This window comes from Scomber scombrus, chromosome 6 (genome assembly GCF_963691925.1).
Source record: "Scomber scombrus chromosome 6, fScoSco1.1, whole genome shotgun sequence".
In the NCBI taxonomy this organism is placed as follows: domain Eukaryota; kingdom Metazoa; phylum Chordata; class Actinopteri; order Scombriformes; family Scombridae; genus Scomber; species Scomber scombrus.
The window spans coordinates 4,934,083-5,078,261 of NC_084975.1; the positions used below are offsets into that span (position 1 = coordinate 4,934,083).

The 144,179-nt window shown below is 39.7% G+C and overlaps 7 protein-coding genes across 7 annotated transcripts; 5 read left to right on the forward strand and 2 right to left on the reverse strand.

Moving 5' to 3' along the window:
• Nucleotides 1-5,142: 5,142 nt before the first annotated feature.
• Nucleotides 5,143-21,614, reverse strand: tes (testis derived transcript (3 LIM domains)). Its single transcript, XM_062420635.1, has 7 exons — nt 21,469-21,614; nt 14,361-14,446; nt 12,043-12,553; nt 10,413-11,159; nt 8,122-8,337; nt 7,846-8,004; nt 5,143-6,390 (listed from the first exon to the last, which is right to left on the reverse strand). Exons 1-7 carry the CDS (start codon nt 21,493-21,495, stop codon nt 6,199-6,201), a joined length of 1,938 nt encoding a protein of 645 aa, XP_062276619.1. The 5' UTR covers nt 21,496-21,614; the 3' UTR covers nt 5,143-6,198.
• A 6,969-nt stretch (nt 21,615-28,583) lies between these two features.
• On the forward strand, nt 28,584-33,119 carry cpa5 (carboxypeptidase A5). The gene is made up of 11 exons (XM_062420063.1): nt 28,584-28,823; nt 29,734-29,815; nt 29,908-30,042; nt 30,151-30,255; nt 30,545-30,646; nt 30,754-30,855; nt 30,959-31,069; nt 31,474-31,564; nt 31,937-32,136; nt 32,275-32,359; nt 32,808-33,119. Exons 1-11 carry the CDS (start codon nt 28,756-28,758, stop codon nt 32,993-32,995), a joined length of 1,269 nt encoding a protein of 422 aa, XP_062276047.1. The 5' UTR covers nt 28,584-28,755; the 3' UTR covers nt 32,996-33,119.
• A 2,155-nt stretch (nt 33,120-35,274) lies between these two features.
• On the forward strand, nt 35,275-41,119 carry LOC133981923 (carboxypeptidase A1-like). Its single transcript, XM_062420798.1, has 11 exons — nt 35,275-35,342; nt 35,894-35,975; nt 36,127-36,261; nt 36,408-36,512; nt 37,338-37,439; nt 37,647-37,748; nt 37,852-37,962; nt 38,469-38,559; nt 39,365-39,564; nt 39,737-39,821; nt 40,935-41,119. Exons 1-11 carry the CDS (start codon nt 35,275-35,277, stop codon nt 41,117-41,119), a joined length of 1,266 nt encoding a protein of 421 aa, XP_062276782.1.
• A 1,216-nt stretch (nt 41,120-42,335) lies between these two features.
• Nucleotides 42,336-48,010, forward strand: LOC133981700 (carboxypeptidase A1-like). Its single transcript, XM_062420524.1, has 11 exons — nt 42,336-42,403; nt 43,781-43,862; nt 44,059-44,193; nt 44,340-44,444; nt 44,933-45,034; nt 45,244-45,345; nt 45,448-45,558; nt 45,843-45,933; nt 46,557-46,756; nt 46,887-46,971; nt 47,823-48,010. The coding sequence occupies exons 1-11, from the start codon at nt 42,336-42,338 to the stop codon at nt 48,008-48,010; spliced, it is 1,269 nt and encodes a 422-aa protein (XP_062276508.1).
• Nucleotides 48,011-49,405: 1,395 nt separating this feature from the next.
• On the forward strand, nt 49,406-56,958 carry LOC133981403 (carboxypeptidase A1-like). Its single transcript, XM_062420064.1, has 11 exons — nt 49,406-49,473; nt 50,781-50,862; nt 51,034-51,168; nt 51,328-51,432; nt 52,143-52,244; nt 52,460-52,561; nt 52,669-52,779; nt 53,483-53,573; nt 54,399-54,598; nt 54,800-54,884; nt 56,680-56,958. The coding sequence occupies exons 1-11, from the start codon at nt 49,406-49,408 to the stop codon at nt 56,865-56,867; spliced, it is 1,269 nt and encodes a 422-aa protein (XP_062276048.1). The 3' UTR covers nt 56,868-56,958.
• A 1,897-nt stretch (nt 56,959-58,855) lies between these two features.
• cep41 (centrosomal protein 41) lies at nt 58,856-67,658 on the reverse strand. The gene is made up of 11 exons (XM_062421088.1): nt 67,621-67,658; nt 67,237-67,300; nt 66,686-66,733; nt 65,260-65,321; nt 64,779-64,848; nt 64,417-64,543; nt 62,526-62,692; nt 62,366-62,433; nt 61,874-61,988; nt 61,330-61,551; nt 58,856-60,487 (listed from the first exon to the last, which is right to left on the reverse strand). The coding sequence occupies exons 1-11, from the start codon at nt 67,651-67,653 to the stop codon at nt 60,357-60,359; spliced, it is 1,107 nt and encodes a 368-aa protein (XP_062277072.1). The 5' UTR covers nt 67,654-67,658; the 3' UTR covers nt 58,856-60,356.
• A 919-nt stretch (nt 67,659-68,577) lies between these two features.
• On the forward strand, nt 68,578-109,411 carry poc1b (POC1 centriolar protein B). Its single transcript, XM_062420799.1, has 11 exons — nt 68,578-68,659; nt 69,274-69,358; nt 70,059-70,230; nt 70,383-70,562; nt 71,088-71,195; nt 71,931-72,046; nt 72,133-72,266; nt 72,662-72,730; nt 73,860-74,012; nt 74,120-74,197; nt 109,283-109,411. The coding sequence occupies exons 1-11, from the start codon at nt 68,636-68,638 to the stop codon at nt 109,409-109,411; spliced, it is 1,248 nt and encodes a 415-aa protein (XP_062276783.1). The 5' UTR covers nt 68,578-68,635.
• Nucleotides 109,412-144,179: the final 34,768 nt, after the last annotated feature.

The following is a 144,179-nucleotide window of genomic DNA, read 5'->3' on the forward strand; positions in this document are numbered from 1 at the left end:
CCATAAAAAATGAATCGGTTCTGCTCTCTTGCCTCCTCCCTTTCTGGAGGAATGTGGGTGGTGAGTTATCTCAGTTTTAGAGAGCTGGCATTTATACCACCTGTGTTCAGATGTCTGGCGTGGTTGATGTTCCTCCCCGTCTTCAGTTAGAGAAAGTTTTAAGATTCCATCGTACAGTACGTCTGTATTTAGCGTGGGATGATGGAGCCTCAAGCACCAAGACTGGATGTACTCTCCTTTAAGTATTAAGCCCTCACCTTAATGTGCCATTTGTCAGATCTTTTTTTCACCACTTTTTGCAGTGTCTCACCAAAGTTTAAATAACCTGGTAACGGAAACAGACACTTAAGAGGATGTCACATTATTATTGTCAGCTGATTTAGTCTATTTCCTGCATCCTTCCGTATCTTCCTCAACTTCTTGTAATCCGTACTTATCATTAAAAAAAAAAACTTCCCACTTTCCTGCATGCGTGAGCTGCTCTCTAATGTTTCTGGTATTACGGGAACAGGGTACTTTGACTCTTTGTGTTTGTGCTAATTTTAAAGATAAGTATAATCTCTAATTTTGACTTTGCAAATTAAAATTAAAATGCAAAATTGCAAATTAAAATTAAAATTAAATTTGCTCTTTTTTTTTTGACCACTTGGCAAATTAGCTCGTTATAAATGTTGCCTCATTTACACATCAAGCAGGCTCAAAGCGTCATGTTGAAGTCTCTGGTGTGTTGAGTTTGAACATTCGCCACCCCACAGTGGTAGACAGCAAAGAACACCACAGTTACTTAGGCTACACTTTTTCATTTCCATTGTTAATTATAACAAATAAAGGCCAAATCCCCTTACTACTACAGAAAGTATAGCTTACACATTATGCATTGGAACTAAGATTTTTAACTTTAAGGTATGTTGCCAGTTTAGCAGTGGTATGACATTTAAACAAACAGGCTTGTAGCCAAAAGATTAGACACTTATAAGATCAAATTTTTATCTGAATCCCAAACCTGTTCGTGAAAATCTGGCGAACACAACAGAAGAATGTTTTGTCTCCTTTAAAGGACTGGTGTGTATGATTTAGTGGCATCTAGTGGTGAGATTGCAGATTGCAACCAACTGAATACCCCTCCTTTCACCCTCCTTTTCCAAGCGTGTAGGAGAAGCTCTAGTAGCGGGCGAAACTCCCAAAAAACGCAAAACATCCTCTCTTGAGCCAGCGTTTGGTTTGTCTTTTCTGGGCTATAGAAACATGGCGGGCTCCATGGAAGAGGACCCCACTCCCTCTGTAGATATAAAGTTATATATATATATACCTATGAATATTATACTCAATTTCTGCCAATATATTTTGCCAATGGATTCCCCTAAATCTGACACACTGGTCTTTAAAGAGGTGCTCTTTAAAAAAAAGTAAAAAAAACACTGTAGTACCATGTAATACTCACCCTGCAGCATCTTCAACACCACCTGCAACACCAACATTACTCTTACTGCTCATGCTGCTGTACATGATTTTACTATTTTTTCAACTATATTTTTTTACTACTAAGACTGACTTATTGAAACTGAGCAAAATATAGATGCTCTTTGTGTCCCAAATGCTGATGAACAGTACGCTGTGTCTCAATTCAACCATAAAACCATAAAATTCTGTTTGGTTTTGAACAGTCGATGATTCATGTGGCGTCTCCACACTGAACTATTGTAGCTGAAGGCTCTGGAAACGGACAACTCAAATTCCAAATAATTTATAAAATCTCATCTTGATTTAATCTCTTTTCATGTGACTCTGACTCACTGCTACGTATTGGATACAGTTTACGTATGCTGCTGCCCCACATTCGTGCATTTATATGGCTGTGATTTATGACGAGATTGTCCGACTGCAACCTTTTAGCATGATTGATGGAGATGAGGCCTTCTATTCTGCAGACTTGACTCAGGACTCTGGAGTTTCAGCAACTGAAGTTGATTCTTTAAGTCGACTTTTTTTTTTTTTCTCCAAGCACCAGTTTTACAAATAGACAAAACTTATACAAAACAGTTTGTGTTGAAACAGATGTAGGAAATTAAGCTTGTTGCAATAAAAAAAATAAAACAAAATAAAAGTTGTGAAGTTGCACAACTCTTCAAATTAGTTCATTTAAAGACACTTTCTGTAGATTTTGAAATTATCTGCGTGTGGCACCACCCAAGGTTGCACCACCAATATCACAAGACTCATGACAACGGAGTTGCTATGACTCAAATTTCCCGTTGCTATAGTACCATGACAACAGTAACAATTTGCCTAATTGTTGATATATGCATATGTCATGTAAATATGGTTGCAAATGTACAACATGTTCAAGAATGATTAATGTTTATATCAAATAGGCCATAGCAACGAAACACTAGTACAACATGAAAAGACAAAAAAATTCCAAACATATTTACTTGTTTACTCCTACATTTGGTTCAAATTAAGTTTTGAGGAGTGAAGGGGAAAAGAATCTGAAATCATTTTATTCATAAATGAGTGTGGCAAATACCTAAATAATCCTATAAATGCATATAAAAACATTGTCTCCATTTAGAAGCCATACACCAAGACAATGAATGCTCACATGGTTTTGCTCTTGGCACAAAAAACTAATGATTAATGAACGAATAGGGATGAGATCCGGAGCTGACAGGCATAAATAAAGGTTTTAATAAGGCCTCTCAACATTATCTCATTATCCTGTTTGTGCTGAGCTCCCACTTGGCTGACATGTGGATCCCCTCACCACTAATCAGTTCCTCCTTGGCCCATGGCTTTTTCTATTCCAAATTTTACTGGAAGTAGCTCTTGAGATATCATGCAAATACATAAAGTTTACTAAAAGTGCCAGTTGGGTGTTTGGTTGTTTGTTTTTTAACCACATCTGGACAGTAGACCCCACTGACTGTCCTGAGATTGTCCACAACCTTTGTTCAATGCACTGTACTGAGATGAGGATACATGGAAGGCAGATGATGCTTTTGTCCATCATCCAGGCCCCTCAAAGATCTGCTTCATATCAGGATCATCCAGAAACATGTGTTGAATAAGCAAATAGACACTTCAGCATCTCTCCGCAAGCAAACACAGAACTGGAGAGCCAAAAAAAAAGTCCACTCATTGAGTACAGAAACACTGGAGGAGTATGTGTAATGTGGTCAAGGTGGGATTCAAGTAAACTTCAACACCATGCAAATGCCAGTGAGTAATGAATCACAAAACTGCAGCACAATGCAAATTCAAATATGAAACAAATCGCATTCAAATTCCAACTAGCACACAATATTACAGGAATAAGACCCCACCCCTCTCTCCTCTGCTTTCAGCGTTTTGAACTCTTTCAACTCTTTTCTTAGGTAAGATATTTGCACATATATCTGCGTTATTCCTTAGGAAAACAGAAGGCGTAATTCTTAGATCGACAGTACAAGGTTACAAGCCATTAAAGCCTCGACTTCCTGTAACAGAAGAAGTGGAAAAGAAAAGACACAAGTAAAGGGACACAGGGTTATGACTGGGTGATTCAGGAGTTAGCCAGGTGATGCGGTCACATCAGGTCTGGTATAGCTTCGGTTGAAAGAGGGGAAATAGCAGTGCGGCATTGGGCTGACTGCCATTTAAGACAATGGGGCTCCTCAGAGATGGAGCTTCCTTGAATTGTGCACAGTTTCCATACAGTGAATGAAAAACACAAGACCCCCGGAGGTGGTTTTTCCATCATGGCCGACCTGCGACAGAGTTCCCATCTGAGCTGATGTGTCAGAGAGAGCGACATGGGTCTTGAGGGAGCCAAAGTGAGCAGTACCGGTAATTAAAGCAATTTTTGGACATGCAAGGGTGTGTGTTTGTGTCTGTGTAAGGGTTAGAATTAGAAGTCGTACACAGGTTTCACTTTATATTTAGCTTCGGTGGTGTGAAAACTATCAGAGCCAAGTCCGATTTCTAAGCTTGAATTTTGAATATGTAGCTGGTTAACGCTGGAAAAAGTGACTAAATTCAGTATTTGAGAAGAAGTCAGCATGCATTTGTTGTTGATGTACAATGCAAGCAGGTGTAAAACATAAAAAACTCATTGTGGATGATGATGAAAGCACTCCAAAAAACAAAAAAAACACCCATTTTACTTTCTCTTTTTGAAGTTTAATTGGCGATGGCATTTCATAACTGCACTGTGCACATATTGCATAATTTCCTCTTAGCACAAAACACTTTATGTACAGTTTAATGTATACTATGGAATTATAACACTGCTTGTATCGTAATTAGATTCATCAAAGCTGCACATCCACACAGGTGTTTTCATTTATACTATTTGGACTCTCCTTACGCTCTGATGGGAACTACATGAGGTCAACTCACTTTTCCACATTAATTTGACACGTCCCAGTGGGAGAAACACAGGTGTAATTAATAATATTAACAATGGTTGCATTCCATTTAAGTGAGCCTGTTTCAGTGTCCTGGTGTTTTGCATATTGGCTTACTGGAACATTTAATAGAACAGCATGTTAATGTGATCAGCTGTACAAGCCTTACAGCACCTTCACTGGCTGCTTCACATCTGGGGGAAAATATCAACAAGATCGGTAGGTGGGCTCTGCTGTTGCAAGAGGTGCAAAAAAACGGACCAAGCATGCAAATCAAGCATGTACAATCTGTATAAACACAGTCTCAAGAAGAGGGCCTAATCAGCCAAAATAAGTGAAAACATTTTTGAAGATGGACCAAGGTTGTGTAGGAGCTTTAATCAGCTGTTAAGTAAAACACTTTGGTTGATGCTCAGACTGTTTCCATTGGTCAAAATATTAGAAAATAATATTTAAAGTGCAGTTCATTGCATGAAAAGTGACAGAAAACAGTAACAATTTACAGTGTATCTCTTGAATTAATAGAATTGAATTAAAGTCTTTGGGTAAAGTGGCAAATCTGCCATTATTCCACTGATTAACATATCCATCAGGGTTACTAATAACTTTATTATTACTATTACTTGATATAATTTCTTTTGCACCCCAGGACGACCAGGAAAACTAATGAGAATTGAAAAAAAAAGACTAAAGAATTACAGTTTTTAATTCCACTTGTAAATGCCATCTAACACAGTAGATACATACAGATCATGTTATATCAATTCTACAGCTTGTAGTGTTGTTGTATTTAATTGAACTGCATTAACAAAGCGTTACCAGTTCATTAGGTACAAGCCGATGCCATTCAATAACAACAATGGTGCAATAATTCAGCCATCAAATGAGGGGGGGCATTGTTTAAGACACCTGTCGATAATGCAGTCTAGTTGCATTGCATTAGCTTGTAACAGGTGTGCCTCATACATCGGTAACTGGTGGTGTACACTGTAAGGTTTTCACATTGTTTTTGCTCCTTCAAAATACTTTTATAATATTACTCTATCTCATGGGATGATGCTAGCCAATACAACAACTACAGTAGATTGCTGCTTTTATATAGATACACAGTACTGCTATCAGATTTAGGACAATTTACCTCCAATTCTCTGTTGCATTCAGGAAGTAAACTTGTCTGCTACATAATTATTTCATTTCGATGTAGGGCTTTCTTTGACATGTCCTCTTAAAAACAGTGCACTGGAAGCAAATCAAGCCCAAACCTTGCTAATATTGCTCATCATATTGCTGCATAGAGGAGAGTGAATATCAGTAGTTTTTTTTTGTTTTTTGTTTTTTTTGGGATAAAGGAAGCAGTAAATTAACAGTAGCTTCTTTAAGGGACAACAGCGCTAATGCCATCGAACAGACACAGGTTCAAAAGTTTAAAAAAAAAAAACATCATCATATAATAGAAATAATCTTATCAGTAAGAAAAAACAGTGCAAGTAAAAAAAAAAACAATCTACTTGTTGAAAGAAGACAACTGATTTTAAGGCAGAAGATATTAGAAGTTTGGGTGTCATCCTATAGTGGAGACGTTACTGTGTGTGTCTTCAGGAAGGAAAGAGCACCCAAATGCAAATAGACTCACTGTTACTTGTACGTCTCTATAGTAGAGGTAAGAGGCACTCTATTTTATGTTAACACAACCACGATCAAACATATCTTCCCTCGCCCAGCTGCACCAGTGTTTGTTTTCCCTGCTCTGGTTCTAGCTTTAGCTGAACCCGTCCTGGCTGTGGAGAAGACGGAGGGAGATGTTTTGGTCCGTCTAAGTCATGGTTTTCTTCTTGCACTCCACGGAGCAGAAAAGGAAGCCCTGCACTGCCATGAAGCGTTGACCGACCAGGCACTTGGTGCAGCCGGAGCACTTGAAGCAGTCCGGCTCGGCGTGCCAGTGGTGATCACCGTAGGAAACCCTCTGCGCCTCGGGCTCCACCGGATTCTGGCAGACTGTACATTTCTGGGAAGAGAAAGGATATAATGATGTCAAATCAAATATTCGTCTTTTTTACTTTGACATCTTAGATTACTGGATTTGTTTTTTATATTGTTATTCAAACTTTTATTACATTTTTGAAATTTTTTTCTGTAGATTACGTTAGGAAGAAAATCTCTCAATACAAGCGAGCACATACTGTATAAGAAAAATACAAATGAGCTCAGAAATGTAACAAATAGAAGCCATGACTCTTACTGCAAAAAAACACAGGTCTGCTTCAGCTCTCAGACTTTCAATCGTGTCTGAAGTCTTTTATGTTTGCAACAGCTTTTTATTAAATCTACATTTTACTATTAATATCTTTCACTGTACCTTAACTTTTTACTGCAATGGTTTTTTTTAAATCTTATTTAGCTTAATTTTATATCCAATTTAACACTTTTGATCATATTTAAATGTCTTTTTATTTAACCATGTATTGTTTTTATATCCTGTCTTGATGCATTTTATCTTTTCTGTAAAGCAATTTGAATTGCCTTGTTGTTGAAATGTGTGATACAAATACATTTGCCTTGCCTTTAATTATGTTTTGGTGGTAAATTAAGTTTGGGATAAAAGTTTAAAATCAAAAGAGATCTTTGCCCCCCCTTTTTCTTAGAATAAAATAGAGAAGCTGAAACATGTAAATACACTTACTTCAAGGCGCAGTGAGAAGTCAAGGCAAGTATGAAGTTACATAAAAACAGTGGCTTTGCAGGGGATTACGTTGGATAAATCTTGTAAACACACACCGAGTGCTTAACATTCTTGGCTTTGGGTGGCCAGCATTCATTTATAGTTGTTCTCTTACATCCAATTTACACCGAAGTCTATTTTTCAACCTGTCTGAGACACTTTTACACTGTCGAGCTGCTTAAACATCTCAGGAGCATGAAGGTTGGTGCACTGCTGTAGATCATACACACATCCAGACTGGACACTTGGACGATAAATACTTTTATTATTATTATTAAGGAATTTCAGCCTCTCTTTAATCATTTAAATAATCAAATAAAAATGGAAGACTGATAAGGAATATTACAGGCAGGCTGGCAGTACTCAGCAACTTAAAACCCCCCAAATATAACCACTAAGAGTCACTGAATTCAGTCATTTTCAAATCTTACATGATGATAGCTTTTATATTAAGTCCATAAAGCTCATGGACTATTTGACCTTCTGCCTTCTGGCAAGAGATATCGCTCCATTAAAGCAAAGACAGCCAGAATGTGCAACAGTTTCTTCCCACAGGCCATTAGAATTATAAATATGAATAAATCATTGCTGCTTTTATGTGTGTCTAAGTTTAGTTTTGTGTATATGTATTGTTCATATATATATGGGTGGAATCACAATAAACAAACTTGAACTTTAACTTGGACTTGAAATAGGTTTATAAAGCTTCCCAGATACTGAATGAAACAAAGTGTCTCTCACCACAGCGTAGTTCGTCATGTAGCAGGGTTTGCAGACAGGTTTATCGTTCTCCATGACATACGTCTCTCCAGCCAGGATGCAGTCGCACTCAAAACAGCAGAAGTGCTTCAGATGCCAGTTCTGGCCCTCAGCCTGAGTGTACTCGTTACTGAAGATCAGCTGCAGACACACAGGCATCCAAATGTAGATCGAGTATTGCCATCAACCTCACAACTATTGTTACGTGCACAGTTGCAATTTTGCTTCCAGAAATCACACATGAATATATTTTCTCACCTCGTCACATCCTCCACAACGCGGCTTCTCGCTGTCTCCGTAGTGACGTCCACAGTACAGCTTGCCTTTCTTCCAGAAGTAGATCATGTCCACCAGCAGCTCAGTGCAGTTACAGCACACGAAGCAAGCCGGGTGCCACATCTTGTCGTAGCCGGCCCGCTCTGCGTACACGGCCGGCTCGCCAACACGCATCGGCTGCTGGCAGTGATGGCACGACTAGGAGAAAGAAAAACAAAAAAGGAGAGAGGAGAGACCGTTAATATGGTGGTGGATTCAAACACCAGAAGAGCACTTTAACAGGTGATGGAATACTGCTATAGCTTAACATTATTTTCATTGCCCATTACTCATTTGTGACTTCTTATTTTCTAAGAACCAACAGTCCAAAATCCCTAAAGTATTCATTTCACAATAAATAAAACCAATAAAACTGAGAACAGCAGCAATTCCTGGGAACGAGACAATATGCTGCATTTTTGCTTGATACATGAAAGATTAGTTCATTCAGTTTGCAACACAATAATACACAACCCCTTCCTTTTTTTTTTTAGAACAAAAAATTATTATGTACTTCTTAAAAGGTCTACACAAAGGGTAATAACCTTCTATTTGAGTCCCTTTCAAATTTTCAAATAGGGCCTCGTTTGATCTGACAAAGGAGACATTCAAACTTTTTCACAGTACTTCCTGAATGAAGGAGATTGACATATTTCACTACTGAAAATAGGCGGAATTCCCCTTTTTGAACACAAACGCCGCTGTGACCTGACCGTGGTGTTGTTGATTAAGATGACATGACATCTGGAGCTACATTAAAATAGAGATAAGTACATATAAGAAGGTATGGAGTCACTGAGAGGAGTATGTTTTGATAGACATGGATACTGTAAGGAATTACCAGGGAGGTAACCATAACAACACAGAATAGACACAGCAGGGATGTTGACTTACAATCTCACTTCTACTCTTGCATAACCAATGCTGCTTCTTGTTACAGTATCAAAGGCCTTCCGTATACTTGAGTCACACAGTAGAAGTAAAAGCAGAAATAAATCATAAGACCACACACACACACACACACACACACACACACACACACACACACACACACACACACACACACACACACACACACACACACACACACACACACACACACACACACACACACACACACACACACACACACACCAGCTGCGACTCATGACTCACTTATCAAATCAACATCCATCATTTTTGTAGCAGGAATCTTAGTCAGATTTGGTTTAATGGCTCCATCTAGTGTCCAATCTGAGAACTACATGTAATTATTCCTAATAAATCCACTGCATTAAACCGAGATAAATCTTCCTTCTTACTGTAACTAAGTCATCAGGTTGTACCAGAGCTGCAAACATTAATTGATTAATTGATTGTACAACTATTAAATTAATCACCAACTATTTTGACAGTTAATTAATTGCTTTGGGGGTCATTGTGTAAGAGAATATTGTGGTTCCTTTTAGTATTTTATAATAGTAAATATATTATATTATACTATTTATATATAGTAATATCAATATTTATATGTAATTACATAATAGTAAACTAAAGATCTTGGGGTGTGGACTACCAGGACTAAAGATGACTTTTAAGGATATCAACCTGGGTTTGCGGAAACAGTGATCAACATTTTTTATTTTAAGGGCTCACAAACCAGAACAGTTGAGACCCAGTTGCATCACATAAACGTACTATACACAAACAATACTCTGTTCTTGCACCAGACGCTGAGATAATGACAGTGAGAATAGTAATGATTAAGTTGCCTACAGCCTACATTTTAGGCTCTACTGCATTGGTTCATTATCACTGCTTTTGTTTTCAGACTTCACTACAGCACAGTGTCCCTGCAGATGGGAGGGGGGGGGGGTTCACTGTGTTGTTCAAGGACGCTTCAGCAGACTGGATGATATGGGACCTGGGACAGACCTGGGACTTCTCACTAACCCAACTAATCCACCATGTTACCCATTCACCTTTTATCAATTAGATTTTTTTTTTTAAGTATTAAATTAGAGGTATTGTTTGATTATTTTCGCTGGACTCATATCCTGATGGTTTGATTACATCATTCTGCAAACGTGGAGTAATGGTGTAGAAATTAGGCCGATTATGTTTTGTGATATATATAAATATCACAAAACATCCGACCACATGTCGCAGCCCTAGATGTCAATAGAATGTAGTTTCCAGTAACTTTGGGAATTTGGTGTATTTAACAATGACAGACAGATATTTAAACCACTTACAAAGTTCTGTGGTAGTCCAGCTTGCAAAGTTCCTGGGACCCCCATGGCTCCAGCAGTGGCAGTAGTACCCAAGTCTCCTCCAGCTGGCCCGAAGCCAGCTGAGGCTCCAGTCCCTGGTCCTGAGAATGCTCCAGCACCTCCAGCACCTCCAGCTCCAACTCCAGGTCCAGCTCCAGCTCCGGCTCCGGCTCCAGCTCCAGCTCCAGCTCCGGCTCCACCAATGGGACCAACACCAGTGCCTGCAGCTCCAGGCCCAAAACCAGCTCCAACCCCTGCACCCCCAACTCCAGGTCTATACCCAGCCCCTCCAGCTCCAGCCCCAGCCCCAGCATTAACACCAGCTCCAGATCCATCAGCCCCAGGTCTAAACCCAGGCCCAGCATTAGCCCCTCCAACTCCAGCTCCAGCACCAGCAACTCCACCAGCTCCAGGTCTAAACCCAGGCCCAGCATTAGCCCCTCCAGCTCCAGCACCAGCTGCACCACCAGCTCCACCCTGCCCTCCTGCCTGGATTTGAGCCATGTCTTCAGGCAGCATGACATCTCCGATCCCAAGGGCCTCATCCTTGTACTTGCGGACGAACTGCTCCATTTGCTTGACCTCGGCGGGGGTCAGCTCATGGCACTTGGACGGGTCCTGGTCGTGCTCGGGCAGCTGGCGAGCCATCTGCTGCCGACGATAAGCGGCCCCTTCTGAACCCGCCACCGGTCGCTTCTCTGGTGGGAGCAGCTCGATGTAACGCACCGCCTGGAAGACAGAAGGCAAATAAGAGGAAACGGTTTTTGCTAAAATGGGACAAACAAAGATTGTGTGAAGGACAAGGATGAGAAAAGTACAGAGAAGAGGAAAGAACCAATCAGAGAGAGATTAAGAAACAACTGTCTTGGGGGAAAAAACTCTTCAAACAGTGCTTCTGGTGAGAAAGACATGCAAAACAAAAGATACAGGGAGTTTTGAGTTCTGGTATTAAGTCCAAACAGGAAATGAGTGTGAATGTGAGAGCAGCTGCCAGTATTTCAGAAAATATCTGCAGAGAAATCTATAAATCATCTCTCATACAGGTGCTTTTGTGTTCATAAGGAACCATATTTTAAATCATTAAATTGCTAAAATAACATCTTATTTTAACAGGTTTAAGGTTTTTTCAACAGCTTCACCAGTAATGTCCAGACCCAAAACATCAGTATGAAATTATACACACATTAAACAACTCTGACAAGATTCAGGTACAAATTGCACTCTCACATTTGACTCTGTGCTTCATTTAGTTATTATTTAAGAATAACGAAAAGATGTAGACAACCTAGTTGAGCACACACCCACACGTGTCTTTTAAAAAAAGCCACAGTAGTGTCCTGTAGTTGAGCTGCTTCATGTCTTTGTTGTCTATGTTGACTATTAATAAATTAATGCAGAAGAAGAAATGATATTTTGCTTCACAGAAGCCAAAAGTGACATCTTTGAAATCCAAAGATATTCAATTTAAAATTACATTAAAAAAAAAAGAAAATCAGTAAATTCTCACATTTCAGAAACTGAAACCAGAGAATATTGAGAATTTTGGTTTGAGTGATTTTCTCACTTTCTGCCAGGTAATTGACTAATTGTCTCACATAGGTTGAACTCTTACCAGATATTTATTGGCTACCGGTGGTGCCCACTCGTAGGTGACTGACTTCATTGGCACATCTTTGGAGACTGGCATCACATTGGCTGCTGTGGCACTGATAGCGACTGGCAGCCTACCAGCTTTGGCAGGTGCGACGCCAGCAGGTACTGCCTGAGCCTGAGCCTGAGCCTGAGCCTTAGCTTGAGCTTGAGCCTGAGCCTTAGCCTGAGCCTGAGCACTGCCGGGTGCTGAGCCTGCAGGGGCTCCAGCAGGCTGTACATAACCAGCTGCAGCAGAGGGTGGCACCACAGTCGAGGAGGCACTGGGAGGAACAATGTAGGAGCTGGACGAGCTGGGCAGAGTGATGGTGACCATGTTGCCCTGGTAGCTTGGTATGCCATCCGTCTTCAGCTTGGCAATAAGCCCGGTGTACTTGGTGTCTTCAAACAGCTTTCCCACCTTCTTGTTCTCCTCCGAGTTCATCTGCACATTGTGCTCCGTCAGGCCACATTTGCAGTTTCGGCAGATTTTTCTGCAGAGGAGAGAATGTGATGAAAAGTTAGGAAAACAGGTAGGACTTGAATTTCTCTATTAGTTTTGATAGAAAGAAAAGATATCAAATCAAATCAGATGGTTTGCCCTGATTGTGCATGTGTGTGCTGTGCATGGACACAGTTGATGGTAAATCCAAGAAGATGATTTGTATAATTAAAACGCTACATAGTGGAGCACAATGTTTCTGTTTTCCCAGTTTTGCATTATAGGTTAATTACTGTATAGCCCTTAGGAAAGAGCCTTGATCTATACATTCATTCTTATATTTGAAGCTGCATTGTATATTATTTTTTATACAATTACACATTTTTCTTTAGTTCATTCTTGCAGCACAGCTATTACAATCGCAAAACAAATGCACTATTTGTAAAAGCACCAAAGTGCATCCGACAGATTTATAGCAACAAAACAACTATCGCCATCAAAACAGCTCAGTGTTAAATTCAAATATCTCTACACTGCAGTATGCACGTCTCAACAAAACCTGCTTCATATTTGCAGAGTAACCGTGACATAATTCATGAGTGCTAGTCATGCTCCAGCATGAACAGACTCACACATTTCAGCAGGATTGAGACAGCACTCTTTTGTTTGTCTCTGCAGTGTCAAGCTGCTTAAGCCCAGTTTAATAAATCCACTTGGACACATTGAGTGTTTGTAATTTGCATTTAAAAAAAACATTGCTGAAAACATTTAAAAACAACTATTATTCAGTGCAGCTGGAGTTAATAAAAGCCTTAAATTAGGAGGAGAAGAAGAGAGAGTGGAGTACAGAATGTACAGTATACAGCATGTCTGCAAGGCCCACATATGCACATAGCCGACTTGCTAAAGCAAGAATCTACAGATCCACTGTGGCATGATAAGTAAGGCCACTGATTGCTTCTCAGAGTACAACATTCCTGGCTAAATTGAGAATGACATATACAAACTCTGACCACCACTGGAGACCCACGGGGAGTCTTTATGCTGGTGCTGCAGTGGGCATCACTGCACCTGGGGCAGTCTGAAGGAAAACTAGACAAGTGGGGATAATTGTCAGAGTCCTGACAGAACTGATTTCCATGAGTCAGTGGCCCGAGTTAGAGCACAGACAGTGTGACAGACTGGGAAAGCAAAAAAGGGAACCCTGGGAGGTCAGGTCTCTATTCTGTTAAACAACACACTGGCTAAACTACAATATAAGTCATGAGAGTCATTTAGAGAGACTTGGAGGGCAGACTTGGACCAGAAACCCTCATCTTCAGCACTAATCAGACCTAAAGATATCTATTATAGACTCAGACTGGCCATACTTCCACCATCACCATCATTTTTTATTAACAATAAGCCAGTGGGACGTAAAGCTCTGTTCAAAGACAAGCAAGAAAAGCAGCTGTACTGGGGAACAGCGTGGTCCCATTAGGATGGTGACTCCTGCTGCTGTCACAGTATTTTTAATTAAGCCAAGAGGAAAGTGATGTTATCGGCCAGTCTGGGCCGAAGAATGGATGTTTTCTTTTGTTATTCTAGGAATGATGTGCTGAATAAGCTCACTTTTCTTCACCATTGTCCTGGTTTGTAATCTTGAACTAACTCACCTGGCAGCTGCATAATAAAACCACTGTTTTCTATTTTGGGTCTTTAAATAGCTCCACCTGAGGGCTCCTTTACTCAAGAGAGCGCTTTCACCACAGTTGCTGTTCATGTCCTCAGTGACACAGGAAGTCAATGCATTGCAACTGCTTTTCCTCTATCAAACTTGCTCCCGACAGTTCAACACATGAGACAGAAGTTGCACAAACCTCCAAAAATGCAGTTCAAAGCCTTCACACTTGTCTTTGCATTTTAAACAGGCTGCTCCCGCTCCAAACTCATGGCCGAGGGTCATCTGTAAACAAGACAAATGAAGGAGGTTAGTGTGTTATCAGAGTTTGTGTTTTTGCCTACTTTAAAAGGAAATCTTGAGCTTCCACAGCGCAGGGCAGACAAATATTTGGTTATTTGCTCATGCTGCTCCGGTGCTGCGCAGTAGAGATCAACATCAGATTGGGAATTCTTTAGGACTTAGTGGACCAGCCCAGTCTTTGATAAGACTGATACTCAACTTATTAAACTCATTACTCTGGATTGAAACTGCTTCAGTAGTAAACGTGATGACATCTAGAAGGTACAAGACTGGCGACAACAAAATCAAGAGGGTTGAGACATGAAGGGAAGTAATTCATTGATCCTGGGCAGGACTCCTCATATAATACACAATATAATATAATGATGTAGAGATGCAATGATGCAATGGTTTTGAGTCATTTTGGATGAAATAATGCCACAAAAATGATTCCAGCTTCTCAAATGTGAATATTTTCTGGTTTCTTGAGTCTTGTTTGACAATTAACTGAATATTTTTGACTGTTGGTTTGGGACCAAAAAAAAGAAGACATTTGAGGACATCCCCCCTGGGCTTTGGGAAACAGTTGATTTAAAACGTTTCATTTTTCAACAAAGTGATAAATCGTTTATTTGGGGAAGAAATGGACTGAATAATTGATATGAGAGTAATTGTTAGTTGCAGCTCTAGTTTGGGAAAGAGCCCTCTAATGTGATTCAGATGATTTGTTATCCAAGCAAATTCATTTTCTGGTTGCCTTTAAAAGTATTTCCTTTTCTCTTCCACAGAAAATATGTAGCCGCTTCACTTAACTGCCATCAGAAATTACATCCTCTCTAGTTTTTTCCTGCCAAGTGAGTCTGTGCTTGCGCCTCTCTCTTTTCTCTCCATCTGCATCCTTTTCTCCGGCCTCAGAGTGAACAAAGCTCCGTCCACCTTAAGCCATTACCATCGCTTATGTCCATATATGGTCAACTATTCAATGGTGTTGAAAGGCTTATGGGGGATGCCAGCAGGCACCCCAGTTGTCTGTGATGTTTTGACCCAAAAGACACTCACTACTGAGGAATGCAGACAGTGACTGCTGTTTGCAGCTGAAGAGTCTAGATGCAATTATTTTGGCTTCCAACATATCTTCCAAAAAGAACTGAAATATTCTTTCCTTGGAAGACTTTCAGGAGCTAAAGAGTGATGTTTAGAGGCATGATTTGTGACAAACAATACATATAAATGAATGTGAAGTTGAACAGGCTTTCTCCTGCTTTCAGTTTTGCAGCATAAACAACGTAAAAACTGTCAGAGTGGACGTCTAGCTTGTTTATTTTATTCAGAAAATGACAAATTGTCAAATTGACGCCATTAATAGAAGAAAAAAGCTGTTTGTCCTTCTCAGACATTTAAACTTAAGCCCTCATCATTGTCCACTTGCACTCGCTGTACAATACATACTGAACTACCCATTTATATTTCAGTTTCACTTTTTAATCTCTTCATAAAGATCATTGTATTTCTTCTACCTCCTCAGGGCTTAATGGTTTAAAACAGTATCTCATTTCATGTTTAATATACTCTGTGAAGCACTTTAAAAGGCCTGTGTGTATGAAGTGTGCCGTATAAATAAACATATAGCGTATGCTTCCACGTGTGGGGAGCACAGTGAAAGATATTTAACAGCAGTCTTTCTTTAATTCAATTCAAGACTGTTTATAAAAGATATGGAGCTGAGCAGTTGAAATGTGAAGCTTCTCAGTCCAGAACAAACATTCCCACTTTTCCTCATTTCCCCCCGTTTCCAGTATAACGCTCCTTTCACTATCATTCCATGTAGGGCTAGGAATGATCTGAAACTTTCCAATAGTAGTTTCAGTGGTGTTAACCAAGAATCTCAGCAATGTATGTACTGCACATCCTATGATAATAAGAGGTGAGTAACATCTGGAACATAAACAGGCCCTTTCTGGGAGCATTTACTCAGTGTGCAGGTGGTTTTTTGTTTGAGTACTAATCATAAAGCAATGCTTGATAGAGTCTAAATAAAGTACAATCAAATATTGGCCATTTAGGTTTAGGTTGGGAACAGTTTAGTCAAAGAATAAACAGGATTGCAAATCTGAGAAGGTATTCAGTGATCATTTTTTTGACACTTTTTCGGCTTTAAAAAAGTATTAAGGTTAAAAAAACTCAAACTTTTATTCCGCTTAGAGGAATGTTTTGTTGCATCTCAAGTTGATGGGAACTATTTACTAGTATTGTGCAGAGAGCCCATTATTTATATCTGTAGTTGTTGAGTAAGCAAAATGATTTGAATTTTTATTTGAATAAAAGTGGAAATAGGTGTAAAAATCATGTTTTAGTGATTCATTACACTTGAAATTTTAGGATATTAAAGTGTTAAAATAAAATAAACCACTTTGTTAAGGAGGTCCCCACACTGGGTCTGAAACTCTCTCCTCCCAGCCTACCAACGACTGCACTGACCACTCAGCTAAACACAGAGATCTGCTGCTATTTTAAACATCACGACACACACAGACAGCGGATCAGAGGACAGAGGCGGAGACAGTGATATCACTGACCTGCGCCTTGTTATTTGACTTTTTCTTCATTTTTCTTTCTTTTTGAAAACAAATCATTTCTAAAACATAAATATTTGTTAAAAACCCCCCACCGTTTGTGCTTTTCCAAATACCATATTTGGATTTGGATCTACTCCTACTAGATACTTCTACTCTACTTAGCTTGCTTACGACGTTTGTAATTTAAGAATTTCAGTGACTTCTCTTTTTTAGGTCTTTGGATGAAATCATCAGTTAAATACTGTTCTGAAATGCAAAAGTAATTGTTGCGATTTAGGGCGAGCCAAGATAAGTGTTCACCGCTAATGGATGTGTAAATATTTGTCTCCGGCATAGTAGAGACATCAGGCCATTTTTGGTTGAAGTCATACAGTGTGTGTGTGTGGGTGTGTGTGTGTATTTCCTTGGAACAGAGTCTCACAAACTGAGATAGCGTTTGCAGCCGATCGGTGACTTTGTATCATGACTAAGCCTGCTGGGTAATTACTCCTGTTGACAACCATGCTGATATAAAGTATAAACTTCACGTCCAATGAGTCATATCCATGATGAGTCATTTCTGTCACTGCCTCGATGAGAAGAGGTCTGTTTCTGAGCAGGCTAACGGCAGCTGTGATGGAGGTTAGTCAATGACTGTGGAGACATTTGATCACCTTCACTCAAACCTCAACATCTTCTTTCTTTAACCCTTACATACTGTTCATGGACAACCCCTTTTTAACATCTGAGAGCTGTAAGAACAACCTACACATTCCTTTTAGCCAGACTTTTCCTAATGTGACCCACAGTTTACAAAAATTGAAATAATATGCCCCGGTAGGAGACCCCGGGGAAGAACCAGGACACGCTGGAGAGACTATGTCTCTCGGCTGGCCTGGGAACGCCTCGGGGTCCCCCGGGAAGAGCTGGACAAAGTGGCTGGGGAGAGGGAAGTCTGGGTTTCCCTGCTAAGGCTGCTGCCCCCGCGACCCGACCCCGGATAAGCGGAAAGAAGATGGATGGATGAAATAACATGCATCTTTTTTTTATGCAGCTGATACACATTTTAAAACATGCTGTTGTATTCTTCATATTCTATAAAATGTCCTCCTGGATCATAAAATAGTGATTGTGAATGTATTATCTTTCTATAAGATTAATCACATATTTATTAATAATTGATGGGGAATCTATGAATGTGATTTGGTGTAGCGACTAATTATGAGTCAGAATATGAACAGTACATAAGGATTAACATCAATCAAAAGCCGAGTTTGTGATATCTTACATCTACAGCTCATCTGTTCTATTGTACGTTTAATGTAGTGCAACTAAATAGCAAAATGCCTGCAGTTGAGATCTGTGTGTGTGTAATACTTTGGCAGCTATTGTTTCATTTCACAATACTTTATATCATGTAACACAAACAGTCCTCTAACAAAAACCTCCTTCTGTTGAATAGCCGGGAGCGATGAAGATACTCATATATCTTAACGCGTCGCTGGCCTGACTGCTCTCCGGCTCGTAACACAGAAGTCTGAAATGGATTTGAACAAACAGAGAGCGAGATGTGAGGAGGATGAGGTCACTCATCTGTGTTGCAACTTTTTCCACAAAAATTCCTGCTGATGGCAACTTCAACAACCATTTAGGTGTTTAGAGAGGAAAATGATTCCCAGTGAAGTCAGAGCCTCGGAGGCACGGCTTCAACTTAACTAAACTGCAGTGATGATGATTCTCCAGCCTGAACACAGTGTGCTCATAGTCAGATTTTACTATTACATCAGCTGTCTCTTTTGAGGACTGCTTGAGACTAACTCAGCATAATATTACCTTAATATATAGGTTGCTTTTTCTTAAAAAGGAGGTCAGTCACTGTTTGGCAGTATTTACAGCCGCCTCCAGCAGACAGAGAGCCTGCAGCTGCTACAGATTGATCTCCTCCAGGGATTAAGAGCAGATGTCACAATGGGTCCGTCTGGGTCATCCAGTTGCTCACCCCCCCCCCCCCCCCCCCCCAAATCTCCAGCTCCAGCTTACTGTACGTACAGTATATAACATCTCATCTGTGCTTTAATGGAGTCACTTTTGCTCCCTTGCTACGGCTAACCAGCAACCAGCAAAACGCCACCAGACACATGTAGGACTTTTGGCTCTGTGACAGGCGGATGAGTTATTTCACTTTGGCAGACGACCAGCTTTCTCGTCATATTTCATCCAAAATGTAACTGCCAATTAGAATAACTGCAGACGAGGACTGAAATAGGGCGCTATGTGGACAACAAGCCATAAATCAGTGTCATGCCACTCACGCATCATCACGTGCTTCACTCGCATGGAAACAGGACGTTTTTCAGACTTATCCGGATGTTTGGTGCAAACGCAGTAAATTTAAATGTTATTTTTTAAAAAGTTGCCCGTGCAGGTGACTGAAGCCAAAAGTCATGTTGTAAAAAAGTCGTAGCTTATTGAGTGACTGACACTGCCAATTTACTGCTACACACATTACATCACGCTAACCACTTTTACCCTTGGAGCTAACTGCACTGCCCTTCCACTGCTGCTGCTGCCAGCTATCTAAACATCCACTCAAGGTTGTGAGGAGGATGGCTCAGACTAGCCAAGATGAAATAAATCAAATGTGGTGACAAATTGCTGTCTCACAGATGCAGAAAAACTGACTCAGTAAGAAGATTCCCAGGCTACAAAGATGAGGACATTTATAGATGATATTTTGAAGTTTCATCTAAATTTACCGTAAATACTTCTCAGCTACTGAGCACAGATTTGAGATGCACAGTTAAGCACATTTTTCTAGATGAACTGTTAAAAAAATTCAACAATTGCAACACTGTTATTTCCTAATCCACCTAAAATAGAAGCATGCTTGATCAGCAGATGCAACATGTAAATGATCTTATGGTGACCTCTGTCCATCAATCGATTTCAGTACAACAGGAGAGCTTTGAAGTCACAATTAGCGAAGATTTTCTATTCACTATCTATCGCCGAATGAGATGACACAATGGTGACTCAATGGTGGCTATGACCCACTGATGAAAGCCCATTTACACTCGTAGTATTACAAAGTGGGTGTCTGTGGTGATATTCAAAGCAAAAAAAAGCACAAGAGGCGCACAATTAGTGACACATTTTCCATCACCCAGGAGTAGTTGGGGATAAAAGAACGGACTCTTCGACTCAGTTGTAGAGAAGGGCCGATCTGTTATCTTGCCAACATGACACAACACGACCCCCTGACCCTCTAACCCCGCCGTGGTCGTGTAGATCCTGGAAGTCCGCAGACAGACCTACTTAGACTTGTGTGTCTGATATCACACAGGCGACATTGTTTGGATCTCTGGAAAGCGAGGTCCAAAAAACAGACCTGTAATTACCACTCATCGCCACAGGTGTCACCAGAGAGCTCTTCAATATTGTTACTTTAAAAGAAGCTGATTTCAAAAAACAGCACTACCTAAACAATATACTCTACATCTAAATCTACTGTGTTTATCCACGGTTAACCACAGACCACGCTGAAGGAATCCATTGCATGCAAGAAATTCGATGAATGCAACTTGTGCCCACTGCCCAGCAGCCATCTGTCTGCAGCCTCTGAAATGAATGAATGGCTCTTACACAAAATCTCTGCCTGAGTCAGAAACACCACAAAAAACGTACTAATTTAACATTTTATAAGTCTTATAACAGCATGATAACTTTACCTTTCTTTTTGCATGGAGAGATAAAACCAAATTACATTAAAAACTCTCTAAATGTTATATTTTCTTCTATATATCCTAAGATACACGAAGTAGAAATAATGACTTAATATGTTATAAGAACTATTGAGACTTTCTCTACAATTCGGCATATATACTGTTGTAAATGACTGTCATACAGCTGGATTACATTTTAATTTAGGCATTCAATAACAGAGCTGTTGGCAGTAGAGAGCAATTTTTTTTTGGCAGATCTATCACTCCTTCATGAATAAAATCAATGCCGAATAAAGCAATGGCTTCAACCCATTTCCTTAATAATTGTTTATACTTTATAGGTCATTTAAGTTTTCTTAATACTTAAAGGAAAGTCTTTATTTACAGCTTTTTTTAAACGCAGTATGGCAACGTCTTCAAAAAAAGGGGGAAGTAAACTCAAAAGATATTCCAGTATAAACCGCAGCTGAGAAATGCTTGTTTACATCAACTAGATCCTACAATTAGATAACTTTAACATTATTTGTGTGATTTAATTTACTTTTTTTTTTTATTAATTAAAAAGGCTAAAAACTTTACTTTGAGTGTCTTATATATAATTTAAAAAAAACAATACAGGAAATAAGTGTGGCAACTTTTCTGGCCACCTGCCCGCTGCTCGGCACACCTTTCCAGGGCGTTCCCCGGTCAATCACTGCGAGAGACACACAGAGAGTAACAACGTTGCTCTGGAGGGGGGAAACCTTACCTTCTTCACCTCCTTCTCTATCTCCATTTTTGAGTGTCTGTCGGTGTAGACTTTAGTCGGTTACAGAAGAAGAAGCGAAGAGAAAGCGACCTTCACCGACGAGGCTGTCAGGAACAAAAAAGAAAAAACTGACAGAAAAAAAGGAGACGAGAGAAATAAAAAAGACCCGGTTCACTCTCTCTCTCTCTCTCTCTCTCGCTCCGCTTTCTTTCCTGCGGTCCTGCTCCGCTGAAAGGTCAATTAAGAGGGAATGATATGAGGTGTTTCCGGTTGGCGCTTACAAAATAAAATACCTGTTCGGAGCTACTGTATCAGTCATATGTAAAATACAATTAATGTAACTACTACATACTATTATTACTACTATTACTATTATTACTACTAATACTACTACTAATACTACTACTACTATTGTTACTATGAATACTACTACTACCAATAATAATCATAATCATTGGGTTGGGATGGTTACTTTGGAAATGTAATAAGTAACAGATTACTAGTTACCTTATTTAAAATGTAATAAGTAATTTAACTATTTCAATTACTTAATCAAATGTTACTTATTACATTTAATTACTTTTCTAATTTTCTAATGAATGTTTTCAGCTGTTAGGGTAAATGTTCCCATTAGGCACCAAAATCTAAGTTTAGGTGTTTTTCATGGATACTGACATGATTTATAAGGGAGATCATTTCTTATAAAGCAACATTTATCTCTCATTTGAAAATGTTTTCATTAGTTCATGTAGATTTTTGGAATATAAAATAAAAATATTTTATGAAAAGAGTCAAAAGTCTGGCATGGGCTTAATTGGTACTCTGATAGCCCATGTGTGCTATAAATAATTCCACATCATTATTTATTTACTATACATATATATATATATATATATATATATATATACATATATATATATATATATATATATATATATATATATATATACAGTTGATTTCAAAGAATTTTTCCTAAGTTGACTAACTAATTAATCCACTAGTCGTTGCAGCTCTGATCAAAAATATAAAAATGTACAGGATACACAGCATCTTCAGAGAGTATTGTGCTGTATTAAATATATTGGACTGTATTTCGCTTAGTTAGTCAATTTTTTTTTATTTTGAAGACCACATTTCCTAACTTCCGGACCTCTATCTGTATCATCTCTTCAGCTTGACACGGCTTTCACTCTGGAGGTCCCATTCAATTTTCACTCATGTCCAGGTCGGCACTTCCGCGTTGATCGATCTTCATCTTGACCAATAGGAATAGAGAAAACGGCCACTATAAGACAGGACAACCAATCAGCGTGCAGCAGGGGCGTGTTCCCTCATAACAAAGGATATGACTGTATTTTGACAGATTCAACCTGCTGTAGTGCTGATTTGACGTTTTACTGCCTCTCAGAAATGTTTCAATTGTTTTATTCCACCTAATTATGATATTTTGATGATTTCTTTAAACTATGTTGTTAAAAAAAAACCAATATTTTGTATGTCAATAACTGTAGAAACACACACAAATTCACATTGGAATAAACCTTGCAGACATACAGACAGACTTTAACCACATATTACAGCTGGTTTGCTCTGTGGGACCGATGTGTCGTGGTTCAAACTGAAACGCCTGTCAAACATCTGCAGTGCTGTTGCCTCAGTGACAGGAAATAATGTGGTTAGCAGCAGCTTCCTCTGTGAACTGCTGAACTTCTCTCATTAGAAACAAGACTGTCACTCCCTGACAGGTCAGAGGGTTATATCTATCAGGGAACAGCTATGGATGGGTGTGCATGCTGTTTTTCAGCAACACACAATGCTGCACTGTGATGTCTGATCTATGCTCTCTGGTATGAACATCTGTAATACACAATTTCCTTTAGTGCTCCAGAGCCTGTAAAACTCCCAGACAGCTGTTTTCCACCATTTCCAGAGATGTCTTTATTTCATCTGTAGTATCCAAAACACAATACCCCTCATCGTGTGTTATAAAGATGTACAATGCTGTGATCTGCAGCCTTTAATGAGCAGCCAAAAAAAGCATTACTGTGACCCTGTGTGACCCCGAACAAGAGTACATGGGTATAGAAAAATTAGCAGATAAATCCAAAGGTAAAATTAGACTTAACAACAGTGATATGATGCCTAAGAATAAACTCACCTTATCATTTCAAACCACAATGTGTCTGCCACTACATGGGTGCACTGAGTACAGATACTGCACACACAAAAGTTTCTTAATTTGATGTCTGTACACTTCTTTTCCTTGAATAAAAACCTGAAGCTGAAATCTGTTATTTTATTATTTCATATTTAGGTTGGATGGCAGTGAATCAAGAAAAAATCTATAAACTGCTATTTTAACATAATGATAACGTGCTCAGTGTTGCCTCTAAACTGTAGGTGGCACCCTGGGCAGGATGCAGGATCTGTATATTTACTTACACCAGACATTGGGTAATCCACCAAGGTAGGTTGGGTAAATGGTCATGTGACTTCAGGCCAATCATTGTCCCAGACTGGCAGGGAGGCAATGGGAGTGTCCAATAAATGACATGAGTGACACCATGTTTGGTCCATGAACAAGAAATTGGCTTATATATATGCATGAATATATAAACATTCATATACAGTATACACCTATATGCATACATAAAAATACCATTATACACATACATGAATATGCTAAATGTTTTACCATTACTTATTGGCTGATGCATATCAGGGTGTGCATTATTGGTTATTTTTGTAATTCCTTTTTGATTATAAATGCTGCTTGTAATGTGTTTTATAATGACTCTGATGAAGGCTGCAAGCTGAAAAACACGTGTATGTTAATAAAGTTCTTCTATACTGCAAGTGCTGCTCGAGCTTTGACTTTCTTTAGACTTTTTTCCCTTTTCCATGCACCTTGGATTTAGGTAAAGTTGTGCCAGAAACCTCCACCCTTTTGTTACACCAGACATGTCATTAAGAAAAATGACAACATTGCTTTTTTATTCGAAAAGCTTAAAACGACCATAAAACAACCTAAAAATTTAGCAATGAGGCAGGAAGTTAGGGGGTTGAGACACATCACATCTAACTATGACCACAATCTCTCTCTGCTGTTGTCTTGAAAAAAGTAGTGCTGATGTATTCTGTCCAACAGATGGGGATAATAGATCAACAAAACCCAACTGTCTGTCACCTTGAAGTGCACCCTCCTCTTCCCGTGCCACCATAAGGCCAGGTTACGTCATTGCCAAGTTGTTGAGCCTTCATTGTGATAACTAATTAGCCCACCCCCCCCCTCTCCGCCATCACATGCTCTTTCCCAGCCGGCAGCAACCTTTTCTGCTTTCTGACTAAATCACTTCTGTAAATAATAGCTGGAAGTTTCAGTTGCTTTTTCAGAGATTTTCACATTCAGCATCACTGCAGGAAGGTTACAGATAATAGCTATAAGCTGTCAAGTTCGGCCCCATTTGCCACCATTGTTCACCCTACTGAGAGTTCAACAGGGCCGGATTAATCTGCTAGGAGGCCTCGGGAAAAAAGGAGCAGTGGGTTCCCAAACCATTTGTCCCAGGGTCCCGAGGTAACCAGTATTTCTATGCCGGAATACAACTCCAGGTTTATTGTTTGACAGTTATTTTAGGATCATTTCAGGAAAATAAATTTGTTTAAAGATATGCACCACACAAGCATCAACTGAAATATTTACCGTATTAAGACTAGTGTCCCAACTACAGACTGTGTATAAACATGGTTGTTGTTTACATTGGAGCTGGTTTCAAGCCCGGAGTTGCTGCTTATCAGAGCTGCCAAGTCTCACGCTTTGACCGTGAAACTCTGTTTCAATGCAGTGAGACTCAGTTGACACAGATCTCATGATCCCATGACACACATGCCCTTTCTCTAATGTTTTGTCTTCACTTCCTCCGATGTAAAATATGTGATTTATGAACAAAAGAACAGCAGGGGGGGGTTCAAGTTCAGATGGGGTGAGCTTTAATGCATAACAGGGTTAAAGCAGATTGTCTTTGAAGGCTCTGATCACCATCTGTTTGAACCCAAAGTGTGCAAATCATTACAATGTGCATTCTGCTGGAACTGATTATTTATTCAGACCGGAGAAACTAAAGTGGGGAGTGTTGGATGATGGGAAGGACTTGGTGAGGAGCATTGACCTTTTTTTTTAATCCTATAATGTGAATAAAAATGTGTTTAATATCTGGCATGAAGTGGGTCAGTTTACCCCGAATAATGCTCCTTTTATTATGAACAAAGACAAGAATCTCACTCCAAGCTGAAGACAAAACTTGGCAGCCCTGTTGCTTTTGGTCGGTCACATCTTTTCCATTTGGAACCAGGAACAAATAATGAATTGGTATTGCCTTCCATGATCTGGAAACATGCCCCGCTTACTTTGGTTACACTAGTTTACTGTGAACATAAAGCATTATATACTTAGTTACTTCAGCGAAATTGTTCTAATAGGGCAGGTATCATAATCAATAAGCATTAAACTTACCTAATATTGCTACAGTACAATTCCCAGTGCCGAGGAGAGCAGCTGGTGAGCCAACTGTCAATCACAGCTGTCAATCAATGCCCACACAGCAACTATACTACTATAAGTCTTCAAATCTTACTAACAGAGCAATAATTTCCAAAATAAACACCAGCACACTTATAAGAGGGCCTGAGATTGAGACATGATGACTTATTTAAATTATTAACTTAGTATTTCTAAAGAGAAGTTGGCTCTTTTTCAATCGGAGTCAATTGGAGCCAGCATCTAGTGGCCGTCGGTGGCATTGCACTTTAAAGTACTTGCCTCTTGGCAGTGACCTAAGGGCCTTTACCATTTAAGCTTTTAATCCTGCTTTAGAGGAGCATATGACCACCATATATATTTTTTAAAGATTTATTTTGGGGGAAGGTTTGCCTTTAATTGATAGTTAATGGCATAGAGGCTGACAGGAAACAGGAAGAGAGAGAGGGGGGAATGACCTGCAGCAAAGGTCCCTTGCCAGAGTCAAACCAGGGACGCTGCTATTATGTGGCATGTGCGGTAACCAATCAACTACCAGGGCACTCCATTACCAAACATGTTTGTAAGTAAATTACCACAAAGTAATGACCAGGAACAACCTTTGCCTGACTGGTAATCCAGCTCACCACACAACATCATTCAGCCAAGATCAGAAGTGATTGCTGAACCACAAATGTGCAGTAATTGTTTGTGCACAATAGTCACGTCATAATGTGTTGTACAATCTGGTCAATGGTTAGTCAGTAGATTTTAACATACATGATGTTCACTCAATGTTCAATGATGTTCAGTCAATCAGCAGACTATGACACACACACCCACACACACACACACACACACACACCTAATCATATGACATAGTTACTCATTTGTATCAGAGAAGATGAATAATAAGAATTTCCATTACAACGTTTTAACAGATAACACATTAAAATAAGGAAGCTGCGCACTCTCAAAAAACGCTGTTTCATCGTCACTGTCAGACATGTCTTTGTTTTAGGCACTTAGCTGAGGCTTTCAGTGATGCCTATACCGAGCAGGTAGGAGTCAGGCATCTTGATTAAGGACACCTCAGCAGGCTGCATGGCTGTGGACGAACACACTGTAAGTCTGTGTGAAACAGAAACTCTCCAGCAGGTGTTTTCCACACCTGACTCTGTCTCAATTTCTGTCTCTTTACTTTTCCTCTGCAACGCCGTTATCAGCTGGGTTGCACAACACAAACTCGCAGGTTCTGGGACATGTACAGAGGAGAGAGGTCGTATTAGTGAGTAATGGAAAGATCAGTACTTTGCTATCATATGAACTGGCTATAAATAGGTACATTTTTAAATGTGTCGCCAGTATCTTTTCATAACGTTTGATCGATATGAGGAAAGAGTTAGATTTTAGCGTCAAAACTACTGATAATGTTATCTGATGTCTGTTGGTCAATATTTAAACATTCGCATTGACTATACTCACTAAAATGTGACTTTCTGAGAAGTATAAGGCAAAAATTGGATATTTATGTCAAGTAAATGTCAAGTTTGATGCAGGTTTTCTGTTTGTTAGTGCAGGCGTCACATTTTTTGGTGGATATCTCATTTTGAAAAGAAACTACAAAAGCACCAGATATCCATTTCTTTTCCTCAGTTTCTTGTGTCTGGAAGCTTTGTCCTCCCAGCTCAAATGTATGAGGGTATGTAACCCAGACAGCTGGTTTGAATTGAGCTCATTGAAGCCGCTTGTTGATTACAGTGTTGCCCAAACAGTAACAAACAGGACGAAGCTGAAGCACAGTGTGGCCGGCCGTGACTTCCTGTTAAGCAGTGAGATTCTATTTTGAGCTGACTTCAGACCAGCACTTAATGCTAGCTGAGATAAGACAATTACCTACTATTGTGTTACTGCACCATTCTTATTTATTTTATTTTTCACAGAAACTATCCACATTACAAGACAGGAAAACAAGTACAAAATGTATCAATGAAGTATTTTGGTTAGAGTGAAGGTAAAAACACATTTATTGATGAGGACATTTGTGTAAGGAATCTTTAAAAGCAAATATTACAGCAACAAGAAAGGTTTTTACATTGTGCATAACCTTTTGATGCCATAAAAGACACAAAAAAGAGGCAACTAATTTGATAATAAATTAATCAATAAAGTCATTTATTTAGTTGAAATGTAAAATATTCTCTGGTGACCGCTTCTCAAATATGAGGATTCAGTGCTTTTCTGTGCTTTATATAACTGTAAATTGAATTTTTTGGACAAAACAAGCACTTTGAACATGCTACTTATCGGTCTATAAACTGGTGCAGGGCATTTTTCACTATTTGCAATAAAACAATTGAACAAATATGAAAATAATTCAGCCCCATTGTTTTTTACACAGACTCTTTGAGTTGCTGTAATGAGCTGTAACAACAAGTTTGGACACACTTCCCCATTCACTGGAATGAGAAAGTGTGTCTAAACTTTCGACTGTTATGTATGTAATACAGCAAAATAAACCAAAAATAAACCCAGCAGACATTGATCAACTTTCTTCTTTCTTTGCACAACTGAACACAGCTTCAGTTGTGTGAAAAACAAAAGAGTGCATGGTGCAACTTTTCATCTGGTATCTTTGGGCTGGTGTGGCAACAGGACCAGCTGTTCACACACCTCCATCACCTTAAGCAAGGTCGTGGTTTGGACACGTAACCCAGCACATTCGGCCATAAAAGTCGGTGTTTGCCCCTACCATATTCACACCGTTGGACATGATGAGGGGGCTGCTTGCTTTCGTTGCGCTGTTTGTGGCCGTTTTCGGCAAGGACACATTTGAGGGGTAAGTAGGCCTCTGGAACTGTAGGGTGTAATTTAACTGTATATATGAACTTGAAACGTAACTCCAATAATACAAGTTATTTATTTATTAGCCTCTTTTAAATTTAATGCATCCAGTAAATTACAACCAACAAAAGCTTGTTTAAATACCTGAAATCATCAGTCCACCTTCACAATAATTGCAATGATTTTTTGATTTTTTTTTCAGGATCATTACATTTACAAAGTTAGTACAGGAAACACATTGCAGAGGACAACATAGTATGTGCAGAAGTGGACTCTTTAAAGGGCCAGTTCTCCTGAATTATATTTGGATTTATTTATCCAGATTTTAACATATTGTTCTCTGAGATTTGTGGCTCCAAACCTAAAACAATGGAGGTGAAAGAAATGTGATTTCTGGAACTCAAAACACTGACAACTTTTATATTATTTTCAATCAACAGCCACATTTCTAAAACAATACCCCGAAAAGGATAATCCACAAACTCTGATGTTCTCTGAATGATCCAGAGTAACAGGGACACTATTTCTGGATTATTTAAATCTGTAGAGTCCCACTCGATCTTTAAGAAAAGACCAAAGGCCCAGTACCCAGCTGAATATTATTAAACCTGCAGCATATTCATTTATAATCTACACTCCTGTCACATACTAAGAGTATGAGATTTACACATTTTGACATAAGGTATCTGTGTAATGATTAAGTCCTTTAGACATTTTCAATTTTAAAGGTAAAACCCATTGTTACCTTGTTTGAGGCCACCAAATATGACATATTTAGTTCAGCTTGATATAGATAATAAAAGCCACACTGGGAAATAAACCATGAGTGCATCACAAATCATCTCAGCCTGTGTTCTTCAGTTGAGTAAAAGGTTGTAAAACACTGGTGTTACTCTTTGTTACAGACATCAGGTCCTCCGCATTCTTCCTAAGAATGATGTCCAGCTGTCTCTTATCAAGGCCATGGAGGATATGGTCGAGTTTGAGGTTAGTCAACTTCTTCTTTTTAAGTACTTTCAACAATAAAGTGACACTTGATTTAACTTAATTTGTTGCATGATGATTATGTTTTCTTTCAGTTGGACTTCTGGAGGGACGTGAGTGATGTGGCTACTCCTGTGGACATCAGAGTTCCCTTCCACAGCCTGCAGTCTGTCAAAATTCATCTGGAGACCCAGGACATTGAGTACTCCGTCATGATTAAAGACCTGCAGGTAAGAAGTAAAAGCCTGGATTCTAAAGTCCTGGCCTCGAGTAGGAGCAGAATTTAATTTCAAATGCTGAACAGTTCAATATGACCGACTGATGGATTTGGCCTGCAGATGATGTTGAATGAAGAGAAGCAGGACATGGAATCTGCTGCTCGCTTTGCTGAGCCCAGAAACACCGACAGCTACGACTTCGCCAGTTACCACAGCATCAGCGATGTGAGTACATAAACCCTGTAAACACAATGCAACTGTTGTCCAGTAAAAGTATACTTCTGCTTAAAACAACATTCACGTAATACCTTTGATACAATCATTGATTCTAATGTATAAAATGAAGATTTAGACATTTCAAATCAGGGTATTTGACATTTCTATAATTTAGAATTTGGCATTTTTCTAGATTATCTACAAGATTATTACAATAGTACAACTACAACGAATTAAGTGTCACATTTAGCTCAACTAGTACTGAATAATAAAACCAAAGGATTTGTCTTTGTTTTAGATCTACAGTTTCCAGGACATGCTGGTGGCTGAGAATCCCAAAATGGTCAGCAAGATTGTGATTGGTCAGAGCTACCAAGGCCGTGCCCTGAATGTGCTCAAGGTAAATGAAAGAAATAAAGGCTATAATGCTGTACTTTATAGAGATTTTTGCTCATTTATTGGATGGAATATTGTTCACTGACATGTTTTATTTTTTCTGTTTCATAGTTCAGCACTGGTGGAACCAAGCGTCCTGCCATCTGGATCGACACTGGAATCCACTCCAGAGAGTGGGTCACTCAGGCCAGTGGTACCTGGTTCGCCAAGAAGGTGCTTTAATGACTCTTAGGTTGTGTTTTGTTTCCCCTCGCTGATCTTCTGCAGCTTCTTACCACTGATCTTCTACACTGGAACTTGTGTCCTTTACTTTTAGATCGTGACTGATTACGGCCGTGACCCTGCTCTCACCGCCATCCTCGACAACATGGACATCTACCTTGAGATTGTGACCAACCCTGATGGCTACTACTTCACCCACAACAGCGTGAGTCTCCCATAGCAAACAACTGTTTTTTATAGTATTATAAAATATATAGGCTGCCACATTCAGTTTTTTAAACTATGATATCTAGATGAGATATTGATTCATGTAAGGATTTCTTAACCCTATGTAAGTCCCAAAATGTTCAAGACTTCTGCAATAAGAAATATGTGAATCTGACTATTGCATACCTTTTTATATTGGGTGTTCATGTGCATCAAATATATACAGTAGAACCAGTAGAGTTATATCAGTTACATTAAAATGTTATGATGTTGGTAACCATAGAAAAAAAGAAACAAAAGAGAAAAAGAAGCTGATGAAATACTGATGTTTACAAGTCAAAGGTAAATCAGTAATATACAAAATAAGAAACAAACTGAGATAAGTTAATCTGATGTTTCCAGAACCGTATGTGGCGTAAGACCAGGAAGCCCAACCCCGGCTCTAGCTGTGTCGGAGTTGATCCCAACAGGAACTGGGATGCTGGTTTTGGAGGTAATGTCTTTCCCTGATACCAAGGAACCATATTTGTTTACAGTAGCTCTAAACCTACTGTCTAAAGCAATGGGTTCCCAACTTATTTTACCCCAATTTTAATATTCTACACATCAAGACAGTCGTGGCCAAAATGGCAACACAAAGGCACGGACTCGTCACATAAAGCTCTTCAGGAAGCTGAGGCCACAATGCGAATGACACTCACATATATATTTCACATATATATTTGGCATTTATGGAGAGCCTTGCACTATGTGTATTAGCATCTACTAAGTCACCAAGGCAGTTTATTTCTATAATGACCAGTGATTACAGCAATCCTTTAATTATTACCCTTGCTGTTTCTTCAATTTTGTTTTCATTGTGTAGGCGCCGGAGCCAGTGGCAGCCCCTGCTCAGAGACCTACCGTGGACCCAGGGCTCACTCTGAGTCTGAGGTCAAGTCCATTGTGGACTTTGTGAAGTCCCATGGCAACTTCAAGGCCTTTGTCTCCATCCACTCCTACTCCCAGATGCTCCTGTACCCCTTCGGCTACACCAGAACTCCAGCCAAGGACCAGGCTGAGCTGGTAAAAATACACCTTCTGTCTTTTTTTTTTTTACACTTCTTTACTCTGAATTTTAGTTGGTTGGGCTCTGTGGTTTACACAGGGACAAACATGAGAAACTAAGAAGAATCATCTGAATGTGATCATTTCTCTCTGCAGCATGCTCTGGCTAAGAAGGCTATCACTGACCTCGCCTCCCTGTACGGTACTCGCTACAGATACGGCAGCATCATCAACACCATCTGTAAGTTTCAGCAACACTGTTATAAACTGCTTTTACTTCATCCCACCTAATACTCATGATCAGAAAATATCATTTCATCTTCTTATTTATTTTAGTAGTGGTTGTATTTCCACTAATAAACAGAGCATCCACAGATTAACTAATTAACTAACTTTGAATGATGATATATTACTTGCACATGTCCAAAGCAACTTATTGCATTCAGCTTCCATAGGAGCAAGAACTAGATGTAATCACAAGCATTCATTGCAGTTCATTAGAGCAGCTGTGAGGCACAGAAATCTTTTTTTGTTTTAGACCTTTTAGCAAAGAGTTGTAAATTAGGAAAAAACAAAATTCTCCATATAGCGGCTTTAGCTGTGAAAGCGTCATTGAGATATTCCCATCTGATGCTGCTTATTTCATATTTGGGGTATAATACTTTCAATAATTACTGCTTCATTTACAGACCAAGCCAGCGGTGGCACCATTGACTGGACTTACGAGCAGGGCATCAAGTACTCCTACACCTTCGAGCTGAGGGACACCGGTCGTTACGGCTTCATCCTGCCAGCCAGTCAGATCATCCCCACCGCCCAGGAGACTTGGTTGGCTCTGATGGCCATCATGGAGCACACCTACAAGAACCCCTACTAAATCCCTGAAGAGACTCCACTATTGGTGTATTTCATCTAGAAAATGTCATTTTTTTGGACTAATATCATCTTTATCATCATCCTCCATAACTCTTAAAACATCATGAAAAACACAAACAGACAAATAAATGTGCTCATTACAAAAGATGCAGTTTCCATTTCTTTATGATTATAAAGTCTTTTACTTTGTTGCATGTTTACACACATGCAGTACTGTGCTTTCTATGTCTCTGCATTATTTTCACATCCTTTAAACCTATTTTACTCAGGGCAACATCAACATCCGCCTCCTTTTTAAAGAAATTTTAATCCAAAATACATTGTATACATTTGATTGTAGCACAGGATGAAACTTTCTGACAATACCATTTTAATTTTGAGTGAATATTTCTCATATTAAATGGAAGAAAATGAAACATTTCAAAGTTGCCTTCACTTTATTTTAAGTCATTGTGGATACAAGCATCAGCTACACAAACACACATAAGGATAATTATAAAGACCTCATCTTTCTAACCTGGGTCCTGTTCAAAGGGCATTTTCATCTACTTTTCATTCATGTTTTTGTATTTTAATTTAAGTGAATGGGACCAGTCGGGAATTAGAGTTGCTAGGTTACATCCTGCTGAATTAGAATCATTCATCTCTAAAAGGGAGGTTGTTCCCCCTTGTTAAAAGGTGCTTTTAATAAAACCGTTATTTAACAAAATAAGATCCTGTACACATTTCACACTCTAATAATTAGAAGTATGCTGGCTAACCAGAATAGATATCAGTATGTTCAGATACAAAATTTCAAATCACAATTACTGAAGGTTACTTAGGAGATTTTTCAGGGATCAGTGTTGTGACCATTACTGTTTATTTTGTACATAGATAATATAAGTGAAGTGTCCAAAACACTGAAAACGATTCTATATGCAGATGATATACATATTTATATCACATGTTGTGGGGACAACTTGTAATAACTTTTGGATACGGTGGAAAAAGGAATTGAAAAAGCTAAAGAGTTAGTTTGATGCAGATAAACTAACACTGAATTTAAGTAAAACTAGTGATAAATGATGTAGAAACTGAAAGAGTGAATATCTTAGAGTGATAATAGAAAATAAATTGTGTTGGAAACCATAATTTAGTTGTTGTTTGGACCTGCCAGATTCACACTGTTGGTCATGATGAAGGGGGCTGCTTGCATTTTCCACACTGTTTGTGGCCATTTTCAGCAAGGAGACGTTTGAAGGGTAAGTGGGCCTCTAAAGGCCTCTCACTGGTGGATTTGTTGGGTGTAATTGAACATAATTGTGTTTTTAACTGTACAAGGAAACTAATAATAACTGAACATATAATTTGAAAAATAAAATTCTTCATTTATTGGCGTCATTTAAATTTAATGCAATAAAGGATGAAATTCAAACAGTGTGGCTGGCTGTGACTTCCTGTTGAGCAGTGACATTTCTACTTTTTTACATTTAAGTTAAAATGAAGGTAAAAATTCAAATTTGTTGACAAGGACATTTTCTATAAATAAAATAAAAAAATCTTGAAAAACAAATATTATAGCAACAAGAAAGTGTTTTATTAGTCATTTACACTGTGCAGAACTCTTTTCGATGCTTTTAGATAATTATAAATTGATTGGGCGGCTGTGGCTCAGGAGGTAGAGCAGTCATCCTCCAATTGGAAGATTGGCAGTTCAATTCCCAGCTCCTCCAGTCCACATGTCAATGTGTCCTTGGGCAACACACTTAACCTCAAATTGCTCCTGTTGGCTGTGCCAACAGTGTGTGAATGGTTAACTTCCTCCTGATGTGCAGGTTGGCACCCTGCGTGGTAGCCCCTGCCATCAGTGTATGAATGTGTGTGAGTGAGTTGTAGTGTAAAGCTCTTTGAGTCGTTGTAAAGACTAGAAAGGTGCTATATAAGTACAGTCCATTTACCATTAAGTTTTGGACAAAACAAGCACTTTGAAGATGCTGCTTTGGGGGGGTTTCACTATTTACAATTAAAAAAATTAATTAGCAAAATAAAATAAAACTAAACCCAGCAGACATTGATCAACGTTCCTCTTTCTTTAACAACTGAACACAGCTTCAGGTGCATCAAAAACATGAGATTTCATGGTGCAACTTTTGATCTGGTATTTTTAGGCTGGTGTGGCAACAGGACCAGCTGTTCACACACCTACCTTACCTTAAGCAAGGTCATGGTTTGGACATGTGCCCGGCACATTCGGCCATAAAAGTCAGTGTTTAGCCCGGCCATATTCACATGTTGGTCATGATGAGGGGGCTGTTTGTATTTGCAGCGCTGTTTGTGGCCGTTTTCGGCAAGGAGACGTTTGAAGGGTAAGTAGGCCTCTAAAGGCTTCTCATATGTGAACTTATATTACATGTAACTCCAATAATAAAAGTTATTTATTTATTTTAAATTGAATGCATCCAGTTAATTACACCCAATAACATTTTGTTTAAATACCTGAAGTGATCAGTCCACCTTCATGATATGCAGGAATTTTTAACATTACATTTACAAAGTTAGTACAGGAAACACTGTGCAGAGGACAACGTAGTGTCTGCAGAAGGAACCTAGTACCACAACAAGGCCTTAAGCTGCTAGTCAGACTCTTTTCTACTGTAGTTGCCCGGTGGTAGAATGAGTTACCAAACTCTGTTCAATCAGCAGAGACTCTCTCAATCTTTAAGAAAAGACTAAAGACCCAGCACCTTAAAGACCTTCTGCAAACATCTCTGCACTTCATGGACTGAACAAAAAAACTATACAATACAAAACAAAACACAACAAAAAACACTTCTTCTATGCACACCTTCTGTGAGCTACCTGGTGGTCTTCAGTTGAGTAAAAGGTTGTAAAACACTGGTTTCACTCTTTGTTACAGACATCAGGTCCTCCGCATTGTTCCAAAGAGTGATGTCCAGCTGCGTCTTATCAAGGACATGGAGGACATGACTGAGTTTGAGGTCAGCCATTATCATCTGAAAAATCTCTAAAATGATATTTGTTTCGATATAAGGTTCAAATAAGTCACATTCCTTATCTTTATTATCTTTGTCTCTTTCTTAATATAACAAGCAACTTAATTTGTTGCTTGATAACTGTGTTTTCTTTCAGCTGGACTTTTGGAGGGAGGTGAGTAATGTGGCCACTCCTGTGGATGTCAGAGTTCCCCTCCACAGCCTTCAGTCTTTTAAAATTCATCTGGAGACCCAGGGCATCAAGTACTCTGTCATGATTAAAGATGTCCAGGTATGAGGTAACATCCTGGATTTTCAAAATCAGGCTCAAGTAGGAGCAGAATTTAATTTCAAATGTTAGCCAGCTCAAGATAACCAACTAATGGATTGAAATTGTTGATGTCTAACTTAAATATAAATGGTGGCACTGGCCTGCAGGTGATGCTGGATGAAGAGCAGGAGAAGATGGAAGCTGCTGCTCGTGTCGCCAAGCCCAGAAACACTGACAGCTACGACTACACCAACTATCACAGCATCAACGATGTGAGTAAACACAATACAACTGTTGTCCAGTTAAAGTATACTGCTGCCTAAAACAGCATTAAGTACACTATGTACTTTTGATATATTATGGTATAATGGTATATGGTATGGTATATATTATTTGGTATTTGTGAGTGACATTTTGTAAAATTTAGAATTTGGCACATAGTTAAAATAAATAGAGATTTTAAAAGTTCCAGTTTGTTGTGTGTTCTGGACACATTACCATTTGTTTTTTTGTTATAGCCCTGATTGCATGCATTCAAAATATGTTTGCTTCGATTCTTTTATCTGCATTATGTTTGACTTTGAGGACAATCAGCACTTTTTCTTGACAGTAGAGCTGTCACTGATGATTTGGCTTCTACTAAAAGCATCTTCTAGATTATCTACAAGATTATTATAATAGCACAACAACAACAAATTCAGAGTCAGTCAAGAACAGACAATGCTACAGATAATCTTTTACCCAACTGGTACTGAATTATAAAGATTAAGGGCGTTTTCATACCAACAGCAGTTGGTGCGCACTAAACAGTCCAAAAGCTCTTAGTTCAGTTCGTTTTCGTTGGTGTGAAAGCATCAATCGCACTCTGGTGCACACTAAATCAAGCAGACCTGTAAAAAGAGGTGGTCTCCGCACCAAATGCCGACCTACCGGAAGATGAGGGAACGTCAATCGGACCAATCTTGATTCATTTGCAGGTGTGAACGCGGACCACACCACAGCCTGTATGCTACATAGTAACAATTTTACTGCCTGTTGCGGACCAAATAATCATACTAGTGGTGTGAAAGCACCCTAAGAATTTGTCTTTGGTGTAGATCTACACTTTCCAGGACATGCTGGTGGCTGAGAATCCCGACCTGGTCAGCAAGGTTGTGATTGGTTACAGCTTCGAAGGTCGTCCACTGACTGTCCTCAAGGTAAACGAAAGAAATAAAGGTTATAATATTTTACTTTGTAGAGAAAAGTACTGTAAGTATTTTCTTGACAAAATGAAGACATTTTTTCATGCATATGTTAATGTTAAATAAACAATCTTTAGAATTGCACCATTCATGAAGTATGCTCTCATTCATTCCTTGGATAGGATAATGTTCAACTGCATGTTTCTTTTTTCTGTTTCAAAGTTCAGCACTGGTAATACCAAACGTCCTGCCATCTGGATCGACACTGGAATCCATGCCAGAGAGTGGATCACTCCAGCCAGTGGTACCTGGTTCGCCAAGAAGGTGCTTTAAATGACTCTTAGGTTGTTTTTTTGTTTCCTGTTACTGTCTCTGCAGCTTCTTACCACTGATCTTCTACACTGGAACTTGTGTCCTTTATATTTAGATCGTGACTGATTTTGGCCATGACGGTGTTATCACTGGAATCCTCTACTGGATGGACATCTACCTGGAGCTGGTGACCAACCCTGATGGCTACTACTACACCCACAACAGTGTGAGTATGACATAGCAACAACATTTTACTGATTTTAAAGTAATTTCCTGCCACATTCTGTTTTTATTGATGATGTAGATGAGATATTGATTCATATAAGGATTTGTTAACCCTATGTAGATTTCAAAATTCTCATGATTCCTGCAGTAAGAAATGTCATGTGAATTTGAGTATTGCATACCTTTTTATATTGTATGTTCATGTACATCAAATACAGTAGAACCAGTAGATTTCTATCAGTAAAATAAAAATTATAATTAGTAATGATAATAATATTGATAACCATAGAAACAAAAGAAAAATATCTCATGAAATACTGATGTTTACAAGCCAAAGGTTGAAATGTTGTGAATTTGAGTATTGTCTAGCTTTTTATATTGTATGTTCATGTGCATCAGTTACATTAAAATAAAAATTAGTAGTGATAATAATGTTACAAGCCAAAGGTAAATTAGTAATATTAAAAATAAGAAACAAACTGAGATAAGTTACTCTGATGTTTCCAGAACCGTATGTGGCGTAAGACCAGGAAGCCCAACCCCGGATCTAGCTGTGTCGGAGTTGATCCCAACAGGAACTGGTCAGTTGGTTTTGGAAGTAAGGATACCTCTTTCACTATATAAACCCCTAAATGTGAGCAATACATGCTTTTTTTCACATACACATGTATACACAGTACAATGTGAAATGCCTTAAAAACCTGTTCCAGCTCATTATTACAAAGAAGTGAATAATAACAAAATGTTAAAGGACCGATTAAGATTGGGAACCATGTATATGCAAGACAAGATGTAAAGCCACTATAAAAAGAAGTTGAATAAAATATAGAGAATATACATATACTATACACAGAAGAGGTAAAACAATTCAGTATTTAGAACCAAAGAAATAAAATGGGACAGATTCAGAAAAATAAACGTAATTTTGTGCAAAATAATTTAATGTTACTTATTTTGCGCACCAATATTTATCTTGTCATGTTTTTGTATTGTTCTGTCAAAATTGTCAGTGATTGATTTATAGGTAGTTACTTTTTAAGTCCATTTAACCATTATTTAAAGTTTTGATGTGTAGAAATGTATTGATGTGCATTGTTGTCTTTCAGTGTCATTCCTTATTCTATCACAAGATTAGATCAACTTCAAGTCTAATTTTAATATCTTATACATCAAGAAAGTTGTGGCCAAAATGACAACACAATTGCACAGACACTTGCTATTCAGGAAGCAATGCAAATGACATAAGACACTCACATATATATTTGGCATTTATGGAGAACCTTGCACTATGTGTATTAGCACCTACTAAGACACCATGGCAGTTTATTTCTATAATGACCAGTGATTACAGCAATCGTTTGATACCCTTGCCATTTCAATAATCCTGTTTTCATTATGTGTAGCTGCTGGCTCCAGCAGCGACCCCTGCTCAGAGACCTACCGTGGACCCAGCCCTCACTCTGAGTCTGAGATCAAGTCTATTGTGGACTTTGTGAAGTCCCAGGGCAACTTCAAGGCCTTCCTCTCCATCCACTCCTACTCCCAGATGCTCCTGTACCCTTACGGCTACACCAATACTCCTGTCAAGGACCAGAGAGAGCTGGTAAAATACAATTTTTTTTACTCTAAATTTTAGATCTCTTCTCTGGGCTCTGTGGTTTTATAGTCCCTGTGCGGGTTTGCTTGTAATGTTAGTAATGTACAAATATGTAACAATAATAATATAACACATGTGAGAAACTGTTAAGTATGTATGTGATCATCTCTCTCTGCAGCAAAATCTGGCCAGGTTGGCTGTCGGTACCCTTGCCTTTGCTTACGGTACTCGCTACACATATGGAAGCATGTTCGATGTCATCTGTAAGTTTCAGCAATGTATATCACTGTTGTAGACTGTTTACTTCATCCTACCTAATGCTTATTAACAGCAGATAGTATTTGCTCTTTTGTTGTACTTTTGTTGTACTTGGGGGTTGTACTTCAATCCCCTATTAAACAGACTAACTACAGATTAATTGACTAATTAACTGTCCAGAGCATCCTCAGTGCTGAAGTGCCCTTCAGCAAAAACAACTTTTTCTTATATTATTATTTATTTATTATTTACTTGCTTTGTGTCTCAAACCCCCAAAGTAACAACATCTGCACCTAGTTTTGAGGTCCAGTGTAAAATAAACATTCAACCAACAAAAACAATAGTACAACCAGCAGTAACTGTTAAAGACTGTGTAAAGTGAATTCAGACCAGACGGGGAGTTCCGGTCCTCTGAAATGAGGCCAACGCGGAAGTAACTTAAAACTGCATTCTATCAAAAGGCCACCAGGGGGCGACCATTTTGGTGTCAAAAGCACTTCCGTCTCTATACAAGTCAATGGAGAATTCACCAACTTCTGACTTGATTTATAACCTCAGTAAACGTTTTCAAAATGTGTTTATGGTCTCAATTGCTAGTTTAAAGCCTTCTTCAATGCAGTATGATGTTCATTTGGGACATTTTGGCCTCCCTGATTTTATATTTGACGATAAAGCAGGGTATGCATTAGGGCGTGGCTACGTCGTAATTGACAGATTGATTGGTTTTTGTTTTGTTTTTTATTGGAAATTTTCAAGATGGCGCTGCTCAGATCCGATACTATTGGCCTCTGAGCAGTTTAATCAAGCTTTTTGTTTTCTTTCTCTATTTCTATTTTTCTGTACTTTGTTTTATTTTTGTTATAATTTGGTTTTCTTGTTTTTAATTGTATGTTTTAGGATTTCTAATATTTAATGTTCAATCGTATTTTTTTTCTCTTTTTATTATAATTGGGTTTAATTTTTTTAAATGGTATGTTTTTATGCTTTCAGTTCTTACTGTTAAATGTTTGTTTTTATGTTAAGCACATTGAGAAGCCCCTGTGTATTAAATGTGCGATATAAATAAAGCTGCCTTGCCTGACGCATAATCCTCTCAACAATTACTGCTTCATTCGCAGACCAAGCCAGCGGTACCACTATTGACTGGACTTACGAGCAGGGCATCAAGTATTCCTACACCTTCGAGCTGAGGGACACTGGTCACTACGGCTTCATCCTGCCAGCCAATCAGATCATCCCCACCGCCCAGGAGACTTGGGAGGCTCTGAAGGTCATCATGGACCACGCCTACAAGACCCCCTAGTAAAGTGGAAATCACTGAGGAGACTCCACTTTTGGCGTATTTCATCTCGAAAATGTATCTTGAAAATTACTAATATCATAATATAATATATATAATATCATCTTTATCATAATCCTCCATGACAAGTAAATAAATGGGCTCAATGGAAAAATGCAGTTTCCATTTCTTTATGATCATGAAGTCTTTTACTTTGTTGTATGTTTACACACACACACACACACACACACACACACACACACACACACACACACACACACACACACACACACACACACACACACACACACACACACACACACACACACACACACACACACACTGACACATACTGAAGGTTACTTGGGAAGTACTTCAGTGATCAGTGTTGTGACCATTACTGTTTACTTTGTACATAAATAGTATAAGTGAAGTGTCCAAAATACTGAAAACTATTCTATATGCATTGTTGTGGGGACAACTTGTAACAACTTTTGGATACAGTGGAAAAAGGAACTGAACAAGCTAAAGAGTTGGTTTGATGCAAATAAACTAACAATGAATTTAAGTAAAACAGATATGTAACCTTTGGTAATCATTCAAATAATTCAAATAAAAAACTCCTGATAAATGATGTAGAAACTGAAAGAGTGGATATCTTAGAGTGATAATAGAAAAATAAAAGACACTTTGTAAAAAATAGAAGCAACTAATTTGATAATAGATTAATCAATAAAGTCATTTATTTAGTTAGAATATAAAATATTCTCTGGTGACAGCTTCTCAAATGTGAGGATTCAGTGCTTTTCTGTGCTTCATATAATTATAAATTGATTATGTTTTGGACAAAACAAACACTTTAATGAGGTGTAACATGTGTGATATGTTCAATACCTGTCCAAAGTTTGGACACACTTCCCCTTTCTCTGGAATGAGAAAGTGTGTCTAAACTTTTGACTGTTACGATGTGTTTGTAATATAGCAAAATAAACTAAAACTAAACCCAGCAGACATTGATCAACTTTCCTCTTTCTTTAACTACTGAACACAGCTTCAGATGTGTGAAAAACAAAAGAGGTCATGGTGCAACTTTTGATCTGGTATTTTTAGGCTGGTGTGGCAACAGCACCAGCTGTTCACACATCTAGCTTACCTTAAGCAAGGTCATGGTTTGGACATGTGCCCGGCACATTTGGCCATAAAAGTCGGTGTTCGCCCCGGCCAGATTCACATGTTGGTCATGATGAGGGGGCTGCTTGTATTCGCCGCGCTGTTCGTAGCCGTTTTCGGCAAGGAGACGTTTGAGGGGTAAGTGGGCCTCTAAAGGCTTCTCACTAGTGGAGCTGTAGGGTGTAATTGAAAATAATTGTATGTTTTGACTGTTTATGGTAACTAATAATAACTGAATATATCATTTAAAAAATAAAACTTCTTTATTCGTAGGCCTCTTTTAAATTTAATGCATCCAGTTAATTACAACCAATCAAATGTTGTTTAAATACCTGAAGTGATCAGTCCACCTTCATAATATGCAGGGATTTTTAACATTACATTTACAAAGTTAGTACAGGAAACACTGTGCAGAAGTAGACTCTTTAAAGGGTCAGTTTAATGGGATTTATTTATCCAGATTTTAACATATTGCTCTCTGAAATTTGTGTCTCCAAACCTAAAACAATGGAGGTGAATGAAATGTGATTTCTGGAACTCTAAACATTGAAAACTTTTATACTATTTTCAATCAACAGCAACATTTCTTAATAGAAATAATACCCAAATAAGGATAATCCTTAGACCTCACATGTTTTCTGAATGATCCAGAGTGACAGGGACACTATTTCTGGATTCTTTAAAGCTGCACTAACACATGTACGTTCAAACCTCGGCTGATGATCCAGAACGTGGTGGCATGTCTGGTCTTCAACAAGCCTGAAACAGCATGTCACCCCGCTGTTCATATCTCTCTGCTAGCTTCCAGTTGCCGAAACCCAGACACTGGCAAAACAGCAGCTTAAACAGTTCCCGCCTACATCAACTCCCTCGTTCAGGTTACTTTCTGCCAATGAAAGGCCCCTGGTACCACAACAGGGCCCTAAGCTGCTAGTCAGACTCTTTTCTACTGTAGTTGCTCGGTAGTAGAATGAGTTACCAAACTCTGTTCAATCAGCAGAATCTCTCAATCTCTCTCAATCTTTAAGAAAAGACTAAAGACCCAGCACCTTAAAGACCTTCTGCAAACATCTCTGCACTTCATGGACTGAACAAAAAACGATACAATACAAAGCAAAACATAACAGAAAACACTTCTTCTATGCACAGCTTCTTTGAACTACTTGGTGGTACCTATGTCTTATCATACTGAAACTTGGCACTTTATTGTGTTGTTCTCTCCTGACTGGGTCCCTTGGCCCGAGGACTTGTGTTGTATCAGCTGTCAAATATACTTTGCTTTGGATAAAAGCAACTGCTAAATAAATCACATTGGCCATTTATTATGGTTGAGGAATATCATTTATCATATCATATTATTAAGGCAGATATTTAAAATCCCAAAAGTTTAATAATTGTTTCCTTGTTTGAGTAAACATGTATTATAAGATAAAAGCCCCACTATTAAATAATCTTAGCCTGTGTTCTTAAGTTGAGTTAAAGGTTGTAAAGCAGTGGTTTCACTCTTTGTTACAGACATCAGGTCCTCCGCATTCTTCCAAAGAGTGATGTCCAGCTGCGTCTTATCAAGGACATGGAGGACATGGTCGAGTTTGAGGTCAGCCACGATCATCAAAAAAAACTCTAAAATGATATTTGCTTCAATGCAAGTTTCAAATAACTTACATCCCTTTTCCTTATTATCTTTGTCTCTTTCTTAATATAAAAAGCACATTTGTTTTTAAGCACTTTGAACACTGAGCCAACAGTTTATTTGACTTAATTTGTTGCTTGATAACTGTGTTTTCTTTCAGCTGGACTTTTGGAGGGATGTGACTACTGTGTCCACTCCTGTGGATGTCAGAGTTCCCCTCCACAGCCTTCAATCTGTCAAAATTCATCTGGAGACCCAGGACATCAAGTACTCTGTCATGATTAAAGATGTCCAGGTATGAGGTCACATCCTGGATTTTCAAGTCCAGGCTCAAGTGGGAGCAGAATTTAATTTCAAATGTTAGCCAGCTCAAGATAACCAACTAATGGATTTAAATTGTTGATGTCTAACTTAAATATAAATGGTGGCACTGGCCTGCAGGTGATGCTGGATAAAGAGCAGGAGAAGATGGAATCTGCTGCTCGTGTCGCCAAGCCCAAAAACACTGACAGCTACGACTACACCACATACCACAGCATCAGCGATGTGAGTACACACAATGCAACTGATGGCCAGTAAAAGTATACTGCTGCCTAAAACAGCATTAAGTACACTATGTACTTTTGATATAGTCATTGGTTCTAATGTATAAAATTAAGATTTAGAAATGTAGAATATGGCATATAGTTAAAATAAATAGAGATTTTAAAAGTTCCAGTTTGTTGTGTGTTCTGGACACATTGCCATTTGTTTTTTTGTTATAGCTCTGATTGCACGCATTCAAAATCAGTTTTCTTTGGTTCTTTTACCTTCATTATGTTTGACTTTGAGGACAATCAGCACTTTTTTATGACAGTAGAGCTGTCACTGATGATTTGGCTTCTACTAGAAGCATCTTGTAGATCATCTACACGATTATTATAATAGCACAACAACAACAAATCCAGAGTCAGTCAAGACCAGACAATGCTACAGATAATCTTTTACCCAACTGATAGTGAATTACAAAGACCAGGACTTTGTCTTTGTTTTAGATCTACAGTTTCCAGGACATGCTGGTGGCTGAGAATCCCAACCTGGTCAGCAAGATTGTGATTGGTCAGAGTTACGAAGGTCGTCCTCTGAATGTGCTCAAGGTAAATGAAAGGAATAAAGGTTATAATATTTTATTTTGTAGAGAAAAGTACTGTAAGTTAAGCATTTTCTTGACAAAATTACACAAGTTTTTCATGCATGTTGATTAATGAGTCTTTAGAATTGCACCATTTATGAAGTGGTATGTTTGCTCATGTATTCCTTGGATAGGATAATGTTCAACTGCATGTTTCCTTTTTCTGTTTTATAGTTCAGCACTGGTGGAACCAACCGTCCTGCCATCTGGATCGACACTGGAATCCACGCCAGAGAGTGGATCACTCCGGCCAGTGGTACCTGGTTCGCCAAGAAGGTGCTTTAAATGACTCTTAGGTTGTGTTTGGTTCCCTCTCACTGTCTCATCAGCTTTTGACTACTGATCATCTACAGTGGAACTTGTGTACTTTACATTTAGATCGTGACTGATTATGGCCGTGACCCTGCTCTCACCGCCATCCTGGACAACATGGACATCCTCCTGGAGATTGTGACCAACGCTGATGGCTATGACTACACCCACACCAGCGTAAGTCTGACATAGCAAACAACTTTTTATTGATTTTATAGTAATTTCCATTCATATTCAGTTTTCATTGATGAAATCTAGATGAGATATTACTTCATGTAAGGATTACTTAACCCATATGTAGGTTCCAAAATTCTCATGACTCCTGCCATAAGAAATATGTGAATTTGAGTATTGTATTTGAGTACCTTTTTATATTATATGTTCATGCACATCAAATATATACAGTAGAACCAGTTAATAAAGATAAGAAACAAACTGATAACTTCCTCTGATGTTTCCAGAACCGTATGTGGCGTAAGACCAGGAAGCCCAACCCCGGATCTAGCTGTGTCGGAGTTGATCCCAACAGGAACTGGTCAGTTGGTTTTGGAAGTAAGGATACCTCTTTCACTATATAGACCCCTAAATGTGAAGCAATACATGCTTTTATTCCACATACACATTCATACACAGTACAATATGTAGTGAAATGCCTCACTAACTGTTCCAGCTCATTATTACAATAAAGCGAGTAAAAACTAAATTAAACCGATTAAAATTGGGAACTATGTATAAACAAAATAAGTTTTAAAGTTACAATAAAAAGAAGTTAAATAGAATATAGACAATATACATATACCATACACAGAAGAGGTATAACAACCCAGTATTTAACAAGAAAATAACCAAAGAAAAAAATAGAAAAGATTCAGAAATAATAACAATTTTTTGCAACAGAATTTAATGTTGTTTATTTCCTGCACCAATATTTATATATTATTTTATAATTTTAATATTCTACACATCAAAAAAGTTGAAGCCAAAATGGCAACACAATTGTACAGACTTATCACAAAATGCTATTCAGGAAGCAATGCAAATGACATAAGACCCTTGCACTATGTGTAATAGCACCTACTAAGACATCATGGCAGTTTATTTCTATAATGACCAGTGATTACAGCGATCCTTTATTACCCTTGTCATTTCTCTAATCCTATTCTCATCATGTGTAGCTGCTGGCGCCAGCAGCAACCCCTGCTCAGAGGTCTACCGTGGACCCAGCCCTAACTCTGAGTCTGAGATCAAGTCTATTGTGGACTTTGTGAAGTCCCATGGCAACATCAAGGCCTTCCTCTCCATCCACTCCTACTCCCAGATGCTCCTGTACCCTTACGGCTACACCAGAACTCCAGCCAAGGACCAGGCTGAGCTGGTAAAAAACACCTTTTGCCTTTTTTTGACTTCTTTACTCTAAATTTTAGTTGGTTGATCTCTTCTCTTGGCTCTGTGGTTTTTTGAGACACTGTTAAGAATCATCTGTATGTGATCATCTCTCTCTGCAGCATGCTCTGGCTAAGAAGGCTATCACTGACCTTGCCTCCCTGTACGGTACTCGCTACACATATGGAAGCATCTACGAAGTCATCTGTAAGTTTCAACAACATACAGTATAACACTGTTATAAACTGTTGTACTTCATCCCACCTAATACTTATTAACATCTTTTAGTAGTGGTTGTACCTCAATCCCCTATTAAACAGACTAACTACAGATTAATTGACTAATTAACTGTCCAAAGTTTTCCAGCACAGAGCATCATCAGTGCTGAAGAGCCATTAAGGAAAAAAAAAACAATTTGTGATTTACCACTATTGAAGCTTTGTCTCAAATTCCCAAAGTAACAAGATCTACCTAGTTATGAGGTCCAGTACAAAATAAATAACGGGCCAACAAAAACATCAGTACAACCAGCAGTAACTGTTAAGTATGAATCTAAAGTCTGATATTTCTTAAATGTTATTAAAGCAGCTGCAAGGCAAAGAAATGTTTGACTAAAAAGATTGTAACTATGGAAAATATTCACTTTATTTGGCTAACTCACATGGCTGAAGCCTAATATTATCTTCAGATAAATGTTTAAATGTATATTTGCTCAAAAGAAAGACCTTGGATTTTTGTCGCAATCACTTACATTGAAAGTACATTGGGAGAGGATCTTCTAATGGTCAGTATGAACAGGAGGAATGATTACAAGCAAGAAAAACAGGTTTTAATGTTCATACGGACACCAGACTTTTGTTTTGGTTATTGTTTTAAGACAGACTTGTGAACTGCGAACCCATCCTTTAAGTAAAACAATCAGTCTACAATGCTGTAAATTAAAATGTATATTTAAATTCTACATATAATGACTTTAACTGTGAAAGCTATTCCCAACAAATGTTGACTATTTCACAGCTGAAGTATAATCCTCTCAACAATTACTGCTTCATTTGCAGACCAAGCCAGCGGTGCCACTGTTGACTGGACTTACGAGCAGGGTATCAAGTATTCCTACACCTTCGAGCTGAGGGACACCGGTCGCTACGGCTTCATCCTGCCAGCCAATCAGATCATCCCTACCGCCAAGGAGACTTGGCTGGCTCTGATGGCCATCATGGACCACACCTACAAGAACCCCTACTAAAGTGGAAATCCTTGAGGAGACTCCACTATTGACAAATTTTATTTTGCAAATGTCATTTTTTGGACTAATGTCATCTTTATCATCATCCTCCATGACTCTTAAAACATCATGAAAAACACAAACAAGTAAATAAATGGGTTCATTGGAAAAATGCAGTTTCCATTTCTTTATGATTAAGTCTCTTACTTTGTTGCATGTTTACACACACACACAGTACTGTGCTTTCTATGCAGGCAGGGAGTTCCGGTCCTCTGAAATGAGGCCAACGCGGAAGTAATTTAAAACTGCATTCTATCAAAAGGCCACCAGGGGGCGACCATTTTGGTGTCAAAAGGACTTCCGTCTCTATACAAGTCAATGGAGAATTCAACAACTTCTCACTTGATTTATAACCTCAGTAAACGTTTTCAAAATGTATTTATTGTCTCAATCGCTAGTTTAAAGCCTTCCACAATGCAGTATGATGTTCATTTTGGCCTCCCTGATTTTATATTTGACGATAAAGCAGGGTATGCATTAGGGCGTGGCTACGTCGTGATTGACAGGTTGATTGGTTCACAGGTTCAGGAGGGCGCATCATGTCCCTCCTGATGCCCATATGAGTAGAATCGGTGTTTTTATTTTTCCCGGCATGCACCGGAAATTTTCAAGATGGCGCTGCTCAGATCCGATACTATATTCTGAGCAGCAGTCCACAAACCAATAGGTGACGTCACGGATGTTACGTCCATTTCTTATATACAATCTATGTTTCTATGTCTGCATTATTTTCACATCCTAAATACTTAGGGCAACTTCAACATCCACCTCCTTTTTCAAAAGATTTTAATCCAAAATACTTTATATACATTTAGTTATAGCACAGGATGAAACTGTCTTTTTTGATCTGAATTTATTTCTTCCTGATCCTGTCACGTTTTCTGACAATGAGTTGAGTGAATATTTTTCATATTAAATGGAAAAAAGTGAAACATTTCAAAGTTGACTTTTATTTAGACTAAGTCATTGTCGCATAATTATACAGACCAAGTGCATTTTCATCTTATGTATTAAATGCACCAGTCGAAAGTTTGGGCACACTTCCCCACTCACTTGAATAAGAAGCTTTTGACTGCTACTGTATATGTAACACAACTGTATAAACCAACACTAAACCCAGCAGACATCGATCAACCTTCCTCTTTCTTTAATAACTGAACAAAGCTTCAGATGTGTGAAAAAACATAAGAGTTCATGGTGCAACTTTCATCGGTTGTCTTCATCTGGTGTGACAACAGCACCAGCTCTTGACATATACCTCCATCACCTTAAGCAAGGTTGTGGTTTGGACACGTAACCCGGCACATTCAGCTATAAAAGCGGGTGTTCAGCCCGGCCAGATTCACACTGTTGGTCATGATGAGGGGGCTGCTTCCATTCGCCGTGCTGTTTGTGGCCGTTTTCGGCAAGAAGACATTTGAGGGGTAAGTGGTCTTCTCAAAGCCTCTCACTGGTGGATTTGTAGGGTGTAACTGAAAATAATAGTATGTTTGAACTGTATATGTGGACTAATAATAACTAAACATGTAATTCCGATAATAAAGGTTCTTTATTTTTTGGTTCCCTTTAAATTGAATGCATACTATAAAGTTAGTACAGGAAACCCTGTGCAGTGGACAACACAGTATGCAGAAATAGACTTTTTAAAGGGCCAGTTCTCCTAAATTATGTTTAGATTTATTTGTCCAGATTTTGTGCCTCCAACCCTAAAAACAATGGAGGTGAGTGAAATGTGACTTCTGGCACTCAAAACATCAAACAAATTATTAGTTCCAATCAACAGCAACATTTCATCTCAGAAAAAATGCATGGGATAATCTGCGGACCTCACTGAAACTGCTGTCACAAGTTCTGTAAATGATCCAGAGTAACAGGGATTCTGTAACCCTAGTGTGCGATACTTTAAATAGGGACCCATGGCAAACATTAACTCAAAAAATAGGTAGAATTGAGTGCTTTTACTGGGGCCCCTGAGGACTCCAATACATTAGTATAATTGTAATGAAGTCATTAAAGTCAGTGTAAAATGAGAATTTGAAATATTGATTTAATTCTAAATACATTATACATGTTCAAAAATTGCTACTGAAATCACACAAAGACTGATGACTATGTAATACTGAATTGTACAGATAAACTGATTAGAAAGAAACTGATTAGAAGGTGATTGACAAAGTAAATAATATGAATCATAGAGTGAAGCACTTGAGATATGAGAAAGAGTATGCTTCTGGGGTCTGCAGGTACCACAGTCTGTAGAATTAAAGTTAAAGCTGCACTAACACTTGGACATTTTGACATCATTTACCTGTGTAATGATTATGTTCTTCAGACATTTGAAATCTTAAAAGTTTATCTTTTGTTTCCACTTGAGGCCACCAAATTATAAAAGTACTTTGTTCGGCTTGATATAGAAGATAAAAGCCACACTGGGAATTAAACCCAAACCCTAACCCAAACCCAAACCCAAACCCTAACCCTAACCCTAACCCTAACCCTAACCCTAAACCTAGGAAGTGCTTTCCTTTGTCAATCAAACTGGAGGCTTTCAAACACTGACACTAAAATCCTAAATCATCACTCTGACTGTTTATTTTTGTGCAACTGCTGCATATGTAAGACCGATGAGCCTTGAGAAATCAGCCACATCATGTGTGGAAACTTCTCTCTTAGCCTGTGGTCCTGAGTTGAGTAAAAGGTTGTAAAACACTGGTGTTACTCTTTGTTACAGACATCAGGTACTCCGCATTGTTCCAAAGAATGATGTCCAGCTGCGTCTTATCAAGGACATGGAAGACATGACTGAGTTCGAGGTCAGTTATCATCATCTGAAAATACACTAAAATAGGTTTCAACACTTTTCCTATATTATCTTTGTCTCTTTTCTAAAATCTAACACAACAATTTGTTTTTAAGCACCTTAAACACTAAACGAGCACTTGATTTGTCTTAATTTGTTGCATGATGATTATGTTTTCTTTCAGTTGGACTTCTGGAGGGAGGTGAGGGATGTGGCCACTCCTGTGGACATCAGAGTTCCCCTCCAGAGCCTGCAGTCTTTCAAAGATTTTCTGGAGACCCAAGACATCGAGTACTCCGTCACGATTGAAGACCTCCAGGTATGGATTCTCGAGTCCAGGCTGCAATAGGAGATGAATTTCACTTACTGTACCTGTTTCGATTTTTCAAATTTCAATCATCTTAATGTAACCAACTAATTGACATAATTAGATTTGTTGATGTGTAACTTAAATATAAATGGTGGCACTGGCCTGCAGATGATGCTGGATGAAGAGCAGGAGGAGATGGAATCTGCTGCTCGTGTCGCCAAGCCCAGAAACACTGACAGCTACGACTACGCCAATTACCACAGCATCAGCGATGTGAGTACATACAATACAACTGTTATCCAGTAAAAGTATACTGCTGCCTCAAACAGCATTTGTGAATGACATTTATAAAAATTTAAGTCAGTGTCAGTTGACTTATCCACAAAAATTCACATTACCGTCTCAATTCAATGTAATTCCACCTAAATTTTCAACAAAATGATAGCAACAAGTAAAAGAAATAGAAAAATGATTCTGCATGAAAAACACATCTAGAACAGATATTATACCTTAAAAAACATATATTTTAAAAGTTCAGCTCCTATTTTGTATACTTCCATCAAGCCTGATCTCTTGTTCTTATAATCTGATACCTGAATGGTTACAGCACATAAAGCATAGCTGCCACATCACTGGCTGGGGACCTTGCTGCATTGTCATGCCCTTTACTTTCCTGTTTCCTATCTACTTCTCCACTATTAGCTGTCCATTAAAAGCAAAAACTGCCAAAATAAAACCAATTCATTACTTAAAAAATCAGTTTGCTTTGATAATTGGACCTGCAATCGGCGCCTTTCTCTTGACAGTAGAGCTGTCGCTGATGATTTGGCTTCTACTAGAAGCATCTTTTAGATTATCTACAAAATTATTATAATAGCACAACAACAACAGATCCAGAGTCAGTCAAGACCAGACAATGCTACAGAGAATCTTTTACCCAACTGATAGTGAATTCAAAGACCAGGACTTTGTCTTTGTTTTAGATCTACAGTTTCCAGGACATGCTGGTGGCTGAGAATCCCAACCTGGTCAGCAAGGTTGTGATTGGTCAGAGCTTCGAAAGTCGTCCCCTGAATGTGCTCAAGGTAAATGAAAGGAATAACGGCTATAATACTGTACTTCATAGAAAGTAGTACTGTAAGTAAAGCATTTCCTCGACAAAATGAAGACATTTTTGTTCATGCATGTGTTAATGTTAATAAAAAATCTTTAGAATTGCACCATTTATGAAATACGCTTGCTCATTTATTCCTTGGATAGGATAATGTTCAACTGCATGTTTCCTTTTTCTGTTTCGTAGTTCAGCACTGGTGGAACCAACCGTCCTGCCATCTGGATCGACACTGGAATCCATGCCAGAGAGTGGATCACTCCGGCCAGTGGTACCTGGTTCGCCAAGAAGGTGCTTTAGTTTAAATGACTCTTAGGTTGTGTTTTGTTTCCCCTCACTGTCTCTGCAGCTCCTGACCACTGATCATCTACACTGGAACATGTGTGCTTTACATTTAGATTGCAACTGATTTTGGCGGTGACCAGGCTCTCACCGCCATCCTCAACAGGATGGACATCTACCTGGAGATTGTGACCAACCCTGATGGCTATCAATACACCCGCGACCAAGTGAGTCTCATATAGCAAACAACTTTAACTGCCACATATAGTTTTTACCGATGATATTTAGATGAGATACTGAGTCATGTAAGGGTTTTTTTAACCCCCAAAATTCTCACGACTGCTGAATAAAGAAATGTCATGTGAATTTGAGTATTATATACCTTTGTATATTGTATGTTCATGTACACCAAGAACAGTAGAACTAGTAGATTTACAGTACTGTGCAAAAGTCTTCGGCCATCACAACCATACAAACAGAAAATACAGGAAATATGTACACAATTTTACATTTTTATAAATTATTATTAATTAAGGTTCAATTGCATTAATGTTTAAGAGCCAGGTTCCTGCTATTGCTCAGTGAAAGGGGAGGACACACTAAGTACTTGCCAATTTAGCCTATAGAAGCTGTTTTATTTTATCTTTTCCCTGTTTTTTAATAATGCATACACATTTCCAGTATTTTCTGGTTGTATTCTAATTAAGAGAATGAGAAATAATTATACATGGTCATTATAGCATTAGTAAAACAACAAATCTAATGGTGGCCTAAGACTTTTGCACAGTACTGAATATTAGTTACATTGAATTAATAGTGATAACAATGTTGACAACCAAACAAAAAAATAAGAAACAAAAACAAAGCGGATGAAATATTCATGTTAGGTAAATAAGATGATAAATATAAGAAACAAACTAATGTTTCCAGGACCGTCTGTGGCGTAAGACCAGGAAGCCCAACCCCGGCTCCCCCTGTGTTGGAGTTGATCCCAACAGGAACTGGGATGCTGGTTTTGGAGGTAATTTCTTTCCGTCTTTGCTGGAATATACCAAGGCACCACATGCATCTGTCAGCATTTATTAAGCTCCAGAACTATTTTCTAAAGCAGTGGTTCCCAACCTCTTTTACTATAGTGACCTCTAAATGTGAAGCAATACATGCTTTGGGCCCCATATGTCACATGTTGCATCTCTATGATCAAAATTAAAATTAAAATCTAATTGCACATATGCAGTTACCTGTACCTCAATCGATCAATCAATCTTTATTTGTATAGCGCCAAATCACAACAAAAGTCATCTCAAGGCACTTTACACGTAGAGTAGGTCTAGACCGTACTCTTAAATTGAAAAAGACCCAACATTCCCACATGAGCAGCACTTGGCAACAGTGGCAAGAAAAAAACTCCATGTTAACAGGAAGAGTTAGAACCAGGCCCAAAGTGGGTGGTCATCTGCCTCGACCGGTTTGGGAAGAGAGGAGAGAGAGGAAGAATAGGAGAGAGAGACATTGAAAATCAACATTGAAGCTAGTCGGTCCGGGACATCCCGACGTCTACAGGCCCAGATTACCTGTGAGACGAGAAAGCACAGACAACTCCGGGGAAGAAGTTTAGGTTAGTGAATGCATTAATAGTGCATGAATGTTAATCGATATAGATAGATGGATTGAGAGAGAGAGAGGGAGGAGGAGAGAAGAGAAAGGAGCTCAGTGCATCATGGGAGTCCCCCGGAAGTCTAAGCCTATAGCAGCATAAACTACGTGCTAACTATAAGCTTTGTCAAAAAAGAGACAGCAGCATTTGTTTCCTTGCTGTTTCTCTGATTCTGTTCTCATCATGTAGGGCCTGGGACCAGTAACAACCCCTGCTCACAGATCTACCGTGGACCCAGGGCTAACTCTGAGTCTGAGGTCAAGTCCATTGTGGACTTTGTGAACTCCAATGGCAATTTCAAGGCTTTCATCACCGTCCACGCCTTCTCCCAGTTGCTCCTGTACCCTTACGGCTTCAAAAGAACTCCAGCCAGGGACCGGCGTGAGCTGGTAAAAATACACCTTCTACCTTTTTTGAGTTCTTTACTCTGAATTTTAGTTGGTTGAGCTCTTCTCTGGGCTCTGTGGTTTTATAGTCCCTGTGCTGGTTTGCCTGTAATGTTAGAAATGTAAGCACATGCAACAATAATATAACAAACAAGAGCAACTGTGTAGTCATCTGTATGTGATCATAGAAATTTCTTTCTGCAGGATGCTCTGGCTAGGAGGGCTACCACTGACCTGACTTCCCTGTTTGGTACTCGCTACAGATTCGGCAGCATCGTCACCACCATCTGTAAGTTTCAGCAACACTGTTATACACTGGTTTTACTTCATCCCACCTAATAGTCATTATCCTGCCCAGCTGCCAGAATAAAACGTTGGCTTTGTCTGTTCTGCAAACCCCAGATACGTTAAATCTCTATGTTTCAGTTTATTATGTAGCACATCAACATTTTAACAAAATGTATTGTCACAAACTGGCTCAACATATGTGACAAGGAGGGGAGACAAGTCAGGATTATAAGTGCCAAATGAAAATGTTTTATTGTAACTTCAACATATCTACAAAAAGCATGAGGTTTGGAGATTAGTGGCATCAGTGGTGAATGTAGTGTGTGGATGAGTGAGACATTTGTGTGCTGCTGGAGTGTAAAAGGAAAACGCCAAAACGAACCCAGAACCTGTAGCGGCGTGGAACCTCGGAGAGAGAGAGAATGAGACCAGGCTGGCTTATATCACCTTGGGTAGAGGCCTAGCCAGGTGTGAACACCTTGCCCTAACGACCCCTCCCTGACTGCCAACTCCTGCAGGAAGTAATCAGCTGCATGATGACGAGCAGAAAGGGAGGGGTCGTAACAGTATCATATCAACATTTAACGTGACGTAGTTCAGATGAGATCTATATGACCTGACTTCCCTCTTAGGAGGACGAGGGGTTGGGTGGTTAGCCAGAAACTTGGTTAGATGGGTTAGGGTTAGAGCTGTGTTCAAAACCACCTTGTGACCACTGCCCGCTTCCCCTTTCAACCAACAGAACCCAGTGTTTTTAGTGAGACGTTGGGATATTTGCATCCTTTTTTATTATTTTTAAATCTTAACCCAAACCATTATCTTTCCTTAACCAAGTGGTTTTTGTGCCTAAACCCAACTGGAGCTTAACCACAGTGTCACATCATAAAGCATAATTATTCAACTGATCATTGCCAACATTGAAACGTAGACATTCAATGTATAAAATGTAGATATTCAACATATCCATGGTTTCCAGAAATGTACAATACTTACATTTTATTCTGGCAAATGGGTAGCATTAGCAACAAACATATGTTCCTCTTCTTCATTAAATATTGCCCAAAGCAACTTAGTGCATTCAGCTTCCATAGGAGCAAGAACTAGACGTAATCAAAAGCAGAAATTTCAATTCACAGTTTAGCAGAATAAATGCTTTTCAGCACAGTGAATTCAGGGCACCCTTAGCGCTGAAGTGCCTTTGGGCAAGACCAATTATTTTCTTACTTATTATTTACTGCTTTTTAAGCTTTGTATTATCCAATCCCCAAAGCATTACAACATCTGCAAGTAGATATGAGGTGCAGTGCAAAGTTAACATTCAACCAGTAAAAACAGATCCTTGGGAGACATTTTTGTTGTTTGAGTATAAAGTCTGATGATTTTTATTTTATTCCAGCGGGTGTGAGGTACATGAATCTATTTTAATTTTAGACCCTTTAGCACTGGTACCTTTGAAAACGTAATCTCAGATTAAACTAAAAGTGTCAGGCTCAGACAGACAAAACTGGGACATGAGGGGAGGAGATAACGATGCACAGGTGAAGACAATGGACAATCACACCTAGAAAGAACACTAACAGGAAGTGAGGGAATCCCAACAAAATAAAACAGGAAATCAAAAACAAACTAAACAGTATGGGACCTGACAAAATGCTGAATTATACATTTGAGAGTAAGGTCACCAACATTTTTTATCATTAAACAATGGTCGGGTGCCCAAATGAAGGTTGACATGTTTTTCTTGCTGTAATCATTCCTTATGTTCATTCCCTCAACGATAACTGCTTCAATTGCAGACCAAGCCAGCGGTGGCAGCATTGACTGGGCTTACGACCAGGGTATCAAGTACTCCTACGCCTTCGAGCTGAGGGACACCGGTAGCAGCGGCTTCCTCCTGCCAGCCAATCAGATCATCCCCACCGCCCAGGAGACTTGGCTGGCTCTGATGGCCATCATGGATCACACCAACAGGAACTCCTACTAAAGTGTTGGTGAAAGGGGAAATCCCTGAGGAGACTCCACTGTTGGTAAATTACATCTTGAAAATGTCATCTTTTCGACTAATGTCATCTTTATTATCATATTCTACAACTGTTAAAACATCACGAAAACCACAATCAGGCAAATAAATGGGCTCATTGGAAAACTGTGGTTTCCATTTCTTTATGATTATGAAGTATTTTACTTTGTTGCATGTTTACACACATAAATGCACTTTTTTTTTTTTTACTTCCTTTAATCCTCTCGTTACTATGAGCAACATAAACATCCGCATTCTTTTTTAGTCATATGTTAGTAGTTAGTTATAGATACTCATTTTCAAATCACAGTTAGTGAAGGTTACTTGGGAGGTTTTTCAGGGATCAGTGTTGTGACCATTACTGTTTATTTTGTACATAAATAAATTATGTGAAGTGTCCGAAATACTGAAAACGATTATATATGCAGATGATATACACATTTACATTGTTGTGGGGACAACTCGGAACAAGCTAAAAAGTTGGTTTGATGCAAATAAATTTACACTGAATTTAAGTAAAACTAAATATATATCCTTTGGTAATCATTCAAATAAGAAACTCGTTGTTCGGCCCGGCCAGATTCACACTGTTGGTCATGATGAGGGGGCTGCTTGCATTTTCCGCGCTGTTTTTGGCCGTTTTCGGCAAGGAGACGTTTGAAGGGTTAGTGGGCCTCTAAAGGCCAAAATAAAATCCTCTTTTATTAAAAAAAACCCCACAACTGAATGCCTCCTGTTGCAGAGAAAAAAAAATTATAAATTGGAGAGGATGTTTTGTTTAACTAATAATAACTGAAATTCAAAAAATAAAAGTTCTTTATTTTAATTTAATGCATTAAAGGACGAAGTTGAAACACTGTGTGCCCGGCCGTGACTTCCTGTTGAGCAGTGAGATTCTATTTTGAGCTGTTAACATTTTTACATTTTGGTTAAAATTAATGTAAAAAATAAATAAATCTTTAAATGCAAATATTACACCAACAACAAAGTGTTTTATTAGTCATTTGTAATGCTATGAAAGAATAAAAAAGAGGCAACTAATTTGATAATAGATTAATCAATAAAGTAATTTACTTATTTAGACTATAAAATATTCTCTGGTTTTGGACAAAACAAGGACTTTGCTGCTTTGGGATCTATAAAGTGGTGAAGGGCATTTTTCACTATTTACAATAAAACATAATTCAGCCCTATTTTTTTTTACACAGACTGTTTATGTTGCTGTAATGAGCTGTAACATGTGTGATATGTTCACTATACTTGTCAAAAGTTTGGAAACACATTTCCCCATTCACTTAAATGAGAAAGTGTGTCTAAACTTTCGACTGTTAATACATTTTATGTAATACAACTGAATAAACCACAACTAAACGAAGCAGACATTGATCAACTTTCCTCTTTCTTTAACAACTGAACACAGCTTCAGATGTGTAAAAAACCCTTTTCATCTGGTATTTTCAGGCTGGTGTGGCAACAGCACCAGCTCTTGACATATATCTCCATCACCTTATGCAATGTCGTAGTTTTGACACATAACCCGGCACATTTGGCCATAAAAGTGGGTGTTCAGCCCGGCCGGATTGTTGGTCATGATGAGGGGGCTGCTTGCATTCGCCGCGCTGTTTGTGACCATTCTCGGCAAGAAGACGTTTGAGGGGTAAGTGAGCCTGTCAATGCCTCCCATTGGTGGATGTTTAGGTTGTAATTGAACTGTATATGTGAACTAATAAATATGTATCTCCAATAATGAAAGGTATTTATTTTGTGGTCTCCTTTAAATTTAATGCATCCAATTAATTACACCCAACAAAAGCTTGTGCCTCCAACCCTAAAACAATGGAGGTGAATGAAATGTGATTAAAGTAAATTGAAGTTCTGGTTTTCATTTAATAACTTCTACCATTTGTTCGGTCAACAAAGAAACAACTCTAATAAACAATTTTACACTTTATTTAACATTCATTTACAATCCAAATCATGTGATCAGCTAGTTAATGTCAGTTAAGACTGATGATGAAAACACAGAATCATGAAATAAAAGGGCTCCATAGGTCATTAAATGCACTTCATAAGATTGTGTCCAGGACATGTGCAAAAAGTCCCATGCAAACAAACCAACAACACGCAACAAAAGGCCACAAATTACAAATTAGCAATACTGTTTTTCACATTTGAAAATGATCATTTTGTTACAGTCAAGTGAGAGTTTACCGGACGTAAAAATAGCACATAAAGGCTGAAGTTGCACTGTTGGTTAAAGCATCACAATAAGACATCAAGACAGGATGAAGCATTTTACAAAAATACAGCAAAACTTCTCCCAAAATTGATCCAAGTCTGTAACATTATGTGTACATATATTACATCTACTGTATTACAGAGCATTTCCTTCACAACATATTAACATTCAATTTTCTCTGTCTCCAACAAATAAACATCTTTTCGCAAGGCCCCTTTACTTGAATGTCATATTAATGAAGTTAAATCTGACTTTTCTGGAGATAATAACCTTTAAATAGAAAAAAAAACAACCATCAAAACATGATTTGAACAGATCAGATCATCCTCAGACACAAGTGAAGAAAAAAAACTGATGAGAATAGTGTTACGTGAAATCTTGAATTGAGTCCAAAAAGGATTTGTCAGCTCAAAAGGTTCACAGATGAGGCACTGTGCAAACATATACACACCATTTATTAAATATATTAAGAAAAAAAGACACAGGAAGGAGAAAATACTACAGTTTGACATGTGATTTGTGAAGATGAAGACTGTCATGTTTCACTGCTCACTGATGACTGAACTGTTTTTCAAAAGTCCAACATTTTCCATTTGAAAATTTCATACTGTTGTCCAAATCTCATAGTCTTAATCTGAGATTAAATATTTTGGTTGTTGTAGTAAAACCTACGATGTTCACAGCTATTATTAGTTCCCAAAATTGAAAATCATATAGCAGTTTTTTCTCTTAACCTCTGTAGGAACCCTGTCCTCCACCAGAATTTTCTATTTACAAAATGAAGCAGAGTTTAGTCGTTTCAGTGTTGTCAGAGTGCAACTGATATCTACTCTCAATACAGCAGCAACAAAGTGCGTAACAATTGGTCAGAAGCGAACGGAAATGATCACGATTTAGGAATTTTACAGCAAAATGTAACAGATGGCGCCAGAAACCAGATCGTCATTTTGATAATGATAATCTCAATTTTGCGTCACTTCACAAACACACATGGGGAATAAAAAAAAAAAAAATCAATGAAAAAAGTTTAAAAGTCACTCTAAGTGTCCACCTCTGAATCTACAGCAGTATCATAGAAGACTATTTTGAGGTGTGTTTCAGTTATGGAGCAGAGGGAATGTAATCTGAAGTGAATGGACTCTGTGTTGGAGGTATGCTTGTTTGAGTGTGTCTAATGTATGTGGGTGAGAGAGGAGGGGGGGGGGGGGAGGTTGTTATTTCCAGGGTCTGCTGCTCTGAACCCTGGCGCTATCTCCTCTCCCGGATGTGGAGGAAGTCATTCGACTCCGGGCGCTGGACGTTTTGGACTGGGTGCTGCTGGATGACATCCGGCTGGACATGCGGCCTGCAGCAAACACACATGCAAACAGCTTTCTTTAGATGAGAGTCTGGTTTATACTCTTAGGTTTTGTTTAATTACTTCAATCTCCAAATACAAAAAAACTAAAGGATTTCAATCAAGAGGGATGGGCCTTACTGATTCTTCATAGCCCTATTTTGTTATCCAGTTTAATTAGACTGGTCAGTAGTATTGCTTTGATGTAGAGGTCCCATAGTTTCCCATAACTTCCTAGACAGTATGTAACTGTAAATTCACAGAAAGGTTCCTGCAAAGACCTGAACATGCATACACTTCAACACATGGAGATTAACACATAAATAATATATGGATATAATGTAAGATCATGCCAAACTAGTTGATATGGTGTTTTATTGAGAATTTACTGTTTTTAAGCAAGTTAAATTATTTGGTACAAAGTTTTTAGGGTTACACCACTTAGACATTTTTGCCATAATCCTCTAATATATTCTCTCAAAATGGATTAAAAGCAGAAATCTTATGCTGAGTGCACAAAAAAATAATGTGTGCAGGTTATTCATATGTTTATTTTCACATTCAAACCCCTTTAAAATTTGACTACAACACATAGACACCAAAAAAAACAATCACTGACCCACATAATTGTTGAAATGGAGCATGTTTTTTTTTCAAGGGGAAATTCCTCTGGAAATCAACATCTGCTCATAAATTCAACACAACTGACTAAACTGAAATAGCTGTTGCAGATTTTTCCTCCATTACCTAGTGCCACACTATAAAGCTCTTCGCAGGAAACTTCCCTAGAGGATTGTTAGGTAATTACAAACCCTTAAGATGAAGTGTTTCTGGCTGGTCTAATATCTTACTGTTGGAGTTGCTGGGGATGAGCATCTCATCCAGCTGCTCCTGGATCTTGGCCAGCTCGTCTGATGTGAACCGCCACCTCTTCTCAGCCGTCTGCGTCGACTGCTGCTGCTGCTGAACGGACAACCTCTTTCCCCTCGATGTTGGAGGAGATGAAAAGCATGAGGTCGGGATGGAGCCTGTCGTCATTGCCTCCGGAAATCTCTGAGAAATTAACTTGAGACCTTGGAGAGGAGAGGACAAAAGAGTGGAAAAACAGATTTTTACTGGCTGAAACATTTTCATTAATATTTTACACCAGTTAAGTATAGTTAATTAAATGCTCTTCAGTTTCACTAGATTTGAATTTGTTGATAAAGTAAATGTTAAGGAGTGTACTAGCCTCTGATTTTTACTTTCAAGTAATCTCCAGTAACTTTAAGCTCCAGCCCCACTTAAAGCTAAAAAGTGGCGATAACTTCAAATACATGATGCAGCCTTTTCACTAAAGATCAGATCATATTTAAATAAATCAGACTAGAAAGCTTGAATGATATGAGATCTCACCTCCGGAAAGCAGAAATAGATTTTCAAAGCCTCGTTCGCACATGGTGGTGGCTGCCTGGCTGGCTATCCTCTCATCCTCATCGTACACAATGATGATCTTCCCTGCTGCATTTTTCTACATAGTTTGCAGGTTAAGGTCAGACCAGTTAATGGACAGATGTAGCATGACATTGGTGATTTAACATGAACCAAAAGACTAGTGAGTGTTGTGTGGATTGTGATACAGGGCTGCAGCTAAATTATTTTCATTGTCAATTAACCTGTTGATTATTTCCTTGATTAATTTATTTGTTTTTTAGTCCATAACATGTTTATAGGAGACTAAATAAACCATAAAAGATTCACATTTAAGAAGCTAGAATCACAGAATTTGAACTTTCTTTCGTAAAAAATATCCAAACAACTAATCAATTATAAAAATAGTTGCCTATTAATTTAGTAGTTGACAATAAATCAATGAATCGACTCGTCGTTGCAGCTCCAGAAGGATACATATTCCAGCACTTCCTTGGTGTATGGGTTCATAGTTCGAGACAACAAGGCGATGGGGAAACTGTGTGCTGTAGGAATGAGAAGATAAAAAAACAGAGATGATACAAATAGTTCTTGAAGGCATTAAAAGTCTGATGAGCTTTGTGTTCTCGCCACCTACCGCTGATGATGTGGCAGCGGTCGAACTCGTCGCGGTCCCGTACGTCCAGCAGCAGGTAGGGGCAGTCGGGGTAGGGCCTGTCAGCCAGGTCTGGGCTGGACATCGACATACTTGTCAACTTCTGACTGTTCCTGTCGAGGTTCAGCTCCCCCACACCGCTGATAACACTGAGGTGAAATAAAATCCTCTTTTATTTAAAAAAATGAGTTAATTACAATGTTAAAAAACAAACTCTTTTAGGAGATCTTGCATAGAAAATGTGTGTTTTGGTCCAGTGTATTTCCTGTTCACAAGTTCTTAAAATAAATCACAATGGAGTATTTGATATAAGAAAATAACAGTCAAAGCAGAGCTCATTATCTGTAGTGGGCGACTTAACCACATATTAAACTTCTTTTGGGTAAAGTGTTGAGTTTTGGCTATTTGCAGAGTAATGATCACACAGTCTTGTGCATTGATTTAAAATGCAGACTGAGGAGCTCTGATACATCATTTTATCCCCTGCCACACAGTCAGACATGAATCTTCTTTGATTTGCCTTTGTACTATTTTCTGTAAGTCTGTATCCAGTACAGAACTGTAGTGATTTCTTTCACAAATCAGGGATGGTTGGATTTGGCTCCTTCTCTGACTATCAAACATGAAACCTGAGACGACTCTCTGCAGCAAATCGAGTTGTGGAACTGAGCCAAACAACATTATGGAAGCACACCACTTTCCCCTTGTGTAGGTTTACCCCAGCACTGCCCTAATTTCTCTCTCCATCTGTCGTCGCCACAAGGTGAAGATGAGCTAAAAGTTCTGTCATTAAAGAGGCCCAATCTGCGGGCCCTGGAGAGGCCACCACAGATAGAGTTACACTCCCCAGCAGGTTTATGTTCAAACTGTAGGAGATGGAGGCTCAGGTGAGAGGAGGGGACGCGGAGAACACATGGAGGGAGGTTACTGACGAAATGGGCGTCTTCTGGGACATAAAGGTGAAAGTACAGTGTGTTAGTGCAGACGCAGACATGGTGGGTGTGGGGTTACAGATGTGCTTTTGTTGTTAAGGGGTTGTTGGATCGCTGGGTGTGACAATGGGTGAAAATACGAAGCCACTGCACATAGAAATACTGACGACAAAAAAATAAGAGGAAAGCTCTAGATTTTTCTGTTTGTGTGGCGTATTCAATTTTAATTTAAAATTTGCCCGAAAGTCTGAAATTCTGCCTCCAACCCAATGCAACTGAGGTGAATGGGATTTCATATTGGGTGTACACTGCATTTCAAGTTTTTAAGAATTCAGCAGTGTGTTTGTCCAGAGACAGTTTACTCGGGATAATCCACAGACATCAGAAGTGGGCCTACTTCTAAATAATACAGTGTCTTCTTTGAGTATTTGGGGCAAAACAGGGACAAAAATTGTGGCCGCTGATTTTATAAATGTAGTTTTTTCAATGCTGTGACCACCACAAACACAATTTAACTGTATCGTGGTTGAAGAAGAAATCTCAAAATCTGGGCAAATAAAAACAAATTTCTCTGCATGGCTGGGTACCACCTGAAATAAGGCAATTTAAGTCAACTGACCATTTAACACCCATTCAGTGCTGATGAATTTGTAGCTCTAACCTGCAAGAACACAAACTAATCATTATCTGATTATATCTCAAAATACATTTGAGTGCTTACTGAGGGAAGTTTGTATCTGAACAGGCAGGGTATGTCACAGATTAACAGTAAGTGCAGCTAAGACAGAGGTACAGTTCCCTCCAATGCGAACACCTAGTGGAAATATTTGCCTTTTCAAATGTATGAAGCAACTTGATGACCAAACTATAAGTAATATATGTGTTGTATGCAGTTTGGGGCAGTTAGTGAGGTTTTTTTAGGGTGCTGAGCTGTGCCGAACCTTAGCAGCGTTGACCGGGCGGTGTAGCAGATCTCTTTGGCATCCTGATGGTCTGACGCCTGCGGGGAGCCGTTGGTGTGTTCAGACAGACTGTCCAGGTCTGCGTCAGACATCACTGACATGCCGTCTGCAAATGAGTCAGATTGTCACCAACTGTTCTCTGAGACTTATATCCTTATAATCGTTCATAAAGTTAAAGTTAATGAGTTACTTTATACTTTAATCTTACTGGAAGTAATTATACTTAAGCTCTTCAGTTCTATGTGTTATTTTTGCCTCTTTACTGCTGCAGTGACCTGATTTCTCAATGCAGATAAATAACTTTTCACTGTGTTACGTGAATGACTAATCGTGCCTCTTACCTTCTGGGACAAGTGAGTCACCGTCAGTCTCACTTCCATTCAGGTCTGATACGGAGGCCACTTGAAGGAGCTGGTGTGAAAAATAAGATTAAAAAAAGTTAAAGATGCTTGAATTGGGAAATAAATGTACAAAGAGAATGGAGTCTGTAAATCAAATTAACAAGCCAAGCAAAATGCATTCAAAGCTGTCTGTTTAAAACTATTCAAACTGTAAATGAATCACTGCCTTTATTCTGTCACCTCCAAAATTGCACTGACTACAACAGAAATCTAGCAGAATGTGACAGTATTGTAAGGACATAATATTACTATTTTTTACTGCTATTGTTTGTGTATTTATTTATTATTCATTGTTGTTGCTTTATGATTTCTATTGATGCTCTTCTATATTTGCTGCCCACTTTGCTGCTGCAATAATGTAAATTTCCACACTGTGTGACTAATAAAGGATATATTATCTTAAATATTCATTGATGCTCACCAATTGCGCAAACGTCGTCACCTTTAGTCGTTTGAAGATTTCGTCTTTTCTGTACCTGTAATCTGAAGGAGAAAAGAGAAGAAGCAAATACTTAAATCTAAAAATTGACGGATAGAAGAGCCTCACAGCCTTGAAACATTTTATTTGGATTGACTGCTGTAGCTGAAGATGATAACATTGCGTCATATCAAGGTCTAATCATTGTAACTGATAATTGTGATGATTAACTAGAAAATACCACTTTAACCACTCCTCAAACCCACACTACATACAACTCACCTGGGTCTTGAAAGTCCTCCTTTACCCCTTCCTCCTCTAATGCTTCACCAAACCTGAGCTCTACAAGCTCTGTTCCCATGCTGCCTTCCAGTTAAAGCTGCCACTGCTACACCCAAGTCAGGCCACACACTTTTATCCTTGCTAACTGATACTGGTGTTACCCCCATTGTGACTCCTCTATCTTACACTCCATCAAAAGGCCTCTAATGGCACCTGACCAGCAAATCCCTATAGTTCGTGTCCAGTGTCACAGAGGAACAATTGTGGACAGCAGTACAATCCTCCATTGGAGAATGAGGGAAACGGTGTCGCTTATCCCTGAGAAATCAGAGGACAGGTCAAATCTAAATGACCACTGTCCACAAAGAACTTCTTTAAGTGGGAAATATCAGTGGGTTAGAGCTTCTCCGGTTTACCTCTTGATGTGCAAAGACGGACACAGAAAAGAAACCCAACTGTGTGAAGTACGAACCTGATCTCAAGCGTACAGTAAATAGTTTATTTCCACTTCAATCTAAGAAAAAGGCCCTGAGGGAGGTTTATTTCCATGTGAGTTTGACAGAAGTCTGCCAAAGTGGAGCTATCTGATGCAACTGTTCACATTTGCGCAGAATGGAAAGTGTTTAAAAGATGTCAATGGACTGAACTGATGTTGTGTGCACAGCGGTCTAGTGGTCCAGTGTGTAGTGAGGCACTATTTTGCACTGAGTGGGTCAGAAACCAAACTGCTATACGTGTCCTTGTAAAGTTTCCATTAGGAAGACATTGAGGCTGTTCCTATAAAAAGCAATCACCATCTGTTAGGCCCACTGAGTGCCATAAAAGTGAACTGAACCTCAAACACAAAAGTTTAAATGTGAAGACTTCCAAATGGTGGGTGCAAACAGCAAAATATAAGTTTCAAATGTACTTCAATGGTGTCATTCCAGCTATGAAAAATACAGTTGAAGTGAAATATTTTGAGTAAAGACCCAAGTATAAAAACTGACAAAATGCTGCTAGAAAACTCACAGTGCATGAAACACCCGAGTGCAAAAGTGCATATAGCAGGGTAAAAAGTATAACAAGACATACACATAAAAAGATACCTATAAAGATATGTACAATTCCTTGCAATATCTGGTACTCCTTCTAATCAATTACTCACATTTTTTAATCTCCTCCAGTTTTTCCATATACTTCGAGAGGCTGCATCCTGTCAAAACGAGAGAATGAGCAATGTAAACAGTTTGAATTATAAGACGAGGAAGACGAAAACTGCATTCAGACACATCTGCAGGTCCTCATCAACAAAAAAATATAAAATAAAACATGTGACAATACAAGGACAAGACAGTATAAATATATACAGGGTTAAAACTGATACAGACATGTGTTGCAAGGCTTCCAAAAACAAGAAGAGTACTTAGTGTCCCTTTGTGTAGGTTGGGCTAATGCCATTATAGCTTCATTTTTTAAAACATTAACATCCTAAACACAGCATGAAATGTGGGGACAGTGTTAGAAACAAACTATGACTAGCAGCACTCCTCCATCTTGGAAGCTTAAGCACGATTGTGAATGCACCATTAAATGCAACCTTCTTCATGTTTTGCATTGCTATAATTGCACCATAGATGTGCTGTATAGAGTGGAGTGTAATATGCTTCTGTCTTAAATTAAACATCATTGAATTAGGAAATCAGTGAGTCTGATTACCTGTGTCCAGCCTTGTTTTGACATTTTGATACTTGGCGTTTTGAGGAATCCTTTTTTTCATGTACTGTACAAAAAAGAAAAAAGAGGGAAAAGGCAACATGGTTAGCTTGAATAACACGTAGCAAAGGCTTGGTAGTAAAAAGGTTGACTCTTATTTTGTCAAGCTTAGATGTTTTATAAAGAGTGTATAACGATATGATACCTCACAGGTGTGCTGTGGTTGGCATGGTAACTTAACACTGATGAGCTAACAGGCTAACTAGCGTAGCTCCGGTTGTTTTCTCGTTTCTAGATTCACAGCACATGATAACACTCGATAACGCAGTGATGTCAGCTAGCAGGTTAATATAATAATGAATGCTGTCATTTAAAAATTGGCATTACCTGCACACTGCCGATGTCCCGATTGTGCGACATCTTCTTTTTTTTAAACCTAAATACAAAACGTCAGGTTCCAACTTTAACTACCTCTACGCTGATTGGTCGGAGGGTATTTCAAGAGCGAATCGGAGAAGCCGATACTGTGGCGGTCAGCCTCCAGAGCAGTTACGACTGGCTAGTTGCTTAGCAGCGGAAGACGCTCCACCTCACTGACACGGTGCATTCATGTTACGTAAAAAATAGGAATAACCGAAGAAACGAATTTTGAGTAAAAGAAAGGTCAAAGACACTGGCTTGTTAATGCTCATTAAATTTAAAAAAAGGTTTAATTAAATTACTGTTACGTATGAAAATGTTCATGATTATAAAGGGGTTACACCTGAAGACAGATCCTTAAGATTTTGCTCAGGAAGAGGGGTTTCCCCCCCTCATTTTTAAATATTGAACAGGCTACTGAATACATTGTTGTTTTTAATTCTTTGAAATTATTATGATTATTGTTATATTTTATATGTTTTGTAAATGAATCATGGTGTGGGCTTAAATCGTGAAAACATTTGTTAGAAAATTAGAAAAGTAATCAAAAAGGTTACAGTAATCATAGGTTACATTACTTTGATTAAGTAATTGTAATAGTTACATTACTTATTACATTTTAAATAGTGTAACTAGTAATCTGTAACCTATTACATTTTCAAAGTAACCTTCCCAACCCTGCTAATATACATATATTGTTCTGTTCATTGTTATTTGATATATACGTTGTTGTGGGCGGTATTTTCATATTGTGAATGGAATAGTAAGGTGAGATTCTCGTTTCTCCCCCTTCACACATGGTAAGTGAACGCAGCACTACTCTTGTTGCCCCAAGCTGCAGCTACAGGTTGCTATTTAGTTAGCAGGGTGTAACTCAGGCTGCATTAGCGCCACCGTGTTATATCTGGGCTCGACAGGTCAGGTCTGAAGCTCAAAACAGCGGGATGGTTCAACCTTTGCTTTGACAACATTACTTCAGTAAATGCCCACCATGGCGTCTGTAATGGTGAGTAAACTTGTTTTCATATGTGCGTTTATATTTGTTATCATACACTAACCCCCCAGCTGAGTCGGCGAATTTGGTAGCTGTGCCTCTGCTGCTAAGAGGATTTGGTGATTTGGAGCTGTCAAACACACCCCGGATCATTTTTGTTATCACGCTCAGCACAGCAGTGATATGTTTGTGTTATTCATATCGAGTCAACTATGTTTTATATGCTCAGACAGACCAGCAACTCAGTGCATTTCCTTAGCTTTAGCTTATATAGTATAAAAACTGTCAAAAACAAAACATGGCTAAAGCTAAAAGCACATGCAGCAGTGCTCCAATGTGCACAACCACAGCACTTTGCCTGAAAAAAGTGGAATTTCTTGAATATATTTGCTGAATTACCCTCTAATCAACACACAGGTATTGTCTCCTTACAGTTTAAATGATGTTTTTAGTCATAATCAAGCATCTATACTAAAGCAACCACATTTAAAGCATGCTTCTCAAACATTTCCTTAAACACTAAACTTATTTGGAGTATTAAACGTGCAGAAGAAGAGATAATACAGAGAGTGTAATGCAGAGGTTTTTTTTATAGGTTAATTGATCTGTGAACAATGTCTTTGCAGGAGGATCCCGCCCTGGAGAGACACTTCAAGGGACATAAAGATGCTGTCACCTGTACTGACTTTAATCCAAACCGCAAACAGCTAGGTAATTTCTGCTGCTACTGCAAGTTTTATAGTTTCACAACACTATTCAGATGCTCTTTTATGTGTTTGTGCAGCTAGTTTTTTCTGTTTTTTAGCTCCTACAATTTGTCAAATATTGGCCTCTTATTGCCGCTTTCAGTTAAAGTACTGATATTAGAAGGAGATACATCATTTTATTATCATAATAGTAAGAAATCTCCAACAAATCATTAATAATAATCTTGCAATCCAATATGTAAGAGTATACAATGTGGCTTATCATGTTGATATGATAATATGATGTCTTATGTTTTACCTCCAACTGAGCTATTAAATCAGAAAACTGACTAGTTTCCTATGATGACCATGTTTGTTTCTGTCTGATGTTTTCTGTCAACACTTTGTTTGTTCATATTTCTCTTGTTGGACACTCTGGTTGATCTTTGCCCAATTTAAGCTGTGACTCTGATGTGAGGACAGCATCTCTAACCACTAAGCAGACCTACTAGCACGTTAATAGTTAGTTTAGAGGCTTTCTTCATATTTGACAAGATTAAACATAAACCAAAACAAACCAAGCAGTAATAACCTTTTTACATGCCAGTTGTTAACTCTACTGTAATTCGCCACCAGAAAAAGCTTTACTGATTATAGTGGCTAAAGTTTCTGGTGTAATTCTTTGCTGAATTTTCTCTCTACATCTTTCTTCGGTGTCCCTCCAGCCTCAGGATCAGTGGATAGGAGCCTGATGATCTGGAATCTGGCTCCGAAGGCGAGGGCTTTCCGCTTTGTCGGCCATCAGGATGCCATCACTGCGGTGCAGTTCTCACCCTCTGGTAACCTGGTGGCAACTTCCTCCAAGGACAGGACGGTCCGACTGTGGACACCTTCCATGTAGGTTTATGTCACTTTTGCCACTTTAATTATATCTTTTTTAACTATCTATAATGAATGTAAGACAATGTAAAATCCTGCTGCGCAGATTAGTGTTCAAATGTACTGAAAACATAGTAATTGAATGTGTGTGTGTCTGTTATCTGTTACAGAAAAGCGGAATCAACTGTGTTCAAAGCACACACGGCTACTGTACGCAGTGTTTCTTTCTCTAATGATGGACAGAGACTGGTGACAGGGTCTGACGACAAGTCCGTCAAAGTGTGGAGCGTTCACCGGCAGTGCTTCCTCTACTCTCTCAGCCAGCACACCAACTGGGTGCGATGTGCCAGGTACTCAGTAGCACCACATCCTTAGCATGCACGTGTGTGTATATTATATGTTAGAAATCAAGGTGTAATTAGCTTTCCTTTTTACACACATCCTCATAAATGAATATCAGACCTTTTTCTTGCAAATTTGCAACTTTATAATGTCGGAGAATATCCAACTAAAGGAGCTGAATCAGTACTTCTACCTTTACCAGTCTTTTTTGACACAAGTATCTGTACTTCTACTTAAGTACAGAATGTGAGTACTTTTGCCACATCTGTAAATGACTCATAAACAAACACGATTTTTATCGGACTTTTTTAACTTTTACTAATAGAGATAATGGATTTCAAAGTTTGCTTAGCATTTGGCACTCTACATGTTTCCAGTGTACCTCAGGCACCATTTGAATCATTTGATAGAGAGGAGTATATGTAAACTACTCATTGGTCAAGTGTGTCGGAAGTAAATATGTGTAACCGTGTTTTCACTCAGTTAGTACAACTTGCCTTTTTTTGTTTTTTCTCTTCTGTCTTTTGCTGCAGGTTTTCTCCAGATGGGCGGCTCATCGCCTCCTGTGGGGACGATCGTTCTGTCCGTCTGTGGGACACTTCCACCAAACACTGCATCAACTGTTTCAGTGACTATGGAGGGCAAGTCCTAACAAAAATTTAAAAAAAAGTCTGCTTGAGTGTCCTGTAGGGCTGAACATTTAATACACATTTTAGTTTTCAAAATGCAGGAGGCACAATATTTGTTGAAGGTGAAATTGTCAAAATGCCATTTTAAATAAGTACTGTCATGCTGTAGAGATGTCCCGTCCTATATATCTTTGCTTGGTACAGATCCCCACAAAAAAAAAACATTGTAATAATTTTAATGTTTTTCAATGAGAATGAGAATAATGATGTAAATATTATTATTCCCTCTAATATTGTAAATTGTATCACAATTGCAATATCAGGCAAAAATAATCGCAATTACACATTTTTTCAAAATCATTCAGCCCTAGTGTGCTATTATTCTATTTAGCTTTAATTTTGTCATCAGTATGTCATTTTGTTTTAAGTGTTGCTTTGTGACTAAAACATTGTCACTTTTAGTCATTTAATGAAATTGTATTTTTGTGTGCATTTTAATTTGCACAAACTCTTCTATCGTCACTCATATTTTTTTCCCTTTAATAATACTTTTCCAACCAGGCGCATCAAAGAGGTTAAATAGATTCTAATTCCTGACGAACGGCTACAACTTCAATGAATATTATTCCGAAATTGATCTGAAAGCTAACTTTGTCTGTCCCGTAGAAAGCATAGTTGTGTATTATTTAAATACCACACTACTGAGCTGCTGCAGGGACTGACTCCATTGTGTATTTACTACTACAGATCAGCAACCTTTGTTGATTTCAACTCAAGCGGCACCTGTATTGCGTCCTCAGCCGCTGACAGTTCACTGAAAATTTGGGATCTACGAACCAACAAGCTGATTCAGCATTATCAAGGTAGTATGGCTGAAGTGTAATCGTGGAAAATGTCTTTTTTTTTGGCGTCAATTGATTTTTTTTTCTTCTTCTATCTTTACCATCAGTCCACAGTGCAGGAATCAATAGCTTTTCCTTCCACCCATCCAACAACTATCTGATCAGTGGCTCCAGTGACAGCACTATTAAGATCCTGGACCTGTTGGAGGGACGACTCATCTATACCCTTCATGGACACAAGGTGATGCTATAGAGCAGCTTGGCTGATCCACTGACAACTAACAGATACACACTACAAGTATTTGGTACAGCACTACATGGGTCCTCTTATTAACTGGGTATTATTTAAAAAAAAAAGACTTTAAAAAAATGATACAGTTGTGATGCAGTATTTTCTACAAATATTGGCATTGTAATGAATCAAAATGTATTAAAAAGAGTCCAAATGTATTTTTAGCATTTTCCACTAATGAAATCTACTCAGTGTGTTACAGACACTAGTAGATCATCATTTAGGAATTCATTTGGAGTAACCAAAACCAGGATTTGTGTTCGACAAATCCCAAATTGTCCAAACTGTATTGGATGTGTCTATTCCTTCACTAACATTGTCTACTGTGTTTTTGTGTTTTTCAGGGCCCTGTACTCACAGTAGCTTTTTCCAGGGCCGGAGATCTCTTTGCCTCCGGGGGAGCTGATGGTCAGGTTAGTGTGACACAACTAAACTATTATCCTGTGTTCCTCTGGAACGTGGAAATGCTTTCACAGGCTGTCCTTTCATAGATTTGAATGGACTGCTGGGCCTTTCTCAATCACCTCATCGTGTCGGTACGAGCCAGAATGGTTCTAGTGTATTGTAAACTTTAACTGTACTCATGAATCAGGTTGTTTAAGCACCAGTTACAGTATTGACCAATCCCTCAGACCCTTCCCAGTAATCGGGCTTTATAGGAGACACCCAGAAAGAAGCTGCAGAGTCAGTTATCCAAAGTTTGTGGAAAATAGTGTAACCTTTGAATACAGTACAATTATATTGTGATTTCAAATTAAATCTTATAGTTTTGATACCTTTAATGTTATGAGGGCCTGTACACAGTTACCAAGACTTTGTATAGGGCTGTGTGATATGACGATGTATATCATTTGATGATCGAAAAATGTCTATCATTTCATATTATGGTCTATTGTTTCACTGTGTCATAAATCACACTCTTTACAGCAATATTTTTCATCGGTTAGAGTATGTCCTTATTTTTCATGGATTAAATTACGTTAGGAGACAAACCAGAAACTATTTCCAGCTAATTTTCTGTAATATTGTGTAATTTTAACATTTTTTGAGGGGGAGGCTTTAAATAAGCACATTTGGGTTTTCTGCCTCTCCCTGCAACGGAATATTATCTGTCATTATCTGTCTTTTATTTGTGTGTAATTTTAACTTGTGCAAAATGAGCTAAACTAAACTATTTGTTCATCAAATTTACAGCAAATGTGGCGTACCGTGATATGTATCGTTATTGTTATGAAATGACCTACATCAGGATATGAGAGTTTGGTCATATCACGCAGCTCTACTTTGTTAACAACATAAGAGTGTCATTCAAAGCAGACATATTAATAGTAAGTAGTATTTTTGTGTAGATTATATGATCTGTCAGCAACATTGGAGCTAATTTTTGATCAATCAGAGTGTTTCTCTGAAGTATTGATTCTAAAATAGTGATGTCCATCCCAAAAAGTGCATCACTTTATGGTGCATTTAATACATTTAAAGACAAAAATATGGAATTTTTTATTGCTTTGTCAAATTTGTGCTGGTTCCCTCATCCTCTAGGTGCTAATGTGGAGGACAAACTTCGACACCAAATCCTACGAGGAGGTCCTACAACTACACAATCGGAGGTCCACTCCTGATCCTCCGCCTCACCTGACCGACATCTACCCCCGAGGACCCCACCTTCACTACCCACAGTCCACAGGCATTCAAGTCAGTTCTGTGACTAGATTACTGCTAAATATTGAATGTGCTACCAGAAAATCTTATGTTGTACAAAAGCTCTTGCAGATTTAGTGACTTATTTTTTGTCTCCATAGATTAAACCAAAGGTGGCAGACACTCGGTCCACTGACCCGCCTGTTATAGAGTTAGGCCAACCTGTTCCCACCACCACGGTAAGTCCACACGGTTAACCCCCGCCATAAGGAACCAAGCCTTATTGTTAATAAAATAAGGGGTATTTGTTCATCTAACATTTACAATTTCACTGGACAAATCAAATACAAACACATTTTAAATTACAAACATTGAATTAGGACACAACAAAACACACAACATTACAAATGGGCACCACTGAAGCAGTTATTTGTGCCTGTCACACCTCATCAATCAAAGAAAGAATTCAGGTTGTAATGCATACGAGAACCTGTGAAGATTACTTAATTACATCATTGTATTCAGGATATTGGTTTCTGTAAATACTTCTCATTACCACCAGGTGGCACTGCAGACCAGTCATACATTTTTGAATCTCCTGCTGCAGCACCTGAACACATCATGTGTTGCCTGCAGCTTTTAGACATTTTTCTCATACACCAGCCAAACCGCTCATTTATCAGAGAGGCTGCCATGATAGCAGATGGTGAATGAACACTCTACCTGTCTTTGCTCTGTGATCTGTGTATATTCTTAATATAGTGACATTGAGAAAACATACTACTGATCATTCATAATTTTCTGCACATTCACATGAGAGCTGCACAGTGCAGGTAATAACACTGATAAAATATTATAACTTGATAATAATCTATTTGTAATGTGGGTTTTGGTTATCATAAAATGAGATACAAATACAATGCTGTATGCCTGCTTTTAGATTCTCGACTTTTGCACTGGATTGTGGGTTTCTTGATTCATTGAACTTCTGGTTTTATGTCATTGGTTTTTAAAGCTCTTCTCAGTTTAATCAGAATCAGAGCATTGCAGTTGGTTTCATGAGTAGGACTGACACCCTTACTTATGGTTGGTGCTTACACTGGATGAGCTGGAAGGGATGATTTTTCCTCAACCTCAGCCTTAACCCTAACCTTTAGAGGCTGATCCAACCTAGCATTTACCCTTACTTAACCGCTGTGAACAGCTCTGAAGAGAAATAACAAAAACATACTGCCACCTGCTGTTATGAAATGGAATTACAGGAAACAACATGACTAGTAATTGAACAGTATTAATTTAGTGGTCACAAAATAGTGTTTTTTTGTGATATGTTTTATTATTTTTATGTTTATTCTCAAATTGCAGTATCAAATTTTAAGGGAACTCAAACTGACTGTAAATATTGTTTTTAAATATGGTAATTTAGTTCTCAGTAAACACACACACACACACCCACCCACACACACACACACACACACACACACACACACACACACACACACACACACACACACACACACACACACACACACACACACACAAACCTCTCTCCTCTATTGCCTGGCTAAATACACAAAGACTGAAACTCACATTTTTAACAAATTGTAATATTATTGATATTTTGGAGCCAAACCTACAGCATGCAGGCAAAATGGGACCCTGTTTATGAAGAAAGATTCACTTATTCCTATAAATATGGACAGCAGATCTGATTTATTATGGCATTTGAAGTGGTTGCATATATACAGTATACAGTAGTAGTATTGCTTCAGGGTTGTGACTTTTTCAAGACAACTAAAAGTCAAGTTGTGTGTGAAGATCTTTTGAGAAAGATGAGAGACTAATGGATAATGTTGTCAATTCTGCATTTTCCTAATATGGGTGTTGCCATGCTCCTGGATACTTTAACAGTGGTGTAAAGATTATGCAAACAAATGTAACTTTAGTTGGACTGAACACCATAAAACATCAGCATTTTGGGATCTTCGTGTCCTTTTTTTTTTCAATCGCTAAAAAAAGGAAACATGTTAAATATCATAATCTACATGAATTATGGCTCATATTGCAGTGGTAGTAGTTTTTCACTTAGTGTGCCGCCCTACTTCTGCTAGTGTCTCCTTCCCTGCCTTTGGCTGCTGTGTGGGAGGAAAGCTATGAATGGACCAAGCCAAGTGGAAGTCATTTAAAGTGAGGATGGCCAAGTCAGATAAGTAGTTTTGGTTCAAGACTCCAGGACACACAACCGCAAAACAGCCATTCATAACTTGAACTGTTCTGAGGTTAAATGGAGCTGTATACATGAGTGGGGCAGAGGAAGGGACTCATTTTAACCTGGGTGGAGTTTACTGTTTCAGGTCTACTCGGGTCATCAAATTGTCAAATGTGGGACACTCATTAAATGGACTGTTTAAAGTCATTCCTGTTTTTATACTAAATAGCAAATATAAATGTGTTTGGAAGTTGTTTTTTTTTAGTCTGGCATACAGGAAGTGAGAAATATCACGTGTAAGAATAGCAAAACAAACTCAATTTTTTTCTGGTTGTACCTAAGACTCCTGTGTGTCTCTTTTAGATCTTCCTCTCTGTCTCTCTTCTTCCTCCTTTACCCTCTTTCATTTTTCTGTAGGAGCTTGTTTTTGCTCCCTCTATGAAACGCTCGAGCATAGCTGAATGGAAAGGCCCATGCCTTCCGGGCCGAGGGAGGAGAGAGAGATCACAGGGAGAGATGGGGAGGAATAGAGATCAGAGTGATGGGGGGTGAGAGCAGGAATCCACGTGCCGGTGCTTGGGCCCCCGGGGGCCTCATCCAGGGAGCAGCAGCCGCAGCTCTAATAATAGACTAGCTGGAGTTCTGCCTGCCTGTTTAACTCACTAACTCGCTGCACCCTGGTGTCACACACATTTAATACAGACACATCAGTTTTGTCCTTGCCACAGATAGCAAGCTAAATGTTGTGCTTACTCACTGTTAGTGCATCAGCGAAATGTGTTAAAATTGAAAATACACACACACACACAAACAGGCACTGAGTAATTTTTGCACATTCAGACTTTCTTTTCTACCTTCTACCTTCTACCTGCATACCTGCAGCTTGCTGTGTAGTGTGCTTACATGTGTGTGTTTCATGTATTTTTCATGTGAGTACAGTTGAGTCAATGGACATGTGAGTGTGTGAATGAGCCTGCATGTGTGTATATCTTGTGTGTACATGTGTCAGCGGATATGCAGTTTTGCAGTGTAATGTGTGTGTGTGTCTGTCTTCCTGGGCTGTGTTGTGTGTGCACATGAGTCACAGGGTATTGGAGTGTGAATGTGTGAGTGTGTGTGAGGGTTATTCCTGTTTAGGTCGGTTCAGAGCAGGGAGCCCCCAGTGCTACTCCTCCTGTCAACTCACATCACCTGATTTTCATCACTGCAGATTCCCCTCTCCTCTCCTCTCTTCCTCTCGTCTTCCCCTCTGGTCATTTCCTCATCCCTTCCTCTTCCTTTCACCGTTGTTGATGTCCTCAGAGTGCTTTCCCTTCCGCCCCGTGTCCGTGTTTCCCTTCCATTGCCCTAATGGGTCCAAGTGTAGGCGGAAGCAGAAAGAGAAGGGGTAAGAGAGCCTGACAGACAAATGGAGAGAGAGAGAGAGAGAGAGAGAGAGGGAAGGGAAAGGACGGGAGATGCAAATGGCCTGAGGAGGGTATGTGGGTGGCTGAATGGGGAGGTTCCTGCACTCACAGTTCCGTTGACTTCTGTGTCCTTAATTTAGGGCCATCTCCTCTTATCACTTATGTATTATCTTGACTTTTTCTTTTGAATTGAATTGAATGCTACTAAATAGACGTCTGTCCACCACATCTTGCATGCAGTACAAAACACCCCTGTGGACATTCTTTCCCCTTTCCTTATTTAAAATGACAATGCCTTTGTGCATAAAGCCTGGTCTGTAAAGAAATGGTTTTCTCAGTTTGGTGTGGAAGAACCTGACTGACTTGATCTCAAACCCAACATCTTTGGGATGAAGTGGAGCACCGATTCTGAGCTTGGCTTATCGCCCAACATCAATGACATTTTGGCTGAATATGCACTTAAAATCTGATGGAAAGCCTTCTCAGAAGAGTGGAGGCTATTATAGCAAGAGATTAATGTTAATGGTGTTTAATGGGATCTTGAACTATCATATATTGCAGTCATGTTTAGGTGTCCACATATTTTTGGCCATGAAGTGTAGCTTGCTTATCAAAAGAGCGGAAATGATTTTATACTCCAAAATACTATCATGCAACTAAGTATCTAACTATAATGGTAACAACACACAATGAATAAATAATGTTTTGTTCACATTTACACAGGAAGTGACCATGCAAGAGTAGAATGTGTCACTTTATTCACAAAAAAAGTTACAGCAAAAGCAACTTGAGTGTTGTGTTTCTTGCGTTTGTCTCTTATCTCTCATCGCAGCACAATTCTTCATACTCTTTGACTTGCAAGGAGTTTGTATGACGTCAATAATAGCAGGATGACACCAGTGTGGCATCAGCTGTGTCTTTGTCCCCTTCCTCTCCTCTTTCTCTCTCTCCCCGCATTAGCTATTCTGCTCTTCGGTAAGCTAGTGGCACAAGCAGGGCTCAGTGCTTCTGAATGGAGTGTTATCAGCAAACACTACGTCATTACAGAGCAGAGAGAGGCCAAGGGTGGTGCCCTCACTCTCCACTGACATTACACTGCTTCGATAGACACAACAGTCGCCATAAAGTGACATATCTCATCCATGCCAACAGCCAAAGTGTCCGTCAGCTGCTCTCTGCGTGTCCTTGAGTACTGAGTCCTTTTGTACTCTCTGCTTGGGATCCACTAAGTCTACAAAAATAAATATAACTTTTTGAAATAATATGTCACAGTATCAATGTGACATTATCCTGTTATATTTCTAATATAGCTACAGTGTGTATATCACTGTGACAGTTGCTCCCAAATTACTTTCAGGGAGCCCCGAAGATCATTTAAAGGCCTCCAAGACTGTACGAGAGCAAGTTTTATTTTGTTAAGCACTCCCTTACTTTGTTTTCTGCTTGCCTCTGGCTGGCTGGCTGGCTACTTTTTCATCTAAATGTCACTGAGTGGATGAAGTTTTAGGGGAGAATGTCTATTGAGACAATTTAGTGAATAACTGCTAATTAATGTCAGTGTAGGTGAACTGTTTCAGTCTTTTGTTTTTGTTTAATTAGCCAAGAAACTTTTTACTTCAGCACTCTTGAAAAATTACTTTATGTGAATGAAACATTAAAATTGGGGAAGGCTATGTGTTGCTATATGCCTTCAGGTCCATCCAACAATAAAAAATGTCCTCCACAAGTGTGGCTTTAAGACTGTATTCACAACTCATGTGATTTAGATTTAGACTGCACTTGAGTTGAGGTGTGAATTAAGTTTTTGACTTGACTTTACCTGATAAAAAACAACATATATTAAATTACGGTAGTGTAAGAAGGTATGTCTTTGTTGAACTATTTGACCGGGTGTCTCTCAAAACTTAGTACAGTCTGTTGGCTGCCTTAGTTCTTCCTCTAGTTGAGTGGCAGGCGAGAGCAGGTAACGATATGAAGTGTTAAACCCATTGCGCTGAACAGATATTAAGTCAGCTGTGAAACACATGAAGAATGGCAAGCGTGAAATGGGGCCAAGAAGTTGGCAGAGTGCTATAATTTGTGTGTGTATGTGTGTGTGTGTACCTGTCTTTGTGAGGACCAAATGTCTATGTAGTTAAGTTAATAAAAACCCTCAAAAGGAGAGCAGAATGCTGGTCCTAATTTCTACAAAGGGTGAGTTTGAAGTTTAATTCGTAATGTCACACCAGTCTGTGTAAGTTCTGTTTTTAGCACCATTGGTTTTAGGATCAGTTCGAGGTCAAACACCCAGTAAAAGTTCATTTAGATTAGTCTCATAGTGTTGATGGTAAATGTTAAAGTGATGTTTTGGTATAATAACACTGCTGATAAACGGCCCTCACAGCTACAGCGGTGCAAAAGTGTGTGTGTACTTGTGTGTTAAAGAGGTGATTAGATAGCAGAAGGTTAGATTTGGTTACTTGCGCCATCTCTCATGTTCCTACAGACGATAGCTGTGACGCCAGTTTGACCAGACAAGGTGTCCTCTACTGACATGCCTCCTCTCACGGACCTGTGTGTGTGTGTGTGTGTGTGTGTGTGTTGTTCATAATTGTTTTTCCTTCCATCATGTGTGAATTTTGATGTGTGTGTAGTAAATTTTACTGTGCTCTGACCCCTTTTATAATGACTATAGACTATAGTGAATATGAAAGGCCATGAATGTTTGTGTAATTGAAAAGTGTGTACACATATACATTGACACAAATTGCCCCACCCCCACCCCTGTCTAGCTTCCTGTGCAGGGAAAGTACAGGATATTGGATGGCCCGGAGGTTTAGATACCAGATTTAAGTGCTGTAGAGGAGAGCACGAGTGACAAGACATGGCGGAAACGAGCTAAAGATAGTAACAGCTCCGGGGAGTGGTGGTGGTGCTGCGGGGGGGGGGTTGTTCACTTTCCACCAGGACAAGGACTCCCAGAAGCTTCATAGCACCCTCACACGCACACACATGCCCACACACAAACACACACACTACACTACACTCAGGCAAACCCACTTGTGTACACTCACTCTGAGGCACAATCAAACAAGTTCATTCATACTGTATTCTGTCATCCTCTGTTAGAATCATCTGACTCTCGCTCACATACTCGCTCTCATACTGACCTTATCAGATGGAAATGCATGCATACAGAATGTGCATGCACCTGATACGAAATGTTAGATGTGGGATTAAACTTGATACTCATATGCAGCGTCAGCTATGGCCATCAGTGTCCCCACATAATTATTATGTGCTTTAAGTTGCATTAAGCTAAGAATTTTGATAACAACATCAGATGACGCTTGCAGTGTTGGACACACTGATAATCAACATCCAATTATACATGTCTGGGCAGCTTTTAGCTTCATAACGAAGTGCATTGGTGTGGGTGTTTGGCTAGAGGTGCCAAGAAGAAGATGAAATACAATCTAGCATGTCCAGTTTGAGTAATACATCCATGGGTTTGAAAGCTTACCAGACAACTCAACATTGCACAGCAAATTGCAATACTTTTGCAACTCGAGAAAATGATCATGACGTCAATCGTCTTTGGTCTTAGCAAATTGTCAGAAGATAAACCATACCAGTAATGTACACTTGCAAGTATATTCGCATTATAGAAAACCAAAAAACCCTGTAGCAAAACTTATTGCCAGGTGACATACATTTTTTTGTTGGAGCCCTTTGTGCCAGGATGCCAGATAGGTCAAGTGTTCACCACGTTCCCAACACAAAACTGCTAAATAACAAGTGGTGAATAAGGTTGAGCATTTAGCTACACAGATCATTTTTTTCTCACATTTACTGTGTCTACTAGATCTGTAAATAGGCAACTGTTTTTTACATGCTAGCCATAAGTACTAGAAAAGCAAAAAGTACATGTTTCTATGAGTTCTTCCTCCTAATGGGCAGAACACTCTTAATGAGGTATAATGAGGTATAATGAGGTATTAGATGGGACCTTGTGTAACTGGTATATTACGTGACGTTTCCTGAACATCCGATCTCCCCAGTGACAGTGGAGTCAAAGCTTAAACTTGTCTTGGAACAGTGCATGCGTCCTGTAATGCAGTGTTTTGCTGTGAGACTCCCTGTGGCGGTTCCAGTCCCTTCACCTCTGGCATGCAAATGTCCAAAAACTTGATATTCCTCATCAAAAATACAGGAGGAGGGCAAGCCTTATCACTAATTCAGGAGGATTCTCTTTGGATTCCCATCTGTCCTTCCCCCCCCTCACCTCTCACCCAACCTCTCTCCTTTCTCTCCTCTTGTGACTCTTGTCTTTTTATCTCAACCTTACGCAACGCTCACTCATCAGAAGCAGGGGAGTTGCTTGAGGGCCATGACAGTTTTCCGCTTTTGAGGAAACAGTGTTTCTTTTCTGTTTAGCAGTTTAGATATACAACAAAACCACCACCATTTTGAATGTTTATATAACTATTTACTTCCTTCCAGAGAAGCACAAATTAATGACAGCAGTCTTGAAGTTCATAAAATAATGCTGAAAATATCATCAATGGACTAATTATGATAAAACAAAAGACCTTCTTGGCAATAAATGAATTGTTAAAGTAATTTATCAAACACTCATAAGGTGTCAATAATGTGCCTGCCATCATATCATTCTATCATTCATTATTTTCTCACTCTGACACATCGTGACTTTATTAGGCATGCTAAGTAGGCTCTAGGGATGGCACTGTCAGACAGCCAGTCTACCACTTTGTTCCAGACTGAAATGTTAACAACTATTTTGATCGCCATGAATTTTTGTACAAACATGCATGGTCCCATGAGGATGAATCCTTCTGCCTCTGATGATCGCCTGACATTTTCTCTAGTGCTGCTCAGCAGGTTGGCATGTCTGGTGTTCCTTGAAATATTGGTTGGATCGGTACAACATTTGATACAACCTAGATGATGATCTCACTGATTGTGGTAATACCCTGACTGTTCATCTAGTGCCACTATAAGATTGACATTATTATTTATTGAAATATTTCGAAAGTTTGCACATACTTCCATGATCCTGGTCCCCAGATGATGAATTGTAGTAAATGTTATCCTCTGTACTTACAGCCTCAGAGAGTCATAAACATGTCTTTGGACTTACTCTTGAGTGGTTTACCTCCATTTCTGCCCATCATCCTAAGACTACATGCCAACTAATACGTTTTAATTTTAAAATGAATCATTAATTTTTGCACTGTTTCAGGAATACTTTCTGTCCATACTAACGTGCCCGAGGAAGAACAGCAATGGCAAAAAGTAAGACCAGAGACCTTTGTTTGGTTTGATGACAAGGTGGAACTGTCACATGATAGGGGCATGATGGATCAGGGAAGAAACATATCGCAACTCATTACACCTAATCAAGAGGAAAACGTAGGTTTCTGCGTCATCATTTTCAAAAGTCTCCATGTCTGTCTGTCCAGACTAAAACACAATCTTTGAGTTTACTAAAACAGGCTTTTGAAAAGTCTATTTTAAGGGTTTCGAAAACAACAGAGTAGTGTGTGCGCTTGGCATAAATGTAGCAAAAGTTATGCATCTTAAAATTAAAACGTATTCGTGTGGATATAGCCTGAGGACTTCCCTCCTTAGATGTCACCTCCACCATCTTTCCACATCCGACCAACCCCCAACCCTCTGAATGTGCTCTCTCAAGGGTACAGCGTGTATCCTGAGAGGCCTCCTCTTGGAACGTGCTGACAGTCGGTCCACATAGGAGGCTAAATATAGGCAGGCAGGTCTATTACAGGTACCTGGGACACCTGAAAGGCAAATGATGATGTGTTGTGTTTTTTCCCTGCTTGCTGTTATCCCTGCCCCAAGAAATGGAGGGGAGGCTTGGAAGAGAGATGAAAATAGAACTTGGATGAGATAAAGAGGAGTAGACAGCAGATTTGATTATATTGTCATCATCTTGCTTGTAAGATTCTGGCAAGAAGAGAGGGAACGAGACAACAAAAAACACGGTACTCTGCCTATCCCTTGTGATCATTTCATGTTTCTTCAAGATTTCTAGCTTGCTTGTTGATGCTGTGATCTCCTCATGAATGGATTCAGTTTGTTGGTTTGGAAATGTTCTTTCCAATTTTTTGTTTGGTTTATTCTCCTATGTGATGATAAAAACCTTTTTTTTTTGTATATTCATTTCTTATACTTACAAGAGTCCTTAATGAACAGGATGACCATGTCTTAAACACAACATGGAGATGCTCTTTTGGTAAAAATGTTATCTTGCTTTTCTCAAATTAACCCCTTCAATTGTGCCTGTAAAGAAATCATTTAAAAAAAGGGCTCAAACAAAAGAGGCTTCCTTTGTTTTCAGTGTTCTGTCTTGTCGGCAGAAGAAGGAAGATTATGATTTGGATCACAGTTTCTCAAGTCACCCTTTAACATCAGCATCTGTGAATGATTTTGTCAATGTTTGCACACTAACACACTAAAATCTAAGCTGCCAATTATTTCTGTTTTGCACTGTGTGTTTGAGAAGTTCTAATTTAGGAATGACAGTTATTTGGATATTTATACTAAGACTAATGGACAGTAACAGGAAATACTGTTGATGTTGTTTTGAAGGTGGACCGGCCAACATATTATAATAATTTACTGTATTTAAATGTCCCACAGTGTATTGGACACCTGTTATGGACAAACTAGTGTGTATGTGTGAAAATAACAGGCTACCTTAATATCTGGCAGTGTTGCTCGTTGATGCTATTTTCTCCCTGAGTGGAGGCAGAGAGGATATGGCCCGGTGAACCGCGTAGGCAGATCAGACGCCTCATGGCTCTGCTGCTGGCCGAGCTTATTTCTGTACAGCTCATCTAGGCTTACAGAAAAACAAATTATTGATTTTTCTGATTTTTTTTTATGTGTTCTGTTTCCCCCCCCCCCCCCATTGAGAGCCAGCTACCTGCAGACCTTGAGCAATTGTGGCGAAGGTTAGCTTAGAAAGGACTAAGCTCTCAGGGACTGTCAAGACACTTAGGAATGGATTTTATTTTACCATTTTTAGCTCGGTGGTGGGTTGAGAATAGTCGAGTCTAGCTCATCTGTTGGTGTTTGTTTGATCTTGTAGCAATGGTGTATTTTTCTCTATCTTGAGCTGTTTGTGGAATAGTTCTAGATTATTCTGCTAGGGCTGGTTATATGAAAACCCCGAAGTTCATATTTTATGTTCAACAGGAAGGTGCTTAAGCCCTCTCAGTCTTTTTTTTTACCTCTAAAAGCAACTGTACATTTGTCTTCTTTGCGCACATGTATGTGTGAATCCTCATGTACTTGTGTCAACACACCCATACGCATGTCTGTGAAGGGAGGATTACTGGGAAAGAGGATAGGAAAACAAATCCATTTCCTGTGAGTCCAGAAAGCCACAGGGTCACGGCTTCTCTCCGGAGGTGCAGCTGTAACCAAACACTCCCTCGGTCCCAGGTTAAACCCCACCTTCCCTCACTGCTACCCCCTCCTTGTTAAGCTCATAGTCCACCTGTTAGGAAGTCATTCATCTCTCTGTTCCCCGGAGAGGGATAACTGGATCCCCCACCTCTGACCACAGCTGCACTGATGGATGGGTTTAATGGGCTTTTATTGTTTGATGTATCCTCTCTTCCTCCTCTTTTCTTTTCCGAATCTAATTTGCCTGTCTTTATATCTCTTTACTCTATCTGGTCATGACTTAACCTTTTTACTTAATTTTCCCTTTTTGTGTTATTTATCCTCTATTTCTGTTTCACATATGCAGTCTTATCATGAGACCTTGTCCTGGTGCAGCAATTATTGGGACTTTACTTTTGGTTAATGGAAGGTGTCTGTTACTAATCTGAAAGGTCTTCTACAGTCTTAAATCTTCACCATCGGCATATTCCCATTTTTTCTGATTGTAATCCAATCACAACAAAATAAAAGAGTAGAAACGGAAAGACCACCAACAATGAAAACTATAGAATCAGGGGTGCCTTGAAAATTATCCAGAAATTAGAGAATGAACCAGTATAAGGAAAAGATAAAATGACAATGATTGAAATAGAGTAACCTCATTCTCTAAAAGGAATTGGGAGTTTGGTTTGTGACATTATGAGATGATTTGATTTTAAGATAGTGTTTAAAAGAACTTCCTTTGATTGTATTGTAATCCCAGACTGTTTTTCCAAAGGTCCTTTGGGATCTGGGGCAATGCTTAATCCTCATTCCTTACAGTGAGGCCACTCTATGGTGGTGGGTTGCAAAGTTGAGCTCAGTCTAACAGCACCTGGCCATGAGTTGCATTGACCAATCAAGTACATGCAAGCACAGATTCCTTGGTAAAGTACCCTATAACTATACATAAAACATGTGGTACTGAGTTTTGAAGTGTTGAAACAGAAGAGCAGATTATTTCTACCAAAGTTAAAAGGTCTTCCTTTAAGAACTACCATTGTTCTGTGACTTGGCATCTAAAAAGCAAGCCTCCCTCCTGGTTTGGTTTTTATCTCTTTATCGTTGTATACCATTCCCACCCCGACAGCCCCTTCGCTTTTTCATCAGTCTGAGAAAACAGTTTTGCATTAACCAGCAATCTATTTCCATTTAATTAACCCTTTTAAACTCATAACAACCTATAAGTCAGCTCATCTATCATTTTTTTCCTTTATGAAATTGTTATTGAGGATTATAATCAGGGGTTGAATTGTCATCAGTGGATGCTTAACTTTACACATCTTCAACAATGTATATATTTTAACTCTTTTCTCTTTCTTAATAATTCAAACAATGACTAAAACACGTTGTCTTCATAGTTGTAGAGAACATAGGCCGATGTGAGGTAATGTAAGAACTTGCGAACATCAGAACTTGCATGGGGGTTTCCATTTTTCTGTCAGTGGGTTTCCTTAAAAGCTACTTTGCAGATCAATGACCTCAGTCTCTTGTCAGTCGGTCAGCGCACACAGATGGCAGAGTGATAGGTGGACTGCAAGTTAAACGAGTTAAACTGTCAAGCAAGGTAGAAACGTGTTGAAATGTCAGTCAGTCATTGTTTGAGCAGAATATCAGAACAACTCAAATTACACCATGGCTAGGTAATGCAGGCTTGTTTGTCCATTTTCTAACTTTAACATTCATTAATGAAAAAGAACTTGCTTGCAGCCTTTGTCTTGCCTCTCATAGGTGTATTATAAGGTGGTGTATTTAAAGCAACTATTAAAAATAATGTTCTATTCATATTATGATACAGATATGGTATTTTATTGTCATGATGGTTGTAGTTTTGCGCTCTGCCAATATAATATAATATATAATAGTAATATACTTTGATTTGTGTTTTAGTGTTCAGAGCAGATTGTTGTCTCACCTTGTTACATGTAATGTGTTTGTCAAATGATATCAGATTTTGTAGTCCATGGCAACCCTGAAACCACAGAGGCCCCCCACATAACAACTCCCAATTTAACCCCTAATTAATATACAGTAGCCAGTGTGAACGCAGCTTAAGTTGTTTGGCTCTTTGTATCCGGACTTTGCCGATACCTCTTTGATCTCAAGAAAACATGTTTTTCTAATCAGATATAAATTTAGACGGCCAAGAATTGCAACTTTTATGCCATAAACTGGGATTATAGCTACCCTATAAAATGATTTTCATATTGTTAGATCTCGAGTAGTACTAGCTTATTGTTGCATTGTTGTATTATGTTTTGTTCAATTGTTTATCAAGGTTCAAATATAAGATTCTGCACTAAAGATGCTTAAGTGTTTTGTGGTGGCTGGGAGCCCGGTATGTGTGGGAACATGGGAAAGGTTAGGTCGCTAGCATAGTCTGAGAGGGGGATCAGGGCTAGTCTAGAGCTTGCATTGTTTTACGGTGGAGAAATTAGCAATTAACAGTGGGGTTATTCTCAATGGGAAATGAGTTTCCCACAGGTGCTTTGCAGTCCTTTTGGTATTAGCTTAAGTGCTAAAGCTGATTAGCGGGAATTTGTGTAGCAATGCAGCTCAATCCAATCTCCCTTCTGGCCACCCGCCTGTTGCTGGCAATTTCCTGTAAGAGGCACCGCCTTTGAAATGGCGGGTTTAATATTTATGTTGAGATGTTGCTGACTTGCATTTAGGCTTCTCTAGTCAGAGTGAATATTCAAAACCATTCAGGTGTTTTTGTGCGCTCTTGTTGTATTTTGTATGCTCTACCTTTCATTAGATTATCAACAACATATGCATTTCAAATGCTGGATTTCCTGTGACACTTTCAATCAGCACGACTGATCTTGGTCCATCCTCTTTGTCAGTCTCGTTCTCTCCAACTACAGTTGAGTTGTTTACATGTCGGGTAATATCCAGGCTAGCTTTCCCAGGGAGGTAAAAGGATATGAGTCATCCTCATGTTTGGATATCTGTCAAGATTACATGGAAAGATTAACCTCCTACTGTCCTACATATACCTAAGCCCTCCATATGGCAACACATTTCTCCCCTGAACACAAGTTCTGTGTGTCTTTTAGGTGAGTCTCATCTTAAATGGTAAAATGACTGAATTACAAAAGGGACTGGAACAAATGTGTCCTTTTAAGAAAACGTCAATAATTTCACAAGTAGTAAAAAACAATTGGCATCTCAAATGACACAAAGATAAAAAATAAAACATCCTTAAAAAATTTATTCATCATGGTATCTTATTTTACTTTCTGCTTTGGTATATCTTCATATACTTCCATCCATTCTTCCACTCATGTTGTACTTAGTGATGACACACCTGTTTAGGTATTAACTCTGTGTCAAGCTGCACAGCATTATGTAACTGCCATTCAGAAAAAAACAGTACAACTTGTGAATGGTCAGTGTTACAGTTGGTTGCTTGTTACCACAATGTTACTGGAAAATTCATACCTGATAGTACTGATGCTGGGAAAGAATGTTAAACATTAATGCTTAAATGTGTAAGTTCACTGAGTTCGTCTGTAGTGTTGTGTAGTGGGATTGCACACTTTTGTCATTACTAAACTTCGGTGTTGGTTCACATGTGGAGTTTGTTTGACATGTGTAAGAAATATTTACCAGATTTATCCAGAAATGTGTTTCTGGTGTCTGCTGATGGAAAGTATTTACAATTTAGCTAAACCAAGCTAGTGATGTATCAAAATCTAATATCTGAGAGAAAACAATTACATGCAAGGGAGGAGCTCTATTTTAATTGACAAAGCTTTTCCTTTAGTTGTAGTCATAATGTCCTAGAATCAGCTAATTATAGCCCATCCAGCTAAAGTAAAAATAAGTGTTTAAGCGTGTGCATAGCAAGATAAAACTACCTTGTCATTTGTGGCAAAGTACTGTTAATGTCATCTTGAATTTGCTATAAATAAAGAAAACCTGAGCCAGGAATTGTTAGGAACTGGAATCAAATAAAATATTAAAAGTACATTCTGACAATTTATAAAGAATTACAAAAATGAACTCTATCCAACCCCGGTCTTTGTAGAAGAAGTCCACAAATTGAAAAAAAAGAGTAACAAAGTAGTGTAGACAATTGATTTTTTCTATTGCTATTTTTATCAATACAACAAAAATGTAGAAAATGGACAAAAATAAAGATAACAGTGCCTCTCAGAGTACATCTATGACAATCTTAAATGAATTCCTTCAGTTTCACATCTTTAACATGAACTATGAAGAAACTGTGAAAGAATGTGGTATTAATAAAAAGAGTCTATTGTATAGAATTAAACTGGAACAAAAATGGAACAAACTCAGCGTAAATGTCCTCACTCTGACCCACCACAGTTTTCTTCATGAATATGTCCACATGCCACCTTTGTGCCGCAAGTTCCCTTGTGACCAGCTATATTTGAACACTTAAGTGAGCCTAATGAAAGGAAGTCACCCACTTATATCCTTCTCTACAGTAAGTTATTCTTAGAAAGTCCCTTTGCTGCTCTAGTGAATCAGTGGCACTACTTCAAAGGCCTCGGTCTGAACTGACAGCCATGGCCCTTGTCAAGAAGCGTTCAGTAATCTTGTGACACACAACAGGAGCTAAAACTCTGGTCAACAAGTGACACAGTGATGTCCCTGATTATAGCATGGATCAACTGGATTAGGTGTCTTGAATCTAATTCTAAAATTTTCCTCTGAATTCACGCAATGTCATATGTTCATATCAAATATGTCAAATGATGTGTGCTAACAGCCTCGGCAGTTTGTCTTTAAAGATCAGCATCTGGTAAACATTTAGTTCCTGTTGAGCATATGCTGACAGCAGCATGCTGCTTCATGTTTCTACACCTCAATACATTTTTGTTTGTTTTTTTGGCCGTTGTTGTTGCCTGAACAGATAAAGTTAATTGTAAGTGTGGCGTAACTGCATACCAAGTCAATAAAAAAGATGCAAGTGGAAGCAAAAGATGTAGGTCTACTCTACAGGCGGTGCAAATTAGTCCGTGCAGTTTCAAAATCTGTTTACTTCAGCCAAAAAAATGTGGCATTATCGGGAGGCCGTGTAACTTCACATCATGAATGTACAAACTTCCTCCCTTCATCACATTTGCTGTTCTTTCCACACCAATCTAGCAGTCAAATTTGCACAATTTAAGGATGACGAAAATTCACTTAATGTTCAGCCTGAATGCACCTTTTGAGAGCTTGCATATCTGGAACCACTGCTGATTTTAGGCTGTAAAACCTGCTGAGACATGGTATTTGGCCTACACACAATAGGTGAGCATTTTCATTGTAGGTGTGTATCCAAAACTGAAATTAGCTAGGGATTCTGATGTCTAACCCGGGGATACTTTGACAGAACTACCAAACCCTTCCGGTTGCATTATGACCTCCCAAACTTGCAATCTTACTGCTGCCGCTCCCACAGTACATGCTCCATTTATTCTTTGTTCCCTGTCTTAATTTTTGTTCTGCTCTTCACACCTCTCTCCTTCAAAACTGCCCGGCTTACTGTCTATGATATGAAGCAGCTGGACTCTGATGCCTTCTTTTGAACTGACATGAGACTCAGATGATGGAACAGATTTCCTCTGTTCGTACCACTCTCTATAGAGCACAATGGCCTTGGTGTTTATAAGTGGCCAGGAGGAAACACTTGTCAGTCTGTTGATACACCTGCTTCAGGACAGAGTGGGCTTAAAGGTTTGGCCTGTTTAGCGTTAACCCCTGGCCCTTGTGGAGGTGGTACAATGGAAATGACAAGAAGGGCTCTACTGTTTAAAATGTTTTCCTTGTCTCTCAAATCTTTCCTCTGGTTCTCAGATGTTTGCCCAGTAGGACTTCTCCTATCTCTGGAGTCTTTCCCTCCTCTGCAAATTGTTCTTTAAAGCTGCAGTATGCATTTCCCCCTCAAAATAACAAATGAATACAATATATCATAGATCACCAGTCTGTATGTTAGCTTTTGTGTGCTACACCCCACATTAATGTCTTTGCCTGAAATTGTTTTTTCAGGTTGTTTCCGGGTGTACAGTTTGCTGTTGTACTGAATTTCCATTATATACTTGTCTTTTCACTTCTTGAACTTTTTCAGGCTGACCTTAGATGTATTGAAACACCCCCAAAACCCCAGATAGTTAGCACACATGTGTGTTTGGTAAAGTGGACCACACCATTGAAACACAATCTCTACAAATACTTTTGGACTGACTTTGGACAACTAACAGGAATAATTAAGCTTTTGAAGTGCCACAGCTGCACAAAACCAGGCAAACTCCGAGAACCTGGCCACCCTTTTGTTTCTGCCTTGAAGGCAGCAGTGGATGAGACATTTTAGCAACACACACAGAATCTGATGTAACTATCCCTTGTGCTATTTAGACTGAACGCCTACATGAGAACCTGGCTTTGATGTTAGAGTAGGTGGGTGAGTGCAGGAATGTCACAGGGGTTACAGAATAAGCACCTCCTCTGCCAGCTAGTCCTGTCACATCTCCAGAAAAAAGTAGATACTTCCTCCTCTGAAGCACCCACCTCCACCACCCACTTTCAGCTCTGCTCAGCTCTGAGCTCACCCAGACACATCGTCTACACAACCCTGGCACTGCCTTTACCTTTAAATGATGCATATGTACCACACTTCATAATAGATGTTCAATAATATGTCAGTGTATTGTCAAATCCTGAGTCTCAGTGGTGTGCAGGAGTTGATTTTAGGTCATTGTATCTGATTTATCTCAGTTGTAATGACCTGTGTATAACACACATTGACATAAACTTCCTTAACACTGCACAGACTTCAAAATTGTAACATTTGTCCTGTTCTTATAATGATATTTTTGATGTGTTCATTGTAGATTGCAGTTTCTATGAATACTGGGTTACCCAAAAAAGCATACACATTCACCCACGTGCTAAATTGTACCTCAGGAAATCTATCATGGTCCTCATGCATCCCATTGTTTGATGGGCAAGGAATTAGCAGTTTATTTCAGCCTAATTTAGCTCCTTCTGCCAGGGTCCAATCTGAACCCTCAATGCTGCCACTAGAGTAGGGTGTTCAAGAGGCTCAAAACAAGGAGACAACATATCTAAAGCCTCTTTCAGACACTGCAATCATAAATATTCTAATTATTTTATGATGGCATTATGATTGCGATATTTGATAAAGGACCCCCAATTAATATTTTCAGAGTTGATGAGCTGTCGACCTTCTGATTACACGTTCATATTTCTGTAACATTTTCTACATGTCTCATGTCAAATTTGGAACAACTATTGAAGAAAAGATAACTGCACACTGATCTCCAACAATTGCATTGTATAACCAACATTTTGACTGCACTTGGTCTTTCTCAAAATAAGTAGAATTTGGCAACAAAGGCACAAATGTTGGAAGTTGGTCCAGGGCTGAGATTGGAGAACTGCTCTCCCTTCATGCCAAGGATGATATAACAAGACAGTAAACCATCTTCAAAACAAGCTCATGTATTGCTAAAAACTCACTGTCAGATGTCAGATATCATCTGAGAATTGCGGCCCTATCCCTGGTGATGTAACATGCATTCCCACAATGGAAACCAAGGTGAGAGATAGATGACAGATTGGTGACAGATCAAGATCAAGATGGCGCCAGGGATGGCAGCGTTAGTGTGTTGGTAAGCAGTGTTCAATGCCCAACCAGAGAGAACACGGTTATACTACAATCAACACTGCCTATCATGCCATCCCCTCTGATCACACCATAGTTAATCTGAATCCTGCATACAGGCAGGAATTAAAACTCTCTAAATAAGGATCTTCACTCATGCTTGGACTGCACTGACTGGAAGGGTTTCAGGACTGCTACCAACAGTCTGGATGAATACAGGGTTAGTAAAACGAAAAGGAGGAAGCTTTTAGAAGTGGGTACAAGGACTGATGAGAGATGCTAAACATGTGTACTCTAAGAAAATTCAATAGCAGTTCTCAGAAAACAGCTCAGCCTCTGACTTGGAAGGGCCTCAGACAGATCACCAAGTATTCACTGTTAGTGATGTTCATTTTTCACACATGTAGCTACACACAGGAAGCAAGGGACAGTCCAGAAGATGGCATGCACACCTATCAATAGAAGAAGATGGGGCCAGGCCGGATGTACGTGTACATGGTAGAAAAAGGAATATGTGAGGCAAGGAGCTGTTGTTGTCTGACACCAGTGGTTTTGTAATGTCTATAATCTTCATAATATTCCATAATGTCAATTTCATAATGTTTCTATAGTATTCTACAAGTTTGCAAGACTAATCACCTGCAAACTCATTGGCAAGGCAACCGTAATCCAATGTTACAACATGTTTTGTCAGACTGACTTAACCCTTTATGCGCTTATCCCTGCAGTGTTACTCCTTTCATTCACAACACAGCCATACCAGTATTTTCCCTGAAATGTTCCTAGATCTCGAGGTGGGAAATTGGTGGTACAGATTTCACTGAATACCAATTTCTTCCCTCGTTCATACATGACTGCATGCAGGAAATATTCCTTAACATTTCAGGTAGACTGCATGTGTAAAAGGAGCTTTGCAGATTCCATGCCTGAAAAGGTCTAAGCTATGGAAGAAAGTATGTAGACGTATGTGTTTTATATTCTGGCATGCACATAAATGTCTATTATGAATATGAGCACTGGTAGAGAGATGCAGATATGTACATGTTGTATACACATGGAAATATATGACCACACACATTTAGAGATAGCCTGCTTGTTATTTGTCTTTTTAATAAGAGGGCTGAGATGCATCTTGGGGGCACAGAACCCATAATGATAGACCACAAAGCTACTCCCTCCTGCCTGTACTGTGAAGGGCAGAGGCACAGCATGACCTCTAACCCCCCATTGCTCCAGCTGCCAGTCAAGCAGCCTAGCCCCCCTCATCCAGAGCTCTACACCTGCAATGCAACTCAGTGGTGGAAGTGCTAGTTGCTTCCTTTTTCGAGGCCCTTCAGCCTAATCAACTGGCCTTTCTTGTCATTCATTTAACCTCCTGCTATCAGTGTTTCCCACAGTTTGGCATTTTGGAGGGGTGGCAGACGTGTGTTAGAGTAGTCTGTGGATCGTTGTTGACATTTCAGTTAGCAAGCCCAATATGTCATTTTCAGCTGTGATAGATGAAGATACCTTTCACTTAATTGCCACTGCAACATAACACTCTCTTCTAGTGCTGCTTCTGCTTTAGTGAAGTGCAACTGATTGATCATTTAAAAAAGGATACTTACTCAACATAGTGTTTATGCAAATGCATGTGCAGGCAGAATAGATAATCTAATTTGTCAAAGTGTTCGCAGAGACACTTTATACTGGTTAGTACTTTTTCTCCTGTCCTTGATCAACAATTTCATTTGATTGGTTGTGGACTGGAATTTGTTTTGTTAACTATTCTACCTTTGTGTAAACTTCTTGGTTGAAGGAATTTTAAAATTATGGATGCTTCCACCTTAATCTCCTTTATCTGGCATGAACAATTGACTCAACCCAACCGGTAAAGGCAGATGGTTGCCCACCCAGAGCCCGGTTCTGCTGAAGGGGAGTTTTTTTTTCCCTTGCTGCTGTCGCCTAGTGCTTGCTTATAGAGGAATGTTTGGTCTCTTTTAAATTATAGAGTACCGTGTGGACCGTCTAGATGTGAAAAGTGCCCAGAGATCACTTCTGTTGTGATTTGACGCTATATAAATAAAACTGACTTGACTGAATTCCTAAACCTGAACAATGCAAACTTGTGTGGCAAGTCCGTGTGACCAAAGGATTTTTGCAGTTTTGGTTTGCAGTCAGTCACATTGGTTCCTCTCATCCCCTTCATCTCATTTAAAGGCAATGACCCTTAAAGGGTTCGGAGGAGATTCCTGTAGAAAAAAGTCCATCATAATCAAAGACAGTTTATCATGTTGATATTATATCTTAATGTATTATTTTATTATAACGCCAATTTGGATTCTTTAATCAAATATTATTTACTCTATACCTTTTTGTATATTCATACTCACTCAGTTAAACAGGAACACTGCCTATATGTGTTTTCTCAATTTCAATAAGTTCAATGCTCCTATTGTAGCCACACAATACTTTCACTTGAGTGAGGTCGTTGAACCTTGAAATTTCTTCCCTTGTAGTAAGCCTCCCGCCGCCTTATTTCATTGCCATGGATTTTGATTTTAGCGAGCATGTGTATGTGTGGGTGGGAATGTCCATTAAAATGTGAATAATGTGGGTAAATCTTACTAAGGGGCTTTAAAATGGGCTAATCCCATGCAAAGCCACAATGACGCTCATTCACTTCCTCACTGTGAAAGGATTCGCCTCCACTTGAGACTCTGGTGGGAAAGTAACCGAAGAAAAACCCCTGGTTAGGATAGGAGTTACTGAATTTCTCAGCGAAAGCTTCATTTCTTTTTCAATAAGAGACTTTTCTCAGAAATCTCAGCTGCATGATGCCAATCCATTTAAAGCTCATTTAACATAATACTAAAGCTATAGACGCAAATCATCAATATAGACACAGTGCGGATTGGTTAAGTGCAAGGAGGTTTCCTTGTGTTTGTCCCTTTCCTTTTAGCTAGTGCTTCATAAAGCATTGAGGTAATCCTGGTTTTCTCTCATAAGACAGTGACACCTCTCAAAAGGCGGTTTTCCTTTTTCATGAACAACACCTAAAATTTTGTGATGCCTTTGAAACATCAAGACCTCGATTTGTTACCCTAACATGAAAGATACAACCACATGGCAGTACCGTTAAGAAAGTTAGAGTGTAACTTGATGAATCATAGCTCGGGGATTGTGAAACTTTCTAAATTTTGTTTAAACATTGTTGCAATGACAATGACTATAGAACAGACATTGGTCACGAACACTATCTTCCCATTTCTGTGTCTGTGTTGTTCAGTCAGAGACATCCTACGTGGATGACTAGCAGACATTTATTGTCCGAATAGATACAGGGAGTCAGATAACTGCCACCGCCACTTGGCACGTAACTGTGAGAAAAGCAGAAGTATAAAGAGGAAGTATAGTAGAAGAGAGAGGGAGCGATAATATGAGAGGAACTAGAGTTGCTGACTGACTCATAGGATGTTCAAGAGCCAAAGAAAGAAAGGAACCGAAAGTTCCAGCAAAGGGGAAAATATAACCCTGTTCTCCGGTGTCTGGGTCCATGAACTAAATCGTTGGTCTTCATTTTGTTAAATAGGTCTGCCTGAAGTCATACAATCGCCTCCTGTTTTTCTCTTTGTAAGGTTGTTACTTCCCGTTTTGGCAGTAAGGCCTTTCTGAAATCTTATCCACATGTGAAACATTGATTATATCTATCCACCAACAAGTGGTATCGGACTGCCATGTTTCATGTTCAAGTCCCCGTGACAGTAAACATCCTGCAGAAGTGTCCATGAGGAAAAACACTGATTATTCTAGGGGTACTGCTCTACTGCCGACCCTGGCGTGAGATCCCCCAAGCGGAGCAGTTCAATGAGAAAAGACGATTTTCCCCTCTCTAAGTCAGTACATATGTACAGAATATTATAGTTAGTAAGAACTTAAGAGAAGCCGCAATTATTTATTTGATTACTTAGTGACCAATTGTAAAAGAACAAAGGAGGGAATTATGGTGCTGACTTACCAAGGCCATTGACTGCCGTTGGACTGTTGTGACACATTAGCGGCTGACCACCAGCTGTGGTTGTGTGTTGTGTGTTGTGCTATTTGGTCCTTATCAGCAGCTATTGAACGTTTGAGCATGTTGAAATAATGTTTTAGGCAAATGGTGAGAGTTGTTAGACTGGCTGTTTTGCTTAGAAAATCAGTCATTTCCTCCACTTGGTGTCATTTATCTTATTTTTATCTTTAAGCTGTGCCAGATAGAAAGCAAAGACTTGCATGGCGAGTTGCAACTAGTATATGTCAGCCATATTCTGGATTCGTATCCCGACCATGTAACACATTTCAGCAGAGATCTAATAGCATTGAAATCAAAGGGTCGTTTTTGGCTATGTCCGAAATCACTCCCTTATGCACTCATTCACTACTCTCTATATAATAGACACTAAATAGTTTACTCAATAGTGAGCAGTGTATCAAGCTTTCGGACACTAACTAACCGTCATCATTTTGTGTCATCACCATCAGCTTTAGAGTCGCTTGATGTATTTTTCACATCTTTAAAAAGTGGACTGGAGAAAAAGGCACGGTCTGTGGTGCTTATAAATTAAATTACTGTTTATTAATTCAAACAGATCATTATTGATCAAATATGCATTTAGCGCTTGTTCCAACAGTAGTTAAAAAAAGTTATTTGTGGACTATATAGCCAAAAAATTAGTCAACTCATTAATTTTTTCATCAAATCCAAACCGAAGGCATGGAAAATAGAAAAGTTCTTAGGGTCCAATATGATCGATCTACTTTATTTTAGGATGTATAATATTTTATGTGTAAATGCAGCACTTATTTTACTTAAAATGAGAAAAGAACATGTATTTGCTGTTAGAGTACTTAGCCTATTATTTATATCATGCATGTATAATGAATGAATGCTTCATTCCTGTTGCTGGTATATCAGTCATACCAAACGACAACTGTATTATTTTTTTCTATGCGTTAAAGTAGCAGCCGGAGGCCAAGTAATCATTCTCTGCACTAGTGTGTTGTAATATAAGGTAGGGGAGGTTTAAATTAACTTAACTCTGAGCTGAAGCCACATTCAACGCAGGGGCAATTCCTCTAGCTCTTGGCAACAGCCTGGTGTAACAGGTGAAGGCAAGTATGCAAATAAAAAAGAAAAAGAAAAACTGGCTTAAGCTAAACACATTAAACAGTGGCTTTGTACTGCATGGTAAATACAATTAACAGCATCAAGGGCAAGGTATTGTATGTGTGGGTGTATTTGCATGGGTGTGATCTTATCTGAGTGATATCCCAGGTGTGAATATGTGTGTGCATCCGTTGGGGTTAAGGCCTCTAAAGCAGACTCACTTCATTGTATTTGCTCTGTGGGTGTTTGCAGAGTGAAATACAGCCTGGAAAACATGTTGCTACCACCTCAAACAGTCTTGTTTAATGGCAGGTTTGTTTTTGCTCTCACTCTCCATCCTTGGATTTGCTTTTTTTTTCTCATTGTCTTCACTGTTTGTGATGACAAAAACCTAACTTGTAGTGCAGGTACAATCAACACTGAAATGTCAAATCAAAATAATAACTGGATCTAGAAGGGTAATTTTTTTTCTCTGCAGATTTCAAACAAAAGCTTAGCTAGAGCCAAATCTTACCCACTGTATTCGTCTTGTTATGACTTGTACTTGGTTCATTTAATCTTGCGTAAAAATCAACACCTTATGTGGCGCAGAACTTTCTGTGCCCTTTAGCTGTCATCGTCATAATTCAGGTAAGCGAAGGTTATGTTTACTTTGTCCTCTTATCTCAATCTGTGACAGGACCCTGGTGGTGTTTGACGTTAATGATCAACAGTGTTTGTGTAAGGTTATATTTACTGTCAGTTAGGGAGAATTGTTGTAAAGTATGTCTGACCTTTGCTGGAGCTACATAATTATGGCTTATACATTTCCCAAGGTACAACGAGCACATCATTTTTTAGTATTTTACTGCCCTTTAGATGTGTAATTACATCATCAACTGTCCCATTTTCACACACAAAAATGGCAAGACTAAGATTATGCAATATTGCTGATATATTGTGAGTAATACAATAGTCATACACAGTTATACATGAATTGTGAAGCCCTGTTTTGTGCAGTTTTTACATCATGTATCTCAGATGTTCATCACTGCCTGAGAACTCATTAGTTTTGATGTAGTTAGCTGAAAAAGGAAACAATGGCTTTTTTTTGTACCCCACTCTTAAAGAGCAGCACAGTGAAAATCACACATGGCCAACACTCCAACTTTAATTAAATGTGACACTAATGGTTTCAAGCAGCACACTTCATGCTTGTGTCACTCTTGTGGCATAAGGAGGACAAGGTGTCAGTACTTTTTTAATGTGGTTGAAGTTTGACAGGTGGTAGCCTCGGTAGCTGTAGATTGAAGAAGCTGAAGATTTTCTCTTGCATATCCAAACTTAAAGATACTCTCATGTCCCTCACTTGTGACACTGTAGTGACCTTTGCAGAGTGCTAATCCAAGTCAAAATGATTTTATTCATATAAAGTGAGAAAAACATCTGGCCTGTACTCAAAACTGAGTGATAAAGTCTGCATTGTCTAAAAATGCAGGAATCATGGAATGGAATATATGAAAAGTGGAACAATATATGTGAGCACAGGAGCTGTGGAAAGCTATATTAATCAATTACTCACCACGAGGGAAGGCCGGGACATAACCTTCTCAGAGGCAGCCAAATTTAATTTCCTGCCCCTTGTTGGTCTGGTAATGCCATGTTAATAGCTTCCTGCTCTCATGCATTATAGCCAAACTGCCACATATGCTTGTTTATTTCCGCCACAGCCTGCTTGCCTCACCTCACCTCACTGTTACATGGATGACCTGTTTTCAGCACTGATATGCACGCACAAACTGTCACACCCATACGCAAACACTCTGTTGTAATCACTACACTGCTCAATTGCTTGTGAAGATCACAGTTATCTACCCTTTGAGTCAATGTAAAAGTGAAAGTGAGGGTGAACATGAGGCTATTGCTGCATTTTGAAGATCCACTTTTTAGTCGTTGCTGTAATACTGTTGCAAAAAGATGATTATAATGAAGAAACATCCTTTGTTGTAATTTCCTTAAAAAGTGGTTTAGATAATATGGCTGTAAATGTGTTCACAACCTGTGAGATTGTTCATGTGGATGCAATGATATTGTTAAAGCTAACCTGTGGAATCTTTCAATGTTGCTTTGCTATAATGTGTATTCTACAGCAAATGTGTTGAATGCATTCCCTTCTACGTTCATTTATTCCCTTCTACATTTAATAAGCAGAGGGTGCATTGGTAGGTTTTTTGTATGCACCACCGTAATTCATTCATTGCTGTTGGCAGGAACATGAACACTTTTCACTTGACTTATGCACGAAAGCGTGTGTTGGTTTGTGGATCTGTGATTGTGCGAGCAGGTGTGTACATGTTGTCGTTGTACAGTATGTGTGTCTATGTTTTCGGCTACGTCCTTAACATGACAGCATTGCTGCTTTTTATAGGAGCTGCAGGAAACTTAACCTCTGTGTACCATGATGATGACTCATCTTTGGCATGGTGTTATTATATAAGCGGGTGGTGTGTCCTCTTAAAACCCTGCACAGAGACACCAGATCATAGACACATAGACACATAGACACATATGCACGAATTCAAGGGAGCTGGATTAATAACATTTAGTCCTGGGTGACTTTAACTAAGATCTGATTGCAGATCCATTAGATCACCTGCACACGTTGCCATCTGTGCTTCGTGCCACACTAATCTTTGTGTTATTTTTTACATTTAGCCTTTGATTTATGCTAACATTGAATCTAACTAATGCTTCGTGAGTTTGCTCTCTTTATTGTGACATTTGCAGCTGTTCACAGACTCGGAAACAAAAGATGTGAAGAATGTTTTCCTTGACATCGTGTCTTGAATCAAACCAATCAAGGGTTAGTTATCCATTCATTATTAGTCTGTTGTTTTTTCAGCCAGCCAACTGATGATAATGAGGTCTTTTCACCAGGCAGCGGTCCAGATCACGACTCGTGCTCTGGTGTGATTCATTCCTCTTAAAGGGCCTGTGTGTATGATTTAGGAGGATCTATTGGCAGAAATACTGGCAGAAATGGAATACAATATTAATAAATAGCCTATGTTTTCATTAGTGTATAATCACCTGAAAACAAGGATTGTGTTTTTGTTACCTTTGAATGAACCGATTCATTGAAGTTGTCCTCAGACCAGAAGTGGGAAATGAAGAGAGGATGGGATAACGGTTGCTGTCTCGTGGGCCCAAAACAATCCACTTGGAAGCCTGTTTCCACACCAACACTGCAAGTGTTGTGACCATGTATAATGAACACTGAACCTGCTTTTTTTGGAGTATGCTTCCATCTAAAGCCTTCTTCTGTCAACACTGCATCCATTTTTAGCATGAGTGGGAACCCTGTGACCCCAACTGCTGTGTTCTACCCATTATGCTACACAGTACTAACACAGTTTAATTTGTCACCCTCATAATTACTTTTAAGAGCTGTTACATAATGTACAACTTTTTAAATGACAAATAATATTTATATTTATAGAGCTGGTGAGCACAGGAGCTATCAGTGTGACTCATAGCAGCCTGTGAAAGGATTTTTATTAAAGAAAAGAGAGCTTCTCTTTGCACAACACTGTGTCAAGCATCTTATTTTAAATGCAGTATTATATTATGTATATTATTGACCTAATGTCATTGAATGTGTTAGCAAACACCTGCCAATTTTCAAAATCCATCAGATATGACAGGAGCACAGGGGACAGGAGCAACATTAGCATTTATTTGTTGTTGTGTTTCTGGTTCACCTGATTAATGTAAGTCAACTTTTTTCCTCTCTTTTTTTGCTCTGGTTATATCTCCACCAACTTGTGAGTTAAATATCAGGCTCTTTAACTCCTACGTGCTCCAATATGTTCACCGATTAGTCGCCAACCCTGTCTACCATTTTGGTGTTTCGTTTCCAGCTCACTGCAGCAGGAAATCAGGTTGATTAGAGCAGTGAGACTGTGCATAAACAGTCGTGGGCCGGAAAAACCAAAACGATGAGCTGAAAGACACTTAACCGCACAGTATAGGGCCGAGGAGGACTGCAGAGTTAGGTAATAATTATCTGTGGGTTAGTGCAACTTTAAAGCTTCCGATGGCTCTTTTAAGATCTAACCAGCATCATATCTGCAGTATTTTGTGAATTTGCAGACTTACATTCATCATTTCCTCTGAGAAGAATGATGAACATTTTGCTCCTGGGTGTAAGGGGCGAGACTGATTGGAGAGATGGCACCTCTGTCTCCTTTTCTCTCTCTCCGTCTCCTCGGTACCTCTCTCTACCCCTCTTCGTGCGGTTAGCTGTGCCGAGTGATGAGTCATCTTCAGTCTTGGTGGGATTCAGTGACAGATGCTCACTCATTCATTTTCTAGAAGTGGGTCAGACTGCCAAGTTCATCTTCACACTTATATACATCATTTCTCCTCTTTTTTTTCTTTTCTCTCTGCACCACTATATGTGCTGCTATATTTCTTAATCTTCTCAGAGTCTCATGTCTCACTCATATCATCTTTGTTTCTCTGTCTCTGTCTTTATATTGCACTGCCATACAGCCAGATAAACAACTGATTTTATATTAATTACCATGCACAGGCATATCTATAGTGCAGTTAGTTAGTCCTTGCAAACAATAAAGGGTTATTCAGTACATTTTCAAATAAATTCTGCTACTGTGGTACAATAACAGAGGACCCCTGTTCATGGTTCTACCTGGTAGGTGGTATCTCATAGTTTGAAAATGTGTGTGTACCAATCTCCCAATGCCAATGGTTCGTTGATACCCGTGTTTGTCAGTTTCTCTGTAATCTGCCTCAACCTTTCAAATAGCACAATTTTAATTAGGCAGTCTCTCTTGTTATTAGTGTATGTATGTTTACATCTTTTGAGTCAATCATTTGATCCTGATGACAAAAATGAAGCTGAGCAGCAGCAGACTGCAGTTTTGCTCTGTATCTTTACATTTTAGAGAATGTTATTAATCCTCATTAATGATGTATTATTTCACCACCCATGACCCATCCGCTATTTATAAGAATGTAACTTTTTCTGACCTGACCCACCTGATTCTATAAATAGATTACAATAATACAATAATATATCAAAATCATCTAAATGTGTGCTATAGCTAATGTACTCATCTCACAGTCAAGAGGCGATGTGTTTTGTTTAAGCAGCACAACATATTTGCAAAGGTTGTGCCAGTAAGTGGTTTGTGACTGAGGGGACAGATGGAGCGGTACCGCGGGAACATTTCAGATCTTGCGATGAGTAGGCAGAACGTGATAGTAACTGTTTTAACAGCATGAGAAGACACGCTTCATTGTAGACAGGCACTCAGTTCAGTTTGTCATTTGCTAAGTGATATTTTTAAATAAATAATTATATATATATATACATCTCTATCCTCTTAGAGGTGTCCCAAGGAAGATATCTGTCAGTTCAGAACACATTTTCTACCGTTCCCAGACCAATGGGACGCTGTTAGTTTCAAGCTCTGAAGCAGATATGGCTGCATGTGAACGTAGCTGCTGGATCAGTGGAATCTTACAAGTTATCAGAAAATATCTGAGAGCATGGGAGCATCAATACAAATTTTAAAAAACCTGCATTTTGCAGATTAGGAAAGATTCTCATCATGCTTCTATGAACTTGTATTTTCATATTAATGTAAGCTGTGGTTTGTAGTTTGTAGTTTGTGATCCTCATTTTTGTACATTACAAAATTAAGTGCCTCCCCTCTTAAAAATGACATTTGAATGTATCTTCGGACTTTGAGCTACAAAAAATATATATGTTTGAAGATGTTTATGGTTTTTAAAGGACCCGTGGGGACGGAGGAAGCCTGAAAATTGACGGAGGCGGCCGCTTAGAAATTCTCTATGCAGGAAAAATCCTGTTGTTGCATAAAGCCTCAGAATGAGGGACATTAGCATTTGTTATGAATGAACGGCTGCTGCCCTGCATTCATTCAGTAGTTTGCAGCACATTCATTCAGTTATGTTTGCATTTAAGGAGCATTATGGTGTGTCTCTGTTTGTTTTGGCTTCTCATCACATGCGGATTGCTTAATTGCGTGTGTCCTTGTAATGTGTGTGTGTGTGCGTGTGTGCTAAGAAACGCACAGTATTCTTGGTTTGGTGTGTGTGTGCGTGCTTTCATGTGTGTGATTGCAAGCTCCACTGAGTGTTCGTGTATGACTGTGTTGTTTGTGAGCCATCCAGGGTGTACTTTTTTGTTTTTGAGGTTACTGTCTTGGCGTGTGTCAACGTTTGCAATTGTGTGCTTTTAGCTTTTGCGTATAACTGTGTGCATGCTCATGCATTTGTGTGTGTATACCAGAGTTTTAGACATCCTGCTCAGCTGCAATCGAACCATGGCAGGACGACGTTTTTTTACTGGCCTTGGTTGAGGTGTTTACTGTCCCCAGTCATGTGGGTGTGATGTGGTCAGAAAACACACTGTATTTAATGGCAATCTGCCGCTGAGCACTATATTTTCGTCTGAGTGTGTGGGTGGCTGGCTGCTGTGCGGATGTCAGAGACAGACAGATAGAGGGTGAGAAGGAGAGAGGGAGGGTGAGAAATAAAGAGGATGTATCCGCTTCCTCAGAGCCACATGAACCTCCTTGGTTTCCTGCTCGGCTTTCTGATCATCTTTCAGCTGCGCCTTTAAAAGAAAGAAAAAGAAGTCAGTGTTTTTGCACTTCTGACAAAAACACTGTTATATCAGATCAGTGGTTTGTGCAAAATCGTGAAGTTAAATGACTTGTATATGTGCGTATGTCTTCATGTGACTGCTAATGTTTTGCTCGCCCTCACGTGTCCATACGTGGGTGTGAACATCCTTAACAGTGTGTGTGTGTGTGTGTGTGTGTGTGTGTGTGTGTGTGTGTGTGTGTGTGTGTGTGTGTGTGTGTGTGTGTTTTTTGAAGAGATACAATGTCATGGTGCGGTCGCTGATAGAGCACCTGGATACATGACAATTAGGTGTGACAGACATGAATGGAAAAATCAGTCCTCTGATGTGGCATCTTGGCAGGACCGACAGGAAACAGGCGCTTCAGATCTCTTTCCAGTTCTACCTGCAACCTAACTTCCTGTTTAAGGTTAAAGGTTAGGAGTGGAGGGGAGGGGAAGAGGATATTGTGTGTGTGTGTGTGTGTGTGTGTGTGTGTGTGTGTGTGTGTGTGTGTGTGTGTGTGTGTGTGTGTGTGTGTGTGTGTGTGTGTGTGTGTGTGTGTGTGTGTGTGTGTGTGTGTGTGTGTGTGTGTGTGTGTCTGCTCATTACCACACATGAAGCAGGTTACTTTTTAAAGACTGTTATATTTGATTCAACTGTAGACAGCTTTCAGTAGTCAGCTTGTACACTGACGATTAATACTGTTGCTACTGCTATTAGCGCTAACATTAACTACCATTGCTTCTGCTTCTACTGCTACAAACACATACTACTGCTGAAATGTATGCAGATACTTCTACTGTCACTATTACTACTGATACTAATAGATATTCTACTACTCCTGCTAAGATTTAGCACATTCAGACTAAAAACAAGCCTGTGTTAAAATGCCAGCAGCTATATTGGTAGGGGAATGTTCCTTCAGGTACCAGCAAAACGATGAAATATAATCCAGGAAGTCCAGTTTGAATAATAAATATATGAGTTTGAAGGCTTATCAGATGCAAAAACACCAGAAAGAGGTTACTATACTATACTGTGAGACATGAAAGTTATCGTGGCTGCAATCGTTTCTATTTTTTTCGGTGATGATCGCGAGGTAAACAGACGAAATACTGTAGAGTGTTCACATTACACGGTAATCTACCAGGAATGTGTGTTTGCACATGTTTTATTGGCTAAATTTGAGCCAGGTTTTTCTTGTTTTCACTGGACAACCTGTTGGTTCCTCCGCTGCATCAACAGAGTGGCCGTCATTTCAGTTTTCATTCCACATCTGTGATGCAGTGCTTAAAATTTCCTTTTTTTGTGTGTGTTTGATATTACATAAACATGTAATGAAAGCTGCAAGGCATGAATTGCATTAAATTGGTGTTTTAGAGTGATGCTGCATTGTACTGTTGATGTTTTTATTTCCTGTGTCTCTAACAGCAACGTTGGGCCCACCACCTTCAAAGCAGGGGTTTTGGCAAACTGACCCCTGCTTACAAAAACTGCAATTTGGGATGTGAATTTCCTTCGGTGAGGAGTTGGAGCACGATGAGCACTCTCTACTTTTAAACACAGCATCCGCTTTGGAACTGCTTTTGACAACACAGAGGTCTCTGGCAAAGACATGTAGGGTTGTTCGGCTGGCAATCGAACCTGGCAGAAGATAAGATGATTGTGGCCGTGATAGAGTTGTTAAAGAGTTGCAAAGTCCCGTTAAGCACTGTGTAGTGTTCTGGTGTCTGATAAGCCTTCACACTCATGAGAGTATTAGTCAAACTGGCCACCCTGGACTACGGTGCGGACTGAAAATGTAGTGCCGTTTTTTGGTTTAACGCCACCAAGAGTCTTTCCAAGCGTGAGAGGCTATTTGATTGTGTGTCCTGGAGAAGAAGGCCCTCACTGTTGTTAACAATCAAGGCAAGAATTTTGGAGAGTGACTCCAGCTGTGCGAGTTGTGTGTGTGTGTATATGGTGGTAGTTGTTAAGAGGATATTTGTTTTTGTGTGTGTCTCTTGGTAAGGATTAGCACTGGCAGGCGATAGCGATCGTGCGTATGTGCCACCAGTAATGTTTGCCTGACGTGTGTGCGTGCTTGATTATTTGCTTGCGTGTGCAACTGCGTATTGGTGTGCAAATATAGAAAAAGTGAAACCCGGGGCGGAGAGGGTCAAGGCCAGCTAATGCCTCCTTTGATTTTTAACAAGGATTTCCTCCCTCCATGGAGCCTGCTTTATTAAAGGCATTACATGGCATCCTGTGACCAGGAAACGCTCCCTTCCCATCACAGGACCAATTTCAGTCACCACGCCATCAGTCTAATAGAGGAAAGGAGTGGTGAGGTTATGTGATGGGTACACACTACTCTGATAAATAACGGTTTGAAAGACATATAACAACTTTTTTTTTTTAAATCCAGTATACATGAATCTGAACATTGTCCATATGAAAGATATACTGACCCACTCACACACACAATGATTTTTAATGTGGCTCATTTTTTAAAATTCCTTTGCCTCTCAGGTAAAGCCTTGCTGCCATGACATACTGGATAAAAGGCTCAGGAGGAAGTAAAACAGTGGTTTCTTTACCACACTCTTAATGGATTGAGCTTGACGGTTGCTAATCGTCAGTTTCCTGTGTGCGTGCCACAGCGAGCAACAAAGTGAAACACCCACAAGAACCGTGTGATTGGCTGATTGTTTAAAGCGCTCACACCACTCTGCTGAAAGAGCTCTCAAATATGAATCATTTGACTGTGGTTTTGTGTATCTGCTCACTGAGCTGCGCTAAAGAGACATGTTTACACCTTGAATAGTGTTACAAAGAAGCTCTTGCAGCATGTATTCCTATAAAGACCAATATGCATTTGATTTTATTGCACTTCTTAAAAGTAGAAGTGCAAACCCTCCGGTGCTTGTGAGTGTCTCCTTATTGAAACCAAGTTTTTGAAACAATACAAAACACTTTCCCGTAACTTTGGAAAATACCCTCTTGATTTGCCTCACTTGGGAGGAACAATTGCAGCGAACAATAACTGTTTCAATCCGAGTGTTGTTTTTAATCAGACTTGAAAAAATGGGAACCTATCCTTAAAGGTCATGTCAATTGAAGAAGTAGGTTTTTTTTTAAATTTCTCTGAATTTTTCATCAACAATGTAGAGCTGTGCCAATCTCGTCCATGCTTGTCACCATTTTTGTGGCCATTTTAATTAATGCACAATTTAGTCCTAGTCTACTGCACACCTTCCATGTCCAGACAGTGGAAAAGCTACATCTACTGTTGATTTGGTTACCATTCACCCAAAATAAGAAGATCCCTCTTTTTCCTGTCAGCATCACTTCACCACCTGGATATGTCATGCTGATCTCGTGATAATCAGCAGGATATTGTACTCATAATAATAAAAAGTAACTCCCGCAGACATCTGAAATTGTTATGCCCCCACATGGGTCCAGCATTAGTTTTACATACTGCTCTCTTGCTGTCTTTACATAGAGTTTTAACCTTAAACAGCTCTTGGTATAAAAGAGGTATTTCTATCTGAAACCGATGGAAACCATTATAATCTTATGTCACATAGTGTCACTTTACAGAATTTGTGCGATCACGTTCTCCTATGTTAAGTAGCTGTTATGATATTTTTCACATTATCGTGAGCTTTTTAACACAGGCAGCACTAAGCATCATGAGGGCAGGCAGCTCAGTGTGAATACTAAAGCATCACGAGGCTCGAGAGCCCATCTGTGTGCTCTCCTGTGGACAGCACGCTCTGGCCAGCGTGACAGGCCACCTTATGAAGCGTGCTCAGCATGCTGATTTACATTTTACAAATATGGATGTCAACCATTAAAACTGACCTGAGACATTTTTTATCTACAAATGAAATGTGTGTGTGTGGGGGAGAGAGTGCAGGGTGGATTTTTTTTTTTTAAAGTAACACATTTTAATTAGAGCTTCATTTTCAAGAAGAGCAACTTTGAAATGACACTGACAGTAGACAAAATGATTGTTGATGAAAAAGTGTACTTTAAGGTATTAGCATTTGAAGATCCTTGTTCACATAATGAGGAGGATTGTCAATGATCAGTTATAAACAGGCCCTATATGGCTTCAGGTAGAGCGAGGGAGGTACTGAGGGGAGGCACAACATCAGAGAGACCCTTCAATTAAGATCAAACAGCTTTTTATGTAAGGGGTCACTGTGTCTGAGGGTTTCCTGCCAAAAGAGAGCGCAGCTAATTCTGTTCCTCATGGTAATCATGTTTTTGATCAGACATCTGTGATTCAATTTAAAATTAAGGGGGAGGTTATTTTTGATCTGTGTTCTCTTGAGGATCCTTTTGATCGTAAACATCAGAGCCACTGTTAACATTTCAACATGGGCTACTCTTTGGATATCATGATGACTATATTTAGTAAATTTGCTGTCACGTAAATTTATCAAAAATTTTAGCATTGTTTAATTATTGATGAGCTTTTACTGATGTCAATGGGTATCATCTGTCACTTTGCATCTGATTATCATCTACTTCAAGTCAAAAAGTTCAGCAAACTGTAAACACTATTTAACGCTTCAGTCACGACACGAAGCGTACCCATTAAAATTAATGAAAAATAATAAAAAGTTTTTCTTTGTTTTCGCTCCACCAGCACCCCTTCCTGACCTAGTGATCTTTCACCAAGCATTCTGCACAGAGCCTCTTTATCCCGCAGGATGTAATGATGTACAGCAGCCCTCCGTTCCCAATGCCACGCAGAAACAACACGGACATTGTCGCCTCGCTATTAGCTGGCGAGCCACTGTCACGTCACTCCCACTGGCCTCTTATTATCACAGCGGCTAGTTTCTGCTGTGCCACCCCGACCTAGCCACCCACTCATCTCCCATCGGACAGAAAACCCTCGGCTGGCGGCGTGCCAGCAGCGCATTCCTGCCACTATTGACAGCGGTTACAGCGAGCTATGACCCCTGACATTCCACAAAGCTCGGCAGAGAGGATTTTTATCTCAGAAATTACCCTTATAATTAAAGTTCCTGTTTTAGATGTCATGCTTTAGCTCTATGCGCCTTGAAATAATAATAATTAATCTCATGTTACACTTATTTTTTTCCTTCAGTTCAGGCACAGTGTCCTGACAGAGCTCGCTGTTAATAACGAGGCTTTAGTCAGTACATTTGATTAAATGAACTACAGCACTGTAGATCAGTATGTTCTCATGCTTTTGTACATTCTGGCGTATACCTGACGCTATAAATAGCACAAATTAGCATGTTTAAGTGCTTCTAACTTGTGATTATGTTAGAAGATATGAAGATACTTACTCCTTTATAGTCATGCATTGATGTGTGTGTGTGTGTGCGTGTGTGTGTGTGTTTTCTACATTGATTGACACTCGGGCCAGCCAGGGTATCCTGCCTGTTAAACATTTGATTGCACCCAAACTTCCTGGCTGAAGGTTGGGGGGCAAAGGGATGGAGATCTGGATCAGCGTAAATGAGCTGAGCAGATGTTGGCCAGATGTGGCTAAGGAGGAAAGGAGGAGGAAAGGAGGAGGAGGGGGGGTCGGATGGATAAAGAGAGGAAAAAATAAGGAGGAAAACAAGCACGGATAGCAAGAGAGACTCGCCATCCACACACTGACAGCTTTGTTCACCTCCACTCCGGAGTTAAGAGTAACCCCCCCTTCCCCTTCCCCTCCTCCTCATCCTCTCTCCTCATTACACACACACTCATGCACTTCTCCCTCTCTTTCCCTCCATCCCTCCTTCCTCTTCTGCCTCCCTCCACGCTCTCTTTGAAGTGTGGACAGTGCGCAGGAAGCGAGCCGGAATCGATTGCTCCATGCATTAGGCCAGGAATGTGTGACACCCTCCACCTCTTCGCCCTCCTCTTCCTTCCTCCTCTATCTTCCTGACACATCCCTCATTTATTTTTTCCCCGTTTGGCTCCTCTTCGCGCACTCCACGCACCACCTGCCCCATTCCACCTTTCTCAAGACACACACACACATATATATACACACCACTTTACCATTACATCGGCCGAAAGCCCAACTTTGCTTCACGTTTTGCTGTTTATGAGTCGAGTCTAGACACCGATCTGACTACAGCTGTCCAAAGTGTCATGGTTGTTGCTGTTATTAGGAGTGAGTGTGCAAAGTTTGAAGCAAAAGCAGATAAATTAGACAGGGCTGAAGTTATTAATTGATTATAGGGGAAATATTTTTCACATTTCTAGTTCTATATTTATCTAAGGGAATATCTTTGCATGAGTTACAGTAAAAAAAAAAACTCCTTATTTATCTTATATGGATCTTTTATGCAGCTCCTTAGTTCAGCTTCCATCTGAAACGGGTCATTTTAGCTCATGTCTCTCTAAGCTCGCCTCCCACTCTGCTCTGATAGGTTTTCACTTCATTTTCTTGTCGCTTACTTGAAAAATTGAAGCATGTTAGAGCCTTAATCTGATCCGAAGTGTGTCTGCTGCAGACAATCTGAACACTTTATGGAACAACATTAGCAATAAACTTCGCAATCGATGTTACCAATGGACGGCCGTTTGTGGTCATGCACAAGGAGGAAGTAGTGGTAACGTAACCAATGACGCACTTAGAGCAGACTGAAGCTTCGGCTTTCAACATGCAGGCAGCGTTTTAACAAAAATGGGATGACTAGTTTGTGTTCTCATTTTTTTGAATTTTTAAATATTATTTTAAATTGAATGTCTTTGGATTTTGAACCATTTGTCAGATGAAACAAGCTATTTTAAGACATCACCTTTGACCCTGGGAAATTCTGATCAGCCATTAAAACTATTTTCTGATATTTTAACCCTCACATACTGTTCAGTGTCTAATTTGACCCATTTTTACATTTGAAAGCAGTAAATATACTTTAAATACTTCTTACTTTACTCTTAAAACATTTGAGTGCGGCTGATATGTATTATTTGATATAGTTTTTCACCCATATTTATTCAAAAATTCACATAAAAATACTATTGCATTCTTCACATTTAATATAGTTCATGTTTTTTCTCCATAAACAAGAAGTCTAAACTCTCTCAGCTCTCTGAAAGCTTCATTGAGGATTAATCTCGCTTATTATCTGTGACCGATGACGTATTCGTGAATGATTTGTTGTGCAGAAATTTGGTAAAGACTAATTATGAAGGGATACTGTGAAGAGTCTGATTATGAACAGTATGCAAGGCTTAATAACTAAACAATCCATCAATTTATTGTAAAATAATCAACAGATATACGGATTAGTAACATCATCAGTCTAAGGCTTTGATTGTTTGGTTCTGCAGTCAAATTGGAAGTGAGTGAGTATGTTTGAATCTCTCATTGAGCTGGGAATGTTTAGCCCTGAAAGTGAAGGACTATAATGTGTCTTTTGAGCGAGGCACTAATAACACTATGAGCTTTTTAGCAGCCACCATTCAAATACTGTGGCTGTACACTGTGAGATGACTGTTTTGCATGTGTGAAACTATTTAAATGTGAAGTCATGCTCTGTCGTGTCTGCCTGGATAAATGATGAACGAGGAAAACGTGTCCCTGGTTAAACTGAACATAATGTTCCCTCTCTTTGTTCAGTCTTCCCATCACGCCTCTTTTTTGTTTGCTTTTTCTCTTTACTTGCAAAAAGAAAAAATAAACCTCCATAAAAATAAAGGACAAATAAATAAATCAAAATAAAGCACATTTTCTCTGTTTTGCTCTGTAGTTGTGTAGCTCTTCCTGACCTTGTGAACTTTCCTTTAGCCAACAAGTTAGTCAATTGGTCACAGAGTCTGCTGTTCAGTCAGTAATCCAGCAGTGTGAGTCATCCACCTCCTTCAGTCTGCCAAGTTACAACAAGCTCAAGGCCTGCTTCACTGAGAACAATGAGACAGGAAGGAAGTTGGCTAACCCTGCATAGCGTTATTTATCACCATGGCATATTAGCCAGGCTAATTAATTACTCTTACACTTTATTCTCTCTCTGCTAGTTTTGATTCCTGTATCTTTTTTTAACAATGAAGCAGCATTGATGCTTACAAATCCATTAATCTGTTAATGGTGTGTTTCAGGTGTCGTTATTAACAGCTGGAATTTTATTCAACACTTCAAACTTCACCTCAAATCCCCTGTTTATACCTCAACTCCTTTTACTAATAATAATAATGATGCATTTTATTTATAGAGCACTTTTCAAGGTACTCAATGGTGCTTTACATAAGTGACTCAACACACTAAAAGCATGAGATAGCACACATTAATGACACATAAAAGCAGTTATGAAAAGTGAAAGACTTGAACTTCTACTTCTATTTTCACTCTTTCAGGTGTTTACACTTATTCAGCAGTCGCATTGCAACTCACACTGAAACTCAAGCCGACTCCTTTTAATTAATAAACATCAACTTTCTCTTTTATATTATATATATATATTTTTTTTTTTTTAAAGTCTGTCCTAAAATAATAGTTAGGTTCCAAAATGAACATTGACACTTATTGTTCTTGCTGTAATGATTCCCTTCTTAACCTTCGTGTCGTCCTCCCGGGTCAAATTGACTCCATCTTTCCTCCCTTGCTTCCTTTCGTCTGTCCTTCCTCCTTCCCTCCTTCTCTCTTTCTTTCATCCCCCCTACCTTCCTCCCTTCCTTCTTTCCTCTGTCCTTCTTCCTTTCCTTCCTCCCTCCTACCTTCCTTCCTTTCCTTCCTCCCTTCCTTCTTTCCCTCCTTTCCTTCCTTCCGTCTGTCCTTCCTCCTTCCCTCCTTCTCTCTTTCTTTCCTCCCCCCTACCTTCCTCCCTTCCTTCTTTCCTCTGTCCTTCTTCCTTTCCTTCCTCCCTCCAACCTTCCTTCCTTTCCTTCCTCCCTTCCTTCTTTCCCTCCTTTCCTTCCTTCCATCTGTCCTTCCTGCTTCCCTCCTTCTCTCTTTCTTTCCTCCCCCCTACCTTCTTCCCTTCCTTCTTTCCTCTGTCCTTCTTCCTTTCCTTCCTCCCTCCAACCTTCCTTCCTTTCCTTCCTCCCTTCCTTCTTTCCTTTCCTCCTTTCACTCCTTCCTACCCTCCTTCCTTCCTCCCTCCTTTCCTTCCTTCCTCCCTCCTTTCCTTCCTTCTTCCTTCCTTCCTTACTCCCTCCTTTCCTTCCTTCTTCCTTTCCTTCCTTCTTCCTCCCTTCCATCCTTACTTCTTTCCTCCTCCCTTCCTTCCTTCTTCCTCCCTTCCTTCCTCCCTTCCTTCCATCCTTCTTCCTCCCTTCCTTCCTTGACTCGAGGACAACAGGAGGGTTAATTCACTTTCAATGTAAGTGATGAAGGATGAAATCAAAAATGTTTTTAAAAGTTTATTCAGTGAGTTTACAGGAGGCTTCGGTCATCAAATCAAGTCAATATCTTTTAATATTTTAGTGCTAAATTCTTTCTTTCTTCTTACTTCACTTGATTAACGTGTTTAAACATTAAGTGATACTTCAGCTGCTTTCAGACACTTTAACTCTTTTCCCCACTTATACTGCACTTACACTTCAACTCCTCTCAATTACAAACTCCTTTTACAACGTACACCGAAAGTCACTCTTGAACTAATTTCAACTCAATTTAACAGACACTTTCTTTCCTACTGATAATTACTTCACTTTTACTTTAACAGCATAACTCTTACTATTAACTTCTTTCAATTTGAAGGTCTTTAAAAGTCAGCGGTCAGCAGTATACCAACAAATTTTACAAAAGAGACAGTTTCTTCAATTAATATTGCAATATAATATTTCAAGGTCTCTTTTTGCTTCCTGTTCACTTTCAGTAGAGTTTTGTATCAGGCTTGAAGACTCTGTAATGGGTTTTTTTCCGGTGACACGTCCTCAATTAAATGTCCGGATGTCAAAATGAGGATTTGATTAAATGTGGGCGACTTGGGGGATACAATACATTTAATAAGACCAGATTCATGGCAGAGCACAACACTTAAGTCAAAGAAAAAAACCTGCAAAAAATGTATAATAGGAGCACACAATGCAGTGAAAATCAGTCAGCTGAAGATCAGTCTTTTCTGTCTCTCTCGTTTTCCACCTCCAGCTCTTAAGCAGTCGGATACATTTGACGCCCACGCAGGTCTCCGCCAACACTCACCACTCCAACGGTGTGCCGGCACATCACGCCGCCGGTTCAAGATTTGAAGGATGGACGGGGGAAGAAAGTGTCGGAAGGTCAGGATTGATAGCCGGGAGCCAGACTGGGGCCAGGAGGAGAGGAAGAGGGAGGAGAGAGGAAGAGGAAGAGGAGAGAGGGCAGACGCAGCCACTTGAAGATCTCTCTGGTCATCCATCGAGTCTGAACTCTACGCTGCGGCACATTGTTCAACAGTTGGATATTCTCACCCAGGTTAGTTATAAGTAAAGGTTCGACATGGCGTTGGGTGTCAAATGCCCCAAAAAAGCATCATAAAAATGGGAAATGGTGAATCAGACATGGACGGGAAACAAAAATACAAATTTGGAAAGTGTGTCAACAGTTTAGTTTTGAAAGATTATATCAGCAAAAAGGTGAAAAAATAAAAGACAAACACAGGAGTCACTTAATGAAGGTCAGGTAGAGGAGCGAGCATCGAAGGCTAATAACTAATATAATAATTTAGTTTATTTAAGCAGTATGAGTCACTGGAAGATTGTGTATTCAATTTATTTAATGATTTTCTTTTGTATCCAATTTCAGCTTTTTTTATTTAACATTTTATTATTTTTAATTATAAGTAGTTTATTGAACAGTATTATGTTGTGTATATGTATTAACTTTCTTTGAGAAGTATAAAAAAAGATTGTGAATTAGAGAAATGAAAGGAACTGATGTAGGCACAAACAGAGTAGAGGTGGAGAAAATGTAAATATAGAGCTGAAATGTAAAAGAATATATGAGTTTGTTTAACGTGAGAATAAATCAGTTAAAAGTTGAGATTTGGGCCGTTTCACATGCGAGTGAATCTAAGAATGTAAGTCTCCTGTATTTGTCCTTTAACCTTCGTGTCATCCTCCCGGGTCTAGTTGAGCCCGTCTGTTTTGACTGTTCCTTCTTTCCTCCCTTCCTTCCTTCCGTCTGTCCTTCCTCCCTCCTTCTTTCCTTCCCTCCTTCCTTTCTTCGTTCCTTCCTTCCTTCTTTCCTCCCTCCCTCATTCTCTCTTTCTTTCCTCCCCATTACCTTCTTCCCTTCCTTCTTTCCTCTGTCCTTCTTTCCTTCCTTCCCCCCTTCCTCTTTCCCTTTCTCCCTCCCTCCCTCCTTCCTTCTTACCTCCCTCCTTCCATCCTCCCTCCTTTCCTTCATTCTACCTTCCTTTCTCCCTCACTCTCTCCCTCCCTCCTTCCCTCCCTCCCTCCCTCCCTCCCTCCCTCCCTCCCTCCCTCCCTCCCTCCCTCCCTCCCTCCTTTCCTTCCGTCTTCCTCCCTTCCTTCCTTCCTCTCTCCTTTCCTTCATTCTTCCTTCTTTCATCCCTCCTCCCTTCCTTCTTCCCTCCTTCCCTTCCTTCCTTCCTTCCTTCTTCCTCCCTTTGTTCCTTTCCTTCCTTCTCCCTTCCTTCCTCCCTCCTTCCCTTCCTTCTTCCTCCCTTTGTTCCTTTCCTTCCTTCTTCCTCCCTCCTTTCCTTCCTTCTCCCTCCCTTCCTCCCTTCCTTCCTCCCTCCTTCCCTTCCTTCCTTCCTTCTTCCTCCCTTTGTTCCTTTCCTTCCTTCTCCCTCCCTTCCTCCCTTCCTTCCTTCGTTCTTCCTCCCTTTGTTCCTTTCCTTCCTTCTTCCTCCCTTCCTCCCTCCTTTCCTTCCTTCTCCCTCCCTTCCTCCCTCCCTCCTTCCCTCCCTTCCTTCCTTCCTTCTTCCTCCCTTTGTTCCTTTCCTTCCTTCTTCCTCCCTTCCTTCCTCAACTCGAGGACAACAGGAGGGTTAAGTTTCCTGTAGAGGATGCAGTGGGTGGAACAGACAGGACGATGTTCGTTGGGAGTGATGAGAATGGACAGGATTAGGATATGAGATTATTATAGAGGGACAGCTCAGGTTGGACGGTTTGGAGACAAAGTGAGAGAAGTGAGAATGAGATGCTGATGGTTGCAAGAGGAAAAGACAAAGGCCAAAGAGGAGGTTTATGGATATGGGGAGGGAGGGAGGAGGAAGTGGAAATGGATGATCTGCTGTAGCAACCCCTGACAAGAGAAGCTAGAAGAAGAAGAAGAAGAAGAAGAAGAAGAAGGAAATAATATATAATGATGAAGATAATAATAATCGCACCAGTGAAAGAAAGGAAAAAGTAAACATAGTGAACTTAAAATTAATTTTATTTATCTGTCAAAGTGGAGATTTCACCTATTAAACGATTTCATACTCTGGCCTTGATGCCAAGAGCAACTCGGTTATAACAGGTCAAAGTGTCGCTGTCCTGAAAAAACATGGCAGTGTGTCACCAGAACAAAGAAGCCACTTCTGTCTCTCTTTTCCTTTTATGTTATTTTTCCATGATGGTGACAGGATTGATTTCAAGGCACTCAGACTGATCTTTGCTTTCCTGATTTTCTCCTTCTATAATTATTCTTTGGCTTCTTTATAATAATTATACACCCTCTCCCCCCCCACTTCTTTCCACTCACACAGACGGTCTCGGTGCTGGAGGAGCGTCTCACCCTGACTGAGGACAAGCTGAAGGAGTGTCTCAGCTTCCAATCCCGGATTCTCAGGGACGTGCGAGTGTCGGGGGAGAGGCGGAGATCGGAGAGCGACGAGTCGGATGGATCACCTGTGCTCTTCACATGAGGATGACCTCGCCCTCCCCTCACACTGCAGGAAGCACAAACACACAGTCTGAGCTGCACTGCTTAACCCGAGACTGCTGGACATGTGTGTGTGAGACTCTAAATTTTCCACCTTGGTGGTCTTTCTCAGGGGTCAGTGGCTTAATCAGGATTTGGTTTAGGTGGAGGAGGGAGAGTGTGTGTGTGTGTGTATGTGTGTGTGTGTGTGTGTCTTTGTTACATATTTTCTCCATGTCTCTCCTCACCTCGTAAGGATATCCAGCTGTGTAGCCAAGCGCTGTCTGTGTGTATGTGTGTGTGTTGATATGGATGTTACATCCAATCGAGACAGCTGCAGCTATGGAAACAGATGGTGCTTGTCTGCTGCATGAACTGTGTGTGTGTGCGTGTGCGTGTGCGCGTGTGCGTATGCGTGTGTGTGTGTGTTGCATTAGCATATTTTTTAGAAGTCGGTTTCTTTAGCAATAACGTTTTTCATCGTAATCTGATTGGATCCATATTGCCTCACATACACATCCTCATATTAATATAATGTATATGAATAAATGAGATACTATGTTGCTCTAATGTTATTGGCATACATATTTTTTTCTTTTGATAAGAATTTGTTTATTTATTTATTTGCGAGGGATCATGTACAATATTAAATAGAAATGTTGCGATTTTATGTATTGAACCAAAATGAGTGTGAAGCTAATTGCAGCCACCACACTTTAACCTTTGTGTCGTCCTCCCAGGTCAAATGGACCCCGTCTGTTTTTACTGTTCTTTCTTTCCTTCCTTTCTTCCTTCCTCCCTTCATTCTTTCCTCTCTCCTTCTCTCTTTCTTTCCTCCCTTCCTTCTTTCCTCCCCCCTACCGTCCTTCCTTCCTTCTTTCCTCCGTCCTTCATTCCTCCCTTCATTCTTTCCTCTGTCCTTCTTTCCTTCCTTCCTCCCTTCCTCTTTTCCTTTCTCCCACCCTCACTCCTTCATTCTTTCCCCCATCATTCCTTCTTCTCTTCCTTCTTTCCTCTCTTCCTCCCTTCCTCTTTTCCTTTCTCCCTCCCTCCCTCCTTTCCTCATTTCCTTCCTTCCTACCCTCCTTCCTTCCTCCCTCCTTTCCTTCCTTCTTCCTTCCTCCCTTCCATCCTTCCTTCCTCCCTCCCTCCCTTCCTTCTTTCCTTTCCTTCCTTCCCTCCTCCCTTCCTTCCTTCTTCCTCCCTTCCTTCCTTGACTCGAGGACAACAGGAGGGTTAATTATCTTCACTGCTTTCTATTATTCACTTTTTTATTATTCTGTCTTTTTCCACCTTCTTTACATTTTCTAAGGATCTTTTCAACTGCATCATACTTTGTGTTAGAAAAAACGACTGAACTGTCAAACTGCGCAGCTTTTTTAGCAGGTGTGTTATTACTTTTTCTGTTTTCTATCATTTTCCAGCTATTTTAAATTTAAATTTTTTAGACATCAAAATGTCACAGCATTCTTAAAAATCTCACCAGTGTATCACGATAAAGCAGAGAGGAGAACAATGTTGTTTTTCTTAGGCCAGAAAAAACAATGCTAACACATCTCACTCCTACAATTTAAAATCCTCAAGCAGACATTGCACCTTTAAAACGTTGACACAAGCCTCCTTTCTCTTAAAATATAAATACATTTCTTTTGGAGTCACCTTGATTGATAGGCAGATCAGTTTCCTCTCTCTCTCCTCCTTTCTTAAACTTACAAATTCTACATTCCTTTTAACTTTGCATGCATGTTCTTCCTCATGCTCAGCTGGTCCACTACTACTATAAGTGTTCAAATCTCTGACCTAGTAGCTTCATTTTAAGCAAATCAATTTTTCCTCAACATGGTGGTCAGCCTTCCCTGTTAGAGGCATTGCTCCTTATTGCATTTATCTCATGAACAAAGTTTGATTTGTATGTTTATCATGTAGCATCATTCAATTCCAGCACTCTTCAATATCATTATTTAATATTGAGCTCGATATGCATGTAAAAACAGTCTTCTTAAGCCACTTCTGCGCCCCTTGAAGATCCAAAGGTTTGAGTTTGAACCCATGTAAGGGCAGCACTCAGTGGAGTTAAAGGTAAAAACACAGGTGCTCCCAATCTTCTCGCTGAGACTGCAAAAACACCCCTCTCCCTTTGTCACCTCAAACTTTCAGGTTTCATTCACAATCTAAAACCTGCCTTTACCTCACAAACACAGATGAGCAATATGTACCAGAACATTATAATATATTGGCACAGCAGCTCCCTTTCAAAGTATAACAATGTTATGTCTTTATGCAATTAAAAGTCTAAATTAGAAAATCTGTCTTGTTTACTTTGTGTTTGTCGTGTCGCATGTTGGCTCAGTGAGTAGCTTTGTTGTTTTTACAAACATGAGGCCACAGGTTCGATCCCACATGTAGGCAACATTAATCCGGGTAGATTTTGTTCAGCTTTCAGCAATCACAACATTTCTTCAGATATGGTGTTTTCCAGCGCTGCTCCTTCTTTTTGATCCACATTCCATACATTTTTTTGGACCTTTTGAACTCCTGCTCCTCCTCCTCCTCCTTTGTGTTAGATAAAACCCCGTTCACATGTCAAACTGTGAAGCTCATTCAGTGGGTGCATTGTGTTACTTTTTTGTTTTTTCTAGGATATTTCACTGATTTTAACTTTTAACCATCAAATTTTATATAACGGCGGTCTATAAGAGAATTAGATCCAACTCATTTGGGATTTTTGTCACTTTAAAGCTCAATTTCTTAGATACCACTTATCCATTCAAACCTTAAAACATTCACAAAACTTTGAATGTCAAAAGTGTACACACATATATATATTAGGGCTTTGTATCTCATAAAATACACCTAATTTGACTTCAGTATCATAGACTCTGACTTACTATCTCAATATATTGATTGGGTTCCTAAAAGTTACGATTTAGTATCTTTAACATTTTGACTTAGCATTAGTATTCATATTTTACACACATCTTTTTTAACCCCTTACATACTGTTCAGGGTCCAATTTGACCCACTTTAACACTTGAGAACACCTAATACACATTTATTTTAACCGGACTTTCCTTATGTGACCCACAGTATACATATATGGTAATAAAATGCATCATTTTTTTAAATTTGTGTGTAGTTAATACACATTTTTACACATGCAAATGTACAAATTTGACCTGTTTTTATTTAAAATAACTAAAAAATCAGCATTCAAACATGTTGTAGTCTTAAAATGCTCTACCATACTATAACATTGATGGGGGATTCATTGGCGTAGAGACTAATTATGAGTCAGAATATGAACAGTATGTGAGGGTTAGGCCTCCACACAGCTCGTACATGTGATACGTGTCACAGTTCCTCTCGTCTCCACCGGCAGTGACTCTCAAATGTTTTGGCTTGCTCTCTGCCCAGCGTGGAGACTTTAGCTGTTTATGTTTTTCCAAGTGGCAGAGATGTGGTGAGCGATGCGGACGGGTCGGGAGGAAGCAGTAAAAAAGCCACACAAAGGGGGGAGCTCTCCACTGGCTGCAGTTTGCGCTCCCCACCACATCCTCTCCTTCCTATGTGGCTTTACTGGTTTTCCTCCTCCTGAGTCCTGCATCATCTTTTTCTCCTCTCTCTCTCTCTCTCTCTCTCTCTCCCGGTTACATAAGAAGGAGCGGTCCGCTGAGAGAGGACGGGTCCAGTTTCACCCACAGCAGACAGGAGGATGTCACAGCTGTGGTACATCTGCGGTTTCATGCAGCATAAAAAGACAAAATGTATACATGGGTGAATTTAAAAAAAGACAGAATCATTTTGGATCAGCATCCTCATTTTTCTACTTCTTCTTTCTCGGCTATATCCACAGTTATTGTTATACATATTTCTACAGACTTGTAATACATGGACCACCACTAGACAATTTAATGATGATTTATGATTAAAAATTAGGGATTGGACTTGGCAGCTATTGGAGCATTTTAAGTTTCAGTCTGACATAAATGTGACATCATGTCCAGATGTTTGTAGCTACAGTTTAGTTTTATAGCTTTTATTGTTTCACCAATATGATAGATTGAACGATAGGCAGCTAGAGTATGATATGAGATGATATATGATGCTCAGGTGAATAGTTTAAATCTATATATTACGGTAAACTATATCACAATATGGCAAATTTATGCTAATCTGTTAGGCGTTACCTTTTCATTAATGATGTTTTCTAATAGTCTTACACTTCAGCAATGTCATATAAAATAACCACATGTATATTCATTACAATCAGCTGTGTCCCACTATTGTATATTTTTCACGTGTAACAGTTTTTAATTCTCTATTATCACATTTTTCCATTTTTTTGGGACATGTAGGAAATTTGAAGATGGAAGTCAGCAAGACCTGTAAATTAGAGAGGAAGTGAAAAGAAAATCACTAAAATCTCAAATTGAACTTGACACATGAACCAATTTTTGTCCCGGAGATTTCGACTATATCACAATGTCTTAAAAGCTCCAGAACGAGTGAGTCAATGGAAATTGAGCTGCGATGGTTTTGTGATCTTCTCTTTCCGAGGTTTAAGAATGGACTCTGAAGCTCAACTTTTGAGGCAAAAAGTGTAAAAAAAAAAATAATGGAAGGTTTGAAAATCTGCAGTTTGGAGAGAAGCCTCAATTTCTCAACTTTTAACCTTCGTGTCGTCTTCCCGGGTCAAATTGACCCCGTCTGTTTTGACTGTTCCTTCTTTCCTTCCTTCCTTCCTTCCTTCCTTCCTTCCTTCCTTCCTTCCTTCCTTCCTTCCTTCCTTCCTTCCTTCCTTCCTTCCTTCCTTCCTTCCTTCTCTCTTTCTTTCCTCCCCCTACCTTCCTCCCTTCCTCTGTCCTTCTTTCCTTTCTTCCTCCCTTCCTTTTTTTTCTTTCTCCCTCCCTCCCTCCTACCTTCCTTCCTTCCATTTTTCCTCCGTCTTTCCTTCCTCCCTCCTTTGCTTCCTTCCTTCCTTCCTCCCTCCTTCTTTCCTTCCTTATTTCCTCTGTCCTTCCTTCCTCCCTCCTTTGCTTACTTCCTCCCTCCTTTCCTTCCTTCCTTGCTCCCGCCTTTCCTTCCTTCTTCCTTCCTCCCTTCCTTCTTCCCTCCTTTCCTTCCTCCCTCCTTTCCTTCCTTCATTCCTCCCTTCCTTCCTTGATCCAACAAAACCGACTCTTTAAACAACTGTGGACTGCCCAAAAAATGATCTCACAGTGCAGAAATTTCCCCCTGAAGCTCCTAAAAAACACTTACTTGGTTTCCATAAGAGTGGAAACACAGGAACACACAAACAAACCCAGTTGCAAAAGCTTTTGTGTACAAAAGCAGGAGGAGAAAATCACATGCAAACGCTTAACGACCAATTTCCACCTTCACTTCCACTTCCATCTCATTAAGTGCACACAGGCCTCGTTTTATACAGCACACACCAGTGAACTGTAAACCCAGATTTGTGTGTGTGTGTGTGTGTGTGTGTGTGTGTCTCTTTAGTGCGTTGTCAACATGATCCTATAACCTGTTAATAGTTTCCTGGAGGAGGGGCTTCCTGTTGATATTGAGGAAGGAGCTCTTACAGCCGGGGTTGTTCACTTGCCGCCGAGCCAGCGCATGGTCACGGTTTACTGCTGATCTGTGTGTGTGTGTGTGTGTGTGTGTGTGTGTGTGTGTGTGTGTGTTTATTTGTGTTTGTCATTGGATTTACAGGCTATGAAAGCAGTGGCAGACATATGTGTTATTTTGTGATATATATTGATTTGATTGGCTGATACTGAGCTTTTATTAAATATCAAACATCTGCTAGTTTTCATCTGATCTTCCGAGTATAGACTGCATGTAAAGATGGGTGTGTCACTCATTGGTTTGTATTAATAATAACAAGAATGATAATAATAATAATACATTTAATTTAAAAAGCACTTTACATTTGCAAAATAGAGCCGGTTTGAAGCCCAGAGCAGCAGCTTATGGTCAGTGTCACCTTTTTAGTTTGGAGCTATAGTACCTTCCAAATAATGAGTTGTCTCTCATGCTCTGGAAACCAGCCCTGCTACTTAAGCTTTATTTCAGGTATTGTAATTAAATAACATTCAACTTCAAGTCCTGGAAACGGGGAGAACAGCAGGTGAGCCAACTGTCAATCACAGCTGTCAAGTCCCACACAGCAGACATCAAAACAACTATGAAGATTCAAATAACCAATAAATAAATATATAAAATAACTGAGCAATAATTTCCAAAAATGGTGGCAACACACTCATGTAAGGGCCCTAATAGATTGAGGCCATAGTGACTCATTTTTTTGTATTTCTGGAGAGAAGATGATGAATTTTAAAATAGGAGTCAGTTGAAGGCAGCATCTAGTTTAAGGTGCTTTAATGTTGGCTTTGGCCTCAAGCTGCTGTAGTTGGTTCTTCTGCATTAACTAAAGTAACATGAAAGCAAGAAACAAAACAACAAAAATAGTAAAACCATTAACCAAAAAAGAAGAAAAGAAACGTACTTATCTTGGTATCTAATCACACAGATAGTTGTGGTTATATTTATCTAAGTTTTGAGACTTAGGTAAAATAATTCTGCCTCTTCCTCAAATATAAGTGCAATGCAACTTTATTTACATAGCATGTTTTAACCCTCCTGTCGTCCTCACGGGTCAAATTGACCCCGTCTATTTTGACTTTCCTTCCTTCCTTCCTTCCGTCTGTCCTTCCTCCCTCCTTCTCTCTTTCCTCCCTTCCTTCTGTCCTTCCTTCCTCCATCCCCTTTTCTTCCCTCCTTCTTTCCTTCCTTCCTTATTTGCTTCCTTCCTCCCTCCCTCCTTCTCTCTTTCTTTCCTCCCCCCTGCCTTCCCCCTTCCTTCTTTCCTCTGTCCTTCTTTCCTTCCTTCCTCCCTTCCTCTTTTCCTTTCTCCTTCCCTCCCTCCTACCTTCCTTCCTTCCTTCTTTCCTCTGTCCTTCTTTCCTTCCTTCCTCCCTTCCTTCTTTACTTTCATCCCTTCCTTCCTCCCTCCTTTCCTTCCTTCTTCCTCCCTCCTTTTCTTCCTTCTTCCTCCCTTCCTTCCTTGACTCGAGGACAACAGGAGGGTTAAAGTGAAAATAAAAGAATATTGCAGTAAGAACAATTAAAAAAAGATTGAATAAAAAGTATGGAGGTAATAAAATAACTATTAAAACATACCAAATTAAACCAATTAAAACATGTTAAACTGAAACTACATTAAAATTATGTAAACACACACCTAAAAGCATGATAGGAATAAAACAGTATAAGCACATTAAACACATGTCCAGTCATTAAGGCACTTATGGACTGTGTTAAAGTCTGAATTAGTGTTCAGATTAGTGAAATTGTGTTTCTGGTGCTCACGGCATTAAAAAAAACACACATTCAACAACTTCTCTTCCCAGAAACAATGTTCCTGTTACTCTGGATAATCCCCCAGAACATGCTGTCAACAGTGTTTCACTGGAACTATGTTTTACTAGGTAAAAAAAAAAAAAAAAAGACAGCAGGGGTTGTAATTTGGGTGAACTGGCCCTTTTAACTGCTCAATAATGTTTTTGGTCCATTTAAGAGTTTCCCTGCTTGTTGAATAGGTCAGATAAACCAGACTCCCATTAAAAAGCTGGTAATTCTAGAGGAAGTTTATGAGTCTGAGTGTCAGTGGAGAGTTTCAGTGTCCCCCCCTCAGGCTCTGGATGCTGTTTCACAAATCTTCCCAAACCCTGACAAGACAGAAATGTTCTCTGCTTCTGTGCAAAAGTATAAATCTTGGCTTTCGGGATCTCAATACCTTTTTCTGTGCACTGCATGCCTGTTATCATTTTATCTTGCACGGTTAAGTTATTGTCTCACAGCCAGCAACTCCATCCCGAGGCGGAAGGTAAACATTGTCTTTAGCTCCCAAGTGAATCAGCATACCCCCTTCTCATCCTCCTCCTCCTCCTCTTCTTCCACCTCCTCCTCTTCTCTTTTCTACCGCTTCCTCTGAAAAACAGGAGGATTATCTTTTAGGAAATTCCCCCGTTTTAGCCCCCTTCAGGGGATGAGGCGATAAACTGAGGCCAGGGACAAAAGGAGAGTGGAGGGAGTGGAACAAACAGATGACAGAGACACAGAAGAAGTGGAGGAAGACAGCGGAGGAGAGGAGGACTCAATAGGCACCCACGCCTATTGAGTTACAGTGAGTTTGTCTCTGAAGTCAGGATAGGACCTCAACAATAATTGACTGTAGTTTATCTAATGTGCACACCCATTCACACACACAATGACACCTGTTCAAATAGGTACAGAAGGGCACAGGTAAACAGTGAAAGCCTGCACGCCGTTCAACAAGTGGCTCCTGTGTTTGTTTTTTATGCCTCTCTGTTTGACTTCGCCTCGGCCGGATAAAAGCCGCCTGTTTGCCTGAAGGTTTTAACAACTTTGCTTCCGTTGCTTTACTCATTAAAACAACAACATGATTGGCAGTTAAGTTCTTATTGCTGATCTGGTAAAAAAAAATACAATCTTTTTTTTTCTTCTTTTTTTTGTTATCACCATCAAACCAAACTGAACAGGATGTGTTATGTGGTGAAATCTTTTTAACTGATACACAGGAACTGACAAACTGTGCAATGGGCGAAGTGGAAAATTAACAAACGTGCTATTGACAGTAATTACAGCCCACCGTGTCCTGTTTACAGCATCCAAACACTTGCTACGTGGTCGGTTGGGGTGCGGTCCGAAATGTTGCTCTGCTGCAACTGTAACCGCAACCAACTGTGCTGGTGTGGGACCCTGAGGTAAACATGTACATCACTGCAGCAAGGTGAGATGTTAAACCACTGGAGGTTCACACAGACATGATATTAAGGCAGTTATAAGATACTCTGTAAGGGTGAAATTGTCATGTTATTAAAGTTTTTGACCACTGGCGCTTATTTACAAGTGAGTCCCTGTTTTGTTTTTATCAAGCATGTGCACGCAGATGATAAACTCTGCTATCACCAGTTGCATGCTATTCTGCTGATTGATGGATAGATAGTGGCAATAACATGAAAGAAGCTAGAAGCTAGTAAACATGGATGCAAATGATGCACAATTTGAGATTTGAAAGGTTTGAAAGTGTTTGATGGGGAAGGAAATGCACTTAACATGCTTGCCAGGCCTCAAAGATACACAAATATAAACTAATAAAACTGCACAGGGCACTTTGAACAAGAAAAAAGCGAACAAGCACATACATACTCATAGTTTCTATAGCAGAAATATGTGCTTTTTTTCTCCTTCCTATCCTGTTAATCTTCTTGTGACCCCTTCATTCTTCATTGTGACCTTTTTGCCGGCATACAATAGGACAGGAAACAGGAATGCGCATGTAGTTCATGTTCCACAGCTGAATTGGTTAGATATATCATTATAATTTACTACATTCATATAGTGTTGGCATCGAGCAGTTACGATAAGACTCATTTAAATAAGCCGCTCAGAGACATGGAGGCTGCAGCCTTGTAAATGTGTGAATGGAAACACGGTGTTGCGCCAAAATGAGTTCCCCTGAGAGATGCTTTCTCACTTTGCTGTGGGTTTTATTGCAAGGTAGTAAATTATAACATCATTTTAATGTTTTGGGCATTGTTTGCTAATGCTGTGGCAATTATTGCTGTAAAACAACATTTTAAAAACAGAGTGGCCATCTGAAAATAATCTACTCAAAGCATTAACCCTTTTTTTTATCCTCTCAACCCAACAACCATCATGCTCATTAGCTAAATTATGATTTATATATCCCAACTATAATTGCTGCAACAACACTTCACAGTAAAGACACAACCAGAAGCTCATTTTTTCGGGGCCATGAGGCCCTAAGCAGCAGTGGCCTGATGCAGCGTAGCATGCAGGAACATCTTTGCAGACTGGTCTCAGCTTAGACACTCGTGGCCTGTTTTTACAGGGCTTAGCATGTTGAAAGCTTATCTCCGGTGGAAAAGGGGGGGTGCGGAGGATGAAAAAAAAACTGAGGGGAAAGAGAGAGCGAGCGCAGGGAGAAAAAAAAAAAAAAAAAAAGCTGACTTCCGCACGGCGAAGGTTCAAAGGGACCTCCGCTCCTGCATGATCTGTTTGTTGTCATTTGATCCCTGAGTTGATTTTCTATCTCTCTCTTTCTCTTTCAGCCTTCCTGTTCCTCTCTTTCACTGACAGGAAACAGAGGGATGCATGTACACAAGGCCTCTGAAAACAGGTTCACCCTTCTCCTCTTCCTTTGTGAGCTAATAAAATGTTATTTGTTTCTCTTCTAACTTCCTGTATCCTGTACACACAGCCTACTAAACCCCAAATAGTTTCACTTCCATGATATGTAACCAGCTAATGATCGTAAACGTTTTACACTCCAATAAGCTGCAAAAAGGCATCAATAGAGTGTTTTTCACTAAAGCTTCACTGCTATGGTCATTTTCTAGGAAAAACTCATTAACTGTGTTAAGCAGTGGATGCATTTTCCTCTTTGCATACCTTTGCCTAAGATATTTACATAACATGTCTAGTTTTCGTGCCCATGACATGTTTTTTGTGTGGGTTTTTTTGCTTTCCGCTCTGTCAGCAAACATTTTTATGCCACTGCAGAAAACAAACAGCTATCTTAACCACCTGCTAGATTTGCATCAGTCAGAAAGGATGTAGATTAAGAACCAATTTGTTGATTTGCATGTCTAAAGATTTAAAGGTTAAAACTGATCCAAATTTGGTTGAGAATGACCATTTTTCTAACAAAACTTTTACTTTACTTTAAGTCAAATCAGACCCATACTGAGGAATGCACTGGAAATGAACAGAAATTTCATGGGTGATAGCTCTAATATCAGTCTGCCTTATGGTAGTGTGGAGAAAGACTTTCTAAAACATGGTAAGATTAGAACATTAAGATACATCTGGAGCTCAAACTCTCCTCATTTTTTGTGAAGAGCTTGGATTTTAATATTTGGGAGTTCATGTCTAGTCACTTTGTTTGAGGATTTGGCACAACACCATTGAAAGTCGGGTCATAATTAAGTCATAAAAAAAAGCCCTCAACACTTTTTGGACACAGATCTGACTCCCATTAAAAGACTTGAATTGAAATTTGGACACACTCTGGTAAAATCCCACAATAACAGGAACAATAAAAAAGTAAATAAATCAGCACCTGGCAGGACTTGCATAGTTGCACAAGTTGAATATTTATCACGCTTATATGCACTTCAAGGTTTTGGTCATGTAAAATAATATACTGACTAGCTTTGAGAGGAAATGTTCACATGCCATGTCATTTTAATGATCAACACTCCCTGAAAAACTTGCAGGTTGACTCACGACTGAGCTCAACTTTTTTTGACTTCTTCTTAGGAACACACACACACAAAAAAAACCATAACAAAAAAAAATCCCACCAGCCTTCCAACTCCCTTCCCATACAGTAAATGCCGCCTGGCTTCCGACATGGCTCAGCTTTCAGTCGTTTTATCTAGTTCCTTTTTCTCTGGAATAAGGGACATAACGTGGGAACAGGCCGTCTCTTTTCCTCAGATAAGGAAGTGGCGGACTTCCTGACATCCTTGTGTGTTGTGGTCCAGGGCCATATAGGTCAAAGGTAGCATTAGTGCATCACACATCCTTCCTGCTTGGCCGTCGACCATCTAGTTCGGCTGAGCGGGGCTCCTGTCAAGGCTTTCTATGTGAATTTTATTCTAAGTCTTCTTGGAGGCAGCATCTAGAGGCCGTTACAGGAACTGCAGCCGAACACACTTCAGCACTGACCTTTGTTCAACTTGCAACCTCAACTTACGGCCCCAAAAATGGTGTTAGTGCATATGTGCGTGTGTGCATGTGTGTGAGTTTTGGCCCCAGATGAGTCTGAGGAACACAGATTTACAGGAAGTGCCATCTGGGTTGTGGGTGGCAGCTCTGACTGGCATATCCTATTTACCCTTTATACACACACACACACACACACACACACACACACATACACACACATACACACACACACACACACACACACACACACACACACACACACACACACACACACACACACACACACACACACACAGTCAATAATAATCATCACTGCTGCCTTATGTAGAAAATCTTTCATTTTAGACCTTGTTATTGACTTTTGGCTTTTTCAGTTTACCGTCTAAAGTTTTTACTTTCTTGGAATGATTATTTTACATTAATATTAGACTCGGTTGATCTAAAAGTGTTAGATACACTAATATGCACAAAAATGTTGCCAATTCTTACATTTTTGAGTTGTCTGTGGGTAAAATCAGACGTAATCAGATCTCAAACACTGTGTAAAATGTCAATGTTTTATTCTTATATAGAGATGATATGCCTGTAATGTCTGCCAATACTCTATGTAGTGTCTTTAGCAGCCAGTTTACATCCGTCATGAGATATAATATTAATAACATCAGTGGATGGCAGGGAGCCACAGATGAAGAATTAGTTTGAGTTAAGTTCCATTTTATTCATTTCTTCTCTCCGTTATCCTCATTAATGGAAGAATAGTTAGAAATACATGTTTTCTGTTAGTTTTGATTTTCCCATCTACGTTAAGCCGGTATTTTCATCCTGTGAAGCATTTTTTAAAAAGGCTTTAAAAACGTTTGCTGCTTTGTAGAAATGAAAACATGGTGAAAATTGAACTTTTTTAATCAGATATTTCCGGGTTTGTTGTCTAGATTGTCAACTTTTAATGAAAACAGCCAAAGAACAGTTATGCAATGTAGAGCCAAACTTTCTTTCTTTGAAACTATACAACGACACACATCATGCACACCAATCATTACCTATTTTTTTTTATATAACTTCTGTTATTGTTGAGGAGCTTTTCAAACTTTTAACGTATGACAGAAAATGTATCAATATCTATTTTGATTATGGATTAATAGATCATTTATCCATCATCCTCTGGTTCCAGTTCAATTGTAAATGAATAATATTTAGGATTTGAACTGTTTATCAAGGAAAAACAAGCAGTTTTAAAATGTCACTGTGGGTTTTATAAACGTATGAACTCAGAGACTAAACAATAAATCAATTAATTGTAAAAGTAACCCAGAGATAACCCAATAATGAAGATAACCATTAGATTCAGTCCCAGTGATCTAGAGGTTTCCAGGATGACCTTTTTCCAGTCGACAGGTGTGATAAGAAGATTACACCAACAGTCAGGTAAACATAGTCACGAGCTTTCCATTGATAATCTCAAACACAATGCATGCTGGTACATGTAGGCACCGTGCCAAACAAAAAGGAAATGCAGATTTATTTTGTGTTTTATACACTAAACGACTACATATTCAACCTGGAAGGTGACATGATGAACTGGTTTAACCTTTGTGTCGTCCTCCCGGGTCAAATTGACCCCGTCTGTTTTGATTGCTCCTCCTTTCCTCCTTCCTCCTTTCCTCCCTTCCTTCCGTCTGTCCTTCTTTCCTTCTCTCCTTCCTACCTTTCCTTCCTCCCTTCCTCCTTCTCTCTTCCTTTCCTCCCCCCTACCTCCCTTCCTTCTTTCCTTGATTCCTCCCTCCCTCCTTCCTTCTTTCCTCCCTCCCTCCTTCCTTCTTTCCTTTCCTTTCCTTTCCTTCCTCCCTCCCTTCTTTCCTTTCCTCCTTCCTTCTTTCCTCCCTCCCTCCTACCTTCCTTCCTTCCGTCTTTCCTTTCCTTCCTTCTTTCCTTTCCTCCCTTCCTTCCTCCCTCCTTTCCTTCCTTTCTTCCTTCTTTCCTTTCCTTTCCTCCCTCCTTTCCTTCCTTATTCCTCCCTTCCATCCTTCCTTCTTCCTTCCTTGACTCGAGGACAACAGGAGGGTTAAAAGTATTTGTCCAAGCTTGTATCTGGATGTCTTGACTTGTAATGCAGCAGATCTCTCACACCTCTCTCGTGTTCAGCTGTGTGATTGACAGACGGCCTGACAGATCCTGAGAGGGTGATAGTCTTTCTCTCTTCGCGTGAGTAACAGTGTCAGTTGGATGATCTCTGTCCCTCTGTCTCTTCTTTGCTTTCTCTTTTCCCTCTCTCTCTCTCTCTCTCTCTCTCTCTCTCTCTCTCTCTCTCTCTCTCTCTCTCTCTCTCTCTCTCTCTCTCTCTCTCTCTCTCCCTCCCTCTCTCTCTCTCTCTCCTCAACCATCCATGTGTCTGTTCAGTCATGTGTTTGGCTCTGGACCCGAGGATCCTCTCTCGGTTAATAGTTTTTCCTCTAAGCCTGCTGTCACGGCCGGTCCCTCTGTGGTCCTCCTCTGAGGTGAGGGTGGCAGGAGATCACTCATCCTGGTCACAGCGGGTTAAGATTGTCTTTACACAGCTTCTCAGCTTTACCTGCATGTTGTAGGAATCCGAATTACTTTAGTTAAGTGTGTGCAGTAGTGCAAAAGATGAGACAAAATACTCAAAAGGAGGCGAATGGAGTGAGACGGTCACTATTTTACCTATGTGGCGTCATTTTAGACAAAAACACTACACAAGGAAAATGAAAAGAAACAAATAAAGGAAAGTGTTGTTTAGTTGTTTCCCATAAGAATTGCCTTATTGTTATCTCTCTTTTTGCATCTTGACCACATTCGATGATGGTAGAAATATACAGGAAACATAAGGAGAGGGAGTTTATAGCCAGAATTGAATGGGGGCAACACGATTATGTATCTAAAATACATGGAAACACACTTTTTCAAGTTAAAAACAGGTCTGATGGTTTAAAAATGAGAGTTTATTTATGTTTAATTTGAGGTGCCAACGATGGTTATGATGTGCTCTTGTGTGAACCAGTAGAAGCAGAGTCAGGAAAGACCCAAAATAATCAATACACACAGATATATTTAGTCTATAGACGCATATTTACTAACAGTCTGCAGTTGCTGATAATTCTGAATGGTTGCTACAGTTCACTTTGTCCATTCTAGTACTTTCACCACCGCACTAAGCCAAAGTCCTCTATTCAGCATTTTCTGGCCTCTGGGTCAACTCCCACAATGCATCTCTGGTATAGGCCAGACTCCGCTTCCCAGTACGTGACAGCAGAGTCTCCTGCCAGCAGCCTGCCCTGATCCCTTCTTTCTTTTTGTCCTCTCTCATCCCTCCATCCTCTTTGCCTTCACTGATTGGATTTACACGACTCCTGCCCGCTTTCCCTTTGCTGTTTGAGGACACGATTTTCGCCACTTTTCTCTTCTCTTCTCGCTCTTCTCATTGTGCTTTTTCTTCTCTTATAGTTATAGTCATGTGGTTTTGAAATTTCTAAAGTAGACATCAGCATTCAATTGATTCTATGCAGATGTGAATCCATCAATTTAAGTGACAAAAAGAGCAGCATAAATAGTGCAGGTTGGTCGGAGAAGGTTCAAAACGCAGTAAATCGTCCCTCCAAAATTGCAATGTGCCGCTGGATTGCCAGTGACTCCCAAAAACCACTGTGCCTCAAAGAAAACATCACTTTTTACGATATAAACAACAGTCCACACACACTGTAGATAAAGCCCCAAGTCTCCGAGCACCGCCATGTAAATCGCCTCCTAACTTCTGCTTCAGCTTGATGCAAAATGACACAGTTTTGTGCTCAAGGGGAAGATTTTCATATGCAAAGGCTTTGGTGTCACAGCCACAACTTGCCTTTTTCCAGTACCCCGATGGTTTGTTGACCTTTTCCACTGAATGTCAGGACAGCGGAGACACTCCCAAATCTTCGGCTGTAACCTGGAATGTCTCCTTTCACACCTACATAAGCTCATCCCCTCCATACTTCTGCCAGAGTCTCTAAAAATGATGAAATTAAACACAGAACCATACTAGGTTCCTGGTGGATTGTTGTCTGCACAATGTTGAATAGGCATCAACCATTAAACCCACCTTCCCCACTTCCTTCTTTCCTCCCTCCCTCCCTCCTACCTTCCTTCCTTCCTTCTTTCCTCCGTCCCTCCTTTCCTTCCTTCTTCCTCTCTTCCTTCCTTCCTCCCTCCTTTTCTTCCTCCTTCCTCCCTTCCTTCCTCCCTTCCTCCCTCCCTTCCATCCTTCTTCCTCCTTTCCTTCCTTCTTCCCTCCTTTCCTTCCTCCCTCCTTTTCTTCCCTCTTCATCCCTTCCTTCCTTCCTCCCTCCTTTCCTTCCTTCTTTCTCCCTTACTCCCTCCTTTCCTTCTTCCTTCCTTCTTTCTCCCTTCCTCCCTCCTTTCCTTCTTCCTTCCTCCTTTCTTCCTCCCTTCCATCCTTCCTTCTTCCTCTCTTCCTTCCTTCTTCCTCCCTTCCTTCCTTGACTCGAGGACAACAGGGGGGTTAAATGTACATATGTATATTATTATAAAACCTAACCCTAACCCTCATTGACAACACATCTAATGAATGTGTAGCCAAAGCCTGACTCCCCTTTGCCACAGAGCTCCATTGTTATCCAAAAACCCTTCAATCAGCCACCCTGGTCCACTAGCTGACATGTTCCTTCATTACTATGAACTCACTGTAGTTTATTTTGAGTGAGTTCCACATACACCGTCCTGCTGCCAAAAATACCTCCAGGGTAACAAATGGATATTAATCCGCTGCTGAAAATAGTCCCCGACAAATATACTATTTACTCCTGTTTGAGTAATGTTTGCTTAAAAACTACAAGCGCCCAGTTTTGTAAGGAAATTACTCAGCTTTGTTTGAAAATGTTATATATTTGTGACCCATTTTTAAAGATTTACATCCTCAGAATGAAGAGATTAGCGTGGTGCAGAGTATGTTGGAAAGTATTGAGATACGACCACATGCACTAACACATTGTTGTTTTTATAAGAAAATGACAGCTTAGAATTAAATCCTTAAAACTATAACTTAACTTCACTGGACTAGATTATCCCTAATGACCCTGTTGTTTTTGTTCATGTGTGTGAGTGTTTTGGAAAAAGTCTGATTTCCCTCAACTAGCCTCTAGTGACATGCCAAAAAAGAAAAAAAAAACAACAAAACAAAGCGCTTCTTTCCTCCAGATCACAGAACCCCCACCAACTCCCACCCATCCCTCTACCTCTAATCCTCACCAGGTGTTGCCGAACTCAGGCCCCCACACTGCCCCACTCAGCCCTCTCTTTCTACTCCCCCTTAATCAACCCTCTATTCCGGGAATTGGACATCTCTCCTTTGCCCATGAAGAGAAACACTTTGTATCTGGCAACTGCTGCTGTTCCTTCCCTCCAGGTCCACCCTCCTCTCTCCCCTCTCCTGCATCCGGATGTCAAAGGTCCATCTGTCATCGTGTCTATCCCCCAGACTGGAGAAAGGGAAGGGAGGGCAGAAAGGAGGAAGATGACAGATGAGAGAAAGCGAGAGGATCAGCCAAAGGCCTCAGATGACGAGACGCCCTATGCATTGTAAAAAACTTCTACTATCTGCTTCCTGGAATGATAAACAGGAATTTTTATTCACTCAAGACAAGAACGCCTCATCCGATGACTTTAGTTCCTTCTTTGCCAACAGCAGACAACCCTGAACCTCCTGTCCTGCATTGTTCCATCTGATGGTTCTCCAGCCTTTGTACATGTGGACAGTTTTCCATTTAGATTTCGTATAAAAATGTTTGGGAAAAACAGTGATCCTCCCATGGGAAGATGAGTGTCTTCTCCTGTTTTCCTGCTCTAAGGCCTTGATTTCACGCATCATCAATCCTGACCTGTGTAACCCAATAGGAACCCTTTATTCTTTACATCAAAGAGGCCCCACTGGACCACAGATCAATCAACAATTGATAGTCTAAAGCAGATTCCAACCGTTTTGAAAGCCATCAATACCGTGACCAAAGGAGGGGAATCCCTCTGTTGACTAATTGATTGATTTGATTAGGACTTCCTCTCTTATTCCCTCGTTGCTTTCACTGGTCATCCAGGTGGAGATTTCATTCTAGTTTCTATCTTACTTGCATGTTTTTGTTTTAAGCCTTCACAAACTCACTGATGTTTCCAGATTGTTCTCATTTCCTTTTTCTTTGGTATTTCGTTGCATAACACAAACATCAGTCACTGTTAATGAAACGGCGAGTTTTGAGATTTCCTTCACTGTGTGTTGTCACACGAAACACTCATTCCATCACAGTGAATGATGTTGGAACAGCAGAAACAAAAACATTGAAGAGATGTTGTTTTGTCTCCAGGTGAAATGTCAAGGAGGATTAGTTCGCTGAACCTTGAGTATCGAGCTGGTTCCGTCTCTGTGTTTGATCTCATGTCATTTTCTCTCAGGAGCGTCTGGATCTGTCATACTCAGAGTGCCATGTGTCTGACCACGGACTCTCTGCTAAACAGGCTGTGACCTTAAGACCTCGCAGCCAGTCTTCCTGAACAGAGGGGGGAAATGGGAAAGAGGCCCATGTTGTGGCTATGTCATGATCAGGCGCCAGGAAGGCAGGAAGTGAATTTTTTCACATAAACACAAAGATTCAGCACTTTTGAAGCAAGTCACAGAACTGTTTGTTCACATGAAGCACGTAAACAGACAAAATAATAATGATAACTATGCTACAATGACCACACAACAGTTATGATGGTCTGAAGGCACAGTGAGTACCCAGTCCAATTGTTATCTTGAATGCTACATCACTCACGTACCCACCAAACCCCCTCAACACATCTTAAATACTATAAGGTAATGTCATTGGAAAGGTTAGGCTGTTAGACTGTTTGTCACTTACTGTCAGCATCACTGGCCACATACTGTATACCCTAAAGTTTGTGGTATCTTTACTACTACTGACAATAAATGAGCAATAATTCCAAGTAAAGGTACACATACTAAGTCCCTATTTCAGAATAGTTTAATAGTAGCTTGCTCAAAATGCAGTTCCAATTTTAGGACCCTGACTTGGCTTAAAAAATGCTTTTAGAATATAATTCATAAGGCATTTAATAGATTGCTGGAATGAAACATGACGTCATCCAATAAGGTGCTGCACTGGTCCATCATTAACACAGTTAAAATATTATATTGGACCACAATGGTAGTCGAGTGGTTACAGCACATGCCACATAACAGCAGTGTCCCTGGTTAAATGCCAGCAAAGGACCTTTGCTGCAGGTCATTCCCCTCCCTCTCTCTCTCCCTGTTTCCTGTCAGCCTCTATGCCAGCTACTTCAAAATAAACCCAATAAATGCCTAAAAATGAAATAAAAAAAACAAAACTATATTTAATCCACAGATTAAAATAGGCCCCAACAAATGCTTTCTCACGGCAGTTCTTGAAATAGTCCCAGAGGGAACAAATGGGCTTGATGTGATTTTTAAAATATTGATAGACTAATGCACAGATTAACATATTATCAGTTTTGGTCATCTCAGAGGATTTTTTTTTTGACGATAAGAAAAACAGTATTATCCTTCTTTCTTACAAAAATAACCTTTCATGGAACTGGACCATGCGTTGGCCAATCACGCCAATTCCTGGTGGATTATTGTGTAACACGAATGCGGCATTTGACTATTTACTATCCTGTCTGTGAGAACTGCAAACTGTTCTGCTGTCTGATAATCCTTCAAGCACATTATTATGTTACATCAACCGGATTTCTTAGATTACATTTTATTGTCTCACATTATCTTAAAACACTGTAAGCCCCAAATAACACGGCCCACTGTACTGTTTTTAACATTGGGCTGAAAAAGAAGCTGCAGTGGTGACTTTAGTTGCAATCATGGTTCAACTCATTCTGTTCACAATAACTCATGAATTTAAATCAGCTTTCATTTCAAGTTTTCATGATCTCTCTGGACTTTGGGGGTCTCTGGGGACAAGTTCAGTTAACTCAGTCAAACAGGGAAATCTTTGTGTGCATCCCCTCAGAAAAACATATAGTTTAGACAGTAATCCGGTTACAATTAATTACTTTTGACCATACCACAGAAGTTCACATACTGTAGGCCAGAATAGATAAAAACAGTGGCAGCTGGGTCTCTGATGTCCTCCTCATCACATCCCATCAGACCTCTGTAAGTCTTACTTTTCTCTCTCTCCTCCTGCCAGCCTATAGTGTCATCTCTGGCTGTGGTACAGTAGCCCCCACCCCTCCTGTCCCGACAGCATGCTGTAGTATGCCGAGCGGGCAAATGGCCATCCAGCCAGCCAGCAGCCGGCCATGGGACGGTGACGTTTGATCTTAAGGGAGGCACCATCAGCCCTGAGCCTTCCTCAGCTGAAGCGCTTTGTGCTTAAGTGGCATTAGCAGCACAGAGATCCTTTAAGACGCCACAGTCACACACGAGACCTGTGGGCAGCTGGCCCTTTGCAGGGCTGATGGGATTGAGGGAGCCAGGGAGTGCTGGCTACACCAGGAGTCAGGTCGGCCGGGGATATTAGGAGGGGCGAGCGACTCAAGGAGGTGTGGGGCTGGCAAGCCTTCGCATGCCAGCGTTGGCAGCTCTGGCCTTTTTCAAAATCCCCAATATCCCCAAACAGTGCAGGTGCGGGGGTGGACTCAGTACTCTACCGCTGAGGATTAGCAACGTTTGGCTTTTCAGCTGCAGTGGGAATGGAAATATGTGTGTGTTGGATGATGTGTGGAAAGAGGGGGATGCACGTGTATCCTCAGATGAGCTAAATATACATAATAACAATGATGGCTAGTTTATCTTATAGGATTGTAAGGTTAGTTGTTTATGTGTGCGTGCCCACATGCCATCCTATCATGTGTGTGTGTGTGTGTGTGTGGTGACAGTTGGCGGCCCAGGTTGCCCAGCACTGACAGTGGTAATCGCTGCATCTTGGGCATTTGGCTAACGGCTGTCGACTCTTGGCGTAAAGCGTCCGTCTGCTCACTGTCGTTGTGTGTCACTGTCACAGCTGCTGATGCGCTGAAAGAAAATCTGCTGTCAGTGGATTTAAACTCAACATGGACCGTAGGTCTCAATTGATGAAAGTGACACAAATGAGGGTAATGTTGAAGTCAGGTGACATAAACATGAAATATAATAGGATTGAGCACACATAGTGTTGTTTGATCTAGTTTTGGGGAGGTTTCATTAATTTAGATTTTAAAAGACTGAAAGAGGAGAAAATAATATTTTGAGGGACTTGTGATGTATGAATCCCAATCAGAGAGAAAATGAAATATGAAATATGCCTGCGGTATTGTAAAGGTGTGCAGCGAATTTGCTGGAACATCACTGAACAACCTCCATGAGTTGTATAAGGTGAGGTCCTTAAAAAAAAGCCCAATCTATGTTGGCTGATCCAAGCCATCCACTGTGGTATAAATACATGCTGCTACCATCAGGCCGCACTTACAACTAATAGGTTCAATAGGTCATTTTATTCCTGGCGCTATCAGCCTTGTAAATTAATTTTGTATTTATTTTGAACATTGAACAAAAAATCAACAAATGCAAAGTAAAGGAAATTAAACACATCCTACCTGTAACAACTGTGATTTACACATATGGTATAGATTGTTTAAATTATTTTATTATTTGAGCATTTTAGTTAACTACTGTATAGTAATTGTGTAAGCGCTTTAGCTAATTGATCCATCAGGATATCCCAGTGTTTCCGTGGTGATTCTGACCCTTTGATCTCTATAGCCTTCCGGCCTCTATTCTGACTAATCCAGGTAATCCCATTTCTCTACATGTTTACACTGGCAGTAAAATTTTAGCAGAAACATGGGTCAGTGACCTACAGTGCATTTAAGTATACTTATATAAATAATTACTTCGTTAATACATGAAATGGTTCCTGATCGACATGATTCCCCAGATTAAATGTAATGTTTAGAACAATTGTATTCCATTACCTTTATTTAATATAAAAAGTTATAATGTAATATCATGCCAAACTAGTTGATATGGTGTTTTATTGAGAATTTACTGTTTTTAACCTCCGTGACAATGTCTGTTTTGACTGTTCCCTCCTTCCTTCCTTCCTTCCTTCCCTCCTTTCCTCCCTTCCTTCCTTCCGTCTGTCCTTCCTCCCTCCCTCCTTCACTCTTTCTCTACTTCCTCTCTCTTTCCTCCTTTCCTTCTTTCCTTCCTCCATCCCCCTTTCTTCCTTCTTTTCTGTCCTTCCCTCCTACCTTCCTTCCTTCCTTTCCTTCCTTCCTCCCTCCCATCCTTCCTTCCTCCCTCCTTTCCTTCCTTCCTTCCTCCCTCCTTCCATCCTTCCTTCCTGCCTCCTTTCCTTCCTTCCTCCCTCCCTCCCATCCTTCCTCCCTCCCTCCCTCCCTCCCTTCCTCCCTCCTTTCCTTCCTTCTTCCTCCCTTCCATCCTTCCTTCCTCCCTCCCATCCTTCCTTCCTGCCTCCTTTCCTTCCTTCCTCCCTCCCTCCCGCCCATCCTTCCTTCCTGCCTCCTTTCCTTCCTTCCTCCCTCCCTCCCGCCCATCCTTCCTTCCTGCCTCCTTTCCTTCCTTCCTCCCTCCCTCCCTCCCATCCTTCCTTCCTCCCTCCTTTCCTTCCTTCCTCCCTCCTTCCATCCTTCCTTCCTACCTCCTTTCCTTCCTTCCTCCCTCCCTCCCATCCTCCATGAGACTAACATGTTGATTATTATAAGTCAAACATAAATGTCAGTTAACATTAAAAGCTTACCCAACATTAAAATGTGGGTAAGCTTTTCTTACCCACATTTACCCAAATACTCACTTGGGTAAATGTGTTGACAATAGCACCATCTTTATAATACCCAATACAGAAATAACCAAGACAAATATGATTAATTTCCATTTTCCTCACCTTAAAAACATGCTGAGTTTTAATGCTCATATTCAAAGAAATATCCACGTGGACGGGTGCAAACATCAGGCAGTGAAGATTACTGCCGCAGACACTAAAGCCCATATCTTCCAACAACAAAGATTTAAAAACCATTAATGAAAAACCCTCAACAAATAAAGTAACAATACTACCACAGCAACGTTATAATTAAACTGACAGTTCATAAAGTTTAGTGTTGAAAGCAGAGGACAGTCTTTTGTTATGGGATTTCCTCAAGCAGGTTGTTCCAAAGTTCAGCGGCTCTGACTGAAAATGTTGGATTACCTTTTGTCTTTGATCTCAACTTTAGAGCAGTTAAACGGAGACCGCATCCTCTTAGCTGAAGCAAATTAACCACTCTCTTCAAAAACCCTTGTTATTGTTTGTCGTCAGAAGCGTGTAAGACTCCTGGCTTTGTGTCCACCGGAGTTCCTCGAAGCTCATTTCTTCCCTGCCACTCAGTCGGTCAAAGGTCATCCCTTGTGCTAATTGTTCCAAAAGGGGATGGAGTGGAGCAAGTCCTGTTCTCCTGGACCGACTCCAGACATCTGAACAATGGTGACCCACTGTTTGTGTGTGTGTGTGTTATTGGCAGCCTGGGTGGTCCGCAATCACACTAGATAGGGGTAGTGGGGGTCAAGTTAAGCAGAGTTAGCTCTTGTTTTGCCACAGAGACCAGACCCCCTACCTTTAACTAACATTTGCAGAGCACCCGAAACCCACCAGAGAGTTGTGCGAAGGGCACGAGGGAGGTTTAGTGCAACTCAGAGTTTGCTTAACATGAAATGTGAAAAGGAATGCAAGGCTTGGGGTGGGGTGAAGCACACTGATGTAGACTAAATATACAAGACATACATACCAGAGATTCCCATTCAGTCACAAAGTCCAAGTCAGATTTGTCTTTGATTTAAAGTCTATGTCAATTCTTGAGTCTAAATATTGGACTTAGCATGTGTAGTAGAGGCTAATGTTTGTTAGCTACATTAAAGGGATAGTTTGGATTTTTTTGAAGTGGGGGTTGTAGTTATCCCTAGTCAGTGTATCACCTGCAGAAGATTTGGGTCGGCACCCTCCCAGTTTGAAGAAGCAAACATCGAGTACTGGAACGCCAGCAGACAATGTACTGCTGTGGATGGGGTCAGCAGCTAAATGTATTTTAGCCAACAACACTTTCTGACACAAACAGCTGATCTGTGGCGAAATACAGTTCACAGCATGTGTAGGAGTACAGAAGTTGTACGGATGAGAAAATATAGATCCAAAGGAAAGGACTGTCTGACCAGCGAGGTAAAGCGATGAAAATATTCTTAACATAGCGTTCACTTAAACTGATTTTTATTTTCAGGTAGCCCTTTTCTTAGGTAGCTAAAATACATTTTGCTGCTGGCCCTCATGCACAGCAGTACATTACTTAGTTTCCATGCCAGTACTTTTGCCTGCTTCTCCAAACTGGGAGCATGCCGACCCAAATGTACTGCAATTAATACACTGATGATAGATAACTACCTCATACAACCAAAAACAAATCCAAACTATCCCTATAAGGTCATAATAAGCAGCAAAACAGAAATCACATTAACTAGAAGTGTTATCAGTTATCAGCAATTCCAGGTGCTGATATAACAGAAATTCACAAGACAGTGTTGACACTTAATAACGGACCAAAGGGTTTATATATTCACCATTATAATTTCAAGAAAATAAGGTTGGTTAGCGCAGAAGCAGAACTGCGTGATAAACTCATCTGCTGACCATAATAATCACACAGTCTGCCTCACAAAGCCTCTATTTGCTTGCTGTAATCAGGCTACTATTCACAGAAAATGGACAACAATGAATCTATCAGAGGACAAACTGACTTCAATTTCACTATAAAATCAATGTCTTTATGAAAACACAGGCAGTACAGTAAGCTAGCCCTATAGAAAATAAAATATGAATGTAAAATTAGAGATAGTAACTCTGTACACAAGACAATTCTCCTATTAGCCGGCGGGCGCTGAATCCAAAGACTACAACATATGGTATTGATCCTGTGCAAGCCATGCTGTAACAAACACAGCTACTCAGTGTGTTGATTTGATGTCACAGATCTGTAGCTGGCAGGCACAACGTGAACGAGAACGTTGTAAAGACAGCTTTGCTCATGTGAGAACATTCACATTTTTCTTCTCTAAAGAGATAAATGTGACATTAATAACAGACAGTTGTAACTGAAATCCAAATGCTATGTTTACTACATGGCCAAAAGTATGTGGACCACTAACTATGTGGACACCTGACCATCACGCCCATATGTGATTGCTGAACATCTCATTTCAAAAACCGTAGGCTTCAATATACTATCATAACAGCCCACACTCTGGGAAGGCTTTCCAAGATTTTTGGAAACTGGCTGCAGGGATTTGCTCCCATTCAGCCACACGAGCATTACTGAGGTCAGCCAATGATTTTGGGCAATAAGGGTTAGGGTTAGGGTTAGGGTTAGGCCTGGCTCACAGTCAACATATCAGTTCATCCCAAAGGTGCTGGATGAATAATGACGTTTTACATATGAACACCTCCACAGAGGTTAAATACCTGGGTTACTCCACCAGTTAGTCAGACTAGCCCAGACTAGTCAGACACGCATGAACTGATGAAGCTCCTTGGATAAGAGGCGAAACGTTTTCACAGACATATAACAAGTCCACTGTTGCTTTCGATTCAATTGCCAAGAGATAACTATGACTTGGACGAATAAGAACCTTCACAGATACATATGACAGTGTTTCCAGGTACGTCATTTTGACATGGCATAGTTCCAGTTTTTGCCATTTTACTGAGATGGTATGGAGCTGAATAGAACAACCCCTGATTATTCATTGTACTTTTGCAATGACAATAATGCACTAAACTGATTCTCGATCTGTCATAAATCATTGAGTCACATCTCTTCGGAGATCTTGTCAGACAGTCAGCCCTCACTGCAATCAAACTGATGAACCCATGGATATATTGTGGACACGGCACAGATCTTTTGGCACAAATTGATACACAGTGCAAACTCTGGGTATGTATCGCCACCTGGAACCAGATAACACACACTCCCGAACTCTCCGATCCTCCTCCGCCAACCAGCTCTTTGCCCCATCTGCCAACTTAACTACCATCATGGGGTCAAGAGCCTTTAGCCGATCTGCCCCCCGCCTTTGGAACTCTCTCCCACCAGACATTTGCACTTCGGACTCTGTTTCCACCTTTAAATCCCGCCTGAAAACGCACTTATTCAGAGTGGCATACTCTGTCTCACACTAACTATGTAATCACATTCTTGCTTATTTGTTGCACTGATGCATTTTATAGTCACATTCATATTTATTTCTTTATCTTTGCACTAAAATGTACATGATTTTTATTGTTTGATGTACTGTTGTCGTGTTTTATGTGCCTTGTAAGGTGTCCTTGAGTGCTTTGAAAGTGCATTATTATTATTATTACTTCATTGACCTGCCGCTGTGCTCGGTCTTATTGTCATGTTGACAGAGAAAAAAGGCGTTTCCCAAACTGTTGCCATAAAGTTGGAAGAACACACTGTCTTAAATGAGACGAGATGTACCTGTTCATTGTTTGTGAGAGCGTCTACATGGATGCAGCTGTGGCTAATATAGAATCTGACTTCCTCACATTCATATACACACACATCCACTCCTATCTGCATTTAGTCCACGTGCAGGTTTTCCTTCTTTTGGTTTGTCCCGCCAACCAGATGCTCATAGTAATAACTGCAATAGCAGTCTAATTACAGGGGCCTGCTCACTTAAGGTCACACAACAACCAGCAAATCACCAACAACCACATAATAGCCCTCATCCTGCTCACCATCCCATCATCCTCGGCTCTGGGGGGTCATTACCCACGCTGCTTCAGGGCCCGCTTCCTTTCCCAGTGTTTACCACATTCTTCCCATACTTCAGCATTACTTGCATTGGAAGCTCCAGACCATGCAAGGGTATCAGTGTGTGTGGGACTGAAACAGCTGTCGAGGAGCGAAGGGTCTTGCCTGAACTTGTATGTCTCGACTCATTTCCTGACGTGTGGTTGCTGTTTTTGTCAGGGGTGGGGGTGGGGGGGTGGGGGGGTGGAGGTGGGGGAGGATTGTTGGGATGTTATGGAGGCTGAGGGGCCGCTGGAATGCAACAAGCTCAGACCTCATCATCTACTATCACGAGGAGTATGCCGTCTTTTGTTCTGACTCTC

Excerpts from the sequence above, each read along its gene's own strand:
- poc1b (XM_062420799.1), top strand. The coding sequence starts at position 68,636 with ATGCCCACCATGGCGTCTGTAATG. Across the intron at positions 71,196-71,930 it reads TGTTTCAGTGACTATGGAGG|ATCAGCAACCTTTGTTGATT; the intron begins GCAAGTCCTAAC and ends TTACTACTACAG. Across the intron at positions 74,198-109,282 it reads AACCTGTTCCCACCACCACG|CGGCTAGTTTCTGCTGTGCC; the intron begins GTAAGTCCACAC and ends TTATTATCACAG.
- LOC133981700 (XM_062420524.1), top strand. The coding sequence starts at position 42,336 with ATGATGAGGGGGCTGCTTGTATTCGCCGCGCTGTTCGTAGCCGTTTTC. Across the intron at positions 42,404-43,780 it reads GGCAAGGAGACGTTTGAGGG|ACATCAGGTCCTCCGCATTC; the intron begins GTAAGTGGGCCT and ends TCTTTGTTACAG. Across the intron at positions 45,346-45,447 it reads GTACCTGGTTCGCCAAGAAG|ATCGTGACTGATTATGGCCG; the intron begins GTGCTTTAAATG and ends CTTTACATTTAG.
- tes (XM_062420635.1), bottom strand. The coding sequence starts at position 21,495 with ATGGAGATAGAGAAGGAGGTGAAGAAG. Across the intron at positions 14,447-21,468 it reads TAGAGAAGGAGGTGAAGAAG|ATGACCCTCGGCCATGAGTT; the intron begins GTAAGGTTTCCC and ends TCTTGTTTACAG. Across the intron at positions 8,338-10,412 it reads CTGGACTACCACAGAACTTT|TCGTGCCATCACTGCCAGCA; the intron begins GTAAGTGGTTTA and ends TCTTTCTCCTAG.
- LOC133981403 (XM_062420064.1), top strand. The coding sequence starts at position 49,406 with ATGATGAGGGGGCTGCTTCCATTCGCCGTGCTGTTTGTGGCCGTTTTC. Across the intron at positions 52,245-52,459 it reads GTCCCCTGAATGTGCTCAAG|TTCAGCACTGGTGGAACCAA; the intron begins GTAAATGAAAGG and ends TCTGTTTCGTAG. Across the intron at positions 54,885-56,679 it reads CAGCATCGTCACCACCATCT|ACCAAGCCAGCGGTGGCAGC; the intron begins GTAAGTTTCAGC and ends CTTCAATTGCAG.
- LOC133981923 (XM_062420798.1), top strand. The coding sequence starts at position 35,275 with ATGATGAGGGGGCTGTTTGTATTTGCAGCGCTGTTTGTGGCCGTTTTC. Across the intron at positions 37,963-38,468 it reads ACTACTACACCCACAACAGT|AACCGTATGTGGCGTAAGAC; the intron begins GTGAGTATGACA and ends TGATGTTTCCAG. Across the intron at positions 39,565-39,736 it reads TCAAGGACCAGAGAGAGCTG|CAAAATCTGGCCAGGTTGGC; the intron begins GTAAAATACAAT and ends CTCTCTCTGCAG.
- cep41 (XM_062421088.1), bottom strand. The coding sequence starts at position 67,653 with ATGTCGCACAATCGGGACATCGGCAGTGTGCAG. Across the intron at positions 67,301-67,620 it reads GGGACATCGGCAGTGTGCAG|TACATGAAAAAAAGGATTCC; the intron begins GTAATGCCAATT and ends TTTTTTGTACAG. Across the intron at positions 64,544-64,778 it reads TGACTCACTTGTCCCAGAAG|ACGGCATGTCAGTGATGTCT; the intron begins GTAAGAGGCACG and ends ACTCATTTGCAG.
- cpa5 (XM_062420063.1), top strand. The coding sequence starts at position 28,756 with ATGATGAGGGGGCTGCTTGCTTTCGTTGCGCTGTTTGTGGCCGTTTTC. Across the intron at positions 30,256-30,544 it reads GTTACCACAGCATCAGCGAT|ATCTACAGTTTCCAGGACAT; the intron begins GTGAGTACATAA and ends TCTTTGTTTTAG. Across the intron at positions 31,070-31,473 it reads ACTACTTCACCCACAACAGC|AACCGTATGTGGCGTAAGAC; the intron begins GTGAGTCTCCCA and ends TGATGTTTCCAG.